General features: G+C 49.5%; 1 protein-coding gene across 2 annotated transcripts; it reads left to right on the top strand.

The window, feature by feature from the left end:
- Positions 1-1,848: 1,848 nt before the first annotated feature.
- Positions 1,849-121,058, top strand: PPP6R3 (protein phosphatase 6 regulatory subunit 3; the record flags this gene model as incomplete). 2 transcript variants are annotated; one of them, XM_084243324.1, is made up of 24 exons in its annotated part: positions 1,849-1,911; positions 55,980-56,212; positions 62,801-62,987; positions 65,983-66,120; positions 68,362-68,427; positions 70,368-70,480; positions 74,292-74,405; positions 80,957-81,086; positions 83,290-83,442; positions 85,563-85,712; positions 87,092-87,156; positions 89,272-89,387; positions 90,413-90,498; positions 96,964-97,050; positions 101,481-101,560; positions 103,092-103,146; positions 103,913-104,043; positions 108,769-108,890; positions 112,016-112,169; positions 113,473-113,579; positions 114,370-114,520; positions 118,252-118,269; positions 118,515-118,634; positions 121,007-121,058. In XM_084243324.1, exons 2-24 carry the CDS (start codon positions 55,986-55,988, stop codon positions 121,056-121,058), a joined length of 2,622 nt encoding a protein of 873 aa, XP_084099450.1. In that variant the 5' UTR covers positions 1,849-1,911; positions 55,980-55,985. The 2 variants fall into 2 exon arrangements, with proteins under 2 accessions (XP_084099450.1, XP_084099449.1); XM_084243323.1 differs by lacking the exon at positions 118,252-118,269 and having other exon boundaries at positions 101,463-101,560.
- Positions 121,059-123,314: the final 2,256 nt, after the last annotated feature.

The raw sequence follows: 123,314 nt of genomic DNA, 5'->3' as shown, positions 1-123,314 counted from the left end.
TATAGAAGAAAGAAGGAAGTTTAGAAAGACAATAAGGGATTAAAGTTTGTAGTTCTAGAAAGACGGGATAAGATTTTTAGCATTCTTGTAGTGGTTCTTGGTGGTCGTTGTCTTTAGATAAGCTTCTGCCTTTTCAGGGAACTTCCGCTGCACTTCCTCTGCTTCAGGCTGTCCCCCCCCCCCGCCCCCCCGCCCCCCCGTCCCCCCGTCCCCCCCCCCACCCCCCCGCGCGCTGGTTGCCCAGCCGGACCTAGGGACCGTGGCGAAAGCCATTCCTAAAGATCACTGCGGGGGGAGGTGCAGCAGGTAGGGTTTTGCTGTTCTCCCCCTGCGCGCTGGTTGCCCAGCCGGACCTAGGGCCGGTTAGCCCTAAAGGTCACTGCAGGGGGAGGTGCAGCAGGAGTGCAGCCTGGCGGTCATCTCTACCTGTCCCCAGCCCCGCTACGGCTCCTGCCTCCCTCGCACGCCCCTTGGCCAAGCTGTCATTTTATAGGTCCTGAGCACCAGCAGGCAGTCGGGAAGCCCCACTTGACCATATCCCGTCCTCCCTGACCAGCCAGCACCCGAGGAGCCAGGAAGCCATCTGTCCTAAACTCGGAGACCCCACTCGACTCCAGGCCTGGGGGGCGGGGGGCCTGAGGGCCGGGCCTGTTGGTTTCCCTCTGCCTGATGGTGCTGTCCTCAAGTCCCTACACGACCTGGGCACCTCTGGCGCCTCCTGTCCCCGCACGACTGGCTCCCACCACGACCCAGGCCCCTCGCAGAAGGCTCCAGCCCACCTGGGGTCTCCATCTCTGTCCCTGCCAGCTGACCCAGGAGCCCACGCTCCTGGGCCCGGGCTGAGGCGCCCCCTGCTCGGCAGGCCCCGGTGGTCCTCGGCGTGGCCACTCGGCTCGCTTTCCGGGGTCCTAGGCTGGCCCTGCGCCCGCGGCCCCCTTGTGGGTGGCCAGGACTCTGGACCGCCCCTTGCATGCATGCGGGAACCAGGCAGGGTGTCCGCAGGTGGGCACTCCTGCGTGGCCCGCACGGCCCCGAGAGGGGACGGTTGGGGGTCCGGGCCGGCATTTTGGAAAAAGGTCCTTTGTAAACGTTTCCGAAGAACAAAAGCACAACACTTCTCCCGAGGGAAGGAGGTGGCCAGTCCCCTCCCTTGGCCCCACACCTGAGAGCGCCACTTTAATACAGGTGAAGTGACCACGACGGGCCATTTCCCTTCACAAAAGTCAGCCCTGGAGAATGCGGGCATCGATCCCGCTACCTCTCACATGCTAAGCGAGCGCTCTACCATTTGAGCTAATTCCCCACCTCGAGCCGGCTTCCGCCGCCGCGGCGCATTGTGGCTCACGTCATCACCGGTTTCCTCCGGCTCGGCCCGCCCGCCGCCGCCGACCCCGCTCCCTCATTGGCTCCCTCGCGGCCCCCGCTCCCCGGGCGTGATTGGTTTGGCTCACTTTAGTTTTTAAAAGCATTGGCTATCGGATTGGTGGTCCGAAGCGTACGTCAAGAGGCGGCCCTGCTGTTGCTACGGCGTGGGGGGCCCCGGCCGGGTTTCTCCGGCCTTCTGATTTGTTTCTCCGGGCTCCAGGGTCCTAGAGGTTCCGGATCCGTCCAGTCCATGGGAAAAGAATGCCTCCCTCGCGCTTGACGGACGGGGCCTGCGAGCCAATCGGAGTGAGTGCAGCGGCGCCGCTGGGCGACCCAATAGGCCGCAGGGGGCGGGGGAGGGAGGCCAATGGGCGTGCGGCTGGGGGCGGAGACCGGGCCGCGATTGGCCGCCGGGCGGCTGGAGGGAGGGCGGGGGGCACTCAAGGCCTGCTTGATACGTCCGCCATTTTGGGCGCTTCGCGGATGGTGTCGGTGAGCGCGTTTCCCGCCTGAGCGCAACTAGCGGCGGGTCGCGGGCACCTCCAGGTAGTGGGGAGGGGGCGGCGGGCGGGCCGCGGCGCGGGGGCCGGGCGCGCGGCTGCGGGGCTCCTCGGCCGGGCCCCGGCGCCTCGGGAGGGAGCGTCCCGGCCCCCTCCCCTCCCCCCCGGAATTCGCCGCTCGGCGGCCCGGGAGGCGCGGCGCCCGCGCCCGGCCCGTCCCGCCGCTCCTGTCAGCCGCCGGGGCCGCGCGGGGCCGGGCGCCGGGGCGGGCGCGGGCCGGGCCGCGAACTTTGCGCGCCGCGGACCTGCGCGGCCTGGCGGCCGGGCGGGGCGCGCCCCGGCCCTCCGCGCTCCGACGCGCCCGGCCCGGAGACTTCCCGGCGCGGGCCCGGAGCGTGTCGGGTCGGAGCCGCCGCTCGCCGCGGCCGGGGTGGGCCGCCGTCCGGGGGGCCCGTCGCAGGACGCCGCGGCCGGCGGGAGCCTCTGGCGCTCGGACGCCGGCGGAGACGCGAGGCCCGGCGGGCGCGGGCGGGCGGGCGGGGGGGGCTGCCGCGGGCCGGGCACCTCCCTCCGCACGCGGCCGGGCGCGGAGCGGCGCCTCGCCCCCGCCGGCCCGCCCGGCCGCCCGGCCCGGGGCTTCGGGGGCGCCGGGCCGGGCCCGTCGTCCGCGCCCGCTGGCCCGGGGCCGCTCCCCGGGGAGGGGCGCCGGGGGGGCGTCTCCTCCGGGCGTGGAGGCTGCCCCTCGGGGAGGGGGCGCGGCCTGGAGGCGGCCCTCAAGGTCGCGTCGCGGGGAGGGGGCGCGTGGGGGCCCGTCCCAGCCCGCGGGTGTCTGTCTCCTAGGTGGTGGTTGCGCCCTCGTCCCTCCGGAGCTCGACGCGGATGCCCGGCGGGGCCTCGCCGCCCGCCCTGTGACCCGGGCGAGTCGCTCGCTCGGCGCCCCTGTAATGCGGGACTCGGCGTAGCGGCCACCTCCGGAGTTTGTCGGGAGCCAAGGAGTTAACCCAGGTAAAGCGCTGGACGTCTTGCCTGGCGCGAGGTTCGTCTTAGTCATCGGAGGCGCTTGTGCTTCCACTTACGTCGGGTTTTTAAAAGTTGGATCCTCGAGGGAGTCGGGGGAGCGCCCGGGCCCGCCCGCGGGTGTCGGGGAAGCTGCGTGTCTGAGAGTCAGCCCAGCCGGGAACAGGAATCGGAAGTTGTTTGAACTTTTCCTTGGTGGCTGAAGGTTCATTAAATTACATATGTTTGCTGGAGTAATTAGTGGTGGTGTCGCAGCGTGTTTTCAGAGGTGGTTAAATATAGCGAAGCCCATCGGGAGCAGAAGTCCGGTTCTGCTCCCCCGTGCTTCGGAATACTACAGCCCCCCCCCCCCGCCCCCGCCCCCCAAGTCCGTAACTCCGGGCTCCTCGGTGTGCTCCTGAGCGTTGTTGAGGGTTGGAAGGCTACTGTGCTTTGAGATACGCTTCAGTGAAGACCGTTTGGAGAATAGCTGCTGTCCTGGCTGCCTGCTGTGGAAGCTCTTGGCGTTTCTGGGCTCTCCAGTCGCTAACAGAACGCCGGGCCGGCACACACACGCACCCCCTTTTCATTCCTGCTCGGGTGCTTCTCCTGGGCTCTTGCCCTTCCTTGGTACTTACTTTTTGCTCGGGCCCCGGCTGGCTTTGTCGCCCGGGGGAAGTGTCTTGATAGGCTCAGAGGAGTGTGTTGCTGGCTAGCTCGCTCGGAACAGGAAGGAGATTGTTTTGGTTTAGAAAACTTGTATAGCGGGACAGAGCAGAAACTTGCTTCAGTGAACTACGTGAGGCTCTGAAAGCCATTTCATAACTGGGTAGAAAATGAGTAGTGGTAAAACAGTAATAAATACTCGTAAAAATAGTAGTGAAATGAGGACTTGACTGGACCAGGTTTGCTTACCTTCCTCAGCATCCATTTGGTGCAGAGATAACGCCCACTACGGATAGACCATCTCTGCCTTAAATATGAGCGCTTATCAGGATTGGCATTCAGTGTGTTTCTGTGATAAAGTTTTATCTTGCAGTTTCATGTTGGATATTTGAGAGGCAGCCTGAGTCTCCTCTGTTGGTCCAAAATTTTACAGTGTTTATTAAAATCCTTAAGATGAGTAAATGATGGTGATAATGAAGCTCTACTAACCACCTGCTCAGTAAAAACTCATTAAGTTTATTTCATAAAAAGCACAAGAGGCTGTGGTTTGGACCTTCTGTTAGTCAAGATCTGGACTGGCTCGTGTTGACGAGAATGACTGACAAAATGGACCTGGTCTCTTGGCTTGAAGCGGTTTTCTTATTTTTTCCACCCTTAAGAGAACCTTAAATGATTGATTTTTAGTTTACTCTAGGTCAGTGGTTTTCAGCGAGGTGAGGGGACTTTTTGTTCCCTGAGAAACATTGAACAGTGTCTGGAGGAGTTTTGTTTGCCCTAACCTCTCCGGGGGTGGGCCATGTGGCTTCTGCAGGGCAGAGCCCAGGAATGCTGTTAAACATCTCTATATGTATGGGACAGACCTGCGCTCCCCCTACCCCCAGCCAGACAAAACAGACAAGACAGTTACCCAGCCCAGCAGCGGCAGTGCCGAGGCTGAGAGGGCCTGCTCTGGCTGAAAGCCAGGCTGCCCTGTGTTGGCGTCACTGGGGACACTTTCTGAGACCATGGGATCTTTGACTTCACCTCTGGCGGTTAGTTTGTGGTGGGGTTGAGAAAATATCTTTAAAAAGCTCCCTAGACAGTACTGAAGTGCAGCTAGGTTTTGGATCCACTTGTTTTCAACCACAGATTTTAGGGACTGCTGATGGGCCAAGGAATCCTTCTGGTGACCTGTGGACTCTGCCTGGGACGTGACTCGGTCGTGGGGAGAGATGGTGTATGTGTGGAAGGCGGCCCTGTGAAAGACAGTAGCTGAGCTCTGGTTATAAAATAACCGTGGCACTTTCTTCTCTCTCTAGCTCATGAAAATGCCATATTGCGCTGAAACGCAGTGGCCCTCTCAGAGGGTAGAGGTGTTGGCTCCTGTACGGACCCATCTGCTGTGCGGTCATCTTTGAGTTTTCAGTCTTCTGCCCTCATCCCTCATCAGTCAATTGTCACTTCTGCTTTTAGGTGCCAGTTTTAGTTAACCCTGGATCAGTTTGCTTGTTCTGCCCCTTGAGGGCAAGAAAGAGGTGTGCTCGGTGCTGAGCTTTCCCGCGTGGTGGCTGGGCCTGCTCCCGGGGCCGCTCCTGGGCACTGCACTCTGACCCGCGCAGCCGCGCGTTTCCTCCTGCGGAGATGAGGTGCAGTAGCGAGGAGCTGGGGGCCTTTCTGGCTCATCATTAAAAACTTACATTATCTGGCGTAGTGAACGGAAGAGTGTTCTTATAAAAGCCGTACATTTTCAGCACCTGAATGCTAGTATCTGGACGTGGAGAAGATAGATGATCGCATAGGCGTGTCTACTGCTTGAACCTGCGATTCCACCACGTGACCACGTTAGGGATGACCAGCGGCCCTGCCCCATCATCTCAGCTTCACCTATTTGAGCAGCAAATGTATTAATTGAGCCCTTGCTCTGGCCGGGCTGTGTCAGGGAGTCGCGAAGGGCTGGCCGTCTAGAGGGAGAGGCAGCAGTGGCTGCGGTTTTGCCACAGAGGCCGGACGCCAAAGCCCGGTGTCGTGGCGCGGGAGTCAGTGAGCAGCTCCCAGGGAGAGACCCAAGAGGCTCCGGAGGAAAGAGCCAGTGTTCGCTGGTTGGGTGGTTGAGATTGCTAGAGGTCTCTCGGCAAACAATAAAATAGCTCTCACGCCTTAGTTTCTGTGTGTGTGACGTGGTTGCACGCACTCGCCTCCTTGCTTGCGAGTCTTTCATCCTGTGCTGGTGAAGCTGAACCCTGCACGCCTGAGGGGAGGGTCCATATTGTCTTCTCCTGAGTCCGTCAAGTGAGGGGCTCCCTGCTCCTCAGAGAGGCCGTAGCTGAGCTGAGCTCTTGAACCTCCTCGAGGTTGCTGGTGCTTGCAGCCAGGACCTGGATTCGGGTTGATTTGGAGATTTGTTCTTGGGGCCCTTTGACTTTGGCTTATTAGATTTAGTTGCAGCGGAAACCCCCTTTCTTGTCCTCTCCCCTTTATTTTTCTTTATTGGGACAGGGCAGGTAGTCGTGGGTCAGATGGGTACCCAGTTTGTTGCCCACTCGACTGATCGGAACTGACACCTGGATCCGGCTGGATGGGGAAGTAGCGAGTGAAGGGGAATCTTGGCGGTGCTCGAAAGACTTTTCACCTGTGACGCTTTCAGGTCACGGACTTGGCCAGAATCTGGTTTACTCTGGGTAAAGGCTGTTTACTGCCTGTCACAGCGGGTTAGTGTTGAGCGGGGTGATAGGTACTAGTGACAGCTGCGTGTTGAGTTTATACAGGTAGAGTTTGAGACGTTCTGAGCATCTTTTGCTGATAGAAGTAACCTCATTTTGTACTTCTTAGCGGCTCTGGAGAAAACTAGGGTGTTATTAGTGCCAGGGTTTCTTACAGTGGAATAGATATTGACTTAAAATGGTTTGTGTGCCTGAGAGAAACTGCCATGAAGTCTGTTGGCCCAAAGAGATTGTTTTTAGGAGCATGGGCGAGCAGAACTAAAAAGTTGCAGAAATAAGGGCATGACTGTTGGAGCCAGCTTGGAGAAAGCTGTGAGGGCTGCTCCTCGGAGCCCTGCGTCCCTGCACCTGAGCGCCGCCAGACGCTGGGGAGGAGAAAGGAGAGCTTGCCTGGGATGAGACCCCGATGGGGCCCAACGAGGCCACTATGTTATGCTGCCTTTTAAGGCCTGCTCCCCAGGGGCCTGGTCATTAGTAGACCTTGGCTGGACCATGGTGAAACCTGGACTTTCACTGCGCCGATGGGGGCAGTGGTAGGAGGAACCCTGGCGGGCACTGGCTTGATTGGCTGTTTGGAGCTTCCGTTGAGAGCATCATGGTTTTGGAGCTAGAACAGAATTTAGAAGTCACTGATTCTTACAGAAGAATTTGACCGTGCTGGAGAACGGGCTGCTAGGCTGCTGAGGAGCTCAGTCCCCGGCGGCTCCCCAGGGCTGTGGGGCCCGCCGAATCAGTTTCCAGCCTCTGCCTCACGAGGGATGTCGCAGCTGGCTCGCGAGGGGAGTTCCAAGTAAATGGCCGCACGCCGGCTCCTTTCGGTGCTGGTCCTTGCTCTTGTTTGGGCTCTGTGTGCTGAGGGACAGCGTCTCCGTTTCCACCTGTTTCTGTTGCTTCTGAGCCGAGGACAGGTCTCCTCTGCCTCTGTGGCCTGTGAGCAGCCCCTTTCGATGGAACACCGCAGTGTCAGGACCCCTCGCGCTGTGGACGCTGTCCTCACTTCCTGACCCCGCGGGTGGATTCCGCAGCTCGGCATTTGGCAGCCATCGGAAGCGTAGCATTTTAAGCTAAGGGAGTTTTGTCAGATCTGTCCTCAACTCCGAGGACATTGTGGTGTCCAGAAGGGCCCAGGGGCTGAAGTAACTGCCTTTGAGTTTGGCTCACTTGGCCATCCAGCTGTGTCTGGTTACTCCGCGGCGTCTCTGTCCTTTAATTTCCTTGTCTCAGAGATGAGTATTAAATATAAACTAATTAGCACAATGTCTAGTACGCAGTAGCAGTTTATTAATATCATCGTTGCTGTTAGCCATCTTCGTACTAACTGGCGAGTCAAGGGCGGAAACTATACCGTAGTAGAAGGTGCAGGGAATGCCTGAAGCGGGAAATGGACCGTGAGGGGGTCCCGGGGGCATGTGAGCCCCCCCTGCTCTGCGGAGGGCACTGTGATGTGCGCGGGGGTGGGGGTGCTGTAGACTTGGTGTTCCTGTGCCTTTTTAAAATCAACTTTGGATTGTTACGTTTTACTTCCGTACATGTGATAATATCTTATTTCTTCCGTGGGAGTAAAGATCACAGATTTGAAGTTTTGTACTTTGTTTTCTTAGTCTATAAAAATCTATAAAAATTTCTGACTCTCAGGACTTTATAGAGGTAACTTCTTTGAAGTCTTCCATATTATGTAGAACCATTTTTTCCCCCCCAGCTTCTATGGTCTTGAGAATCTGAATGTGCCTTGAAGGGTCAGTTTATCTTAACAGGTGACTTAATCTGTGATTTTGCACTTAAATTTTTTTAAAACAAATTCCATGTTATACCCACACAGCTCTTTTCTGGAAAGGGTCCGTTTGTGTTAGGCTTTGCAGGCATTAATGGTGTTTGGAAGACGCAGCCTGCCCTTGTGGTGCGAGCAAGCCGGGTGGCCGCCCTTTGCAGACAGGTGGAGGCCGCTTTGGCCTCGTGTGCTCTTATCGATTTTTATTTTAATTTCTAACGAGAGCATTTATCCAGAGATCACATTCAACACGCGTGATGCTAAGTGTTCAGTGTGCACCCCGGCACTTGTTTGCCTGCTGACGGGAGCCCCCGGAGCCCGGCCCCCTGCGCCGGCCCTTGTCTTTCCCGCTCGCGCCCTGCCATCCGCCTGCCGCGGTCGGGCGGGCCGGTCTTCCGACCGTGCCCACGGAGTCATTTGTTCTGCTCTTCCTTCCTTCCCCCCTACCTTATTCTTGAGATTCATTTATTCAAATAATGACAATTTTTGTGTCTTAGGCAGTTCTGGCATGTTCTGGTGCTGGGTATATTATTGGTGAACAAAACCCTCAAAAGTGCCCCTGCCCTCCGGGAGCTTATGCTCTAGTGTGGGCAGTTAACAGGCCAGTCAGGGGCACTGCGGCCATGCTGACTGAGCAGGGAGAAGGTGCAGCAGGGAGGTAGGTGGTGGCTGGGAGCTGTTTGCAGATTGAAATTGGGTAGTCAGGGTAGCCCTCCTTGAGGAGGGGCCCTTTGAGTGGAGGGGGCCAGCCAGCTGCCCACTGGGTAGGGTGAGGAGCCTGATGGACAGAGGTGTGAAGAGGGCTTGGCTTGCTCTTTGGGAGGAGGGACTGAGGAGGGGCTGTAGAAGCCACCTGGCTGGAGGGGAGAGCCCAGGGGTCCAGTGGGGAGGGGCAAAGGCCAGGAGCCAGCTACCCAGGCCAGGGTTAAGCTTTTGTCGTTTTCTGTGAGTGGGAGGGGGAGTCCTTGCAGTGCGTGTCACTGGGGTGTGACATGAGATGTAAGTTAGGTTTGTTTCGGTAGCGTCCCCTGATGCTGGTAAGCAGTTGTTGCACTGCAGAAAGATCCAGCAGAACGCTCATGGCCACCAGGATGGAGGGTGCCCAAGGGTGGGAGCGAGAGTGGTCAGATTCTGGATGCATCTGGAAGGTAGCGTGGACAGGGTTTGCTGACAGATTGGATGTGGGTGTGGGGACCCGGGGAGGAGGCTGCTGCTGGGCGCTGTCTTGTGGGGAGTGGATTGCCATTTAGGAAGAAAGGGGAGACCAGGAGTTGCGTTGGGGACATGCTTGTGAGGCTTTATAAGCCGACTGGAGGCGTGTAGGATTAAGGCATTTGGAGTGGAGGGGAGGGGTCTCCCTCCACTGCCCAGCTTCTGGGCAGAAGCTGTTCTATAAGAACGAGCCTGGAGTGTGGGAGTGGAAGTGGACCGAGTCCAGGAGGCAACGCCAGGGTGGCCTCCAAGGTTGAGGAAAGCCAGGAGAGTGCTCTGATGTGTCCGGTGCCTCGCGCTGCTGTGGTGAGGTCCAGTAAGATGAAGGCCTGGACTGTCCGGTGGCTTTGGCAGCATAGAACTCATGGGTGACCTTGACCATAGCCCTGCCCACGCAGTGGTGCAGGAAGAGCCTGTACAGGAGGGTTCGCAGCCCGGAGCGGAGAGGATGGCAAATAGAGAAAGCTCTCGTGGGCATGTGCCGGGACACTGGAGAGAGATTTGGGACCCCGGAAGGTTCTGTTGAAATGGGAGAGATGATAGCATTTTTGTGATACGGGTGGGGACAGTTGTCTTCAGAGTAACTTGAAACAGGAGAGGGACACTTGCTGGAGCCTTGTTCCTGGGGAGTAAGCCAGGCACCTTTGGGAGAGTCCTTGGGCGCTTGAGGGGAGGCATCATGTTTTCAGGGCTCATCCATGTGGTGGCCTCTGTCAGTGCGTTTGCTTTTTATTGCCAAGTGACATCCCACTGTGTGACTGACCCGTGTGACCCGTGCACCAGTCGGTGGGCATTTGGGCTGTAATGGACCCCTGTGGCTGTGAGCACCCGTGTACAGGTCTCTGGAGGGGTGTCTGGTCCTCTTTCTCTTGGTAAATATTTAGGATAATGGAGTAACTGTTTCCCATTTTGAAGGACAACCAGACCTTCCCGACTGCACCATGTTCCGTCTCCGTCAGCGCTAGGAGGGGCCCGGTGTCTCCAGTATTTAGTGCTTTGCGTGGAAAAAACATGACAGCATTGCAATGGGGGCAGCCGGTGTCTCCCTGCCGGCCCCTCTGGCCTTTCCCTGGTGACCAATGATGCGGAACGGCTTCTCAGGTGGTCGTTGGCTGTGTGTGTCTTTTTTTTTTTTTTTTTTCCTTAATTCATACAAGAGCCGGGGTGCAGGCCAGAGGCACTGGAGGGTGAGAGGATTCACCAGGAACAGAGCGGGGAGCAGACCAGGCAGACTGACGCAATCCACTGCTGAGGGGAGCAGCGGGCGTGACAGGAGAGGTCTGCTCGCCATGTGGGTTGCTCCGAGGCCGGCCGGGGTCGAACCTGCACTGCAGAGGCTGCGGTCAGCCTCACAGCACTGCGCTCAACCGCCTGCGCCACCAGGGAGGCTCTGTTTGTGTGTCTTCAGAGGAAAGTCTGTTTCAGTCTTTTGTCTACTTGTACTAGTTTATCTTGCACAACCTCAGTGTTCTTTCCTCCGCTTACTCAAGGGGTTCTGCATCTCTTCCGCCGTTTGGATTTCTGCCATTGTTGAATTGTTTGGTTTTTCTTACTTGTAGGACTTCTTATATATTCTAATGAATAAATCTTTTGTTATCTGTGTGACAGACGTCTTTTCTCAATTTGTGGTTTGTTTATTGCTGTTTGTGGAATTTAGGAAAAAAGTGTTTATTGAAAGCAAGGAGTGAAAAGGGCAGAAAAGGTGCTCGGTACCTTCCACGCTTCTCTGGTCTTCATCGTGCCCATGCGGAGAGAAGACCGAATCTTGCTTTATAGCTGATTGTCTTCAAACCTCCAGTGGTTGTGGTGTACTTTATACTTTTTGTTGCTATTGCCTTTCTTTTTTTAAGTTTCACTTTGCTGGTGAATGGAAATGCAGCTCTCGGGCAGGCGTTTCTCCAGCTAGCCTGCGGGGACGCGTGGCTTCTCCGTGCGCGTCACCTTGTCTTTGACTGTGACACTTCATTTCTTCCCAGTTCTTTCCCTGTGCAGCTCTCACCTCACCGTGCCGGCTGTAGCGTGGCCGTTCCAGGAAAGCGCCCGCTGGGGTGGCGGGCGCGCCGTGGGCTTGGTTTAGAGGAAATGCTTTCATCTGGAACCAGTCAGTGTGTGGGTGCTGTTTTTCCTCTGGGAGGTTGAGGAAGAGGCCTTCAGTCTTAAGGAGAATTTAAAAAAAATCACAAGTGGGTATTGAATTTAATTGAAAGCATTTCTCCACTTGATAGGACAATATTTTTCTTTAGTCCGGTATTATGAAAAATTGCTTTAAAAGGCAATTACTGAAATTAATACTACATTTCTGGGATAAATTCAACTTGATCATGACATGTTTTTTTTAAAGAGAATGCTGTGTTTTTTTGGTGTGTATGTTTGGAGTTCATGTATGCATGCTCGTCAGGAGGACTGGTCTATAATTTCCCCTTTGTGGCCAGTCCTGGTCAGGGTTATCAGCCTGGTGTGACTGTGGTCAAATGAGCTGTACTAAAACCTCATTTTTTGTTTTCTGAGAAAGCCAATATGTAAAATTGAAATTATTTCTTCAATGTTTGGTAAAATCATTAAGACCTCTTGTTTTCTCTGAGATTTTAAAATTACTGATTTGGTTGCTTCGGTATTTACAGGATCATTAGAATATTTTTGTTGAGTCTCACTTGGTAATTTACATTTTTCTAAAATTTGTTTAATATTGTCTGCTTTTTCAAATATTTTGGCAGAAAATTCTATTTTTCTTATATTTTGAATTTTTGCCTTATTTGTAATTATTTACACATAAGCAGGATGCTTAAATGACTGATGTTCAACTTTTTCATGTATTTATATGTACATTTATATCTAAAGTAGAAATTTCCCTTTTAGTAGCGTGTTAGCTGTGTCCCAGAAATTTTGCTATGTGGAATTTTTATCTTTCAGTTCTGAATATATTCAGATTTTTGTTATGATTTTTTCTTTGACTTAGAAGTTTAGGAAATGCATTAAAAATCTTGATAAGTGTACATTTATAACAATTGTTATTGATTACAAACATGCAGTCTAGTGTGATTTCCATTCTTTGAAATTTGTTGGGCTGCCCTAATGGTGTCTGCAGTGTGGCAGATTTCTGTATATTTCCCCATGTTTCTAAAAACATGAAGGTAAGGTTTTGGGTTTTTTTCATGTCTGTTAGGGGAAATGCATTAATTGAATTCACAAACTACCATCCTTACCTAGTTTGTGGTGTTAAAATCCCTTTATGATGGGAGAGTTGTCAAATTCCTGAGTTGTCTCAGTTTTTGCTCTGTTCTTTGAGTTTAGAATTTTTATATTCCCAGTCATTTGTGTACTTTGTCATTTTGTAGTGAATCTTTTTTTTTTTAAAGGATTTTTTTTTAATTAAGTATATTTTGTCAGATGTTGGTATAGCTGTGCCAAGTGGCTTTTGATATTTTTTTTGCCCTTTCATTGTCAAGTTTTTTTTTTACTTCAATGTTTGAGGGGTGTGTGTGTGTTTTTTTTTTTTAGTATTTATTTATTTATACAAGCACTGGGTACAGTCAGAAGCAAGGTGGGGGGGGGGCGGGTGAGAGAATTCGCCAGAGCGGGGAGCAGAGCAGGCAGAAGGACTGAAGTATACTGCTGAGGGGAGCAGTGGGCTGCAGAAGTCTGCGCGCCATGTGGGACCCTTGCCCGGCGGCCGGGGATCGAACCGGTGCTGCAGAGGCTGCGGGCAGCTTCGCAACCCAGCGCTCAACCGCTGCGCCACTGGGGAGGCCCTGAGGTGTGTTGTTTTGAAAGCAGCACAACACACAGTTGGGTTGCATTGTTGTGATTCACTGCTAAACTGATGACATTCATTCATTTACATTAATTGTGGTTGGTATAGTTGGTTTGTTTTACTATCTTATTTTGTGCTTCCTAACTTGCCTTTTTTTTTATTTTGAAGATTGATTTATTTATACAAGAACTGGGGTACAGGCCAGATGTGCGGGAGGGTGAGAGGATTCACCAGAGACAGAGCGGGGAACAGAATAGGCAGACTGACGAAACACACTGCTGAGGGGAGCGGCGGGCGAGACAGGAGAGGTCTGCCGCGCCATGTGGGACCCTTGCTGGCCAGCCGAGATAGAACCAGCGCTGCAGAGGCTGCGGACAGCTTCCCAGTACGGTGCTCAACTGCCTGCGCCACCAGGGGAGGCCTTCCTAACTTGACTTTTTCTGTTCTTTTTCGTTTCTTGCCTTACATATTGTGGATTTTTCTTTCCTTTATTACTACCCACCCTCTATACTCACCCGGTAATATAGAGGGTAGACACTGCTTGGTGATCTTAGATGTTTCATTAATTTAAAGCCTGAAGTTAATTACCCTTATAAGTATATTATAAGAACCTTGGAATGCTTTAGTCCTATATGCCTTCCTGACTGACGTGCTGCTGTTGTCTAATTTTCATTTTGCTGCTCTAAGTGACCCCGACAGATAAGGGGTCTGTCTGCTCTGTGGACTACTGCTCAGCTGTAACAAAGGTGAGCTTTTGTCGTTTGTGGTAACATGGATGGGGCCTTAGAGGCATTGTGCTAAGTCAGTCAGAGACAGATACGTAATTCCGTTCATAGGGAAGATAAACAAAACAAGTGTACGAGCGCAGCAAAAACTCCTAGACTGTGAGACCAGAGTAGTCGTTACCAAAAGGGAAGGGGGAGGCCAGCGGGAAACTGGGTAAAGGGGATCTGTCTTTGGTGGTTGGAAACTATAGCGTAGCGGGGGGCCTGATGTGTCTACAGATGTTGAATCATAACGCTCTATTCCCCAAGCCTGTATGCTTTAAGCCAGTCTTACTTCAGTACATTGTTTTTTTAATTCCACAAATTAGGCATAATTTTTTTATGCTCCTCAGTTTTGCTTCATGCCCAATTCTAAGTTGATGATCGTTTTCCTTTAGCATTTGACAGTGTTTCCCATCTTCTTTCCATCGTTGCTGTCGGGGTTAATGAGAAGTTCCGTGTCAGTTGTTCATTGTCCTGGACTTTGAGGCGCTCTTGCCCTCTAGTGCTTGTCATTTTGGCCATCCAGTAGGTGTGCCTAGGCTTATTTTTAGCTTCTCGCTGTTTTCTTTTGGATTTTTTTGGTTGTGTTGCTACCTCTGAATAGCCAGGTATATGTTTTGGATACGTGTCAGTCGGTGTTCAAGAAACTTTAAAATTACAAGCAGTAGAGGGAGTTCGTTTTGTTTAAGAGCTGGCAAATGTGAATGCGTGCCCTTTAACATGGGCTGCTCCTGTGTCTACCAGGAATTTCTTAGAGATATTCTACGCCTTTGTGCTAGGTAGCTCGTTTTTATATGCAGAAATGGGAGAGATTTCAAGGATAATTGCCTTTTGAAATGGGATCACTGATTGCCTGAAAGCATTGATGTGAACTTTAAACCTGACTCTCGCCAAGTACAGAACACCGAAAACAATCTGGAAAAGGGATGTGGGTCAAAATAGATCACGAGCCAAGTCTATTTTGAGGGAAAGGAAAAGAGTTCAGCATTTTTAATGCATAGCCTGTTCTGAGGGATGCGAGGGACACTTGGTACTTATTTCTTTCTTTCTTTTTTTTTTTTTAAAGATTTATTTATTTATTTATTTATACAAGCACTGGGTACAGTCAGAAGCACGGGAGGGTGAGAGAATTCACCAGAGCCAGAGTAGGGAGCAGAACGGGCAGAAGGACTGAAGTACACTGCTGAGGGGAGCAGAGGGCAGCAGGAGAGGTCTGCGCGCCATGTGGGACCCTCACCCGGCAGCCGGGGATCGAACTGGCGCTGCAGAGGCTGCGGGCAGCTTTGCAACCCAGCGCTCAACCGCTGCGCCACTGGGTAGGCCCTTATTTCTTTATATTAAACATTTTTTCTTTCTTTGACTGAAACTGTGAATGAGACAATGGGAAGAAAGGCATTAGGTAGGTGATGACGCGTGGGCTGGGCTAGAGTGGGCTCTCGCTGGGTGGCGCTGTCGTGAGCTCAGGCCGCGCACGGTGCTCCTGCTCTCTGCTGCGGCCCCGCTGGGAGGAGGGGGCTTTGGTGCCAGCACTGCCGAGCCCAGCGGCCAGGAGTGAGTAAGCACTCAGCCCTGGCCCAGTAGTTTTCACGGCCAAGGGGTTTGGAATGAATAGCCAGCAAAACTACTGTTTTCCTCAAACTGCAAAAAGTAAAGCTTGGTCATCTTTTCAGGGCAAACTAGGAGAGAGTGAGAAAGGCTTAGAGGCAGCGTGGGGCAGAGGGGGAGCTGGTTTACTCCAATTGTTGTGAGGATTAAAATAAACATTTCTGGCCACGTTAGTGTTTATTCCCCCCAAAATGTAAGAGTCCTTTCCTGCCATTTACCGTGTTTTCGAGCTTGTAGCTTTCCAGGTGGCGGCGTCAGTTCCTGTGGAGCTGCCCTGTGGTGGTGTGACCCTTCGGCCGCCTGCCCATGCCCTCTCACCGCCTTAGCCTTGGGCAGGCGCAGCTTGTGTCTCCTCTTCTTTTGATCGCTCAGCGCCTGTTATTACAGTTGTCCTGTGTCCTTGGTACATTAGAAAAGCTCTTTCCCTCCAGACGGCTGTGCGTGGGAAGCGGCGGCCTGGGGGCGTAGGCCATCTAGCCACTGGGCTGGAGGAAGGGTCGTCTTCACTGTCTCCCCTTGGGCAAGTTAGTTCACTTTTCTGAGCCCCAGATTCAGAGAGAGACAGAGAGAATAGAAAGTGAGACAGAGAGAACAGAAAGTTCCTTCCTTTTCTGTGTCACTGGCTAGTATGAATTTGTGAGGGGGTGTGTAAGTGTGCTGATGTGGAAATCACGACCTTTCATAGAACAGGTGGTGAAGGCCAAGTCCACTTTGCTAATGATTAACAGCTTATCTTGTGACCCCTCCTGTGGTTTTACTTTTGAAAACTTGACTAGCAACAGGATGTTGTGAATGTTTCTTTTCTTATTCTATTGCCATTTTTCCTATTGGAGACAAAATTTTAGTTTTAACAACGAATTTATTTGTGATTATCTTTGCATTGTAAAAAAGTAAGACTAAAATAGCTTCTGATTACCTCTCAGTCCTTTTGTACCTTCTGTTACAGTGGATTTGGATTCGACGTCCCGTGTGTGCGCACACGCGTGTATATGTGCTCTTGGGAACTGCACCCCGCTGGGAAGACGGCCTTTTAAAACACCACTGCTTTTCACCATGTTCCACGCAGCACACGGCACCCTACCGCATTCTTCTAGGTTTGATTATTACTAGTTTTTACATTCTTTTTAACTGCTGCGCGGCAAAGGTGTCCTTTAGCGCCACTGCCCTTATCAGTGGGCTTCAGATCTTTTAAATCACAAACAGTGCAGTTTGCTTTCAGTTCTATGTAATAAGCGCTTTGTTCTTTGAAGCTTGTGGAAGCACTGTCCGGCCCAGGTCAAACACTAAATCATACATTGGAGTCTTTCGACAAGTGTCAAATTATGGGAGGAAACTTTTCTCAAGAACTTTTTTAGTTATCTCCTTTTCAAATGTGGTATGACTTACGACACTGTTTTTTAGCTATATTATAAATGAACAATGACGTCGCAAATTTTTTATTGTAGAATATAGCAAAATTTACATTTTAACTATTTTGAAAAATTAATAAAGTGTATTTCAGATACTTTCAGGGTCACAGTTAAATTGAGCCAAAAGTTTGGAGAGTTCCCATACGCTCTTCCATTTGCCCTCAGCCCCTTCTCTCCCCTCCCCGCACCCCCCCATTTCAGTAGACTTCGGCACCAGAGTTGTACATTTCTTAACAACCTGTGAACCTGAGATTTGACACGTCATTATTTATTTATACAAGCACTGGGCACAGTCAGAAGCGTGGGAGGGTGAGAGAACTCACCAGAGCCAGAGCGGGGAACAGAACAGGCAGACTGATGAAACACACTGCTGAGGGGAGCAGCGGGTGCGGCAGGAGAGGTCTGTTCTGCCATGTGGGACCCTTGCCGGTGGCCAAACCGGCGCTGCAGAGCCTGAGGGCAGCCTTGCAGCCCAGCGCTCAACCGCTGCGCCACCAGGGGAGGCCCTTGACATGTCATTATTACCCACAGTCCATAGTTTACGTGAAGTTCTGGTCTTGTATATTCGGTGGGTTTTGACAAATGTATAATGATATGTAGCCACTAATGCAGTACCTTGCAGAAGCATTTTACTGCCCTAAAAATTCCTTTCTTCCTCCCATGTAACCTATGACAGCCACTAATTTTTTTGCTTTTTCCATAATTTTGTCTTTTCTAGAATGTCATGTAGTTGGAATCACAAATAGAGTTTTCCCACTGACTTCTTTCACCTAGTAACATGCATTTAAGGTTGCTCCACGTCTTGTCATGTTTTGAGAGCCCATTCTTTTTAGCACCAAATAATATACCATTATTTGGATGTGCCCCAGTTTATCCGTTACTTGCTGAAGGGCATCTTGGTTGCCTTCTCATTTTGGCAGTTACGAAAAACTGCTATAAACCTCCATGTGCAGGTTTTTGTGTAAACACACAGTTCATTTGAATAAATACCACTTTACTCATTGGATTGTGGGTAAGCGTATGCTTAGTTTTGTAAGAAACTTTCAAACTGTTTCAAAGTGGATTGCTGTCATTGTCATTGTCACTGCTGTCACTGTGACCAGCAGTGAAGGAGAGGACTTACAGGTCCAGAGCATCAGGGACGTTTGGTTGTCATCGGGATTGTGACTTTGCGTTGATGCGTGGTGCTAGGTTCCTGGTGCCACGATGCTGTGTCTGCCGTGCTCTTACTTGCCACCTGTACAAGTTCTTCGGTGAGATTCAGTCCTGTTAGTTTTTTTTTTTTTTTAAAGAAGGAAATATTTTATTAATTCAATAACCAATTTTTTTTAAGATTTATTTATTTTATACAAGCACTGGGTACAGTCAGAAGCGCGGGAGGGCGAGAGAACTCACCAGAGCCAGAGCGGGGAGCAGAGCAGGCAGAAAGACCGAGGTACACTGCTGAGGGGAGCAGCGGGCGGCAGGAGAGGTCTGCGCGCCATGTGGGACCCTCCTCCGGTGGCCGGGGAGCAGCCGGGGATCGAACCGGCGCTGCAGAGGCTGCGGGCAGCTTCGCAACCCAGCGCTCAACCGCTGCACCACCCGGGAGGCCCCCCTGTTAGTTTTTTTGACCCTTTAAAAATCATGTTCATTTACTTCTTACTTATTTAAGCGTAAGAAGTTTATTAGTTTATTTTGGATTACAGCTCTTTTTCAGATGTGGCTTTTGCAAGTAATTTTTTCCCTTAGAAACTTGTCGATTGCTTTCCCATTTTCTTGACATTGTCTTTATAGAGCAGTGTTTTTATTTATTTTTTAATTTTATTTTTTTTTTTAGCGAGAGGGGCATGTTTTTTATTTATTTGTTTATACATGCACTGGGTACAGTCAGAAGCGCGGGAGGGTGAGAGAATTCACCAGAGCCAGAGCGGGGAGCAGAGCAGGCAGAAGGACCGAAGGACACTGCTGAGGGGAGCAGCAGGCGGCAGGAGAGGTCTGCGCGCCATGTGGGACCCTCCTCCGGTGGCCGGGGAGCAGCCGGGGATCGAACCGGCGCTGCAGAGGCCGCGGGCAGCCTCGCAACCCAGCGCTCAATTGCTGCGCCACCGGGGAGGCCCTATAGAGCAGTGTTTTTAATGAAGTCCAGCTTACCAGTTATTTCTTCTATGAATAATGCCTTTGGTGTTGTAGCTAAAACGTCATTGTCATACTGAAGGTATCTTAGTTTCACAGGTTTCCTGTGAAAATGTGGTAGAGAGAGGACAAGTGAGCTCTCTGGGGCCTCTATTATGATGGCACCTCGCCCATTCTTGAGGGCTCCAGCCTCAGGACCCAGTTATCTCCCAAAGGCCCCAATTCCCTAACACCTGCAGTTAGGATTTCCACATAGGAATTTTAAGGGAACAAAACATTTAGTCCATTGCACATGGCCATCTGGGTCTTTTCCTGTGTCACCTTCTAGGAGGTTGTGTGTGTGTGTGTGTGTACACTATATATATATAATTGTATTTTATATTTAGATCTATGATTCAGTTTTGTCAAGAGTGTGTGGTTTGTGTCTAGATTATTTATTTTTGTATGTCATGTTCAGTTGTTCCAGCACCATTTGCTGAAAAAACTCTGCCCTGTTGTATTGTCTCTGCCCCTTGTCAGAGATCTGTTGACTCTCTATGTGGGCTTATTTCCGGGCTTTCTGTTCTCTTCCACTGTGTGCTTGTCGGTTCTTTCATCAGTACTACATGGTTTTGATAACTATCATTTTATACTAACTGTCAAAGTTGAGTAATGTCAGTTCTCCAATTCTTTTTTCTTTTTTCTTTTTTCCAGTGTTGAGTTGGCTGTTTTGGGTCTTTTGTCTTTCCGTATAAACTTTAGAATCAGTTTATCAATACCTACAAAATAACTCACTGGATTCTGATTGGAATTTGATTGAAATTGTACCTGATCTTAGTGGAAAAACAGTTTCTTACCATTAAGTATGATGTTAGTTGTAAATGGTTTTTTCCAATTTGTTTCTAAAGATTTCTTTCTTTATGCATACAAGAGCTGGGGTGCAGGCCAGTGGTGTGGGAGATAAGAGGAAGGATTCACCAGAAACAGTGGGGAGCAGAGCAAGTGGATCTACTGAAATACACTGCTGAGGGGAGCAGCAGGTGAGACAGGAGAAGTCTGCTGCACCATGTGAGTCATCTTCCTTGCTTGACATTGAAGTCGGATTAAACACGTGCTGCAGTGGCTGTGGATAGATGAGTGCTGAGAATTAACCCCTTTCTGCCACCAGGGAGGCCCAAGTGTAAATGTTCTTTATCACATCAATGAAGTTCTCCTCTGTACTAGTTTGTGGAGATTTTCTATCATGAATGAATATTGGATTTTGTCATGCATTTCCTGTATCTATGGATGCAATAATGTGATTTTTCTTTTGGCCCGATGATTTACATTAATTGATTTTTGATTGTTAAAACCAGCCCTGCATACCTGAGGTATATATCTCACTTGGTTTATAATTCTTTTTATACATTGTTGAATTCAATTTGCCATACATCATTGAGGATTCTTTGCATTTGTGTTTGCATCATTGATCTCTAGGTTTCTTGTGAGGTCTTTGTGTCTCCTTTTGGTATTAGTGTTGATTTTACAGAATGAATTAGGAGGTGTTCTTTCTGCTTCTGTCTTCTGGGATGAGTTTGGCATAATTTCATCCTTCAATATTTGGTACCATTCACCAGTACACCCATCTGAGCATGGTGCTATTTTGGAGTTCATTAATCGTTGATTCAATTCCCTTAGTAGATGTAGACCTGTTCAGATTGTCTGTCTGTTTTGTGTGAATTGTGTGACGGATTGTGTCTTTCAAGGAATTGTTCTTTTATCTGGGTTATCGAATTTATAACCATAGAATTGTTCATCATATTCCTTTTATCCTTTAGTGTCCTGGGCATCTGCAGTGGTGTCTCCTCTTTCTTAGCAATTGGGGTCTTTTTTCCTTAGCCTGGAGAAAGGCTTATAAATTGTATTAACCTTTTTAAGAACCAGCTTTGAATTTTCTCATTTTCAATTTCATTGATTTTTTTGCTCTGATTTTTATTATTTCCATTTTCTGCTTACTATGGAATTAGTTTGCCCTTCTTTAGTTTCCTCAGGTGCTGCATTCTGTCTACATTTTCCAGTAAATCTTTCATGTCAGTCATATTAAAAAAAATTCTCTGTAATTCCAACAGCCTTGTCATATATGAGTCTGATTCTAATGCTTTTGTTCGGTCTCTTCAAATTATTCCTTTAAGTATGTCCTGTAATTTTTTTTTAAAGATTTATTTATTTATGCATACAAGAGCTGGGGTACAGGCCAGAGGTGTGGGGTGGAGGGGGTGGTAAGAGGATTCGCCAGAGACAGCGGGGAGCAGAACAGGCAGATCTCCTGAAATACACTGCTGAGGGGAGCAGCGGGCGATGCAGGAGAGGTCTGCTGCACTATGTGGGTTGTTCCTTTGGCCGGCTGGGGAATTGAAGTAGTGGTGCAGTCCTAGCTTGATAGTGCTGTCTTTAACCCCTGCACCACCAGAGAGGCCCGATTTATTTTATTTATGCATATGAGAGCTGGGGTATAAGCCAGAGGTGGGTGGGTGAGAGGATTCACCAGAGACAGAGTAGGGAACAGAACAGGCAGACTGACTGAAATACACTGCTAAGGGGAGCACTGTGCAAGACAGGAGCAGTCTGCTGCGCCGTGTGGGTCAGCTCCCTGGCTGGGGATGGAACTTGTGCTGCAGTGGGTGCCAGTAGTTTCAGTGTTGAGGCTCAACCCCTTGTGCCACCGGGGAGGCCCTCTTTTTTTTTTTTAAGGTGCGCCAGATGCACTGGGTGAAAATTTTACCTTTAGAACTGTAGTGGAAGTGGGTGGGGGAAGTCTTTCAGGTCCTAGGGTTAGATCTATCTGTTGGTGAGCCTGTATCTTTGGTCTGTGAACTTCACTGGTGCTTTTCACATCCCCAGGAGAGACGGGATGGCTCCAGTGACCTGGAGTGGTTTGCTCCCTGTTCCACCTGTGGAAGGTTAGTGGAGCTGGAGTTTGGTATTTTCCTTCCTCTAGTTAGGCTAGGCTCTGATCACACAGTACCAGGGGAGACTTTGGTAAAATAATTTCTACTACTTTCTCAAACTAAAGGCAGAGATTTTTTTTTTTTTTTTCTGATAGATATTTCCTCTTAGAGATTTTGTAAAGGTTTAGAATTATAATTACTGCACCTCTGACACTTTGTCAGTTTTAGTTCAGGTTTTCCTACCCTGGTTCCCGCATAGGATTTTGCTGGTGGGTTTCTGCTGCAGTAGGCTGTGGTTTTGTTTCTCTCTCTGTCCCTCCAGTTTTGGGGACAGCAGTTTTCCCAATGACCATTCGTTGATGACTCTAAGTGGGGTGGTGACTTCTAAGCCCCTTTACATGTGGGGCCAGAGGCAGAAGTTCCATTTCAAGTGTGCAGCTGGGTGGTGTTAAGTAACATTCATGTGGCTCACAACTTCCACCATCGTGCATCTCCATACCCATTAAATCAATTCCTCACCATTCCCGCCTCCCCTGAGCCCTTGGCAACCACCATCTGCTTTCTGTTTCTGTGATTTTGACAGTTCTGAGTACTTCATATAAATGGAGTCATATGATATCTGTCCTTTTGTGGCTGACTCCCAGTGTAAAGTCTTCAAGTTTCATCGTTGTTGTAGCATGTGACAATTTCCTCTTTAAAATTAAATTATGTTCCGGGCCTCCCCGGTGGCGCAGCGGTTGAGCGCTGGGTTGCGAAGCTCCCCGCGGCCTCTGCGGCGCCGGTTCGATCCCCGGCTGCTCCCCGGCCACCGGAGGAGGGTCCCGCTTGGCGCGCAGACCTCCCCTGCCGCTCGCTGCTCCCCTCAGCAGTGTCCTTTGGTCCTTCTGCCTGCTCTGCTCCCCGCTCTGGCTCTGGTGAATTCTCTCCCCCTCCCGCGCTTCTGACTGTACCCAGTGCTTGTATGAATAAATAAATAAATCTTAAAAAAAATTAAAAATAAATTTTTTTCTGGACTACCTTCCTGTTCTGTGCTTAGGCTCCAGTCCCCCATCCCTTGGGCGATCTCACTTTGATAGCTGATTCCTCGTGTCTGTGCTGCTGGTGCTCGCGTCTGCCCGGGCAGGTCTTCTCTTGGTTCTAGCTGCTTGTCAACATTGGCATTCTTATTCCTTCTGCCCCGGACTCTCAGCTGTCACTGCGGGTGTTAGGGTTACCTGCTGGTGGGCCTGAGCCCCGTTACTACGAAACACTAGTTATTTCCAAACTTTCGGTTCTCTCTCATGCAGTGAGAACCATACAGTTCACATGTGAATTAAAGCAGAGCTCTGTGGTGTCTGTGTTGTAGCAGCGTGGGTCACCGCATCACTGTCACTGCTCTTGTGCTTTGTGGAAATACCCTCTCCCGTTACATGACGTTATTTCTAAATGCCATGAGATCACCTAATTAAAAGGTCCTGTCATTTTTATTAATCTTGTATATTGTCGCAGTCTTCTTTTCAAAGCTGTCGCCCATTGACCCTGCCAGCTGTGTCCCCACATTTCCTTGCCGAAAGGAATTAATTTATTTTTTATTTGCTGATTTACTGGATTTGCTGTTCCTTTGGGAACACCTTATAGGTTTTTCATTTTAAAAATCGGGCACATTACATGTGTTTCATGTATTGGTTTGCATTTTGGTTTCTTCAGTGAGCGCTCCGCTCAGAGCTTTTGGCCATTAGGTTGCTGCTGCTTTGGCTCTCCACTAGGCACTATCAAGTGTACGGCTTATCCTCTGGTGGTTTCAGTTTTTTTCTCTTCACACTTTGAAAGGAGCTCCTTCTGGGGGCCTTCCTGGTGGCGCAGGGGTTGAGTCTCAGTGACTGTCACCTCTGCAGCTTGAGTTCGATCCCCGGCCAGGGAGCTACCCACATGGCACAGCAGACCTCTGCTGTCTCCGCGCTGCTCCCCTCAGCAGTGGATTTCATTGGGTCTACCCGTTCTGCTCCCCGCTCTGTCTCTGGTGAATCCTCTCACCTCTGGCCTATACCCCAGTTCTTCTTCGTAAAAATGGAAGGAAAAAATGGACCTCCTGTATTGATTCCTGCTCTTCATGCCATTGCCCCTCTTTTGATTCATTTATCATCCCTGCACCCCTGTCACTGAGAAATATGCTTACAGGAGACCCCAAATTAACTTTTATAGCAGTTACTTGCTTTAATATAACAATGGTTAAGTTACTTAATTTCTTAGCTTTGGTGTCTAGGAGAAACGTGATTTACTCACCAGTTTTTCGAGTGCTATGAAGTTCCAGTCACCAAGACGTTTTAAGACCTGCCTGGCGCCCTCGGCCTCCGTCATCTGACCCAGCCATTACTTACAGTCTTTGCACCTCAGATTGTCTGCTTGTAAGAAGCATGTGACCTATTTATTTAAATGAAAATGTATATAAATGTGTTTGGTAAAGCAAAGTACAGATGCTGAAGTTCTTACACAACTTTTTCTTTGTAGATACATCATTTTCACAGCAGCTTTATCAGACATAATTGACATACCAAAAGCACTCTGTTTAGTGCCTGTGAGTATCGTCAGAGTTGTGCAGCTGCAGTCACTCTTTAGAATATTTTCCTTACTTCAAAAGGAGGTCCTCTTGAGTAGCCACTCCCCATTCCTCTCCTGCTGCTGGGTACCCTCCCCTCCCCCACAGTCTGCTTTCTCTTTCTAGTGGTTTGCCTGTCCAGGTCGCGTCTTACCAGTGCAGTCCTGTAATGTGTCACCTTCCGTGACTGGCTTCTGTCCCTTCGTCTGTCTGTGCTGGGGCATCCATTAGTTCTACGAAATTTTTTTTCTTTTTTTTTTTTGGCTCATATTCTGTCGTGTGGAGATTCTGCTTTTTACTTGTTCATTTATCAGTTGATAGATAATTGGATGTTTCTGCTTTTTGTTTTTTTAAATAATACTTCCGTAAACATTTGGGTACAGAGTTGTCTGTGGACATACGCTTTCATTTCTCTTGGTTATAAGGTAGCCCCGTGTCCAAGAAGCGCCTTTAAGGAAAACTGCCAGGATATCCTCTGGCACCGTACCATCTTACTTTCCTACCTGCAGTGTGTGAAAATTATTTCTCCACAGAAGAACCAACACTTGTTTTGGGGTGTCTTTCTGGAATGAGTGTGAAATAGTATCCCATTGTGATTTTGCATTTCCCAGATGACTCATGACATTGGGTATTTTTAAAAAATGTGCTTGTTGACCATTTGTCTACTTTGGAGATGTCTGTCTGAATTTATTGACCATTTTTAAGTTGGTTTTCTTGTGGGTTTTTTATTTATGATTGTTGACTTGTAAACGTCCTTATCTACCTGTCCACAAGTATTTATCAGGTACCTGATTGCAAATTTTTCTCTCGTTCTATAGCTTATATTTTTCACTTTTAATGGTGTCCTTGAAGCACAAAAATATTTAATTTGATGAAGCCCAGTTTTTTCCTTGTGTTTTGGTATCAGAACTAAGAAGATTTTGCTAGTCCAGGTTCACAAAGATTTACTACTGTGTTTTCTTTTGTATTTGAGCACATTTTGAAATTTTTTCAAAGTATTTTAAGGTTTATAGCAAAATGGAGGGAAGGCATGGAGAACTTCCACAGGCCCCGCCACACGTGCACAGCCTCTCCCACCCTCAGCTTGCCCACCAGAGCAGAGCTGTCCTCAGACAGTAACTGAGCCTCCTTGGACACCTCGGCGCTGCCCAGAGTCTGTCCTTTCCCTCACGGTTCACCTCTGGAGCGGCGCGCTCTGTCACTTTGGACAGTCATTGTGGGGTCACGCAGAGTATTTTCTATGATCCTAAAAGTTCTTGCTGTTCCACTTTTTAATCTTCTTGCCCCCCTCCCCCCGTCCCTGAAAACTATTGTCTCTGTAGGTTTCTTTTGGTTTACATCATTGAATTTTACCTTTTCTAGACTGTCGGGTAGTTAGAATCATATACTGGGTAGCCTTTTCAGATTGGCTTCTTTTACTCAGTAACAGGCATTTGAGGTTCTTCCTTGTTCCCGGAAGGCTCTGTCGTGCATTCCTTTAAGTGCTGAGCAGTCCTCGGTCTGGGCGCAGCACAGCTTATTCATCCACTCCTACCGAAGGCCTTCTCGTTTGCCTCCAAGTTTCGGTGAGTATAGATAAGTTCCTGTAAACATCTGTGGGCGGGCTTTATGTGGAATAGCTTTCACCTTCTTTGGATAAATTCCAACCTGATCGCTAGATTACATGGTAAGAGTATGTTTAATTTGCATGTCTGTGGTGGCAGGATGATGTGGCGTGTCTTTTCAGAGGATCACATCATTTTAATGACTATATTTCATTGGATGGATAAAAGAACGTGGTACAGATAAAGGCACTTGTGCTTCTCATTGTATATTTAGTCATCCAGTGTTTGTGGACCCACCTAGATTATTTGCCCTGTGGTGTTCTGCCCAGAGTCCTGTGCTCTCTGTATTTAGGTATTTCTCGTTGTTATAAACTCTTTGGACATTGTTATATCTACGACTGTTTACTCAGGATAATTACCTTAGGATAAACTCATACAACTGGAATAATTGGGCCAAAGGATGTGTAAATATTAATACCTTTGATACCTGTGGTGAGAAAAACTGTCTTAGCTTATACTTCTCCCATCAATTTCAGCCAGTTTTATTTATTTTTTACTAGGGGAGAGTTTAAATACACACATTCATGGGACAGAATGGTACAGGGAACCCCGTTTACTCATCTCCAACAACCCTGTACTCCAGTGGGTCCTGTCCCACTTACCCCACTTACTCCCCAGCTCCCCACCTCTCTGTTAAAAAATTTTAAACTATTGAATTGTAATAGACATACAGAAAAATGCACGTCATGAATGAATTTTCAGAAGCTGGAGCCAGCGTGGGTGATGGGTGCCCCAGATGCCCCCTTTTCTTCCCCCCTGCGTGGGGCAACCAGGACGCTGCCCTCTGACTGCTCTGACTGGTTTTACTCAGTTTTGGTCCTTAACTCAATAGAACCCTATAGTATGTTCTCTGATGTCTGAGTTCTTCCGCTTGGCAAGATGGTGTGCGGCGGCGTCCGCGTCAGGGTGTACGCTGTGCGGGTGTTGATCGTTGTGGGGCTGCATGCAGTGTCATTGTGTGAAGTCATTTATTCTGTTCGTGCTTGGACACTTGGATCGAGTCCCCGGTGGGGCTGTTACAGATTGTGCTGTGTGTCTTCCGGGGAACCATTTGTGTGCATTGCTGCCGGGAGTTGCGGGAAGTGAGGCCGCCTGGTTGCGGAGGCGTGCGCATGTTTGCTTTCAGCGCGCTCTGGCCGATGAGCTAGCGTGCCAGGGGACCCTCCCTCCATCAGTGGGTGGGGGCAGCCTTACCCCGCAGCCTCTTCCGCAGCTCATGTTTTGCTTTTTTTCCTTCATGTCCAGCATCTTTTTTTTTTTTTAAGAGATACCCCCTTTATTTATTTATTTATTTATTTAAATAGAGGCATGTTTTATTTATTTGTTTGTTTGTTTGTTTGCTTGTTTATACAAGCACTGGGTACAGTCAGAAGTGCGGGAGGGTGAGAGAATTCACCAGAGCGAGCGCGGGGAGCAGAGCAGGCAGACGGACCGAAGTACACTGCTGAGGGGAGCAGCGGGCGGCAGGAGAGGTCTGCGCGCCATGTGGGACCCTCCTCCGGTGGCCGGGGAGCAGCCGGGGATCGAACCAGGGCCGCAGAGGCCGTGGGCAGCTTCGCAACCCAGCACTCAACCGCTGCGCCCCCGGGGAGGCCCCATGTCCAGCATCTTTTCATAAGTTTTTGGTCATTGGGGTTAGCTTTTTATGAAGACTGAAGTTACGTCTTTTTGTTCTTTTTTCTGTTGCATTATCTGTTTTCCTATCGCAGTAGCTCGCTGTTGTTGCATAACAAATTATCCCTAAACTCAGTGACTTGTAGCGACCACAGACATCTATCACCTGGCAGTGTCTGTGGTGTTGGAGCTTAGGACCAGCTTGGCTGGGCTGTGCAGGCTCGGATGTGCTCAGCCTTGTGCCGGCTGGACTGGCCTTCTGGGGGCTCCTTCCCAAGCTGGCTCATTCATCCGCCCCGCAAGTTAGTCCAGGCCTGCAGCTACTCTCCAGGTGGGCCTTTGTCAGGAATGGCTAACTGTTCTGTCATAGTTTGTTTCTTGTGGAAACACGTCAGCATCTAGCTTTCAAAGATAACTTTGTTTTAGCCACAAGGCTGTCATCGGAAGTGTCTGATACGTGGTCAGAGTTGAAATACTCAGTTGTCTCTAATACAGTGTGTGTATGTTTTTCCAATTTTGGCAAATCAGGATCCAAATACGTCAGCAATTTAAAGATTGTGTAGGTCCTCCCTGGTGGCGCAGCGGTTGAGCGCTGGGTTGCGAAGCTGCCCGCGGCCTCTGCAGCGCTGGTTCGATCCCCGGCTGCTCACCGGCTACCGGTGGAGGGTCCCGCATGGCGCGCAGACCTCTCCTGCCGCCCGCTGCTCCCCTCAGCAGTGTCCTTCGGTCCTTCTGCCTGCTCTGCTCCCCGCTCTGGCTCTGGTGAATTCTCTCCCCCTCCCGCGCTTCTGACTGTACCCAGTGCTTGTATGAATAAATAAATAAATCATTAAAAAAAAAGATTGTGTAGATTTCCCCATTTGTCTCTCTCATCTCTCCCTTGCTGTCGATTTGTGAAGACCTGGGTGGTTTTGTGGTGTCTCCATAGTGTTCTGTGCCCCTCGGTCACTGTGTGCTGGTCCTGTTTCTCCTGGAGGGGTGAGCACGTTGCCCTCTCCCTGGGGTGGCCTCTCGGGCTGCGGTTTGTCTTTGGAGGTTGTGCTCTGTCATATGGGCCCAAACTGCTCCTTTTAAAAGGCTTCCAGCCTAAATCACATTGAAATTCATTCAGCTCACATTAGTTCAAATAGCATTCTGTTTGTTTTGGGATGTGCTTGCGCCTTCACCGTCTGCGTTGGGAGCCCGCTGGAGAGTGCATTCGCTGTGGAACGGCAGTGCTGACCGCCAGCCCGTTATCTGAAGGTGCCACTTCCTCTCTGGTGCTTTAAACTGTCTCGGGGCCCAGCATAGCCAGGTCCAGCTCTCGGTAATTCTGCTGTCCACTCGCTTGTCCTGCCCCCGTGGCTGATGAGTGAAGTTGCAATGACCAATTCCTCGGGATTGGCAACTCGCAGTCTTAACTTCTTTGGCTATCCTGAGATTCCAGTCTCCTCCCCAGTCTAGCAGAAATGTAGCAGTGAAAAATTAGAAACATTAACATATTTCTTAAAATTTATGTATGTCTGAGGCTTACATTTAGAAGTTGGTTTTCTGAACACCAGTTATATTTTAAACTCCTTCAAGTGAGAATTAAAATTTCAGTGTTTTGTTTTGAGTGGATGTATTAAACATGAAGTACATTGTTTGCCCACAATCCAGTCAGCAAAAACCTGGGTGCCCGCCCATGCCGAGTGTGGCACTTCTGTTGTTCGGTCACACGCGCTGGGAAAGAGGGAGCGGGTGCCCTGGAGCTGCGCGGGCCGGGCCTCGGCGGTGGCGCACGTCACGCCGTGTGAGAAAAATAAAGAGAAACAGGTAGAATTTAAATGTATTTTATTTGACTCAAGGGCCCCAAATATTATTTCAAAATGTAATCAGTATAAAAATTAATAAGCCATTCCTACCTCTGTTTTTCATTGTGTGTTTTTGAAATGAAGTGTGCGCTGTCTATTCGCAGCACATCTGCATTCCGACTAGCCGCAGCGGGGGCTCAGAAGCCTCATGGGGGCTCCCGGATCCCCCCGTAGGTCAGAAGTGTGCCACTGCTCACCTGGAGGAGCGGGGTGCTGACTCGGAACCCCAGCAGATGCTAGCGGGGCTGGAGGCTGAGCCAGCGCTTTCTGTCTTCAGGCGGAGGCACCAGGTGGAGGAGGAGAGAGACCGCGAAGGTAGAATTGAGAACGTGTCCATGCATTGAGATCGGGCGGGGCAAGAGGAGCCGGCCACCTTCCAGACTGTCACTGGCAATTCGAGTCACACCTTCCCGAAACACAGAGCACCGCAGTCGGGGAGAAGAGCTTTGGTCAGGGACGGCGTGTGCCGGACAGCAGCTCCCTTTCGGAGACAGTGACTTGGTCGTCGTGCTTGTGAGACCTCCACGGGGGAGATGTCTGCTCGCTTGCCTGCGTCTTGGAGGTGCAGATGGTTTCATACGTTTGGGGCTCAATTGTGTTGATAGAGCTATTTTAAAACCGCACCGAAATGGCTTCATTAAACAAAATTTGTGGTTGCTTTTGGGGTTGTTTTCGTCCCTCTGGGCTTTGTTTCATTTGCTGCGGTAGAGAGTGAAGACGGCACACGGGAATTGACATCCCAGCCCATGTTATCAGCTAGGGAGAGTCACCGCTAAGGTAGCCCCTGAAACTTGGGGAACCTCCCACGCAGCAGTTGTAAAGGAGAGGAGGCAGCCTCCCCCGGGCTTCCTGAGGAAACAGCCACGTTGATATCAGAGAAGCCAAGCTAAGAGAATGTTCTAAATAGAGGCCCGCTGGTCAGCTGTGTGCAGTGCTGCTGAGAGAGAGCAAGGGGAAGAGGACAGGAGAGTTGTGTTTGGATTGAGCCCCACCTGGAGGTCACTGGTGACTTGAAAGAGCAGCCTGAGCTGAAGGGCCCTCGGGTAGAGACGCTGGGGTGGAGGGAATTGAACGGAAAAGGAAATGGTCTCCGGCAAAGGGCTCATTTTCTTTCTTTCTTTTTTTATTAATTTTTTTTATTTGTTTACATCATTGTTCATTTTTAAACAATAGTTGCTTCCCCCACCCCCTCGGGTGTAGTCCCCAGAGAGTTTTCTTCACCAGGCCTCATTTTCCTCTAAATAATCCCCCCATGTATTTGAGAAGACCGCCCGGCAGAAGGTGGACAAAGGGTGTAACAGAGCCGGCAGGTGAGTGCTTCTCAAACGCACCGGCAGTGCTTGTCAGGGGAGGCCAGGGCGGAGGGAGCTGGCGCTGCTCCTGCCGGCGGGTGTGGGCCTGGGCTGGGCATGCTGCTCTCGCCCAAGATGCGCACTCTGGGCCCGGGCATCTGGATCACCGTCGATGCCTCTCGGGAGCGCGGGCTTATTTTTTATACCGGTAAACATTGAAAACTCAGTGGTCTTCCTTGGTGGCCTGGGTTAAATCACCTGCAGTTACAAAGAAAGTCTGTATCAGGTAATTACGCGTTCTCCAAGGAAGGAGAATGTACTTTTTTTTCTTTTAAAGATTTATTTATTTATACAAGCACTGGGTACAGTCAGAGGCGCCGGAGGGTGCGAGGATTCCCCAGAGCCAGAGCGGGGAGCAGAACAGGCAGACTGACAAAGTACACTGCTGAGGGGAGCAGCGGGCGGCAGGAGAGGTCTGCGCGCCATGCGGGACCCTCCTCCGGTGGCCGGGGAGCAGCCGGGGATCGAACTGGCGCCGCAGAGGCCGCGGGCAGCTTCACAACCCAGCGCTCAACCGGTGCGCCACTGGGGAGGCCCAGGAGAATGTACTTTTGTCCGATGTTTCTGCTGTGCTATAAATCAAGCTCTTGGAGAGTGGTTTTTCCCTCTTTTGTAACAACTGAGAGAAACATCAGTGGGGCTGGTAGAAGCCAAAGAATGTGTTTGGGAATGTGCCTTAGAAGAGCCGTGTATGTCAGGCTTGTTGTTGGACACATGTCACGTGAGGTACTAGTCTGTTTTCCCTTTGTCATGGGCCTGTCAGGGTTTTTATACATACACTGTTTTATACGTACACTAGACTGAACACCCCAGGACAGGTGGGTGTGGGGTATCTTACAAGCTCAATGGATGAATTCACCTCCAGATTACTTTGTTGCACTAAAAATAGCACCAAGAGCTATTACCAAGAGCACATCAGGTTGTCCTTGGTTTGGGTCAGAAGCAAGCAGGTGCGAGACCCTGTGTGTAGCAGCAGGAATTCTGTACGGCTATCTGGTGCAGGGAGATGACTTTCTTGGTTACCTTTTAGAGTTGCACCTTTGTGAGCAGTGTGTTTTGCCACCCCATTAACCCGGTTCTGCTGGCCTTTCTGCAGTTTTGCCTTATTTGGAGAAAACATTGTGCTCACATGTGGATTTAAAGTAGAAACAACAACAAAACCCTGGGGCACACCTAAATAGATGAGTCCGCCTCCTAGCAAGGAAGTAGTCGGCCCTTGAACAGCACAGGTTTGAGCTGTGTGGGTTCACTTAGATGAGGATTTTTTTTTTTTTCTTTTAAGATTTATTTATTTACACAAGCACTGGGTACAGTCAGAAGCGCGGGAGGGGGAGAGAATTCACCAGAGCCAGAGCCGGGAGCAGAACAGGCAGAAGGACCAAAGTACACTGCTGAGGGGAGCAGCGGGCGGCAGGAGAGGTCTGTGCGCCATGTGGGACCCTCCTCTGGTGGCCGGGGAGCAGCTGGGGATCAAACCGGTGCTGCAGAGGCCGCAGGCAGCTTCGCAACCCAGCGCTCAACCACTGCGCCACCGGGGAGGCCCTAGATGAGGATTTTTAGGTACTTTTGTAAGCAGATGTTTATAGTATTGATACATGTATAGTACAGCAATATAAATGTATTTTCTTTTCCGTGTGATTTTCTCCAGGACCTCTCCTTTTCTCCAGCTTACTGTATTTTTTTTTTTAAATGATTTTTCTTTTTAAGAAACATGCATTATTTATTTATTTGTTTGTTTGTTTATACATGCACTGGGTACATGCACTGGGTACAGTCAGAAGCTCGGGAGGGTGAGAGAATTCAACAGAGCCAGAGCGGGGAGCAGAGCAGGCAGAAGGACCGAAGTACACGGCTGAGGGGAGCAGCGGGTGGCAGGAGAGGTCTGCGTGCCATGTGGGACCCTCCTGTGGTGGCCGGGGAGCAGCTGCAGCTGGGGATCGAACCGGTGCTGCAGAGGCCGCAGGCAGCTTCGAAACCCAGCGCTCAACCGCTGCGCCACCGGGGAGGCCCTCCAGCTTACTGTATTGTAAGAAGACAGTATGTAATGCGGGCACAAGATATGTTACTTGGTTTCGTAAGTCATCAGTAAGACTTCCAGTCAGTAGCAAGGCTGTTAGCAGTTCAGGTTGGGGGGTTGTTTAAAGTTATACACAGATTTTTTTTTTTAAAAAGATTTATTTATCAATGCATGCAAGAGCTGGAGTACAGGCCAGAGATGGGGGGGTGGTGGTGAGAGGATTCACCACGGACAGAGCGGGGAGCAGAACAGGCAGACCAACCAAAATACACTGCTGAGGGGAGCAGCGGGTGAGACAGGAGAGGTCTGCTGCACCATGTGGTTTTTCACTGGCCGGCTGGGGATTGAACTTGTGCTGCAGAGGCTGCGGGTTGCTTCATAGTGTGGTGCTTAACCCCTTGCGCCACCAGGGAGGCCTACACACAGATTTTTGACTGTGCAAGCGATCGGCACTCTGGAACACCCTAATATTCAGAGTTTGCTATTGGTGTTGATGTCAGTATTGGTCTTGGTAGTGGTTCAGATTCTTGCAGAGTGGAGTCTTGCTCTGTGGCAGCTCCTGCAGTGGGCAGCCGGGTCTCAAGCATTTACGTATTCAAACCAAACTGGAAGGGGGAGTTTTCGAAATGTTATAATTGCCAACTAGGAATTAGTTTGGTGTTCAAGACTGGAAGCAAAAATTATTTACATTCAGAGGTTGTGGGTTAGGTTTTCTTCTTGGCTCTGTTTCATCCCTTCTTTAGGAGAGTACCTAGGAAACTACATGAGGGCTTTTGTCCTTTTTCGACTCTTGGGCATCTTGTTTGCCAGCTGAAAATCCTGCTTAGGGTTGCGCTCCCATGAACACAGTCATTCACCTGCGTGGTGCGCGGAATCTCCAGCTTTATTTCACTTATTAGTCACTTGGTTGTCGAGACCCTGCAAGAAGTTGTAGTTTTTGCAATTTGCGCACTTGAATTATGGAGATTTCAGTTTTACATGGGAGTTAAACTTGGTCGTGTGCTGTGGCTGGGCCAGCCCTGTCGTGGGTGGTCTCTGGCAGCCCTGCACCACCCCTCTGCTCGTGGTGGTGACAAGCAGGGCTGGTTCTCTGGTCTTTACGTTGGATGCCGATTTACTGATTTATGACTTGGCTTCATTTTCATAGCAGCTTAGATTGGGTTGGCTTCATGCATGACTACAGTGATCCGAGTGTCCATCAGGGTACATAGCCAGACGATGATGTAACCCGCTCAGGTGCCAAAGTTTTAACTTTAAAGTACTTTACATACGTGGTTGTGCTTTTCAAAGGTGGTAGTATGGATTTGCCTTGGGTGCCTCCTACCTTAAACAGTAGTTTTTTGCATTCTTGGTTTAGGGACTTTTGATTAATGGTACAGAAGCCTTGGTAGTCTTGCCATGGCTTGTATTAAAACCATTGGTGTTTCTGAAATTAGCTGAGAATTACCAATACATGGTTTTACTTTTGTTGGAAGGTGCCGCTGAAGACATTAAAATTAGGTTGTTAGGTTGTTTCTCCCAATTATAGGTCCTTGTGGATTCATTTTTGTATAAAAATTTTGTGCATTTTAAAAATTCACAGTATTTAAGACATTGAAGATAAAATGGTGAACAAGATTTCAGAGAGATGAATTACCTTCCCATCTTACTGTCTTCCATTTCTTTAGATTGGGTTTTTGTTTGTTTGTTTGTTTAAGATTTGTTTATTTAGGGCCTCCCTCGTGGTGCAGCGCTGGGGAGAGTTGAGCACAGCGCTTTGAAGCTGTCTGCAGCCTCTGCAGTGCGGGTTTGATTCCCGGCCGGCCAGGGAGATACCCATATGGCATAGCAGACCTCTCCTGTTGAGCCTGCTGTTCCCCTCAGCAATGTTTTTCGGTCATCTGCCTGTTCTGTTCCCCCTCTGTCTCTGGTGAATCCTCTCTCCCTCCCGCGCCTCTGGCCTGTACCACAGATCTCATAAAAATGAATAAATTTTTTTTTAAAAAGGAAAAAAAGATTTATTTATTTATACAAGAGCTGGGGTACAGGCCAGAGATGTGGAGGGTGAGAGGATTCACCAGAGACAGAGCGGGGAACAGAAAAGACAGATTGACTGAAATCTACTGCTGAGGGGAGCAGTGGGTGAGTCAGGAGAGGTCTTCTGCGCCATGTGGGTCTGCTCCCTGGCCGGGGATGGAACTCGTGCTGCAGATGCTGCATCTTAACTTCTTGCGCCACCAGGGAGACCCTAGATTGGGTGTTTTGGATCATATTTGCGGGGACACTGCAGTAGTGGGTCATTGAGATAGAGGGATGAAATTGATTGAACTGACCTACTTCAGGACTTCCTGATGTTAGCACGAAATAGAACTACTTGCTTTTGTGTGTCCAGCTTTGGCTCCTGTCACCAGTCTGCTATTGAGAGAGTGTCTTCAGTTGTCTGCGCTGACGTGTGCTAGAAGGAGAAATGCTTTCTTGCAGGTTGTGTAATAGCTATGACTTCCTCCTGTGAATTTGCATCTGTGAGGAATATCACAGAATGTCACATGTGGGCATGGGGAGCAGACTAGTACTGCTTTTTTCCCTAAGGTGAGTTTACCAAAAATAAAATTAGTGTTCATATAAGGCTGGTTTGAGTACCTTCTTTCTTCTCACTCTGCTTGATAACACAGGGCTGATACCTAGCAGGAAGGAGCACTGTGTGACGCTAGCACGAAGGGTTTGTAAGACTGGGGGGCTCCCTCCTGCTGGTCTCGAGTTCTGTGAGTAAGCAAGTGCATATTTAGATGCTGTTCAGTTGAAAATCTGTTCTTTTGCTGTTTTTAGCTAAACCAGTCCTCATTCCTTACTGATATTTTTATAGTGATGATGTTTTCTTTCTCTGGCACAGTCAGTCAGTAGTATTGAAGAGGAGACCATTTGTGATAGGGTTAGATTGTGTGGCTGTTGGAGAAAATGTGGTTTCTTCAAGGATTGACTGGCAAGAATGAATATAAAAGTAAGGGTGCATTATCTTCCCCCCATCTTTATTTCCTTTTTTGAGGGGACTCCCTCTGGATTCATTTCTTCTGTGAGAATGCTGTCGTCATCTACAGTAGACAAAACTGTTCCCCAGACTCGTGTGTGGAAACCTCCTCAGTGTTAAGAATGGGGAATTTGGGGTGGTGATTGGCTCATGGGGATGGAGCCCTAGTGAATGGGATCACTGCTCTTACAAAGGAGCCCCTAGAGAGTTCCCCTGCCCCCTCCTGCCATGTTGAGGATACAAAATAAAGATGGGCCTCCACAAATCAGGAAGTGACCTTCAGCAGACACTGGTCTGTAGGTGCCTTGGTCTTGGGTTTCCAGTCTCTGGAAATCTAAGAAGTTGCTTTGTTTATAAGCCACCCAGATATCTAGCAGCCCGACCACACGTTTGCATTTACCTGCGTGTGACTCCAGGTCATCCCCATTAAGCTCCATGGCCCTGCTTTTGCTCCAGCAGCCTTTCCTCGGCTGCGCTGTAGCCACGCCTCACTTCTCATTTTTGCCCGTTAGTTATGATGTAAAGCACATGATGTCCTAGAAAGTAAATACTTGGGGAGAGCCCCCCCCCCTTCAGAGTTTGTATTCTTTGGGAAGTTGTCATCATCCTCATGGATTCCACTTTGATCTGTATGTTTTAACTTTCAAAACAAGCAGCTCTTCCTGGCTTGGTTGAGCTTTTTGCAGTGTTCTCCTGTCATGGCGATCAGTTAAAAGTCTTTTCAGACCAGGATGATAAATTCTTTGTTTTCATTTCCTAAATAATACTTTTCTGACTTCTTTGCTATGAACATACTCTCAGTTTCCACCCCATTTTACGTCTCCATTTATTCTTTCACCAAGTCCTGGTTAATTCTTTCTGTAAGTTAATTTGCTAGTGTCTGTAGCCAGTCCATTGTCATGATATTTAACGGTTTGATCATTTTTACATTTGGTTCATAAATTGTTGAAGCAGGGAGAAAATTTAAAGTTAATTTACTCCATCGCCTTTGTTTTATAGATGAAGAGATATGCTGAATGACTCGTCTTAGGTCACACAGCTAGTGAGCCATGTTATTTCGCCCTTTTTCAACACTTAATATCCTTTCCCAGTATAGTATTCATTTAAAAATGTATTTAAAAATTTTTCTTGGTCAAAATTTTACATACCCACAGTTAAGAGGAGATGAGGGAGCTTAGTTCTAGTGGTTGGATAAGAAGAAACAGTGTTTCTTAGCCACTCTACCCTTTTTCCATTTTCCTAGCGGCAACTATAATACTTTGACCTCTTTGAATTAAAAAAAGTCTTTCTTGCTGTGTTCTGAAAGGTATATTTGAAAAGTTCAAATTTGTATGCTTGCTGCTGATTTTTTTTAAAGTTTTAAGCATATCCTTTTGACTTCCTGTTGTGAACAGATGTGGGAGATAAGGCTTCATTTTCTCTCCTCCCCTTACTGTGCTCTCTTCCCCACAATCTTTCCCTCCCAGCCTTCTAATACAGATACCTAGTTAAATCAGTATTGCGCTCTAGTTATTATGATCATGTGTGCAGTTGACAGCTGTCACATGGCAAGTTGCAAATACTTTACCTAAACAATTTTTCATTTTCTTTGAGGCTATTGTATCTTGCTCTCTTTTCACTGATTCATCCTCAGACTCCTAGCCAGTGACCTGTTAGGTATTCTACAAAAAAAAAAACAAAAACCATTATTTATTTATTAAGATTTATTTATTCATGGGCCTTGGTGCAGCGGTTGAGCGGTGCAGCGGTTGAGCGCTGGGTTGCAAAGCTGCCCGCAGCCTCTGCAGCGCTGGTTCGATCCCCGGCTGCTCCCCGGCCACCGCAGGAGGGTCCCACATGGCGCGCAGACCTCTCCTGCCGCCCGCTGCTCCCCTCAGCAGTGTACTTCGGTCCTTCTGCCTGCTCTGCTCCCCGCTCTGGCTCTGGTGAATTCTCTCACCCTCCCGCGCTTCTGACTGTACCCAGTGCTTCTATGTATAAATAAAATAAATAAATAAATAAAAATAAATCTTTTAAAAAAAAAAAGATTTATTTATTCATCCATACAAGCACTGGGCACAGCCAGAAGTGCGGGAGGGCAGGGGAATTCACCAGAGCGGGGAACAGAACAGGCAGACTTGACGAAATACACTGCTGAGGGGAGCAGCGGGCGCAGCAGGAGAGGTCTGTCGTGCCATGTGGGACCCTTGACACCAGCACTGCAGAGGCTGCGGGCAGCTTCACAGCCCAGCACTCAACTGCTGCGCCACCAGGGGAGGCCCCAAACATTTATTATTTATACAAGAACTGGGGTACAGGCCAGAGGCACAGGAGGGTGAGAGAGTTCACCAGAGACAGAGAGGGGAACAGAACAGGCAGACGGACCGAAGACACTGCTGAGGGGAACAGTGGGTGAGACAGGAGAGGTATCTCCCTGACCGGCTGGGAATCAAAACTGTGCTGCAGAGGCTGCGGACATCTTCACAGTGCTGCGCTCAACCTGCTGTGCCACTGGGGAGGCCCCACCTGTTAGGTATTCTGTCAGCTTTATCTTTCTGAAGAAACCTTTCCCCACTCCAGTGTGGATTGCTTCCCTTCCCTACTGGGAGCCCAGTCATCTGTGGGGCTTCTGGGGCCTCTTTCCCACATTGGTGCTCCTGTGCCTGTCTTTTCTGTTGTTATCTTCTCCTTTTGCTTCAGTGGAGCACAGTCGTCACGCGTTTTCTCTGAGGGAGATGTGTAGGTGAATCTTTTGAGATTTTCTGTGTACTTTGATAATTTGGCTGGGTATAAATTTCTGGGTTGGAAATCATTTTCCTTCTATATTAGTCTGATTGTTATTCCCTGTGCCCCTTTAAATGGTATCCTTTTTATTTAATGGATCCATTATCTCTGAGACATCAGTTATTTTTTATGTTCTTACATAGTCTTTCCCTCCCACCCCCAACTTTCTTCTCCTTAGTTTTGTTCTCTATGGAGGCTTTCCTGAGATGTCCAGTAATACTTGATTTTCATTTACATTTAAAAGTCAGGGATACAAATACATGGAGCGAAATCATGCAGTTGCCATTCTTTCCCAGTACTGTCTACTATCTATGGGTATGCTTAGCTCTCAGTTCTTTGTTTCTAAATAATATCCTCCACTAAAAGAACCAGAACTTGTGGAGATGGCTGATTTCAGAGCTGGTACAGAGAACGTCCAAGATGACTTTGGAACATGTTGTTACGCCAGGAAATAGGAAGTGCTTTAAAAATATGAAAAGCACACAGAAATCTGCTTGAAGGGGCTCCCACTGGCCAAATCTGGGACAACTTGATCATCAGAACGAAGAGTGACATTCATTTAAAAAAAAAAAAAAGGAATTCATGAGCCCATTCTGCTAATGAATTAAGGACAAATTGTGGGAAGCAGAGAACGTACCTAACTGAGGTTAAAATGTAAACTCATAGGGCTTCCCTGATGGTGCAGCGGGTTGAACACAGTGCTATGAAGCTGTGCAGCCTCTGCAAGCACGGGTTTGATTCCCGGCTGGCTAGGGATATACCCACATGGTGCAGCAGACCTCTCCTGTCTCATCCGCTGCTCCCCTTAGCAGTGTTTTCAGTCCGCCTGGCTGTTCTACTCCCTACTCTGTCTCTGGTGAGTTCTCTCACCCTCCCGTGCCTCTGGCCTGTACCCCAGTTCTTGTATAAATAAAAATAAATATTTTAAAAAAAATTAAAAAAATAAAGAAATGTAAACTAATAAATGCAGTAGGAACAATAAATTTTCAAGAAATCACCTTTTTTTTTTAAAAAAAATTGTAATTTCCAGAGTAACAATGGAGTCAAGCTAATATTTTAGGAATGTAATCTCAAATGCCTTCCCACAGACTATTACTAACTAATGAACAGAAAAATGGTTATTTTATAGTGGAAAAAAAGGCAAGTATTAAACAGGTGATCATATTTATCACCAGTAATGGGAAAAGGCAACATCTTATCTCTCAGTGTGAAACTGTAGGAAAAACAAAGCTTCACTGCCAGGAATAACAGCATTTGTCCCCGAAATGCATCCATACTCTGTGCAGTAAAGCCTCACTTAGCATTGTAGAGCCTTGGAAACTGTGATTTTAAGCAAAATGATGTCTAAGGAAACCAATTTTACCATATGCTAATAGATGTGAATAAAAGTTAAGCCTCTGTGATGTTTCTGGTCACAAAGACATCAAAGATATCAACAAAAAGACTAGGGGATGCTGAAGAAGTATTTCAGATGGAGGGAAATGAAACAGGTGTGAGCTAGGTGTGATCCGTGGTCCTGGACCAGGCGGGGGTGCTGGGCGTGTTAACAGGGTGGTCCCCAGGAAAGGGGGAGGTTCCAGGTTCCCTGCCCCGCCCAAATGGAGGGTGGAGCTGAGCAGGAAGAGAAAAAGCTGCAGAGGAGAATGAGGAAGGAGGGAAGCAGGATGGAGCCAGAAGGAGACCTGGAGGAGGCACATGGAGCCGAGAGACACGTGAAGAACCTGCGCTTGCCTTTTGGTCGTGGATGGGGTGACACAGATATGGGTGAGACCCGTGGGGAGGTGACAGTGGCAGCTTTTATCTTGATTTTGATTTTGCTCTTTTCCCTCCAGATTTGTCTGGTTGTTTCTGATCCTTTTCTGTGGGTCCCCACTGGAAGGTGCTTTAGACTTGTGGCAGGCTTTGGGACCTTGCTCTGGGCCAATCCCATTTGGATGGAGTTTTACCCACGAGGGGACGGGTCACCTTGGGTGCTTGATTTAGAAACTATATTCTTTGCCTTTCCTGTATTGTTTCCTCATTGTATTAAAGTTCCTTCCCATTAAAGTCTCATATGTTTTGTGTTGATGTGGCGGATGGCAGAACCCATTTAGAATAGGCAGGTTTGCAGGGTTTGGGCTGCCCCGCTCCCTGCCCTGTAACAGATTGAGTAGCCAGGGAGACACTGCAGGGCAGAGGCATGGTCGGAGCATGAGTGATCTCATCTGTATTTAGTGGCGATTACGTTAAATTCCTGACTGGGATATACGCACTGTGGTTGTCTAATACGCATGTTCTTAGGAAATGCACATTGAAATATTTAAAGGTTGTGAGGCCTGTAGGCACTCTCAGATGTCCGGCTGCATGTGGAGAGGGGATGTGAAAGTAAAAGCGACAGAGTGACACCAGCTGTGAGTCTAGACACAGGCCCTGTGGGGGTTTCCTGTACTTTCTTGCAACTAGTCTGCAGGCTACAATGACAAGTTTTCTAAAAAGATGGGATGAGTGGTTGGTTGAGACTCCGGTCGTGGGTGGGGCTTTTCGGTCCTGAGCTTTCCAGCAGGATGGCCAGTGGAGCTCCTTTTGTTGGAATGCCCCAGATGTTGGTGTTTTCAGATCCTTGTTCTCAAAGTCAGTCAGAACATTCCTCGGACTCTCAGAGTCCAGCCTGGCTGGACATTTCAGAGCGCACAGGAGACTCTGACGGGGGTGGGTGCAGCTCCTTCTGCAGTTCACACAGCGTCTGCTTTCAGTGTAGGGAAGTCCTCTCCAGCTGTGCTGGGGTCTACCAATTCAGAGGCCTTCCTTGTTGGCCCCTCCTGCCACCCGTCTGTTGGGGTGGGGCAAGCAGGAGAGGATAGGAAGGCTGAGGGATCTAAGGATTTGTCAGGTGACTTTCATCCAGCATCCTTTGTGCTCCCTCCCAGCACCCTCCAGTTTCTGGTCCTTATAGGTTGTCCTTTCAAAACAAAACCGACAAAACAGTCCTTTTACTGTGGTTCTAGAGACATGTCAGTGTGTGGTGACTATATGCTCTTCACCCAGCAGTCCCCGTGCAGAGTTTGTACACAGTTCCATCTGTCACGGTTCTGTTCCTGTCCCTTGATCTTGGGTTCACATGTTCTCAAAGTTGGGAGTAACCAGATTCCTTCCCATCAACAATATAGACTCATTCTTCCCCCCCTAATTAGACAAAATGAAAAAAACTATGAACAATTAAATACAGACCCTTTTCCAGAAAAGTGGATTATGTTTCAGGGTACTTACTACAGCTAAGCACCCCGGTTCATAATGCTGTGAGCACGTTTGATACCTGGCTTTGCTTTTGGCTTCTTTGGGCAGAAGAGTGAGGCATTGTGAGGCAGGCAGGTGGCAATGCTCCGTGGGTAACCTGTGGTTGACCAGCCTGCAAGTGGGTAAAGTGGGTGGGTGCTCGTGGCTGGTGTGAGAAGTGATTGTAGATTGACTCTGAATGTTCTGGAACCACTTGAATTTAAATGCCAAATTTTGTGGAGTTCATATCTTAATTGGATTCTTGCAGGGATCTGACCCTCTAATACAGAGAATGGCTGTGATGGGACTAGATTTACCTGTGGTGTTTAGTAATGGGCTTTCACACACTAACATGTTAATGAGCGCCGTGTCTAAGCAGTGGAGTGGTACGTGGTGCCATTAGGTCCTTTATGATTTTAAAATTTAGATAATCAGTTATGCCTTTTCAAGTGTATATTCAGAAAGCACTTAACTGGTAAAATGCTTTTAGAATTAAATTTTTTTGTCACCAAGGTTTGTACTGTTTTGATTCATTTTGTTTTATCACGTGGTTAGCATCATTTCTGTTAACTTGAGGACAAACATTGAATTGAGATCACAGTAGAGTGTAAGTTCTGAGGAAGAAAGGTATTAGAGGACAGAATTTGCTGACATGCCTTATAGACTGCAGTTTTAATTAGTACACTGTCTATAACTTGAATCTTTTTCTGTAGCATTTAGGTTATACTTGAAGTGCCTACGCCCTTTTATGTATAGCATTTGGTGAATTGACCATAGGGATTTTGGTTTTCCTAGTTAATATTACACATTTTGGCTACAGCCGGTATTTCAGTGACCTTACTATTCTTCTCACAGTTCTTAGTAAGAGTTACAATTGTTTAAAAGTATCATATCATGTGAGGCTACTTGGGGACATTTAGAGACAGGTGCTTCTACAGTTTTAGTATTTCGAAGTGTAGGGCCTTTGCACTCAACTCTTTGTTAAGATTATAATTGATGTTTTCATTAGCTAAAGATAAGACTATGTACTTTTTCTTATCACTCAGTGATAGTGCTATTATGGTGTCTCTGTTTCTGGATTATTGCTTAGTGTAGGATAAAAGCTGAAATGGAGGAATGACAGTGCCTTGTTTCCTGTTTTCAGGAAATCAGCCAGAACTTTTCAGTTCTCTGAAGCATGGTTTTGTGTAACTCAAGACTCCGAGTCATCATCCAAATGGCATCTGTCACCAGAGTGAGGGAGAGCACATGGTGACTGTATGTTCTTTTTTCTTTCTAGGAGAACTTCTGCTTCGTATCCACACCCCACTGTATTCCTGGGAACCTGCTGATGCAGTAAATTGGAAGACAACTGTTGCCAAGATAACCTGTAATGGGCAAGGAGCCACAGAGAAGAAAACATTTCTTTTAATTTTTAAACTTGGTTTGAAAGGTAAGACCGTTAAGATTCAAAGGAGTCTTGTTCTGTTAGTTACAGCAGCGAAAGCAGAGTTTGTCATGAGACCCTGGAGTCCAGGGGACCATGCGTAGGTCACCTCTCCGACCAGGTATAGTATGGTTTTGTGGCACTGGCGTCAGTTCAGGGAGTTGAATAGCAGCTTCTGTAGTTAGCTCTGGTGTACCTTGGAATCTGGCATCCACATGATCCTCTGCCTCCAGGGATCATGGAACTGGGTGCCCAGAAGCAGCTAGGCCTGCAAGCTGAGTAGCCTGCAGAGAGAGACTGTTAGACTCAGTCACTGCTGCCTGTAGGTTGTGTGGTGCTGCGCACGCACGCGTGTAGGAGAGCGAGATTGATTGATTGGTTTTGGTTTGGTTTGGTTTGATATCAGCCAGAAGACATTTGGCTCCTGGCTGACCACCTGACTCCTGCTGAGTTGTAATTACTATCTTTTTGGAACTTTTTAATCTCTTTTTATTAAAGAGATTGACTTTGCAGCTTTGACTTTTGGATCAGTTGACAGTTAATATCGTGGCCCAATGGGGGTCCTTTTGGGGGACCTGCAAACGTTTTAAATCCTTTCTCATTTGCCCCAGTGTATCTTGAGGAATAGGTGGACATGAACCACACAGTCACCTACTTTCCAGGCTTCGTTATCTTTGAGGTGCTCACGTGTTCCTCTGGACTAGGTTTCTTCTTACCCCAGGCAATCTTTTCTAGGCAGAATACCTCTGCGTGGACTCTCCCCCTGGCTGGCCAGCCCCTCAGGAATGACTCCTCAACCTTTGAGGCCTACCTCTGTAAAGCCCCACCTCTTGCGCTGAGATTCAGGTTCTTCCATCCATCTTTTGCTGTCACGGACTTTATCTCCATATTACTCTGCATGAGTCCTGCGGGGAGAGTTCCCTCTGACCTGTCGTTCACCCCTTGGCACCTCGTCTCCACTGGCTTCGTCCTTTCGTCTTGGTGTTTGGGTTCGCGTCTCCACGGTGTGGCATGCTCTGCCTCTGCCATCCAGCCTTTCCCTGTTGTTCTGCGGTGGTCAGGGCTTTGCAAGGCTTTACATTATTTTGGGGTAGTTTTTCCTCTTTAAGTAGATTTCGGTCAGTGTATGAGCAAGGTTTAAAGTTTCTATTTGACGTCTTCAGTAGTTTGCCTGTAAATAGGTATCATTGTTTGCCTTAAATTTAAGAGGCATTTCTCAGAATAACATTTTTAAGATGTTCCCCCTGTCTATCACACAGTCTTTTTTGGTTTATGATCCTTTGCTGATAGAAACTCTTTTTTGATTTGGCAGATTATAGGCCAATTCCTTCGCTTCAACTATATTCTTCCTTTTTCTTTCTCTGTTGCCCTCTGCGCATCAGCTGTCCTGTCCCCCACTAAAATGGCCAAATTCTTCTCTGACATTACCTGCCATCTCCAGGGCTCCGAGAACCAGTGCCAGGCTTCAAAGGTGGAGGCACTTTCAGCTAGGAGTCATCAAACTCCTGTTGGAAAGGACCACGTAGTGAGTAGTTAGGCTTTGCAGACCAAGAAGCAAAAAAGAGGATTTTATGAAGGCATTTTTGTAATAAGAGAAAACATATTCACCAACTTTTTCTTTTGCTAAAGTTCAAATCTAAAAATAATTGTATTCCGTTTTCGAATTATTTTTCTGAGGGGATAACATTTCACCTAAATGGAATTCCAGGCTAGAGGTTCATGCGTTCAAACCCATTGCAGGTGTTCTTCTGATCCATTAGTGCTGATGGGTGTGAGATGGTACTTACTTCGGCTTTGACAGTGCCTTTTGGCTTGGAGAGGTACTGCCGCGCTGTGGTATTTGCCCACAGCGTGATTTTAGCTGGGTGTCATCCCTCACAGACTTACATTAGAGTCTTGTCTTGATTTGTGCCTTTTAGCATGTCGTTCTATCACAGGTGACTCATTTTCCGTTGAAGGTTAGGTGTGTGATAGGGCAAGCCAAGAACTAATGATGGTTAAGTCCACAGAGGAAGTCAAGGTCACTGCTGACATACTAGGTTCAAGAACGCATGGAGTTTTTAAAATCTTTTGAAGTGAAATCTGCTGGTGAAAATGGACAGAGTAATCATAAGCTTTTCTTTTCTTTTTTTTTTTAAAGATTTATTATATATACATACAAGAACCGGGGCATAGGCCAGATGTGGGGGAGGGTGAGAGGACTCACCAGAAACAGGGCGGGCAGCAGAACAGCAGACTGACTGAAGAACACTGTGGAGGGGAGCAGTGGGCGAGGCAAGAGAGGTCTGCCGCACCATGTGGGTATCTCCCCGGCTGGCCAGGATCGAACCTGCACTGCAGAGGCTGTGGACAGCTACACAGCGCTGTGCTCAACTGCCTGTGCCACCAGGGAGGCTCAGCTTTAAACATTTCACATTTTCACAAGTTTTTGTAAATTTGCCCAATTAAATTTCCTTGCTCTTCAGATATTTTGCCACTGTCAGTTGTAACCCACGGGAGCAGATCTCGCTGCGTGACACAGTGACCTTGTCTCCTCAGCTTCTGAGATTCTGGTGCCCGTAGGTGATGCATGAAGGCTGATGACAGAGATGGATTCTTCATCGGCCCTCCAACTCCTCACACAGATAGCCGGGCTCTGTCCTTGTTTGTGAGCGCATCAGCAGCCACGTGGGCAGGCTCCCCGTGGCTAACAAATGAACTTTGCTTGAAATGTCTTTTTACTGGTTTTATAGAGAATGTCCCATTGGGAGACACTCATTTGAAATGTTCTCATTGCTCAGACTGTTGCTTTCTAAGCCAGGGACAGGCGATGCCTGCGTAGCCTGGTTGTGTTGGCATACTGTGTCCTTTCAGCACGGGCAGGTGAGAGGGCACGGGCACGGTGCCATCTCATTTCGCAGCAAGAGAAGCCGTGTCCCACTGCGCCTTAAAAGCACAACATTTCAAACTAGGGTTTTTTTTCTTCTTGTTTTGACATGTTGGGCACACACTGGTGATGATAAAATGAAATGTCACAGTACAGCATGTGGCTCTCAGAACTGTTGCGTTAGAACGTGTCGCTGCTGTGTGGGGTGCCAGGCGAGCTGCGGCAACACAAGTAAGTGCCACGCGTCCCACAGGGGCCTTGCAGCGGCTCGGCTGCCCAGAGCCAGCACGGAAGGAAGCCAGTGTGTCTACGCCTGCGCCTTCCCGGGCGGCCGTCTGAGCGCCGTGGCGTTTTCCCAGGTTCTGGAATGTTGGTCTTTTCATCGCCCCTCTACCCTCCCAAGAGTTAAAAGTGTCAAGACCATTCTTTGCTTGGGGCTGTGTGAAAATGGGCGGCAGGCGGGGTTTGGCTGTCTCGGTGCTGTGTCCCTGAGTGTCCCAGGTCTGCGCTGGGGTCACACACGGGTGGTGGAAGTGGGGTGGAAAAGGAAGCACCTCAGTGTTTGAAGAAGTGTGTCGTGGTTTTGTTGATGATGTTTTGGGTTTGTTTCTCTGCTTGTCTTTATCCAGGGAATAGCACGGGTGTGGTCTCGTGTAGTGTGCTCCCGCCGCGCCAGCCCGTCTCTCACGGTGTCCTGGGTTTGGCTGGAACTTGCATTTATAGTGCCCGTCTGCATGCCAGGGTTATGCTAAGTGATACTGTGTTTTCTTTCTTTTCAGAATTTTTAATTTTAGCATATATTGGCGCACAGTTGGGTGCAAAGTGTTACAGAGCTAACCCGTATCACAAGATTTATAATAAATCTCAGCCATTGACTCCATCTTTCCCGCCCTGCCCCTCCTCGCCCCTGAACCCCAGGGCTGCTCCCTTCATCTCTTCACTGTGCCCTTCCCTACATGATGTGCCCTCTGGTGGCCACTTCTAACTGACTGCTAACAGCTACAGCGAGAGTTTAGTTCCCACAGCCTCCCTTTGCCTGCCCTTCTCCCCGCAGAGTTAAAGCACAACTTTGGTTATAGATTCCCTAAATCTCTGTCACTTAATTTACAGAATTCTTCTCCCCATGATCACACGCATCTGTGAGTAACACATCTCCCAGGACTCAACTCCTGAGCCCTCCGCCTCGAGCCTCGCTCCACCCCTCTTCTGCCCTCCTCACCGCAGGTGCCCACTCTCCCTCCTAACCGCTGCGCCACCGGGGAGGTGGGGCATCATCTTTGCTTCTGGACATGCTCTTTCTCCCCCTCGGCTTCTAACCATGCTTCGATGAAACCCACTCTCCAGTAGCTTCCTGAGAAAGTGTAGATAAACCTACAGGCCTGAGAAATGTTTTGAACACGTTCCTTCCTAGAATTCCTGTTGAGGAAGCCGATGTCATTCTGATTCCAGTCCTTTTATGTGTGTGTGTGTTTTTTCTCACTTGAGCAGTTGAGCCACCCTCTGTAGCCAGATACCGTGGACGTCCAGGCCCTGCCACGGAAGGTCTGTGTGAGCGGTGGCTCACGGGTGGCGTGTGTGGGCCCTAGAGTCACCATCACACTTTGAGATGCTTGATTTTGGTGAGGGTGGGTGGTTGTGGCTTAGGTAATGTTCTAAAACTTCTGTTATGTAGATGTTGATCTTTCCAAAATTGACTTTCCATTTTTTGTCTTTTATAAATTTGTTGGCATTCTCCTTGCCTATGTTCTTTGTCTTTTATTGTTGTTTTACTAGGGTTTTCAGAGGAATGGAGAATTAGGTAGGATTTAACCACTAAGCATTTGGATGATCGTATAATTCTTTTTTTCTTATGGCGGTGCCATGTCAGTCCAAATGTAGTTGTTTCTGTGCGGGGACCCCCCCCCCCTTTTTAATCAGACAGACCTTTAGAGATTTATACAACCACGTGGTCATCTCTTAGAGTTTTTTCTTTCTTTTTTTAAGGTTGAAAGGATTTTTTCCTCCAAGATTTTATTTTTTGGGGTATAGGCCAGAATTGGGGAGTGAGAGGACTCAACCAGAGACAGAGTGGGGAGCAGAACAGGTGGAGCTACTGAAATCCACTGCTGAGGGGAGCAGCGGGGAGACAGGAGAGGTCTGCTGCACCGTGTTGGTCAGCTCTCTGACTGGGGGTCGAACTCAGGCCAGTGCCGTGGTAGCGCTGAGCCTTAACCACTAGCTCACCAGGGAGGCCCTAGCAGAGTCTTTCTCTACCATGGAAACACCTCTGGCCTCGCAGAAGAGCTCCCAGAGCACCTCCTGTCTCGGGCTGTGCACATGTTCATGGCCCTCAATATTTGACAAGTTTCTGCTGCTTTTGCACACACACAAGTTAAGTGTCTCACTAAGGAGCTCGCATTTATCCTTGGTGCCACAGGTGATAGTATAAAATAGCTTTAAGATAATCAGAGCCAGTTATTTTATTCTTCAAGTCACCACCCTGGTCTCTTTGGGTGCCGTGTGGTTGACAGTCTCTTCATCCTCCGCAGGACAGAATATGCTGTTTCCTGGCATGAGGTGACCTGGCCAGGGCAGACTGCGGTCGGGTTAGTGTTCCCACGGTCCTAGTCTTGAGTCTTCTAAGACTGCATTCTTAGATGGCTCGCTTGATAGTCATATCATAACGTAACTATTTTGAGCTTATAGCTAAAACCCCTCAACTGGTTTCTCTCTTTAAGTTTCCTTCCGCCTGGTGTGTGTACCTACTTGCCCCCGACCCAGAGTGTTTTTCAGTGTGTGTGTGTGTGTTTTTTTCAAATAGCAAAGACATTTAGATATTTAGCTCGTTAAGTAAACTTCATTTTGTTTCATCTTGCCAGACAGTGCTGGGAAGCTGATTCACAACTGTTTCTGTGCATTTTGACAAGCCTCTGGCCTCACGGTGACTCAGCTCTGATAGAAGCACTGACCACAAGAGCTCCTGTCACCACTGAGCTCTTCAGGCTGAGCTGCCCAGCCAGTTTGTCTGTCAGGTGATTCCTTGCCCTGTGCATGGACACAGTTCCATGGCTGGCGTGTCCCGGGAGCCCTCGGATTCAAGTTGGCAGTGGCTGTTGCCTGCTGCCAGCTTGGGCATGTAAGCTGGCTGGCCTGAGGCTGCATCTGTACTCTGGATGGCTGCTGTGTGACCACTTGCTCAGCAGGTGTTGTAACAGGGTGGTCCCCAGGAAAGGGGGAGGTTCCCTGCCCCACCCAAGGGAGGGTGGAGCTGAGCAGGAAGAGGAGAAGCTGCAGAAGAGACTGAGGAAGGAAGCAGGATGGAGCCAGAAGGAGACCTGGAGGAGGCTCATGGAGCCTAGAGACACGTGAAGAAACTGTGCTTGTCTTTTGGTCGTGGACTGGGTGACACAGATGTGGGTGAGACCCGTGGGGAGGTGACCATGGCAGCTTTTATCTTGATGTTGATTTTGCTCTTTTCCTTCCGGGCTTGTCCGGTTGTTTGTGACCCTTTTCTGTGGGTCCCCACTGGAAGATGCTTTAGACTTGTGGCAGGCTTTGGGGCCTTGCTCTGCGCCATTCCCATATGGATGGACTTTGACCCACGAGGGGACGGGTCACTTTGGGTGCTTCATTTAGAAACTAAACTCTTTGCCTTACCTGTATAGTTTCCTAGTTTTATTAAAGTCCCTTCCCCTTAAAGTCTCCTATGTTTTGTGTTGATGCGGCGGATGGCAGAACCCATTTAGAATAGGCAGGTTTGGGGGGCTTGGGCTACCCCTCTTCCTGTCCTATAACAGTGTGTCCACACAGGTCCGGTGGCAGTGAGCTGTGACGGGAAGGGGGTGGGCTTGGGGGCTGTCAGGCCCGGGCTCGGGTCTCTGTCTTGCGTGTAAGCGCTGGGCTCTACTAGGTCATTTGGCCTCGCAGACTCTGTTTTTCCATCTGCGAAAGGAAAACAAAATCTGGGAAGCTTGTTGTGAGGCAGGAATAATGTATCTGAAAGCATTAAGGCCAGAGCCTGGCATTGCGCGGGCACCTAATATAAATAGGTAGTTGCTGTTAATCGTGTGTCCACCTTGACTAGAAAGCTGCGTCATCGGGATGGGTGACTGCTGCACCTCCCCCTGCAGTGACCTTTAGGGCTAACCGGCCCTAGGTCCGGCTGGGCAACCAGCGCGCAGGGGAAGAACAGCAAAACTACCTGCTGCACCTCCCCCTGCAGTGATCTTTAGGAATGGCTTTCGCCACGGTCCCTAGGGGCTGGGCAACCAGCGCGCGGTGGGGGGGGGGGGGACGACAGCCTGAAGCAGAGGAAGTGCAGCGGAAGTTCCCTGAAAAGGCAGAAGCTTATCAAAAGATAACGACCACCGGGCCTCCCCGGTGGCGCAGCGGTTGAGCACTGGGTTGTGAAGCTGCCCGCAGCCTCTGCAGCGCTGGTTCGATCCCCAGCTTATCTAAAGACAACGACCACCAAGAACCACTACAAGAATGCTAAAAATCTTATCCTGTCTTTCTAGAACTACAAACTTTAATCCCTTATTGTCTTTCTAAACTTCCTTCTTTCTTCTATAATGGTCATTGTTTGTTATGTAGATCACCTCCCTGATGGTGATAGGCTGAGCCCATGAGCAAGCTGATTTCTTTGATATTCATTCTTGTGCTTTTGGAAAACATATATATACTGGTCACAAACTCAAAGAAAATTACACTCAGATTTTCACTCTTTTTTTTTTTTTTTTATAGAGGCATGCTTTATTTATTTTTGTTTTGCTGGTTTGTTTGTTTTGTTTATACATGCACTGGGTACAGTCAGAAGTGGGGGAGGGAGGGTGAGAGAATTCACCAGAGCCAGAGCGGGGAGCAGAGCAGGCTGAAGGACCGAAGTACACTGCTGAGGGGAGCAGCGGGCGGCAGGAGAGGTCTGCGCGCCATGTGGGACCCTCCTCCGGTGGCCGGGGAGCAGCCGGGGATCGAACCGGCGCCGCAGAGGCCGCGGGCAGCTTCGCAACCCAGCAATCAACCGCTGCGCCACCGGGGAGGCCCCAGATTTTCACTCTTGAAGTGTGTCTGTCATTTCTTTTGCCGACGCCCTGACCACCCTGCACGCTTCTCTCAACCCTGAGGTGGCCTCATCGTCTACTGCTGTGCTGGTCCGCGGCAGGTGACCACACGGGGAAGAGCTAGGAGAGAGAGAAGATGCTTTTCACAGGGAACTGTTAGGGGGAAAAGGATGTCCCAAAGCAAATTACATATAGGCTTTGTGGACTCCACCCCCACCCCAGGTCAAAGCCAAAGACACTGGGAACTCCACATCCCATCACCACCAAAGGGAAGGTGGCTGGGACCTGAGGGTGGGGTTAAGCAGCCAGGTGGATACAAAAGGCAGACACGTGGGCTTTGGGGGCTCTCCATTTTGGCTCTGCCAGCTCACAGCGGTCCGGCCAGCTCTGAGGGTGACTTTGGGTTTCCAGGTCGGCGGATCGGGTAGGACGGCATTAAAGACTTTATTTCCCTATTTTCCCCCTGAGTTGTACATTTTCCTTATTTCCTTTTCCCTTGTAAATAAACCTTTTATGAACCTTTTGTGTGTGCCTGTAGTGGAGTATTCGTAAGTCCCTTTAAAGCGCACGGGTGAGGACCCACAGCCAGGAACCCGTTTAATATCGGGGTTGCTCTATAACAGAACCACTAGGTTCTCGTCTTCTCCCCTGGACTCTCTTCTTTGGCAGGCTCCTGGCAGTCCACACCCTTTCTCTGCCCTTCCTCGAGCTTGAGGCTGTGTGGGGTGCAGCGTTCACAGGGGCGCTCCCGGAGGTCAGCTCGGGCGGGGCCTCTGGGCAGAGGCCTGCTCACATGACTCAATGGCATCAAATTAAAGTTTCCCGGGCAGGGGGTTTGAGAAGATTTTCATGACCGTTCGCCAGTTTTGGCCACTGTTACAGAATTGGTTATAACCACAAATGAGGTTGCAGAGCACCTCGTTTTTTAGTCAGAAGCTTGTTCTTTTTGGCCCGATTCGGAAAGGTGTTCTCTTCGGGCAGCTCGTCCGCAGCAGATACGAGGATAAGAAGTGGCCGCTGTCATTTGCTTCAACCCGAGTGACTTACGGAGCGCAGTGGACTTGCTGTCCTTAGTGAGAACTTGGTGAGCTGAATTTCCGGGTCCCCCCGCCCCCCGCGGTGGTGGTAGAGACGTTCCTTTCTGGCTGTGCTGTTTTCGTACCATTGCCGGCTTGCTGGGGCTGCGCTGCCTCCCTCCTTTTCAGAGCCGCAGGCGCCATGCTGTGCTGGACGGCGGGCACATCCGCCAGCCTCGCGGGGTTTCTCCGCCTCCAGTGACGGCGCGTCGTGCGGACATTCGACACAGATGTGTGGACTCTGGGTTCTGTCTGGTTTCAGAGTCAGAATCCTGATTCCGGGGCAGAAACCTCTCTATTGCTCATGAGAATTTTCTGACTTTTATCGGGGCCTCGCACTCCGCGTGCACGTGCAGACCCAGACTGCACCCAGCCGGCCCTCCTTGCCTTCAGAGCTTTGCGCTCTAACAAGACTCCTGCCGGGACTTGATCCCTCCTGTGTCAGCCTCATTACTTGTCTTTTTCCTTCCTAGCCCCTCAGCCCCACTCAAAATCGCTTGAACGGTAATTTTTTTTAATTGTGGAAATGATGCTCAGAAATGCATAAATTCATAATGAGAATTTGAAGAGGAACACAAAATAATGCTTTAATGTAGAACGGGTGACAGAAGGGAGGGTGGTGTGTCCTTGACTGACAGTTGGCTTTCTAAGAGGAGAGTGGGGTGGGCGACACGCCTGCCCCTTGTGCCCTGCCCTTTGCGCGCCCAGGGTGGGTTTGGAGCCAGCATGCGAGTAGGCCTTTGCGTTCTTAGGCCTGTTGTCTCCCGGGCAGCTCCGTATCCGGAAGGCACGCCGTGAGTGTGTATCACCTGACACCACCATGTAGGTAGGAATGAAGAAAACAAAAATTTGTCTTTGACGATTATGTTTGAGATTGGGGGTGGGGGGAGCTGCACTTTTGTGTGAAATGTCTTAGGGAGGACACCTTGGTTTGCAAAGCAGAGACCTTTGAAGGTCCCTGTCATCGTCCACAAGTTCTCCGGGCTCTGGACAAGTTGCTCTCCTGGAGACTCCTCCCTCTTCAGACCCTCACACCATGCCTGGCCCTCTGCCTTCCTGTCCCTTGGCTCTACCCAAACAGGCCGGGCCTCTTGCTTCTCCTGTGCCGCTTGGCTGAAAATGCCACTTCCTCTGAGTGCTTCCACTTCTGGTCACAATTGTTTCTTTTGTGATGTGGATAAGATCCTTTGTTTAATCTTGACTCTAGATGTTATAAGCGTGCTTTCTCAGAACCCGCCCGTCCTGTGCTTCTGCCCACCAGGCCCTTTGAGACCCCGGGAGCCCTCTCCTTATTCCCAGTGCCTGCGCGAGAGCGCCTCTCTGCATCAGCATCTTCTCTCTGCACACCTTTCCTGAGGCGGCTGGGTCTTCCCTGGTCAGTGCCTGCCGTGTCACTAATGGCTGGAGCGCAGGGCTTCTGCCGCTGCCTGCTAAGCCAAGCCACTCTTAGCGCGCGCCTCACATGGAAGGCGCCTCGGAGCCAAGCGCCCTTCCTGCGCCTCCTTCCTGAGGTCCAGGCTTGGCGTTTTGGCTTTTTGTTCTCTGTATTTTTTCTGTTCTCAGTTTTGTTGCTGTTTCAAGCAGATCAGCACCTTTTATCAGATTATTCTGGATTTCTTCGGTACAGTGCCTATTAATGCTTTCAGGTTGTGCATTGATTAATATAGCACATGGAAATGAATTTAGCTCTTTTATTTACTATTTGGAAAGAAAAATTGAAATATCGAAGATGTTACATGTTAAAACTGGCCAAGATTTAGGGGTACTTGATTGCTTTTGATGTGCCCTTTGGAAGGAGAAGTTGCGAAGCCAATCTGACCGGCAGCTCTTGCGTTGCCCCTTCGTCTGCAGAACGTGTTGTCACTCGTAGACACTTCACATTTGCTGTTGCTCGGCTAGCCTTTGGGTGGGGAGGCCGCTCTAGGAAACTAACATCTCTGCTCAGAACGGGCTTGCGCTGCTGCTCAGACTTTCTAGTCCTGGTGATCTTTCCCCTTAGCACTCAGTGAAAAGTGCCGCGGAGGCCAGCTGTTTCTCCGTGCTTCTGCCAACTCTTGGAAAATCAGAACCTTCACCTAGGTGATAACTGTGCTGTAAGGGAGGAAGAGTTTTTGTGAACTTAGAACACGGAGAGGTGACCTCTTGAGAGTGACTCTGCATTCTCCTATTTATAGATTCTCTCCTCTGCCCCTTTCTTGGTAGCGTGCCACCTCTGGGGTGCCCAGTAAGCAGCCAGTAGCCTGCCCCAAGCCCACAGCCCTCCATTTGGTCTTGTCCAGCTCTGCCAACAACGGTCCTTGCACGCCAGCTTGAAACCCTGGGAGGGCCCTGATACTCTAGGTTTCTGGGCTTCTGGAAAGGGGCTTGAGGCAGTAGCAAGCCCTTTCCCGGCCTGCTTGTTCAGTGCGCCCTGGCCCCAGGCTGCCAGGAGGCTCGGCCAGAAGTTTGGTGCAGATGTGTCTGCTGCTCCTGGGATAAACAAGATGTTTTGAATCTAAGGCCATGAAAATCTTAGTATTCTGCAGGATGAGAATCAGGCATCATTGTTTCCCAAGGTGTTTGAGTCACCTGTGCATTTTTCTTCCTCATCGTGTTTTTTTGAGTTCACTTATGAAATGCAAGAAATTCCTCGAGAGGTACAGCTGTTTTAAAATCTGCCTAGGGGTTGGGGCCTCCCCGGTGGCGCAGCAGTTGAGCGCTGGGTTGCGAAACTGCCCGCGGCCTCTGCGGCGCCGGTTCGATCCCCGGCTGCTCCCCGGCCACCGGAGGAGGATGGTCCCACATGGCGCGCAGACCTCTCCTGCCGCCTGCTGCTCCCCTCAGCAGTGTCCTTCGGTCCTTCTGCCTGCTCTGCTCCCCGCTCTGGCTCTGGTGAATTCTCTCACCCTCCCGCGCTTCTGACTGTACCCAGTGCTTGTATAAACAAAACAAACAAACAAAACAAGCAAACAAATAATAAAACATGCCTCTTAAAAAAAAAAAGATTGTTAAAAATCTGCCTAGGGGCCTCCCTGGTGGCGCAGGCGGTTGAGCGCAGTGCTGTGAAGCTGTCTGCAGCCTCTGCAGTGCCGGTTCGATCCCCGCCAGCCTCGGAGATGCCCACAGAGTGGGGCAGACCTCTCTTGTCTCGCCCAGTGGTCCCCTCAGCAGTGTGTTTCGGCCCATCCTCCTGTTCTGCTCCCCGCTCTGTCTCTGGTGAATCCTCTTACTCACCCTCCCCCCTCAACCCCGCACCTCTGGCCTGTACGCCAGCTCTTATATGCATGCATAAATAAATCTTTAAAAAAAAAAGAATTAAGTTCCAGCTTCATGGTTTATTAAGAACGGCACAAGTTTTGCCATTTTATGAATTTCTGCTGTGAAAGTGCTAGTTTGGGGTGGTGGTTTATTCAAATCTGTGGTATTCCGAAGACTACTAAGTACTTAGGTCTTAGTACTTGTCATTTGTTGCTGCAGTATGTGAGAATGTGTTCTTCACCCTCAAGAAGGGGTTTCCTTCCTTTTCCAGCATTAATTTCTTAACTAAGTTTGGATGGGTTAATTTTGCAGGTTAATAGTATCTCAAGTTACAGCTTTCAGCATTTTCAAGTCAAATTTTTTGGGTTCTCAATAAAAATATTTTCTGAGAAGGAGACGATCTTGCCAGTTTTACTTATTTAGGAAGTATCTTTCGGGTTCATTATGACACTTTACTTATGTGAGCGAAGTTGGCAATTCAGACTGTAAACCTAAACTGACATTTGGAAAATTAACATGTGACCTTGAAATTTTATTTGAAATACTCTCTGCATTTTGTTTAGACCAGCATGTTTTGGAAGTTTGATCTTCACTCATCATCCCACATAGACACACTTCTAGAGAGAGAAGATGTAACACTGAAGGAGTTAATGGATGAGGAAGATGTTTTACAGGAATGTAAAGCTCAGAACCGCAAACTTATAGAGTTTCTGTTAAAAGCAGAATGTCTGGAAGATTTAGTCTCGTTCATTATAGAAGAACCACCTCAAGACATGGATGAGAAGATCAGATACAAGTAAGAAAATTCAATCTTCTCTTTTGGGTGGGCCTAACTGCGCGCGTGCCGGGCGGTCTCCTGGGGCTTCTGCGGACCGGGCCATCGGCCGCACACGCAGGCCAGCGTGCTCATAGTCGCCTTCAGAGCCTGATCCTGTGAAGTCTCAGGTTTTAAAAACCGGTGTTGTTAATTTCAGTCAGAAGGTTTTGTGGAAGGGCAAACGAGTTCCTGAAAGCAGTGAGACCATCCAAGTGTTTTCTCTGCTTTGCAAATAGGAAGAGATGATGTGACTACTCCAGTCATGTCTCGTTTCTGAGCCAGAGTTGTATCATGGAGAGCATTGCTGAGATGAGAAGCTCTGACCTTTAGCTTAAAGAAAAAGAAGCTGTGGGTTTTGGTGAAGCCGGCACAGCCAACTTGACGACTTTACTTTATGCGGGCAACTTGGAGAGCCCAGTGGGTGTGTCCCTCATGCTGTTTTGCTGCTTCTGCTGTTAGAGCTGCTAGCGCTTGGTATGGAGCCCCCTGCAGGCCCTTTGTGAACACTCCGTATGTGGTTGAAGCATTTGGGGTTTCACCTAATTACTTTTCCTTCCCAACTCTTGAAATATTTGAACCTTCTTTCGCCAGCCCCGAAAATAGAGGAAATTCAGGAACAAAAAGCCATTTTTTAAAATTAAATAAACTTAATGGGAAGAATTATCCTTTAATAGATTCTCCTTTGCCCTTTCTGTCCCCTAGTCTGTCCTGCTTTTCAGACGCCTTTTTATTTCTTCATGGGAGAATGTTGGTGCTGGGGAAATAATGCTTATTAATGCTTTCAAGTTGATGTTGACTTGAAGCTTCAAGGAAGTCGTGCTCTTCGCCAGCCTGTTAGGTTGACAACTAGCGTTCGATGCCAGCCTCTGCTCATAGGTCAGTGCCTTAAGAAAAGAGGGAAGGAAGGTTGAAAGCAGAAATAGTGTGCTCCTCTCCCCTGGAAGAGACACGTTTCCCCCCTGGGATTCCTGTCGCTGTGGAGGCCCCATGGGCGCATGTCCTGGCTGGAGCGGTGTGGGGAGGGCCCCGGTCAGCCCTCCTGGGAGCATCCTTCCCTCCCTTGTCACCAGCACTGAGAACGCCTCCCATCCGCTGCTGTGCTCTCACTCCTCATGCACTGCATGAAGCCTGTGCCTCTAGGCAGGGAAGAGCAGGCTTGCCTTTTGGAAAGAGCTTGTTTTGCTAAAAAGTAGTTGTGGACCTGCCTTACCAGTGTTTTTTGTGTTTCCGTCGCCTGGACACAGAGCCGCGGTGACACTAGGGCAGGGCACCATGGTCCTTGCTACCCTGTGGCTGCCACAGAGCTGTGGGCACAGGGTGACCCCCAGCTGGAGTAGCGTAGGGTGGCTTTCCCATGGGATCTGAATGCTCTTCAGCCTTAGGGCTGGTTAGTCGTCCTTTGGGGAAATGCCGGCTAATGTCTTCCAGTTTCTGGATAGTGGAGTGATATTTTGTGGACTTTATAAGTGTATATTAGCTACTCAGGTGGATTGAAACCATCACTTTTAATTCAGTGATCCTATACAGGTGTTAAAGATTTGTCAGAGTTCTCCGGTTTTAAATGATTTGGCAGAAATTTGAGTTAAAAGAACTTTAAAAATAGGTCCTTAAGTAGCAGTACAATTGCAGAAGCTAAGATGCTATTGATTGGGTCAAGGACTCACAGAGGGACTGCAGAGAGGTCGGGGCAGGCGTCCAGGAGGGCCCCGGACCCTGGAAGCTGAGGGAGGACAGGCTTCAGGCAGGAGAGGTGCGCTGCTGGGGCCAGCCGGGCACACTGGTGTTTGCACCATGGAGCTGGTGGGCCTGTCCGTGCAGGCACTCTCGAAGGTGGAGAGGAAAGCCTTTTGAGGAAGAATCAGAGATTAAGTAGAGACAGTTCTTTCAAGTAGTTTCCTGGAAAGGGAGCAGTGGGAGAACATGGGAGTAGCTGTGGAGGCAGGAGAGATGGAGTGTTTGCTTTTTTTCCCTGGATGAAAGAAGTAAAGGTAGGTCTCCAAGCTGGCGGAAGAGAATGATTCAGTGCAGAGGGAAGGGGGAGCGTCAGCAGCCGTCGCCAGCTGTGCCTGAGTAGGTGGCAGGGGGGTGTGATTAGGAGGCCAGTGGGAACAAGGACAGCACCCATGTAGGGGAGGAAGCAGGGCCGAGGCCGGTGGTGAGTGCTGGGTTCTCTGCTGATTGCCCATGTGGTCTCGGGGCAAGGGCAGCGAGGTCAGTGTGTGCTGGGGCGAAGGAGAGGTCTTGCCAAGGGGCAGAGTGAGGGGGTGTCTTTGGGGGCTTTAGAAGCTAGTTAATGTTAGACAGGAGGGAGAACAGCCCCAGACTGACTGGGATGAGAATGTCAGGCTAGTGCCTGCTTCTCTGCCTAGGTCATGCTTCCAGGTCGCCTGTGGAAATTGGTGAGATGTTCACGAAACACTTAAAAGGTACCCTCGCCCTGTTCTGGACCGTCTTGGTCATTTGCTTTGCATCCGGGCTTGGGGTTTGCTGCCCTTTACCTGTCCTTTATTCTTCGCGGGCTCTCAAGGCAGTGGAGACCACACCCCTCAGTCCCCAGAGCAGCAACCCCCGGGGACCAGCGGCAGTCCTCCCCCTCGGTGCGTCACAGGGATTGCCCTTCCCCGCGGGGTCAGGACTCTGGTCTTAGTATTGTGAACTTGGAAACTGAGGTCCAGAGAGGTGACGTCGCTTGCCCAAGGCCATGCAGCTCACCAGTGGAAGAGGCAGGTTTTGAACCTCGATGGTGTGCCCACAGAAGCCGCCCCTGAACCGCTGCGCAACCGTGTTCCCGGGATAACAGTGACGTCACATCATGGCATCTTTGTGCCACCTGTTCCATAAAGTGCGGAGGACTGGCATTTGATTGGGCCCCCAGGAGACAGGGCCACGCCAGGGTGCCCTGCATGCCACATACCTGCCAGTTCCCCTGAAGCCTCTCTCAGTTTTCTTCCTCCCCAGAGTCCATTTTGGAGCTTTGCACACTTCGCAGTCTTTGACCTCACCCTCTTGGGGCTGTGGGCTTCTGGTCAGTTGCCAGCTGCCAGGTAGTCACTCACTGTGTTGGGTGCCTCCGGGGGGTGGGGGAGGCTGCCGCTGCTCTCGCCCACAATGCTCCCTGCTCTTGCCAGATGACCACTTCTGCTCCCTTGCCTCCTGTCCTGGTCAGTGTTGAGCTTGTCACTGTGGGCTGGTTGCTTCCGGACAGGGCTGCTGTGCTGGAGGAATAAAGAGCAGAGCCGTGAGCTGCGGGTGGGGAGTCTGCCTCGTGGGGAACAAACAAGAAGTAGTTAGTGGTGAAAGAAGTGAGCAGGCCTGAAAAAAAAAAGAGAAGGGAATGGAGGCATCACACTCCCAGACTTCAAACTATACTACAAAGCCATAATCATCAAAACTGCATGGTATTGGGACAAGAACAGACACACAGACCAATGGAATCGAATAGAAAATCCAGAAATAAACCCACAGATTTATGGTCAACTAATCTTTGACAAAGTGCCGCGGACCAGCACAGCGATGGACGATGAGGCCGTCTCAGGGTTGAGAGATTGCGCAGGGTGGTCAGGGATTCGATGAATAAATGACACACAGACACACTTCAAGAGAGTGAAAATCTGAGTGTGTCTTTATTAAGCTAGTGGTCAGTATATATATGTTTTTCTAAAAGCATAGGAACAGTGAACATCAAAGAGATCAGTTTGCTCATAGACTTAGCTTAATTGACAGGGCAGTGATTTATGTCCGAAGTTACATCTGGACCTAGCCTCATTCCTAATTGGACAGGCTATAAATTCTTTCTACTGTTTTATATAATTATTTTCTAGTTGCACTAACTATCATTTTTACTCATAATTAATTGTCATGGGTGAATTTATTTTATAATGCAGTTAATATCAAAGGTACTAAAGTTAAGCACATAATAGAAAGATTATTAAACTAACAATTCTATTATAACACAGTGTTTAGTAATGTTTCATTTGTATTAGCCTAATTATTAAATTAGGTATGTTTTTTAATTAGCAATCAATGACCAGAAAAAGGAAAGTTTTTAGAGAGACAGTTGTAGCAGAATAAAGTTTATGGGCCTTGAGAAAGCGAGATAAGGTTCCAAGTGGTCAGCATTTCTTTTAATCATCTTTGTGGCAGCTTCTGGTGGTCATTATTTCTTGACAGGCATTCGGCTTCTCTGCATCTTAGGGAGTTTGCTGTTCTCCCCCTGCGCGCATGGTTCCTTGCCCACGCCGGACCTCAGGGACCATGGCAACAGCCATTAGCCCTGAGGGTCACTGCAGGGGGAGGTGCAGCAACAAAGGAGCAAAGACTATGCATTGGAGCAAAGAAAGTTTGTTCAATAAATGGTGCTGGGAAAACTGGGTTGCTGCATGCAAAAGAATGAAGCTTGAGGGCCTCCCTGGTGGTGCAGCAGTTGAGCGCTGGGTTGAGAAGCTGCCTGCAGCCTCTGCAGCGCCAGTTCGATCCCCAGCTGCTCCCCGGCCACCGGAGGAGGGTCCCACATGGTGTGCAGACCTCTCCTGCCGCCCGCTGCTCCCCTCAGCAGTCCTTCTGCCTGCTCTGCTCCCCGCTCTGGCTCTGGTGAATTCTCTCACCCTCCCGCGCTTCTGACTGTACCCAGTGCTTGTATAAATAAATAAATAAATAAATAAATAAATCTTTAAAAAAAAAAACAAAAAGGAATGAAGCTTGACTACTACCTCACACCATGCACAAAAACCAACTCAAAATGGATTAAAGAACTAGACATAAGACCTGAAGCCATAAAATACATAGAAGGAAATATAGGCGAAACACTACATGACATGCACATCAAACACATCTTTACAGACACATCACCCAAAGCAGTGACAGTGAAGGCAAAGATAAACAGCTGGGACTCCATCAAATTAAAGAGCTTCTGCACAGCAAAAGAGACAATAACCAAAACAAAGAGAAACCCCACAGACTGGGAGAACATTTTTGCACCCAACACTAATGATAAAGGACGGATCACAAAAATCTGCAAAGAGCTGATGAGACTCAACAACAACAAAGAAAATAATCCAGTCAAAAAATGGGCAGAAGAGCTAAAAAGAAACTTCTCCAAAGAGGAAGTGCAAATGGCCAACAGGCATATGAAAAAATGTTCAACATCACTTGTCATCAGGGAAATGCAAATCAAAACTACCATGAGATGCCATCTTACACCAGTGAGAATGGCACATATTAAAAAAACTAGCAACAACAAATGTTGGCGAGGATGTGGAGAGAAAGGAACTCTCCTGCACTGCTGGTGGGAGTGCAAACTGGTCCCACCACTGTGGAGAGCTGTGTGGAGATTTCTGGACCTACTAAACATAGAGCTTCCATAGGATCCAGCAATTCCACTCCTAGGTATTTACCCAAAGGACACAGAAACATCAATTCCAAAGAGGACCTGCACCCCTATGTTTATAGCAGCACTGTTTACAATAGCTAAGCTTTGGAATCAACCCAAATGCCCAAAAATAGATGACTGGATCAAGAAGATGTGGTACATATACACCATGGAATATTACTCAGCATTCAAAAAAGATAAACACATGCCATTTGCAGCAACATGGATGGCGCTGGAAGGGATCATGCTCAGCGAAATAAGCCAAAAAGAAAAATACCGGATGGTCTCACTCATAGCAGGAATCTAGAAAACTTAAATAAGGGACCAGGAAAATGAATAACTATAAGAAAGTGAAAATCAACAAAAAACTATGAACCAGAGACACTTCTGTGAAGGGAGGGGGGAGGGGAGGGATTGGGGTCAAAATAAGGGGGTTGCAATTATATGGGGAATATAAAAATAAGATTTATTTAAAAAAAAAAAGGTGAGCAGGGGAGAGGGATCTGCTGCCTGTCTCAAAGAGACTGTTCTGGGACCCAGAGGCAAGCCTGCCCCAGGGATGCAGGTATTTTTAGGGCCATGGGATCTGTGGCAGAGGCTGCGCACCGCAGCAGCGAGCTCTGACCCAGGCTGATCCCCAGCAGGCCTTGGAAGCTTCCCACCTTGATGTCTTGTTCTGCTCTGCAGTGTGTTAGAATGTTTATTCTCCTAAGATGTAACCCAGACCAGACAGGTGATCAGGCCCCCAGACAGCCCCTGTGGTACATTAGCAACCCGGTGAAGGTGCTGGTGGCTGGTCCAGGAGCCTCCCGTGCCCGTGAGGCATTGCAGGCGCTGTGCGGGGCTTTCCTGGAAGGCAGCATGCCCACAGCTGTCCTGCGAGCTCTGCCACTTCCTCTGCCAGCGTCTGCTGCGGGTGCTGAGCCCAGCCTGTGCCCCGCAGCCTGAGCCTGCTTGTCCTCGCCAGGCACTGGTGTGTCTGGGGAGCATGCCTGCTTATGACGGCTCTGTTTGTCTAGACACGGTGAAAAATTCACTTTAGTTTAGAAGTTGACTAGAATTGATTGAAAAGGTTTTCTAATTGCAGATGATGATGATTTTTTCACAAAATTTTAGGAAGCCTTTCTGGTGTGTGTTTTACTTTGTGATTAAACTAAACTGGTAATGTGGATGATGATCTCAGCGTCCTGTCCTTCCAGGTATCCAAATATATCCTGTGAGCTGCTCACCTCCGACGTCTCCCAGATGAACGACAGGCTGGGGGAAGATGAGTCCTTGCTAATGAAATTGTACAGCTTCCTCCTGAATGACTCTCCCTTGAACCCACTGCTTGCCAGTTTCTTCAGCAAGGTGCTAAGTATTCTCATCAGCAGGAAGCCAGAACAGGTAACTGTCAGTCCCCTGAGGTGAGGAGTGGGGCAAGTCATCCCCAAGGCGAGGCCCCGTGTATTTCATTGCCTCCCCACTCTGGGTGTGCTTTCACACGGGGTCTGTGTGGGTGTGTTCTACCCCCGGATGGCCCACCTGCTCCCTGACACACACCTGACTGTTCGGACCCGACATGCTCTTTTTGGGGTGCAGGCAGCAGCAGGACATGGGTGAGGATGGTCTGCGGACGGGGTAGGAGGCGGTCCTCGTGGCCCTGCAGCACGCAGCAGGGCTTTCCTGCTCTCCTTCTCTTCTCTGGTGGTGATTGCATGTGGAATTTGAATCTAAAAGCTACCCACATGGCACGGCAGACCTCTCCTGACTCGCCCGCTGCTCCCCTTAGCATTGTACTTCGGTTGATCTGCCTGTTCTGTTCCCTGCTCTGTCTTTGGCGAATTCTCTCACCCCCCTGCATCTTGGCCTGTACCCCAGTTCTCGTATAAATAAATAAATCTTTAAAAAAAATTAAAGCTTCCCCATATTGGTGACATGGCCTCTGTTGTGGCTCTAGTGAAAACTGTGCTTAGCTTGGGCCTCCCCGGTGGCACAGTGGTTGAGCGCTGGGATGCGAAGCTGTCCGCAGCCTCTGCAGCGCCAGTTCGATCCCCGGCCGCCGGGCGAGGGTCCCACATGGCGCAAAGACCTCTCCTGCCGCCCGCTGCTCCCCTCAGCAGTGTACCTCGGTCCTTCTACTGTTCTGCTCCCCGCTCTGGCTCTGGTGAATTCTCTCACCCTCCCGCGCTTCTGACTGTACCCAGTGCTTGTGTAAATAAATAAATAAATCTTTAAAAACAAAAAAACCCGCTGTGCTTAGCCTGAGGCATGGGCGGGCTTGTGGCATTGTGCTGGGCTGCCCAGTAGTGCTGGGCAGAGACTGGCACCTGGCTAGTGCAGCAGGTGCAGGCCTCCCGTCCATGTTTCCTTTTCTTGCCTGACCACCCCACCCCCTGCTTTGTTTTGTTTTTAAACGTCTAGATGTACTCGGGCGTGTTTTCCAAGTCAGGGTAGGGGCAGCAGTCTGGGAGATGACTTCCGGGTGACTCAAGAACATGCTAAAATGTACGAATCAACACTCTCGATCTTCTTATCAGGAGATTGTGGTCCACTTAGGGAAATGGTCGCCCAGGGCAGTATAGGGCCCAGGTGCCTGATTGCAATGACAGACCTCCCACAGCGCAGCAAGGGTCCAGGGCAGGGGTGCAGGTGGTCCCACAGCCAGGCGTGGTACTCTGACCTGTCCTTGCTGTGAGTGGAAGCGCAGGGCAAGACCTGTGTTAGGCCCAGCCCGTCTGTTCTGTGCTTTATTTATTTATTTTTTTTTTAAGAGGCATATATTTTTTATTTGTTTGTTTGTTCATTTACACATGCACTGGGTACAGTCAGAAGCGCGGGAGGGTGAGAGAATTCACCAGAGTCAGAGCTGGGAGCAGAGCAGGCAGAAGGACCGAAGTCCACTGCTGAGGGGAGCAGCGGGCGGCAGGAGAGGTCTGCGCACCATGTGGGACCCTCCTCCGGTGGCCGGGGAGCAGCCGGGGATCGAACCGGCGCTGCAGAGGCTGCGGGCAGCTTCGCATCCCAGCGCTCAACCGCTGCGCCACCGGGGAGGCCCCTGTGCTTTATTTTTGAAAGGCCAGGGCATTCGTTCAGGTTCTCAGTTGACCAGGAGTACCTTTCTGAATGTATCAGAATCGAGGTTGTTCGTTGGTGAGAGCCCCCAATCACGATTGCTCCCATGCAGTCCTTCCACCTCCTGGCGAGAAAAGGAGTGTGCAGACCACCGGAGGAAACTGTGCTCCCTGGGGCCTGCCCTCCACGTCAGCTCCAGAGACCTGTCACCAGGGCCAAGGCAGGCCTTAAGCCTTCATCGCCTTCCTCCTTGCTGTGCTGGGGAGCCGAACTTTGCCGGCCCGGGTTTCGCTAGCCCACTGATGAAGAGCAAGAGTGCAGGCAGAACTTTCTGGGCTTCAAAGTGAGACGCTGTCTGTAAGGAGGATGCCCTGTTGCTCCGGTGCTTCTCTGTGGGACTCCTCGAATTATAACATGAGGATTCCTTGCTCTCAGCTTCGGGGGGAGGTGGAACCTGCCACTTCTGTCCTTTGAGAAGTAGGAGTGAAAATAAAGGTTTCCCATCTCAGATATGATAGGGAGGATGTGTACATAACTGCAGGTGATGAAAGATATTTATTTACTGTTTTATTTATATTTTTGGTAGCAGAGAAGGAAATCAGTTTCAAAAAAGTATGAGGGTAATTCAGTGCAAGAAGGTTCTCTGTGGCTGAGATGGAGGGGTTCTGTGGAAGGACCTGACAGTGGTGCCCACAGGCCTAAAGGAGCCGCGTTTCCCTCTTCCTGCATGAGCCCCAGGTGGCAGGGCCACACCCTCATTACTGTTTTCATGTCACCTGGTCTGGCAGCTTCCCACACACCCCTGGATGCCCCCCACCCCCTCCTCGAGTTAATCAGACAAATTGCTGAGATGGGACCCGGATGTGATGTTTCTGTAGCAGGTGGCTTAGCCCCTTTGACACAGGAATCTTTGGTTTTGAATTTTTTTCTTTCACTTGTTAAAGTACAGTTAAGATTTTGAGTATTCTGTATTTTAGTGCAAGGTTTAATGGACTTGCTTTATAGCCATAAATTCTTGGCATATTCTGCTATTTACAGGTGTTTTAAAATTTTAACACTCATTCTTTGAGAATAAATAATGAAAGTGGACAGAAATAACATGTGGAATGTGTGTTTTAGGGAGTGTATAACGGAGGAGGCAGTTTCTGAGGGGTTTTGCATGTGGTGACAACTAGCAGGCTTCCCAGTGCGATGTCCTGATACTAGTTCAGTATTTGCTGCACCTCTGCTTAAGCTGGCGGTGGGGTTCTAGAGTCAGGACTGTGAGCGTTCTGAAGGCTAAAGTTCCAGGTTACAAGTCTTTCGGTTTCGGTTTGTTCTCCTCCAGATTGTGGATTTCCTAAAGAAGAAACGTGATTTTGTAGACCTTATTATAAAGCACATAGGAACTTCGGCCATCATGGACTTGTTGCTCAGGCTCCTGACGTGCATCGAGCCGCCGCAGCCCCGGCAAGATGTGCTGAATGTGAGTAGACCTGTGCCCGGGGCATGGACCTTCGCCCCCTGGGCGCCAGTGCTGGGAGGGAAGGGGGCACGGACCACAGTGGTTCCAGCCTAGGGAGAGATTCTGCTTGTGCAGGATCAGGCTCCCGGGTCTGCACCTCTGTGGCGCATGGGGTGGTTCCTGCGCGGGGTTCTTCCCTATGGCTGTTTTTCAGTGGGAGCAGGAACCAGAATGGGTTTAGGATTTTCTAAACCTGGGCCTGGCAGAAGGAGCAGAAGAAAGGTGGGAGTGCTGTCTCAGCTGCAGGATCCCCTGGAAGGCAGAAAGGAGAGGGGTCGCTGTTTCCAGGGAATCAGATTTCAGAAGGCGCTTTCGCACCTGTTCTGCGAACAGGGACTAAGGAGAATGAAGTTTGCTTCCAAAAGGGCGTGAATGTTAAAATTCTGAGGCGTGGCTGTCTCAGGAGCGGTATGCCTCTGGAGGAGCCGTCTTAGGTGGACCTTGGTGGGGCAGGGAGGGAGCCGGTGGCCTAAAGGTAAGGCTTCTCGTCTTCGCCTCCGCTTGTCTTCTGTCTCTGCCCCTCTCCCCTTTGTTCCCTTCGCTGCCTTCCTCCAGAGCTATCCGCCCTGGCCAGTCCATCTTTGTAGTCAATCTTGGTGTCGTAGAATTTACTCATTTGTCTGGAAATGAATTCTGCCTGGTGAAGGACCAGAAGGCGAATATGTTGGGGGCATCCCAGAAAAGAGCTTGTTCCTGGGAGTTGGGCACAGGTGTGGCCCTGTCTGCGAGCAGGAGGGCCGGGGCTGGCTGGGGCCAGGCCAGATGTGCAATCACCAGGCAGACAGCCCTGCTCCCTGTGAGGGCCAGCTGGGGCACCTGATCACTGTCCTGAGACCGCGTGGGAAGGGGCCCTAAGTTGGGACACTGGTTCCTTTTAGGTGTGTTTTGGTGGATGCGAATCTTTTCACAGAAGAGGTTGAGGACTCCAAGGAAGACTTGAGATGAGGCGGGGAGGAGCGGTCACCTTCACGGGGGGAAGTATGTCGCCCAGTTTCTTAGATTTCCTTCAGTCACTACCAGGCTGAATATTAGGCTCTTATCCAGAAGAGCTGGATTTCTGGAGGGGTATGGTGGTAGATGGTTAATAAAGGCACAGACCCCAGGGGAAGGCAGAAACTCCTAAATGTCTTACTTTGATTTTAGGGCCCACCATGGGACATTAGTCCAAAAGTGAATTTGGAAAGTAGGTGCTTATGAGTAGCTATGGAGGAAGTAGGGGTTCAGGACTGGGTAAGTTCACGGTCATCTATTTTCCTGCTTCCCTGAGGCGCTGAGGATCCTGTACCTCTGCCCCCCTAAGGTTTCCCACTGCTGTTTGAGGGCATCGCTGCTCCAAGTGTGGTGCCAGACATCACGGGGGCTTGTCAGAACCCCATCCCTGCCCCTCTGAGTCAGAATCTCTTGAACGCACACCGCACAGGGGCCGGTCTGTCCTCGCTTCAATGGCTCTTGTCTTTGACATGCTGTCTTCTGAAGGAGTCAGGAGAGGGCGTTAGGGTTTCTCTCTGTGTGGTTAACAAATTGTGTTGGTTTTCCAGGCCCTCAACCCCCTGGCCCCACCCCTCTAGCCTTTGGGATTTTTTTTGTGGGGGGGAGGTGAATGCCCTGTTTATGATGGTGTCTGTCCCACGGGGCTGTGCTGTGTTCACCGGCCCTCACCCCGCAGCAGTGTCCTCACAGCCGTGCCGCCTGTGTGGATGAAGAGGAGCCTGTCCTTGTCATGGTGACAGCGTCTTGGTGAAGTGTGACACGGCAGGAAACCAGCCGGGTGGCTTCCGTTTTAGAAGCTGCAAGTTAATCGTTTTTTTTTTTTTTTTTTTTTTTTAACCCATGCTATAAAACACTGCTTTTCTTTCTCAATCTTTCTGAAGCTCTCTTACAGGAAATGTGCAAATTCCACCCTTTTAAACTCCCTTAATAGCCAGTATAGACTCTCTTAGTCCTCAGTGTCTGAGAATTCCCCACGACTGAGAAACTGATAGACAGGAGTTTTACCTGTGGTTGGTACTGCTGGGCACTGTCGGACTAGCGTATTTGCTACCATTTTCTTTGGGGAACTTTTAATCTTGTAAGTGTTCAAAGACCGGAGAACCCATAGTCTTCCACGTGAACGTGCTGCCTCTTTCCGAGCATGTTAATCTTCACTGGGGCTTGAACAGGAGCCACTCCTTGTGTTGATCTTTTCTACAATGTGTTTTGCAGTGGCTAAATGAAGAGAAAATTATCCAGAGGCTTGTGGAGATAGTTCATCCATCGCAAGAAGAAGATGTAAGTTCTCTTGTGTGGCTGTAAACTTGGTTTAAAGAAAACAACTGTTTGTTTGGGCGAGGCAGAGTTCCACCAGCCGGGAAAGCAGAGGCCGGAAGAGCAGCAATAATCTGGTATTCTTAAGGTCGACAGTTTTCTAAACTCCAGAGGCTTTAGCAAAGACTACGTTTTGCTGACCCCCAGAAAATGGAACAGCAGACCCTGGTGCTAGCCCTGGGGTTTCCTACTGAATCTGTTTGCCTTTGTTAAAAACCTCCTCCAGCCATACTTCCTTTTTCTTTTATACCCTTCTCTACCCCAACGATGTGCCCACGTGCGCACTTGTTCCCGCCTGGCAGCACGCACAGCCTTGGGCCAGGTTGGCCCCTCGCGGCAGTCGTGGGCTCTTGCGGCAGTCCATCTGGCCTAGGCTCGAGTGCGCTGGCACATTGGCCCCAATGGCTGCAGGATTGAAGCTGCTTTGTAGCTTGCAGATTAAACTCTGCTGAGGGGATGCCTCTTGGGGGTGGCCAGGATTGGGTGGGGGGCTCTGTAGAGGTGCTGTCTCTCTGCTCTTCCAGTTGTTGCCTCAGAAGCAGGCCGAGCCACGTGGAATTGCCAGTGTCCACCCACTCCAACTCAGAGACGTCTGCACCATGTTTAGGAATGAGTTGGTTTCAGGGAATTACAGAGTGTGTCGTGTGACCTGGAGGCACCTCCTGTGTGCCTCTGGGTTGCAGCTTAGGCTGCAGAGTCAGGGGATGGAGCAGCAGCCAGAGGCTGTTCTCTCTTATCAGGACATATTTTCTAAGGAGGTATACCTAACTGCTACTTTGGTCCAGTCAAAAACTTTTAGAACCTGGAGTTTATTTAAAACAGACTTCTTGCTAAGTACTGAAGGGCCTGTTGATTGCCCATCTTTCCCCTTGGGGCAGGGTCTTCATGCCCTCTGCACTGGTTGTCACCGCTGACAGGATACAATCCAGGGTGCATGTGTGAGGCCCCTACTTAGAAGGAGCCTTCCGCTGGGTTGGGGGAGAAGCCCCCCTGTGTCCCCAGCACATTTCCAGTGCCATGGACACAGGGCCTGCGGGGCCTTGGAGGGCAAGGTCTACAGCCTGGCCTGCCCTGTGCACGAGGGGCACACACCTGAGGTTGCTCGGCTCTGGGCTCAGGTTCTTGAGCAGAACGGACTGTGCTTCAGCACAGTCTACCTGCAAGTCCCAAGAAGGTGGCAGAGGAGGCGCCTTTGTCAGCAGCTGCAGCAATTGTTTTGCTAAAGACAAAGCATTTGGGGCAGGAGCAGCTGCCCTTTTGACAGGTGAGGAAGTCAGTTTTGTCTGTGGATCGTCCCTCTGGTGCTCTATTCTGTATTAGGTGATACATGACATGCTAAAGAGATGCTGACCAAAAATAAGGAAGTGTGAGGCCCCGCCCACTATGTGGGCTGCCACGCCCTCTGGTGCTGTTGTCGGAACATGGCATTCCTCCTGCGCGGGCATGCTCGCTCACTCAGCCTGTGCACACCGCCCAGTTCCTGAGCCCTGGGCAGGCGAGCTGAGCCTGCGGCCACAGAGCTTTCCTGCGAGGGCAACCCTGCTGGCGATGTGGCTCTAGCCCCGGGCTGTGTTCTTCCCCAGCCGGGAACCAAGTGTCCGTCTCTTTGCTGACCGCAGTGTGTGTTTGTGGGGTATATTCACGTTCAGTCACAGAAAGGTTTCATGGCCGGAGCTTGGGTCACGTCTCCCTGCACAGCCCCGTGCACCCCTGCACAGGCCAGTCGAGCCTGGCGGAATCAAATACTCAGCTTTCCATGTCGTTTCTTTCGTGTTGGACTTTTTACTCACTGCAGTTTGTGGCCAGTGTTAATTTGTGTTCTTAAGCAATTTCCTCTCTGAGTTTTTATTATAAATTTGATTTCTGATATGTGCGACAGTTAAAATTGTACTTTTTTCCTTCAGCGGCATTCAAATGCCTCACAGTCACTTTGTGAAATTGTTCGCCTGAGCAGAGACCAGATGTTGCAAATTCAGAACAGTACAGAACCAGACCCCCTGCTTGCCACTCTAGAAAAGTATGTTGAAAACTTTCTTCTTCTTTTTCCATGTTGGTGCACTTTGATGTGTTTCCACTATAAGTGGAGGGTAAGTGTTCCTTATGCGGGTGTCACGTCCTGGATGACACCCGTGGGTGGGGGCGAGGGGTGGCAACCCCAGCAGCACTGGTGCCCAGCGGAGACCTGCAGGTAAGGTGCACACAGGGCGTGTGGCCAGGCAGAATGCCCTAGAGCTCGCCAGGGGGGTGGTCACATCATCACTGCAATTGCCACCCCCTGGGGTTTTGGGGGGTCTGGGCTTGTTGACTCACTTTAGTTTGGGTTTTTATTTTCATCAGAGCTGTTAAAGAGTTTTCTCCCTTTGTAGCCGACTAGGGGAACCTGACCAGAACCGATGTGAGGGGTCCCACAGCTTCCATATTTCCTCTCTTTGTGCTGCCTCTGCCCTTATTTCTAGACAGCTCTACGATCAGCCAGCTCATGTTTAGGTGGAGGACAGCCTGGGGATGGTGTGCTCTTCCGGAATTTGCGATGGCCCGCCTGTGTGTGCTAGTCTTTGTAGACTCGTGCGCTTTAGAGAGAGCACCTGTCATCCAGCTGGGACACACAGTGGGCCTCTGTCCACAGAGCCCAAAGTTACTTTAATGAAGAAAAAACGGGCCTCCCCGGTGGCGCAGTGGTTGAGCGCTGGGTTGCAAAGCTGCCCGCAGCCTCTGCAGCACCGGTTCGCTCCCCGGCTGCTCCCCGGCCACCGGAGAAGGGTCCCACATGGCGCGCAGACCTCTCCTGCCGCCCGCTGCTCCCCTCAGCAGTGGACTTCGGTCCTTCTGCCGCTCTGGCTCTGGTGAATTCTCTCGCCCTCCCGCGCTTCTGACTGTACCCAGTGCTTGTATAAATAAATAAGTAAATCTTTAAAAACAACAACAACAACAAAAAAAAAAAACAGGTGTTTCCCCACTTTGGATAGTACTTGTAATGAGCAAACAGTGTGACTGGCCATCATGCTCCGTGTGCTGCTGCCGCCGTTCTCTGAAATAGGAGAATTGAAGAGATACCAGCTTCTGAGTAAAGTAATGTAATCTTGCCTGCCCCATCTCGGTAACCTGTGGCACCCTGGCCCTTTCCCACGGCTCTGACTGCAGGACATGTCCTGCTAGGCCCAGCAGTCACTGGGCTGGGATTCGGCCAGTACCGCTACCCTGGGTGTGCCTGAGTGCTTGTTGGCTTGGGGCAGTGCTGGCCAGGGAGACACAGTAATGCCACACGGACTCTGACGTCCCGTGGTCGTGTTCCAGTTAAAAAAAAAAAAAAACAACAAAAAACAAAAAACAACTAGGTAAAATTCATTTTAATATTACTTTTATCTATTTAACAATATTTTAACATACAGTTATTTTTAAAAGTTATTGAGGGAATATTCTGCATTCTTTGTACAAAGTTGTGGGAATCCAGCCTGTTTTTTCCACTCTGGGCAGGTAACTTCAGGCTAGTTACGTGTGGGGTGCTCCGTGGCCACGTGTGGGAAGAGCTCTGTCACCACTCTGGCTCACCCCGAGTGTCTCCCCAAGTCTCAGTAGCCGCCACCGAGCTTCAGTCTTCCCTCTTGAGTCAGATGAGTGTGATCTGGTGCAGACAGGTGTTCGCTCCGAATGTACAGTGCATCATTACCTGGAGTGCATTTCTCACGTCATGTGGGCCATGGTAAATGGGGGCTCCATGATGTCACCGCATGTAGCACAGGGAGACTTGCTCTCTAATAGCGCCTCCCCCTCTTCAAAAGGACAGGGCCCAGCCCTTGTAAATCAGACTCATGCCCACATGGTGGTGGCTTGCGTGTGAGAAAACACTCAGGGCCTGAGGCTGCTCTGAGCCTGCCTGGTGGATTTTATCAGTCCTGTAGCCTCTGCGCATACTTGGTGGCACTGTATAACACTGAATATGTGTGCACTTGATGGGTTACTTAATAATGTAGTGACGCCATAACATCTGACCAGGCCACTGTCACTGTGTAGTACACAGATAGATGACCCGGGTCTCTGGAGCATGATGCCCGGCGGCCCGCGGGCTGGATGCCACGTGCATAGAAATGCCATTTGTGCAAGCATAAGTACAGGTCAGCACTTCCGGAAGAGTCTGCGATGAGCTGCGGTTAGATTGGAGATAGGTAGAGGTAGCACAGGCTCTGAGAGGGTGCATGGGCCTCCTGGGTAGTGAGCAGCAGCTTGCAATGCAGCTTGGACTTAGATTGAAGGTATTTTAGTGACTCTGGAAAAATGTGAAGGTCAAAAATTCTGTTAGGAACAGTCATGTTAAGAGGCTTGGCCTGGGCAGCTCTCATTCATACTAATGAGCTTTGAGTAAGCTGGAGTTTGATTCCAGTCAAGCCAGCTTGTTTTATATCAAAGTGAATCTTTCCTCTGGCTGCCCATACAAAAGGCAAAACCAAACAAAAGTGAGCCATTGTCTCGAAGGCAGGGGAAAAGGTCTGGGTGCCTTCTTGTATAAAACAGCTCAAGTCCTGAGTATTGCTCATAAGAGGAGTCCTTTTTTTTTTTTCTTTCAGTGTTTTAAAATATTTTCCTCTTGTGCATAAACACCTTATTACTCAAAGAATGTGAAGACATTCCTGTTCTCTTGTTGGAAAAGCTCAGTCCTTCAGATTATGATTTCTGTATTTGGCATATTTGTGTCTTTTCATAAGACTCAGGTTATGGACCAGCTGCCACGATGAGTCTTGACCGTACTCTTGCTGGCTGTCGTTCTGTCTGCCAGCAGAAGCCTGCGTGGGCGCAGCGGACTTTTGATTTGTTGCGGCCACGAACTAGCAAGAGCTGCTTGGTTTGCCCCTCTCTTAGGGCATCAGTAGTGGTGAGAGGATGTGCTAACGGATAGGCGGGAACACTGGTGGATGGCGGTGGCACGCTGTTCATTCTGCACAGCCTGCTTTGTGTAGAGTGACTGACTGACCGGGGTGAGTCCCCATAAGTAATTTGAATGCTTGGCTGGGAGTACATTCTGCAGAGGCATCCTCTGAAGCTGGGTCAGAGACCGTCTTGCCCACTTCCACTCCACAGTCTCACACCTGCTGCCCTGGCCTGATACAGTGAGCACAGCTGTGCCCAGGCTGGCCGGTGTCTGCCAGGGGTCCTGCAAGGAGACTGTATTTCTTAATCCACATGGGTTCTGAAAATTATTCAGTCTAAGAAGTTGGGTTTTCCTTAAGAACAGGTACGCGTACACGTACCTGACAGGCTGCCCAGTCTTCCTGTCACTGTGACTTGCTGGACTGTGTGGGCCTCAGTGGGTCAAGATACCTTGTGGTGATACCTCATTGTTTGGATTTATCTCATTTTAGTTGTAGAGCAGAATGCAGCAGTTGTGCGTGTACCTGTTTAGAGCTATGTTAATTATGCATTACTGCCTTTGTGGGAAAATAGTTATGGGTCCTAATTAGCCTTTTTGAAAAATTCTCCTCCCTTTGTGGGGGTAAAGGGTTCTGAGTCTCTACCATGACCCCACACCTGCCACTCCTGCCACCGTGAGGTGACGTCCTGTCTTGCAGCACTGGTTGACTTGGTAAGATTGGCGGAGGCGAACAGGGCCCACGGCGGTTTTGCTGAGGGGAGGGCGTTTGACCATATATTTGGGGAGTTATGTTTATAATCGGGATCACTTGCTGACTTTAATAAATGTGAGTTAAAAAACCAAATATGCCCCCAGTAAGGTGAATGCTTGTATAATGCTTGTCTTGTATCATGATCTCTTTGTTGACGTTGTCACTGGTAAATGACTTTATAATCAGTAATTGACTGTTGCTTTGTTTCCCTAGGCAAGAAATTATAGAGCAGCTTCTGTCAAATATTTTCCATAAGGAAAAAAACGAATCGGCCATAGTCAGTGCAATCCAGATACTGCTGACTTTGCTTGAGACGCGGCGACCAACGTAAGCTTCCCTTTATAACTTACAGAACAAACCGTTTTCTTCTACTTTTAGGCTTTTTTAAAAGCCGAGTGAAGTTGTTGGTTGATAAGCTACAACATCATGGCCTTGTATTTCACGTGCTGAATCTCTTTCTGCTATGTAAGCTACCGTAGTTTTATGTGATTGAGCACACAGGGATGCCTCGAAGAATATCTTTGATGAACACTGCTTTCTGGCAGTATTTGGATTCTCGTCATATGGATCTTTGTAGTGGTTACAAAAATGCTATTGTAGTAAGTGCTAAAATAAACCAGAAATGTGTAACAGGTCAAACACAAAAGAAGCTTATTTCACTTAAGACGAATATAGGGATCCCTGCGTGGCCGGCCACTCTCCTCCAGTGACAGTTTAGGGGCTCTTTCTGGCTTATGATTTCTTTCTGCAGATATTAAATTTAGGCTTCAGATGGTTTGGGGGGTGGTCTCACATGTGAGGGACTGTAGTTGGTGAGGCTGTTGCAAAATGAAAGGGCGGGTGACTTGCAGCCTTTAAGGAGAGTCTGTGCTAAGATTCAGAATCAGAAGTGTAGCCTGCTTTTCCCATGTGTCCGCCCCTCGACCAGGCATTTAGTGTCTGTTGTTCTTTACAGTTTCTGTCCCCGGCTAACTTACTAATTGTTAGTTTTCTAGCTGTTTCCTGGAGCATGATAATTTGAAGGGGGACATACGTGTCAGCATTCCAGGCCTGGGTGGTGGGCTGGAGGCTGGAGTTTCTCTGCCCCTCCTCTGTATTGGCTCTGCCCGTGTGCCCGAGGGCAGGCTGCTGTCAGCTGGGAGGCTTCCGCATCCAGACCTCTGCAGTGACTCTGGAAGATGTGGGTTGGGTGTCTGGAAACAGCGAACACCCTCTGCCTCCCTATTCTTGGTGTCTGTGCCTGGGGTGCCTACTCCTTGGGGAGTACCAGCAGGATTGCGGAGTGGTGCACAGCTCCCTTCTGGAATGGCAGCTGTTTGGGCTGTGTCTGTGTCTTCCCTGGTAAATCGTATTTTCAGCAACTGAAAGCTGAAGCGGCACAGGGCTGGCCCGTCCTCCCCTCGCCGCCCTCATCCTTCCCGCGGTGGGAAAGCCCCAGAAGCGGCACTGAGCGGGAACGTGGACAGCTCTCCCTCGAGACCCGTGCTCAGACAAACGAGATACAGCAGTAGGAGAAACAGTAGGTTTCCTCACTGGAAGGAGCTTGTCCTGAGACCTGGAAGGTTTATTAAATCCTAAGCGAGGTGAGATTTTTAAAAAAGGTCTCAAGTTTTGCCCTTGTCCTGTTAAGGTTAGAGGGCAAATCTTTAAAGTATCTAGATAAGAAAATCTTGGTGAACTAACTACAAAGCAGAGCGGATTGTCAGACATCCCGTTGGCAAAGCAGGCGAGCGCTGCAGAGCAGAAGCCCTGAACCGTCCCGCAGCGATGTGCGAGAGCGGGAGAGGCATTTCAAGCCTGAGAGACCTCAGTGTCCGTCTGTGTTCAGGGACAGCTTATTTATCTTGATAAAATTATAGCCCAAATACGTTTTAAAAATAAATGTTAGGTAGTGGCAGTTCATGGAGCTCCCAAAGCCCCTTAGGGGGCAAGGAGAGCAGAGACCTCGAGAGCCACAGGCACCAGGATAGTCCGTTGGCATACACCTGCAGGCCCTTCCTGAGAAGTGCTGGCCGTGGGCGAGGCCCCAGTGAACTTCTTTTGCAGAACAGGCCTGAGGAGAGGGAGGAGCAGACTTGGCGGAGATCATGATTCTCCCCAGGGGCCTTCTCCATTCTTGGCCCTCTTGAACAGCGCTCGCCAAACCTTAAAATCTTAAAAACTTTGGTGATGGCCATTTGCTGTGGAAGGAAGGGACTGGGAAAAATAAATCCTCCTCTGTGGGAGAGGCAGGGACACACTCTGGGCCCAGACTGGGGGAGATCTCCTGCTGGTGAAGGAATGTGGGGTCCCTGAGGAGCTTTTACCTCTGAGTCCCAGGGACATTTAGCTGCCACGACTGAGGCTGACCCAGAGCAGTAGAGTGCATCTCCCGCCTGTCCTCACCACCCGGCCTCGAGGCCTCCATGCCAGAGGAAGGTCTGCAGGGGGGAGGAGGCTGTCGGGGCACAGGAACAAGCTTAAAGGGAAGAACTGTAGCTAAAGGTGGGGAAAACTTGGCCAAACAGCCTTAAGTATAAAAATACAAAGTAGCTTGAGATAAACTTGAAGTCTTCAGTGCATGGAGGGCAGTCACAGCACCCACAAAACTCAAACTAACTCAGCTGTTGGCTGGATGGCTTTAAACCCCACACGAAGATATAGGACAAAAAGGGAGTGGTCCTTTGCAGACATCACTACTCTTCACAACAGTTTCTACTACCCCGTACAGGATGTTCCGTGTTCAGCCAAAAATTACAAGAGGAAAAAAGAACAACCTATGCACAATCTCAAAGAAGAAAAGCAGTCGCTCAGACTGTATTTAAAATGTCGGAGCTATGTGACAGGGAATTTAAAATAACTGATTAATATATAAGATTTGTAAGAAGAGCAGCCAGTGTGTGAACAGATGGAGAATGTTAACAGTGAGGTGGAAGGCTGTAGGGAATGCCAGAGATGAGAGCACAGAGCAGAGAAGAATGCTTCGGACTCGAGGTGAACTTCGACATAGTCAAAGAGAGACTCAGTGGAGGGCTTGGGGGTTACCCATGCCGGAAGAGGAGGAGTTAGACCAAAAAGATAGCTGGTTTGTGAGCTGCAAGGGCCCAGAAGAAATGACACGCCCTATATTCAGATCATAATGAATTTCTAAGCTAGAAATATGGGAAAAGGTTTCTGGAATACCCCCAAATATTCTAAAATGTATTAATATACTTCTAATTAATAACAAGTGTTAAATATGAAATAAGAAACATGGGAGAGTGCTTTGAAACAAATTGGTGATAGAAACAGAATGTGTCAGCATTTGTAGAGTGCAGTGAGAGTAGTAGAGGCACGTTAGTAGGAAGGGGGAAGCCTGCTAGTGGGGTCAGTGTCCACCTTTCCATGCAGCTAGGAATGGCAGAGCAAATGGAAGCCCGAGCAACAGAGGAAGTATTCGTATTAGAGTGGACACAGGAAGAGAACAAGACAGGAAACTGAGGAAACTACTGCTTCATTAGAGAGATCATAAGATTACTAACTCTTCAGCCAGATTGACTAAGAAAAGACAAATTATAATCAGAATGAATTTGGCTACATAAGTACAGTCCCTACAGAGGTTAAGAGAATAAGAAAAGACAGCAAACAACAAGACAAATTCAGCAGTCTAGATGAGACAGACACCTTCCTTCAAGGGATAAAACCTGCCAGTGCTCATTCCACTCAGAAGGAAACAACACAGACAGGTGAACATTCATATTTAAACCTTCTGCTAAAACTCCTAGCCGGGATTGGCTTCTTTGGTAAATTCCACCAAAGATGTAAAAACTCTGTCAGAATATAGCAGAAAAAATGGTTCTTTGAGGCCAGCAGTACTTTGAATGAGACAAAAGTATTCCAGGAGAGAAAACTGCTTACTGAGATTTCCACAGAGGCTTAAATGCAAAATTCCTCAAGAAGATGTTAGCACCTTAAATCCGACAGTGTGTTAAAAGGGTAATGTGTCATGATCAGCTACAGTTTATTTTGGGGTTGCGGCTTATTCATCCTTCAAAAATCAATCATTGACAGTGGCCAAAATCCAGAGCTCTAACAAGGCTCGGTGCTGAGTCCCAAAGTTGACCCCCACTCAGGTCAGCTGTTTTTTGACAGGTGTGGGGGCAATTTAGTTGAAAAAAGACAGCCTTCTCTGCAGGCGGTCCCGGAACTCTGGACATCCATGTTAAAATGGTGGACCTTGCAGATTATGTAAAACAGTCACTCTTACATGGATCATAGAAATAAATGTAAATCCCCAAATTAAAGAATTTCTAGGGAAAAAGATCTTTAACCACGGTTAGATAGACATTTCTTAGATGCATCACCAAAGCCCAGTCCACAAAAGAAAAACTGTCAGCTGAGACTATGTTAAGATTTTAAATTCTGCTCTCTGAAAGACTAGTAAGAAAACGAAAGGCAGATCACAGACCACCAGAAAATATTTGTAAATAACATATCAGAGAAAGGACTTATATGCAGATATATATTAAAAACACTGAAAATTTTGAGCAAGAAAACAGACAATTCCATTTATAAGGTCAGAAGATTTATTTAGAGAATAAAGCATGTGCATATGTGTTTATACACACATGTACACATAGAGCAACATGCAATGCATAGAGATAGCAAATAAATACCTGAAAACATGCATTGCCCGTTGTCATTCGTGAAATTCAAGTTAAGCCACATTGAGATAACCTACACATATTTTGAAAAACTTGAATTTTTTTCCTGTGCTGCTTTTAGAAAACACCACAAGTTTTTGACTTAGAACAGTAGAGATTTACTTTGTCATAGGCTGCATGCCAGAAGTGCAAGGTCAGGGTATCAGCAGTGTCCTTGCCCCAAAGGTGCCTCTTCCAGCTTCTGGGGCTGTTGGCATTCCTGACCTGTGGCCAGCTCCTCTGCTCCCCCTGTACAGATCCACGGGGCGTGTCGAGCCCCTGGCTCACCTGCTCAAGACCTGAAAGTCTTACACCTTCAGATAATGTCACATTCACAGACCTTTTGGGGACACCCATTCCACCCACGATGTAGCTAAACCAAACAACCAGAGTGGAGCACCCAATGTTGGTGACAGCAGGGCGCCCCAGGTCTCTGCTAGCTGCTCCATGGGGACGCCAGCTGCCGCTGCTTTCCAAAGTGCTCAGCGGTTTCTACACAGTTAAACACACGTTTATTATTCCCAGCAGTCTCTTACATATCATTCACCCATACAGAAACTCGTATGCCAACGTGCATGTCACCTCTATTCATAGTCACCCCAAACTATAAACAACCATTCGCCTGATGAATGGAGATGATGTGCATCTGCGCAGTACATTGTGGTTCAGCCTCCCAAGGAGTTTCTGATACCAGAAATGTCTATACCTCCTGTGCCCGTCCAGATCTCAGTTCTAAATTTAACACAGCTCTGCTTGGCATATCAGCATGGGTTTTGTTTGGGCTTTGGCTGAATAGAAATAGAACAGCTAAACACTTTTTAGTAGCATTTTTATAATAAAGATGGCTGCGTGAGAGCTTGTCGGCCCTGCGAGGATGTGGTCTCCAGCTCCCAGGCCCAGACCAGGGCTGGTCCATAAGTGGTGCTTGCTACATATTTACTAGATGAACAAATAAACAGCATTGGTATGAGCGATTAGGAAATTTTAGTCTATGGTTTTTCACATAACTGGGTAAAGGGAGATTGTTCTGTGAATGTAGCTGACTCACCACTTGAGAAAAAAATCGTGTCTGTACCTGTTATTTTACACAGAAATGAATTCCTGATGAGTTGAATTGAAAATACTAGTGAAAAGAACTACTTTTTTTAGCAGAAATACTAGCCTCACAGAATTAAGGGATTGTAAAGAATTTTTAAGACAGAAACTGTGAGAAAGCTTTATGTGGCTAAATAGATTATTAAAATCCATCCACATTCAAAAGCACTATAGTCAAAGCAAAAATCCGTTGTTCAGGAATCGAGTTTCTGAACACATTCACACTCAGCACTGGAAATCTTCACGTGGGGACTATTTTCAAGTGCAGACAGACTGGTCGTCTCTAGGTGCTGGCTTATCTGCCTGGCTGTGTCTGTGTGAGCCTCACACAGTCCTAGGGGGCCACGTGAGGTGGTGGGCGGTCCATTCTCCATACTAGAGCCAATAGCCGGAAAGTTGAGCAGCGTCTTTCTGGCATGCAGTGCTGCCCTTGATGCTCTCCTGTGTGTCTTTCCATTTGAACTTCATGCCACATTCTTTGGCCTCCCTCTGCTGGCCTCCTCCCCTCCTGAGCGCCATCCTGCCCCCACTTTGAGAACCTGTTTCCTTTTAGTTACTAGCATGGCTGGGGGCAGGAGTCTCATAAGTGCGGGTGCTAGTAAGTACAGACTGAACTCTGGGAGGAACTTGAGGCCCTTTAATAGGAGACTGATTAGCTGAGGAAAGCTACAGGGAACAAATGCAGGCCATGGTTTTTAAATTTATATGTAGCAGTTCAGCTCTTTCATTTTTTTTAATTGAGGTACAGTCAACACATTTCAGGCATACAGCATGATTCAGGGTTCGTATGGGTTGTGCCCTGACACCCCAACCCTCAGGCCGCGTGCCCTGTACTCAGGGTCAGTGTGGTGCTGTTCCAGTCTCCTGGCCAGTTCGTGATGAATAAGGGGAAGACTTAGAAGGGCGAGGAGAACAGGACGAACCATGTGGATTTTCACCTGTCCCTGGAGGCCTTTGGCCTTTGGGCCCTTGGATCCCCGGTGAGGTTTTGCTCTGCCCCTTCCCCTTTCCTTCAGAAGAGTTGCTAGAACCAGTATGTATTTATACACCTCTCGTCGGTACAGAACACCTAGAATTTTACTTTGAAATGTGTTAAGTAAAACTAACTTCCTTTATTTTAAGATTTGAAGGCCACATAGAGATCTGCCCGCCAGGCATGAGTCACTCGGCTTGCTCGGTCAACAGGAGTGTCCTGGAAGCCATCCGGGGACGACTCAGGTCTTTCCACGAGCTCCTCCTCGAGCCTCCCAAGGTAGGGCAGCGACCTGGTGCATGGCTGGCTGCTGCAGTCATTTGATTTTTAAACAATTGTTAGAACCTCAGAGTAACAGCGGCCATGACCAGCATGTGCCAGGCCTGGTACACGCCCGCTGCTGGTGGTTCTCACTGCCTCTTGAGATAGCTTTCAGATGGCCCCTGTTTGAGGTAATATCTCATCTTACTGCTTCTGAGGTTTTTAACTGGCTTTTGTTTGTAGATCATTTAAGATTAAAGTAAAATACTTAGTTGCTTAGAGAACATGCAGCTTTTCTTTCTCGGGCACCTGCATGCTGGTCAGACAGGCGTTCCTCCTGTCCTGTGAAACCAGAAGCAGCCAAGCTCTCTGTGCAGGGACAGGCCTGCCTTCCCCGCGCCCACAGCCCTTTACCGTCCGCACCTTCTGTTGCGCCTCTGCCCTGTTTGTCTGAGAAGCTTCACTTCCTTTTCAGTGCACGGTCGTTTCTATAAAGCATTTTGTCTCCTCCAATCATCTTTCAGGCGCTTCTCTGTGCAGTTGTTTCTTTTCTCAGGGCTGGGCGGTGTGCGGCCCGACAGACTGAGGCCTCCGTTGAGAAATAGTTGGTCGAACGTGACTTGGAGCTTCTCTCTGGAGGGAGCACCCTAATCTAAAAGTGACTGTCTCCTCAGTAGGCCTCTGGGAGCACAAACAGGACAGTGAAGACCTACAAAAGAGGGGTGTTTTCCGTTATACCCCACCCCTTGGTTTCGTGTGACAGATTTAGACTTGAGTGAGAGACTTTACCTGTTGAGACCTATAAGGTGGGAGACTCAGGTCTGTGAGAACTCTGTGCCCAGCGCCAGTTCTGCACGCCCCTCCCTCCACCCTGGGGCTTGCCGCTGCAGCGCACAGCTCTGTGGCACCTCGGTCCCTGGGCCTCAGTGCTCTGTTTCTCCCTCCTAAGTTAGATGTTTTCTGTTCTTTCTCCTTTTAGCGATTTAACAGTAATTTCATATCCGTTTCCCAGGGAGCCTAGTGCAGCTTCCACATTGCCTTTTCAGCGGACCGATGCCATGAGGGAGCAGAGGGAGCAGGCGGCAGTGCCACTGCAGCGGTGGTCTCGTCTGCACACGACCTGGGTGCTGTGCGTCCCAGACCCGGCGCCCACTGGCAGGGAAATGACCTCTGTTGGTGTTTCAGTTACGGCCACTGACATCCTTGACAGCAGGCCTAGGGAGAAGGCTAGGAGAGCGGGAAGGGAGGATAGGGAGTAGGATTCCCTCAGGAGGGAACGTCGCCAGTGGAGTGGGAGGAAGAAGGATGTGAGTGAGCCGTGGGGCTACAGTGGAAAGCCCCCCACTCTCTTAGATGCCCCGCCGCCCCCGTCATCTTTCTGGGCGGACGAAAAGGAAGCCTCTAACATGGCTCCCACTCAAGAATCCTCTCTGGCCTGGATTCAGAAGTGAGGCAGTGCCTGCTTCGGATCTCCTCTCGCTGCTAGAGTGGGGGGGCGGCAGCACCTGGTGTCGCTGTGGATGTGGCCTGTGAGTGGGCCTGTGACGCTTTGCAAGTGTCTGTCAGTGAGAACTGGCTCACGTGGAATGAACTGTGAGGCCTCAGTTACGTTAAGGCTGGGGACCAGGAAGGAGAGGGCTGGCTCGGATGGGAATGTTGGCAAAGAGTAGCTCGCTGTTAGATTATCATTCCTCACCCTTTCCTGTCAAACTTCTGCGGTTCTGACATGGCCTGTGTTTTTTTGTGATTACAACTATTAAAACTCCCTTTTATGGACAAGAATGGGTTCGTTTTCAGTTTGTGATCCATAGCAACTTCTGAGTTTGTGTTTTTGTGGAAGATTTGGCAAAGTCTCGACTCTTTTCCCCAAACCACTTGTACTTTTCTCTTAATTTCTTAGATTTCTGGTCAGGTTTGGAATATTGTACTTTTTTTATGGACCAAGTAGCTTTATGCTTATTCCTGTGACAGTTTGGGATATTGGAAAGAGGGATACTTGGCGTCTTCTGAAGCGTACAGTCCAGGGAATGGCTTGTTTATTTCCCTCTTGCTCCTCTTGTCCTGTCTCAAGGAGATCAGGTGCAGTCTCAGGTTTTCCTCTAGATGTAGAATTCAGGCCAGAGCTTGCACAGGATTGGTTGACCTGGGAGTGTCTCTCAATACATGCTCACGCCCTGTTGTTGGCTTACCTGGGTTTAATTGGGCAGTTTTTCCTCCTCAGAAAAGTGTGATGAAGACAACGTGGGGCGTGCTGGACCCTCCCGTGGGGAACACCCGCTTGAATGTGATCCGCCTGATATCCAGCCTCCTGCAGACCAACACCAGCAGCATCAACGGGGACCTCGTGGAGCTGAACAGCATCGGGGTCATCTTGGTAAGACTCCCTGAGGGCTCTGCAGCTAGCCCCTGACTCTAGGGACCAGTCACTTGAGTCAGAACCTCACGGGTTTATAGAAGGCATCAGTGACTCTTGGTCTGAGCTTAAATGGTCTCTTAGATGGTTTTACCTTGAGTGTATCATCGCGTTTGAATGCCTTTGGCTTTTCGGTAGTAGTTTATTGTTGGGTGTGTAGAGAACTTCATCAGAGGATTTCAAAGAGACAGAAAGCTCATCCTGTCACACGTTGTCGAGTACGCTGGGGGTTGGGTGGGGTGGGGGGGGTATGTGTGTGTAACCAGTGACTGCTACTTGCAGCATTGTTTTCTCTTCATAAATAGCCAAGGGGTCAGGCTCTACTTTCCACCGCGATACGTGGCTGTGAGGTGACTGAGACTCTGAAACACCCGCTGGCCTGCTGGCCGGGGAAGGGGGCTTGCCCAGGCTTCCCTGGATGTTCCTAACCCTGACCCCAAGTCCCAAGTGTTGTGTGTAGGCTCCATAGGCGCCTCCCGTCCTGTGTGCGCTCTGGCCTCCCACCCACGGCACAGAAGGCCCAAGAGCAAACACAGCAGGTCCCAAGGGACACCTGGCGCCTCATGCATTTGGGGTGCTTCAAGGCCATTTGGAAGGAGTGTCTGGATGTTTGCTCACGACCTGGAAGCCCTTGTGACCCGCATTTGATGTTTCTCATGTAAGCCTATGTGAGACTCCATGAGAGTGAGTGTCTTTTGTTCAGATCACGCCGAGAGCACATCTGCTTTCAAACCCATGCTTGTTCATCACTGAGGGGGTTTGGTTGTATTTCAGCTTTGGGTTAAATGCCCTGTTGGTATAGGGCAGAGAGCATTTTGAAGGAAGATGGAACCTTAAAGGAACACGGTTTCTTTGTAGCATAATCGTTGTCCTCTGGGGACATAACTTTTGCCTTCCCCTCTGGCTTCTGGCCAAAGCCAGAATGTGACTTTCTACGCTTGCCTCTGGGAGATCCTCCCCGAAGTTAGCACTTATTAGTCTTTACTCTCAGTATTGGAAGTATACAGCCTAACAACACCCACAGCCCTGGCCAGCTGCCATTAGTTTTTTCTGTCGTTCATCTTTAGCGCTGTTTTTGAGTGATAACAGGTCTCCTAAGTGGATCATTAACTGTTACTTTTTCATTTTGAGATTAGCTAACCAGCCTCAGTAGTCCTGAATACATACTTGAGCTGTGCACTTTCTGCTTCTAGGAATTGTCTTTCCTTTTTTTGTGGTACTATTACCTCTGCCAGAAATTGGATTCCCGGGCCTCCCTGGTGGCGCAGGCAGTTGAGCGCAGCGCTGTGAAGCTGTCCACAGCCTCTGAAGTGCCGGTTCAATTCCCGCCGGCCGCAAAGCAACCCACATGGCAAGCAGACCTCTGCTGTCTCACTCACTGCTCCCCTCAGCAGTGTATTTCAGTCAGTCCGCCTGTTCTGTTCCCACTCTGTCTCTGGTGAATCTTCTCACACCTCTGGTACACCTCTGGCCCATACCCCAGTTCTTTTATGCATAAATCAATAAATCTTAAAAAAAAAAAAAAGAAATTGGATTCCTAGGAGACCCACAAGTTACCGCCTGTCATACTCTTAACTTGGCTCCGTTTGCTGGTAGCTGTATGAGTTTGAAGTGCCTGCGTGGTGGTGGTTCGTCAGGGTGTGAGTGCCTGACCTAGAGGCCATCGTCTGTCCCCAGAGTGCCTGCGCCGTGCCCTGTGCAAGACCTTCGTAAATAGTTTTGAGTCAAAATGAAATTCTCATAAATTCCTTTGAAAAGTATTTGGAGTTTACTGCATTAGTTGCAGTAGAAGATACTCCCTTTCTCTCTGAGAAATGGATTGTAGTCTTTATGCATGTGGTGTTGGTCTCTGTTGGATGCCAAGCAAATTTCAGCTAGTTCAGTGAGCAAATACGGTGCTATTTAGATTGTGAAGGGTGTTTCCGGTCCCCAGTAGAGTAAACTTGTGCTTCTTTTACTGAGACTTTTGGACATGAGCACATCATTTCTCTTTTACTTAAATCACTGTTCTAGGAGTGTATTAAAATAGTGGCTTTAACTCTGAGGTAGCTGAACAAAACCTTCATTTCTCATTTTTATAGGACATGTTCTTCAAATACACATGGAATAACTTTTTACATACACAAGTGGAAATTTGTGTTGCACTGATTCTTGCGAGTCCTTTTGAAAACACAGAGAACGGCACCATTACCGATCAAGAGTCCACTGGGGACAATTTGTTACTGAAACACGTAAGATTACTTGGTGATATTTTTTGCGATTCCGTCCTTCCCCCCGCCCACCCCCCCACCCCCCGCAGCTGGCCTGTACCCCAGTTCTTGTATGCATGAATAAATAAATCTTTCAAAAATTTTTTTCATATCTAAATATTTAATTGCTATGTTTTTACTGCACCAGTGTTTCTGTAAATCAAATCCTGGACAAATGTTCATTAGATGAACTTTTCAGGATAAAATCAGTTGAATTGGAGATTTAAATATCTTGGCAATCAGAAGAACCATAAAATTTTAAATACTGCAGAAAACAGTTGTCGTTATTTGGCATACCAGAGTTTAATCTCTGGTGGCCAGGGTCGTGAGAAGTGAGTTTTATGGGCTATTGAGAGCCTCTGGGGGCCTGCTTTCTTTAGTCAAATATGAGGTGATTTTGGTGATTTGTCTTACTTCTTGCTCTAAAGTTCTGTGGTATAGCAAATTTTCTAGCTCAGCCTGGGTTCCTCCCAAACCTGGAAGACTGGCAAGACTAGCCCAGAGTCACCACATAGCTGGGAAGAGAAGTGACCTTTGAATAAATGGGTGTCGCACAGTCCGTAACGCAGCCTGCAGCGCCATCATAGACTCGAAGACTGTTGCCAGGCCGCACCTTTTCGTAGTATTCACACAGTTTAACTAGTACCTTTTGAAGGAAATGCTGCTCACATTTAAAAAGTACAGGTCTAGCTTGCTTAGATTTTTTCCCAGGGCATAGTTGTCTTCATTGCCTCTAAATTGCAGTTAGGTTCTGTTCATTCTGAGCCCAGCTTTCATGGCTGATTAAACCTGGCTTTGCGTTGGGTCCGCTGCTCGCTGGCCAGTACCTGCCATGCCCAGGTAGAGGCGCAGCGGACGCGGGGAGTCTGGCTTGTCTCTAGTTCCTGAGGGCCTTGAGTAAACTTATTATTACATTGCATTCCATGTCGGCAGCCATTCGTGGTTCTATTTAGCTTGCTGGGGTACACGCACCGCTCTTCTGTTTAACCAGAGTTCTGTTTCCCTTTAAAACTTTGACACTGGGCCTCCCCTGGTGGCGCAGCGGTTGAGCGCTGGGCTACGAAGCTGCCTGCAGCCTCTGCAGCACCGGTTCGATCCCTGGCCACCGGCGAGGGTCCCACATGGTGTGACAGACCTCTCCTGCCCTCCCGCTGCTCCCCTCAGCAGTGTACTTCAGTCCTTCTGCCTGTTCTGTTCCCCGCTCTGGCTCTGGTGAATTCTCTCACCCTCCCGCGCTTCTGACTGTACCCAGTGCTTGTATAAATAAATAAGTAAATAAATCTTTAAAATGAATAAATAAAAATAAAACTTTGACACTTTGATTTTTATAAATGCTAACTGGCATATTCCTTTTTATTCAGCTTTTTCAAAAATGTCAATTAATTGAGCGAATACTTGAAGCCTGGGAGATGAATGAAAAGAAACAGTAAGTAAATGGTCTTTGGATGGGAATTCAGTTTGATTTAAAATTTGAAGAAAATATTCTCCGTTTCCCTTGGAGGAACAACGGTGAAAATAATGACACGGTGCGGGTCATGTGACAGCTAGGACCACCCAGGTTATTTAATTATGACGGTATTTCTCTCATCCTTTCTTTGCTTGATTCCCATGTCTTTCTACTTTCTTGGGGGAACCAGGGCCTTTATTCCACCTCTACTGCCCTGGAAACGCCCTGGTCCTTTTGGACAGCAGTTTTCCTGAGATAGCATGGAGCTGAAGAAAGGCTTGTGAAGCCAAGTCGTTGGCGATGATTTTATTTGGTGTGTTTGTCCTGGGAGACCCTACTCAGAACGGGACTCTGCATGTTTGTGTCAGAGGGGAGCCGCTGCCACAGGGGTCAGGGGAGAAGCGAGGGGGTCTCTTCAGAGCCCTGGTGACTGAGGTCCTGGGCTGTACCCATGTGTCTTCCATAGTGCCGTCCTCGCTCATGCCCTGGACTTGATGCCCCGGCTTCTGAAGCAGGGGTCATAGGGCATGTTTGGGAAACACTCCCAGGCCTGCTCCGGGCACTTGTTTTTAAGCGAGTTTCTTGAAGCATAAGCCTCCCAAGGTGACATTCCCCCTGCTTGGGTGGGCTGGTGTCTAGGTGCTCTGACAGATGTGTGCCTCGTGCGGCCCCCGCGACCAGGACGGGACCCCCCCTCCCCCAAGATGCTGTCTGTGCCCTGGGCCGTCCGTCCTTCCCCAGGGTTGCTTTGTCAGACTCCTGGCCCTCGGGGAGCTGGGGGCTCATGGGAGGGAGTGCTTTGTTTTATGAGGCTTGGTCTTAAACTATTATTTATGCCCCCAGTGAGGACTTGGGGTTGGCCCAGTGGCAGGTGTGGTGGGGAGCTTCTCCTCACCAGTCTTGCTCATGTTCTTCCAAATGGAGCCCGGGGGGTACTCTTTGGGGCCATCTGGTCAGCATCTGGTTGTGTCTGACTCCGTCTCGCCTCTCTGTGCCTGCCCCGCCACTCTCTCTCCGTGCTGCCTCATCTGGCCGGAGCAGAGGTATTGGTGCTCTCTACCCCCCAGGGGCTCCACCCTCCAGGCCTGGCTAATGACACCCACCTTGTCCCAAGGGGTCCTGGACAGGTTTTCCTATTGTGTCCTCCCTTGTACCAGAAGCCCCGAGAACCTCGGAAGGCCTGGGTTGGAAACCTGTAGCTGGGCTTTTGTTTTCATGTGGCCTTGAGGGGACATGGTAGGTCTAAGAGGATGTGTAGGAGAAACACTTTGCTCTCTGGACCTTGAAACCAGAAGAGAGATCCTCCCTGTGCCTCTGACGCTGCGCTTCCTCATCGCTGGCCTGTTTGTTCTCCAGCAGGCCTGCAGTAGAGTATGGTTTTTCTGGTGGCTGCAGAAAGTTAATCCTTTTAAGCAAACAAAAAAAAAAAAACTCAGTTTACTCCACCTGTCTGCCATCTAAAATCTTCTGTTTCAAAAAAAAAAAAAAAAAAAAACCCTATTGTTTCATAGACTTCAAGGCCGTGACCCTCTGTCAGTAGCCTGGTGGCAGTCACAGCGGCTTGGTGTGTCGCCACGGCGCAGCCCGCAGTTGGGAAGATGACCCTGCCGTGCCTCGCCCAGGGTCACTGGGCAAGTGCAGCTGGCGACATCTTGCCTTGGCCTGCTCCTGTCGGCAGATGTTCCGGCTGGAGAGAGGCCGTTGTGGATGCCGCCACTGCTGCTGGGTGGGATGAGAAAAATGATCTTTCAGCAAAATGAACCCCAGTGCTCTCCTCTCAGTTCCCTGCGACCTGTTGAAAGTCTGACAAATCATTTCACAAAACATTATAAGGGGAAGTAAGTATTAGGCACCAATGAATGGCGCCTGTTTGTCTTTTAAAGAGAGTAGACATCACAGCAGACGAGCTGTCAGTCGGAGCAGACCTTGTCTCCTGGGGGGAGGCCACCATGGCTCTCGGCCCGGCGCTGTCCTGCCTCTTCCTTTTCTGGCCAGTCTCTTGTGTGCTCCGTCTTCAGAACAAGCCTGTAAACCCACGCTGTTCCCTCTCTCTGTGCTATCAGGAGTCTGAGTGTGTGTCCTTCCCCCCGACAGGGCCGAGGGGGGCCGACGGCACGGCTACATGGGACACCTGACACGGATCGCCAACTGCATCGTGCACAGCGCCGACAAGGGCCCCAGCAGCACACTGGTACAGCGGCTCATCCGAGGTGAGTGGCCAGGCCTCGCGAGGGCCGGCAAGTGGGTATGTGTAGCGTTTTCATAGCTGCTCTGGGGTTTCTTTATATTTTATGAATTGATGTGGAGACTTGAATGAGGTTCATGAGGATGTACTTGAAGAGGGAACTTCTCCTTCCTGCAGGCCTCTTAGTAGGTTTTGGTCGAGTTCGCTGTGCTTGAGTTACCCACTTGGATTCCGCAGGGCACGGCTCGCTGGTGTGGGCATGCTCGGCCGTGCGGGGTCGCTGGAGCTGTGGCCACTCCCGCCCTTTCCTTCCTTCTGTAGGCCCCGTGTGCCTGGGGACTAAGTTCCGTGGCTGTGAGGCTGAAGCGCCGCGGACACGCTCTCCGTGCCTCTCACTAGGCTGGCGGCTGTGCACTCCTGAAGGTCTCTGCAGCAGCATTAACATTTAATCCATCCAGGCTACCTCGGAAGAAACTATGGTTGAGTTTGTGGACGTCACTTGCCAGATGAGCTGGGCGTGCCTGAGGGGTGCACGCTCAAGTGTGGACTTAAAGCAAAACTGTCACTTGACCACTTCTCTCTTAGAAGGACTCCAGAATTCCAGCCAGTTTGAGTTTTCTGAAAATTATTTGTATGTTCTTTAAAATTTCTGTAACAGGGACGAATTGTCTACTGCTTTATGTCCTTGTGTTGGCCTTGTGATATCGCGCGCTTAGCGTCATGGAGAACCGGGTGGCCTTCATGGAATATTCGCTGGCCAGGTGCCAGTCGGTGACTCAGAAGAGCGTGTGGGAGCTGATGTGGGCAGCATTTCCTGCCACCTTACGTAGCCGGGGGTGGAGGTGGGAATGGGTTCCTGCAAGTTGTTAGGGGTCCTGCAGACTTGTGGGGTGGGCTTAATTACTCCATTCCTCTCAGAGCCAGGTGCTTGGCTCTAGACCCGTTGGCCTCACTGGTCGAGTGGGTGTGGCTACCCGGTCCCTTCTCGCTTCCTGAGCCTGGAGTTCACTGCAGCGGGAGTGACAGTGCGTCGTCCTTTTCTCTCTGCAGATCTCCCCGACGAGGTCAGGGAGCGATGGGAGACATTCTGCACCAGCTCCTTGGGAGAGACTAACAAGAGGAACACGGTGGATCTAGTAGGTTTTATGAGGTTACATTTTTGTGATTTCAGGGCTCTCTGCCTTTGTCCATTTACTCAGAAAGGTGGGAAAACTTGTCCCTGTGATGTGGGCCAAGCTTAGGTTCATGCTTTACCAGAAAGAGAGGTCACTGTGCACAGTAGCCTTGCACATTTTTCTGGTCACCTCCACGTCCTGCCTGGGATGACCGAAGATGCAGAAGCCACTGACAGTTCTTGACCCCGCAGGCAGAGAGTGCCCTGTTCCCTGCGCATCGCTCGGACCCGCCTCTAGCCTGCCTGGTGCACCCTTGGGTTTGTTAACTTTGCCTCAGGTGATCCCAGGGGATTAGGAAGCCTGAATACTCCTTCGGGTATTTTCTGATGTTACTGAGTTGAGTTTTCCCTTGTTCTGTGTCATTCTCAGCGGGAAGTTTTTGTGGATGACTTTGAAACCCCAGCTTAAAACTCTTTAATGGAGTGGTACTTTAGCCAGGGAATAATGGCATTGATAATTTTTTTTTTTTTTAATTATATTGGACTTTGGAAAGTATTCTTTTTTTTTTTTTTTTTTAAACTTATTACTTTAAGGTAAGTATTGCTTTTACTTTTGAAGACCGGAAGCATTTCCTTTGAGGCCCATGCCGGCGGGTAATCAATCATTCCTGTGGCCTGGACATAGGCGGGCGTCTGCACTTTGTGGAGGTGGATGTGCCAGACATTTGATTCTGTATTTGCAACTCAGAGCTGGGAGTCTCTGATGTACAGTCACACCTAGTCACTAGGAATGGAGTAGCTCCAGCCTCGGCTCACAGCAGGATGTGGACCCGAGGAAGGCAGACCATCTCTGGCAGCTCTGGAGCATCACTGGTCCCTGTGTCCCTCCCCCTGGGTAGATTGTCTAACACATTGGGTTATCTTTTTCCAGTTTCTGGACAGGTTGGTGGAGTAATGGGTTTTTGGGTATAATGTTGGAATTGGCGGGTACCGCGATTTGATAGAACGATAGAAGTAGTAGGTACCATGATTTGAAAGAATTATAAAGAGATAATTATAAAAAAATTAAACTAGTTCTGTCTGATCGCCCTTAGTGTCTGAGAATATCATAGCCCAGTGGAGAAACTGACATTCATTCTGGCAGCCCCGAGCCAGCAAGGAAGGATTAAGTCACCTTTAATGTGTGGCCGTTGTTTGTTTGTTTTTCACTAGTCATGTCAGGTGGAGTTCCAGATACCAGGGTTGTGTTATAAAGTGAGGTTGTGCTGTCATGCTGTAAGCCATGTCTTTCTAGAGGCTCCAGTATTGAGTCCTTATTAAGAAAGTGGGGAACATGATCACTAAAGAGATTGTCTTATTGATAAAGGGGTACTTGGGAATATTCTGATTTTGTTTGAGAAACTTGGTTTAAAATTTTCTTTTGATTGACTTCAAAGGTAGAACTGAAAAAGGTCTAGTTAAATTTTCATTATCAGGAATTTAAAAAAAAAAGTTATACCTACAGTAATTCAAGCCAGTTTCTTTTGTGAGCAGTTTGGTAGAAAGGTCCTCATTGCTTGGAACGAGGTAGGTGCCTGGCGTGGTGCCATCAGGGTCTGGTCTGCACCTGCAGGTGTGACGTGCACCTGCACAGAGCAGCTCGGGCCTGTGTGCAACGTGCAGCCCTTTCAGCTCAGGTGCGTCAGCCAGTCACGCACGCCTGTGCGCAAGACAGGCGAGCAGGGGCCCTTAGCCTTAGCGCTCTCCACACCGTGCTGGGCCACACGGGTCATCTGCAGCTGACGGAGTCAGCCTATGGAGCAGATGTCTAGATGCCAGAGCCAGTCACTGCCTTTGTCCTGCCCATCTTGGGGGAGCCCCACACTGTGGTTTTGTTGAGACTGTCAGGTTAACTTTTTAAGACCCTTCAGTTCCTTGGTCCCAAATATCCAACATTAACAGCCATTTAGTCTTTTTTTTTTTTTAATAACAATTTTTTTTTTTAATTTTATAGAGGCATGTTTGTTTGTTTGTTTTTTGTTTATACAAGCACTGGGTACAGTCAGAAGCGCGGGAGGGTGAGAGAATTCACCAGAGCCAGAGCGGGGAGCAGAGCAGGCAGAAGGACCGAGGTACACTGCTGAGGGGAGCAGCGGGCGACAGGAGAGGTCTGCGCGCCATGCGGGACCCTCCTCCGGTGGCCGGGGAGCAGCCGGGGATCGAACCGGTGCTGCAGAGGCCGCGGGCCGCTTCGCAACCCAGCGCTCAACCGCTGCGCCACCAGGGAGGCCCAACAGCCATTTAGTCTTAAGTTCTGTCAAGAGTCTTGCTTGGTGGTATCAAGGGTGCACGTGTTATGGTGTTTAAGGGACACTACGCCACCAGCGACACTTTAGCTGTGGCCTGTGGGCGCTTTGTTTTTCTGCCCAGAATGTGTCAGACAGCCCAGTAGGCCTGTATGCCATGTTCCAGGGAAAACATGGTGAGTGCAGTGGGGTCTCATCTTTCCAAACTGTCACAAGAGGATTGTGAACCAGTGGGATGTTGGGGAAAGCACGTTTCTGCTGACTGTGACACGTTCATTTCGAGACGGGGCAAAGTCACAGGCTGCGGCACCTGCCTCAGATTGACAGGTTGGGCCCTGCTATGGGGTGGCTGGGCTGCCGTCCTGGGGGTCACTCCAGGTGTGTTCCAGGACTCCAGTCAGTCAGCCGGGGGTTGAGCGGCACATGCTTGAGGGAACCCCGTTACCTGGCCTAGCCTGTTCTTCTTTTTCTGGCCGCTCACGTGTACACCAAAACCGTGCCTGTGCCCTGGCTGTGGGCTGGAGGACTGTGGTCTGGACACTGCTGTGCCAGCCCCCGTGCCTCACCCTAGGCGTTAACTGTCCTACCTCTGAGCAGGCTGAAGTTCTTTGCTCGTTTGACCCCGTCATACCCAGGGTACATTTATGTGCTTTTATGGTGGGAGTTTCGGTGAATAAAAAAATAAAATCACATTTACTCACACCCGAAGACCTCTGTGTTTTGCCTAGGCACTCTCCATCCCGAGATACATAGAAATTGGTAAAGATTTAGATGGAGTGAACTTAGATAGTGTAGAAAATGTTTTTGTAGTGACTGCAGAAAATTGAGTTTCTTTTGTCTTTCTTCTTCTCCAAGGGTGAGACTGTGTTTTGAAAAGTGCCAGCGCCTCAGTGCCAGTTTGTGAAGTTGTGTAAAGACCGTGACATAGGCAGGCACGAGAGACTGGCCTGAAGACTCGGCAGGTTGGGTCGGGCCCTCGGAGAGTCTATTTTCTAGCCTTCCGGGGCCATGTAGGGGCTGGGGGTCCCGAGTAAGTCTGTGGGCCCCACATTCCGCTCAGAGGCTCACAGTCGAGCCATGCTTGTCGTTTGCTCTAACAGCCTGGTCAGCCCAGATGGAGAAACACTTCCCTGTGACAACAATTAATACAGCTGAATTAAAAGAAGATTTTTAATATAGGAAGATAGTGTCATCTCTAAAGTACTTTTTATTACAACGTCAAGAGTATTTAGAGTGGTCTGGTGGCGCAAGCGTAGTCTTGTTTGTGTACATGTTCCTTTTGTTTAAAGTTAGGGGTCGATAGTCTCATGTTCATTAATTTACTTGAATGGCTGCTTTGTGCCAGACACTGAGGCTATTGCTCTAAACAAGGTTGTCAGGAGTTCCTGCCTCCATGTGAAATGGGTCCGCTCCAGGGGAGGTAGCTCGGGAGTGTCTTGGGTTGGTCTGAAATCAGCTGGTCCCGCAAGCCTCCTGGAGAAGGTGGTGTTTGCACAGAGGCTGGGGATGGGGGGGTGGGGGAAGATCAGAGTGCAGTGGCCAGAGCCTGGGGTCTCCTGGTGTGGGCATGGCTGGCATGCCACCGGTATGGCTGTAGCAGGGCGCGCGGGGCTGGAGGTCTGCAAGGGCCTGCAGCCGGGTCTCCTGCAGCTCCGCACCAGCCGCGAGGTGTACTCTCACTGAGCCGAGAGGCCATTGGTGTGGAGCTAGAAAGTCACAATTTGATAGTTGTTTTTAAAAGGCCCTCTGGCTGCTGGGTTAAGGACAGACTGTAATGGGGCAAGAGCAGAGAGAGAAGCTGCTTGGCTGCATGAGTCAGTGCAGGCCCAGGGGTGCATTGGCGGCTTGCCCAGACTTGCTGAGAGGTGATGGGGTCTAGGCCATCCTTTGACAGCACAGTGGACACGGGGACAGGAGAAACGAGGACTGAGATTTTCAGGTGTGAGGAGTGGAGGTGGTTTGTGTGGAGGTGGTGGGCCTCAGAGGTGTGTGCGGAGCGGAGGTCAGGTGCCCTGTGTGGGTATACCTGCGCAGTGAGCCAGCAGGACCTGGTCAGCACGTTCCCCTGGTGGGGAACAAGACTGTGCCTGTAGCTCATCTTACTCACACTGGTTTCCAATGGCCTGCGCGGCGCGTGGAGCCGGAATCGCCACATCCTTCGCTAGTGTGGTTTGAAGGTGTGCGTGCATTGCTTTACTCACCGCTTTCTGAAGCGGTCGTTTCTTTTTTAAGAAAAATTTTAATCCCTCCCAGAACCGCTGTAAGGGTAGGCGTTGAGGCTGTCCAGGCTCAGCGGCCCGTCATAGCCAGTCCTCCTCCTCTTTAACCAGCAAGCTGCTGCACCAGGGAGGACAGGAGACTGCTGTCTAACTCAGGCCACAGCCCCTAGTAGCCACCTCGTTTTACTCCCTCTTTTTTAGTTCACCAAACTTCCTGTTTGAATTGTCTTCTATTTCTGTGCCCCACCATGGGGTGCGCCTCCCCCCACCCCCCGCCAATACACACTGCTTTTATGTGATGTTTGCAACTAGCCTGCCAGCTGAGCATCCCGAAATGCCTCTGAGTCCACGGTGGTAGCACTGCTTGACCTGCCCCTGAGGGCAGTCACCCCGTAAGATGCCAGCTCCCGTGACCAAGCAGTTTATTTCGCTGCCTGCCTTCTGCTGGGCTGTCCTGGAACATTCCTGTCCTCATATCTCGCCACTAACTCACAGACTGAGACTGACTCAGCCGCTTCCCTCCACCCATCGCACAGTCTGCCTTTGATTTTATCACCTGAGTTAGACTTGGAGTGGGGGGCGGCTCAGAGAGGTGGAGAGACTTCACTGGAAACACAGGTCATTCCTTGGGCTTAGTGTCTCCCTTGCCAAGGTGTTCAGACAAGGGGGGAGAAGGGACTGATTTTATTCAGGTGGTGTTTTATCATGGTTTATTCAGAATGTCTTTTTTTTTTTTTTTAAGATTCATTTATGCATACAAGAACTGGGGTACAGGCCAGAGGTGTGAGGGTGAGAGGATTCACCAGAGACAGAGTGGGGGAACAGAACAGGCAGACTGATTGAAAAATACACTGCTGAGGGGAGCAGCGGGGAGACAGGAGAGGTCTGCGGCACCATGTGGGTAGCTCCCCGGCCGGGGATCGAAGTTGTGCTGCAGAGGCTGTGGAAAGCCCCATAGGTTGCATTTTAATCCTTGTGCCACCAGGGAGGCCCCTATTCAGAATGTCTTAAGCCCCACTGACACAGGCCTGCTTCGTTTCTACTTAAGGCTTCTTGAACCCGTGTTGGAACATCACAGAGCTGGCGGGCCAGTTTCTGTCCTCCGGGCTGTTAAGACAGGGAGGGCTTCAGGGGCCATGGCAGCTGCTCGGGTCTCCCCTGGTGACAGTGTTCTCTCCTTCGACGCTTCTGTGAGAAAGGCAGGCTAAGCCAGAGGACACAGTCAGTGTCTGTTATCCTCAGAAGCGTAGTGCTTGCGACCAGGCTGTACAGAGTGATGCTATTCTTTGTATCAGTCATCTGGATATCTCATTTCTAACGAGTCGTGCATTTCCGCCTAGTATTGTGTGACATTTTGTGAATTAGTACAAATAGGCGAGCAGTTGATGTTTGTGTTTTTGCTCAGTTATGGTAAGTTTTAATTGTAAATTCCAAGGGTAGGGACGCACATTTTAAGGGTCGGAATTCTGGCTGTTTTATTTAATAAGCAGGGAATTGAATGATTGACTTGAGTCGTATTTAGTGGACAGTGCTTTCCTTGGTGCAGCCAGGAAATGCAAGAATCTAAAGTGAAGTGGTTATATTTAAACTTGACCTTTCTAGTGGCTCCTGCGTAATCCCTGGGAATTACAGTTTTACTCTTCGGGCCTGGAACATAAAAGTGATTTTTCTGTTTCATCTGAGCAATTACTTTGACCTCCCCTTGTAAACATTTCATTGGAGATAATTATGAAAATCACTTAAGTGGGGCGGCCGCTCCTGCCTGGTGACGTAACCAGGGCCGTGCCCGCAAGCGGTGCCAGGGCAGGCTGAGTGCGGTGTGTGCCCTGGAGCTGCCGGGTGGAATATGGCTTACGGTGTACTTCTGGTTTCGCTGCTACACATTGAGTGAAAAACTAAATGTGATTTTTCCATAAAATATGCTGATACAAATGTCCAAGATTTTTTCATGTTAAATAGTTTTTTACATTTTTATGCATATAGGTTACAACCTGCCATATTCATTCATCCAGTGATGATGAAATTGACTTTAAAGACACGGGGTTCTCACAGGATTCTTCTTTGCAGCAAGTGAGTCACGCCTAAAGCTTTGCTCTTTATTTTTATTTTAAATGCTTAGTCCAGTTGCCGTTTATGAATTAGCTTCAAAATCAGATCATGTGTTAGAATGTGATTTGGGGGGCTCACTGGTTAGGTAAAGCAGTACAAATAGGGAGTGTCGGGTATTTGAAAGGAAGGTTCATCCCAATTATATTTCCAATAAATGTTTCATTCTTGATTATAATCATGACTCAGGTAAACTTCCAGGAGGTTTGAATGAAGTGAATCACTTACAGCATCTCGGACGTGCCCCCATGCAGAGCTTGACCTCAGCCGAGTTGTCACTTAAAGATCCCCCTAGCAGAGGAATAGTAGGAATAAGGGGGGAGGAATAGTAGGAATAAGATTTTTTTTTTTTAGTGTTAGTAAAAGTAAACTTTCACAGATATTCCTGTACCACATGGTTTATGTGTTTTCAATGTCTTAAAGTTCTGTTATTGTGACACTTGGATTAAGTTTTAGTTACAGTAATTCATTGTCACCCCTGCCCTCCTACCCCCAAGTTCATCTCCATGATCAGTTGTTTGTAATCTTTGTGGGGTCGAAAGCAGAATATAAAATATATGCACTAGTTTATCATCCACTGGTGGTTCTTGGAGAAGTGACAGATGACTTCACTGTCTCCTCTGGTGTCAAGTTTGGGAGCTAAAAACAGAAGCTGTTGGAGGTTATCACTAACTAGTTCTTGGCATGTCCGTTGCTTCGATGCAAATTCAGATCGTCTCCTTCCCACCCAGCCCTGACTGTGGCTTACCTTCTTTTTTTCTCACTCTTTAAGACTCCTCTTTTGGGGGGACCAGGATGGAGCCTCCAGTGATTATGGCGGCCCTGTCTTTGGCCTCCAAGTAGATGACTGTCATTTCAGGTACAGGCCGAACTAAGTTTTGATACAAAGTTTGCGTTTTTGCTACTAAGGCAGTTAACACTCAGGTAGCCCCGAAGTAGCATTCCAGCCCTTGGCTGGCTTCTCTGTTGCCTCTTGTGGTCCTTGGGAAGCCAAGCCCCTGGGTGAGGGTGGCAGTCACCAGCCTGCAGGAGGAGCAGTTGTGCAGCAGGCCTTCCTGTAGCCCAGAGCAGCTCCTCACTGCCGCCCTCTTGCCTTGGCTTGCTGTTGGCCAGCACTGACCACCCAGAGCGCACAAGGTAAACCTTTTTTGACCTCAGAATGCTCAGTTATTCCCTGGAAGCACTCTTAACAACAGCCCTTCCTCCACGTAGCCTCGTAGAGTACCTTACCTGGTGTGAACCCAGTGTTGCACGTTGATTCTCATCCATAATGATGTGTGCTGGTGTAAGATGTAGAGTATCGAGGTGATTTTGTTCCTGTTGAAATAACTTTAAGAAAAAGAGTGCCAGTAACATCTATTTGTAAATAAGCTAATTAACTTGGGACTTTGGGCTCCTGATTTCATTGAGAAGTGGTTAAATGTGGGTCTCTGAAAAGCGGGGCCCCTTACTCTCATGAAAGCCGGCGCTAGGGCCACAGCCGCGCTGGGGAGAATTTCTGATTTATTGTGGTTTGACTGACTGCTGATATATGCACATCCCAGTCACAAACACCTTCCAGATAACTTTCTCCGGGCTCCTGTTGTCTAGATTTGATCCGCTTATGTAAGCCATCCTCTAAAAGTAGGAAGAATGATTACCATTTTCTGATTGGCAAGCATCCAGTAAACTTTCAAACTATAAACCAATTGTGAATTATTTTGAAAATAAGAAAAATGCTCTAAAGCTTTTATTTATTTTTTTTTTTCATTTGAGGGTACAAGGTTAACTTGAGAATTTCATTCTAGTCTCCATTCTAAGTAGATTCTTAGTTTGTATGTATCAGCTTCAAGTTCTCATTCATACCTGAAGTCAGCTCTTATGTTACGTCCCACGTTCAGAGAGCTCAGGGCGGTTGTTTACCAAGGTGACCAGCCATATCTCCCGGGGGCCGTGAGCAGCTCGGGGAGAGCCTCGCTGCCCATTTTGTTGTGCCTCCCGCCCAGCCTTCCTCCTCCTTCCTCCTCCCGGTTCTGCCTGACAGCAATGCAGAGGGTGAGGGGGCCTCCCCGGGCCTAGTCTGGGGAGTTGGGGCTCCGGGGCATTGATCTGACCCCTCGCACACCGCTGCCACAAGCTTGTTCCCGGCCCCGCTGCAGAGTTCTGCTTGGTAAACGGCAGACTCAGTCCTCGTGGCGGCTCAGCAACCCCTGGCTTTGGCCAGGATGGCAGTTCTGGGAAGTAGATTGTTTCGTTTTATTTTAAATGAGAAAAGTTTTTAATGATTATGTATATAGTACTTTTCAGAACTGAATTTCTTAAAAGTCCAAAAGCACTTTTTATATAGCTTCAGCTAGAACACAGCAACAGTCTTCACTCACGCGGGCTCAGTAAGCTTTGATAGCTTTCTTAGTAAAAGTCAGGTTTGAAACCTCACATTCTATGCTAGTTATTTTCCTAGAAGTTATAATAGACTTAAAAGCGATGAGGACAATGTATGGACTTTCTTTGTCCTCTGCATTACTGCTGGGAGGTTACCTGTGTCTGTCAGGTCCTAGGTATTTCCGTAGGTGGGTGAGAGGTATTTCTGTACAAACAGATGACGAGACAGGCGGTGTCATGTGTGTGCACCCGTTTGTGGGCACCCACGTGCGCATGTGTGCATTTACACTGTATTTGCAGTCTCCTAAAGTATAGGGACACTTTGGGAAACTCTTTCCTTTTATGTCCCAAAGAGTCATAATACAATCTTTAGAGGTACCAAAAAAGAAAAAAAGCAACAAAGAATCAAAATAATCAGAATGGACTTTTCCCCTCATGTGGCCAAATTTCTCATCTAAATGAACATGAGCCTGGCTCTGCAGCTGGACGGGAAGAGACTCCCTGCCGCCCCACCCTGCCCTGGCTTCACACACCCCTTTACCCGGCGTAGAGCTGTTAGCTTCCTCGTCTTGCCTGAGCAGTGTGGAGGCCTCATTTCCTATTTCCTGTTCATTTGGCCAAAACTCAGCGCGGCCTCCCAGAACTTGGCTCTGCCCAGCTGCCCCACTGCACCGTCAGCGCTGTGCTGCGCACCCTGCTTCACCAGTGTGCCCCTCCGGGCTGCCCGCAGCAGCTTGAGGAGTGCAGCCCTCCAGGGAACGAAGGGGATAACATGAGAGGAAGAGAGTGGTGGTGGCCTCTGGAGTGAGAGAAGACAGGTTTTCAGGCTCAAAGGAAGCTAGGTGACTTTTTTTAGACCTGAGGAAAAGATGCCTTCCAAAGCCAAATATAAGTTTTACTTTTTTAATGATCTGCCATTTGGATTATCCATGCCATCATTCCCTGCCACCAGAAGGAGTGACCAGAATAATGTTCAGGGCATTTCTGCAGCGTGGTGCCTCTGGGCTCTGCCCAGATGCGGACCAGGAAGAAGCCGCTGCCTCCCAGTAGGGGACTCCGGGGTGCCCGCTTTGGGCCACACCCACGCAAAGAGTTGTGTTGCCCAGTGTCAGCTCTCTGCCCAGGCAGTGCCCACGCACTGCCTCCTGTGTGTGGAGTGAGGAGGTGGCACTCACTCATCCTTGTAGGTTCTTCGCTCCTGACTGACAGTGTGAGAAAACTCTTGCGATTTCACTTGCTCCTGTGGGCCTGTTTATTGTTTGCAATTAGCATATCAGTTTTTCTGTGGAGTCCATTATAACATTCCTTCATTCTCACCTAAGACCACCCCAGTGAGCCTGGTGCTCCTAGAAATGGTGTAGGACACAGACCTGGCCCTCCACGGACCTTACAGTGTCGTAGGCTTTTCAGAGTGATTTCGGATCAGTGTTAAAACTTTCTGTCCTCTCTCTAAGGTAGGTAGGAAAGAAGTCGCTTTTATTTTCTCCCCAGCCTCTAGAGCTTAAGTCTTTTTAAAAAGAAGAGCATCCGTAGGTTGTGTGTTAGGCCCATGGTCGAGACTAGCCCTGTCCTCGGGCGCTGCTGGGCTGTGGTGGAGTGGGGGCGGGCAGGTGCCGAGGGAGGCGGGTGGCCACCACCGGGTGGGCCTCAGGAGAAGGTTGGTTGTGTGCAGAAGTGACTGGTACACCAGATAATTTCAGACTCAGTGTCACTTGATCACCTCTGAACTAGACTAAACCCAAGCCCACCTCTAAAGATGATTCCCAGCAGAGTGCGCATTTGGCGCCTGTGCAGTGGGCACGTGCATCAGAATGAGCTGTGGCCCCAATTTCAAACTTGCCCCTTTTTGGTAAAATGTGTCTGAAATTATTTGATTAATTTTTTAGAAATACACACCAACTTTTAAAGCCCTATGGTTGTATAATTAAGGTGGTTTCTGAAACACAAATGGGCAAATAGTATATAGAATGTCACTAGAATCATTATATCACTGTCACTGGTCCTGGGGTTGCCAGGCCTTTTCTGATTATCAGATGCAACAAATGACGTCCAATTTTATTGACCAGTTTGGCTTCAACGATGAGAAGTTTGCAGATCAAGATGACATTGGCAAGTGAGTATATTTTCCTCTTCCCTAACTGTCTCCTACACTCCTGCTCTTGGCATGGCCCGGTGAATCTCCTGGGTTCTTAGAGCACTTTCCTGTTCCTGAGCGGAGGGACCAGCTCTCCAGGGTCTTCTTTAGCTGCAGCCCATCCCTCCCAGAGCCCTGCGGCGCAGGTGGGAATTAGAGCGCCGTTCCCAGGAAGAGGCTGTGCCTCGGGCTTGACCGCTTTCACAGAGGTGCGCTTTCATGAGATTAAACTTCACCAGGCACTCACCTGTCCTACTTGAGTGAGGCAGCTTCTCTGAAGCAGCTAATCCCTGCGTTGCTTACCTGGCTTGAGCCAGGACATGCACTCACAGCACGTAGTGGGGTGCGCTGTGGCAGGAACAGCTCCACCCTGTGCAAATTCCCTTCTCTGGGTGACTCACCGCAAAGCAGAGCCAGGCAAGCCGATCTGTCATGCCACGCAGGGTCAGAGAGCACAGAAATGGGACTCTTGGTGCCTCACAGAATTGATCACTAGATGCATAGGTGACCCACAGAGACCAAAGTAAATCTTGCCCCGACCTTGGGAGATGCGAAGTCTTTTAAACAGTGTTTGAGGGGGATGACGGTTCATGGAGAACACTTTTAAATATTGGTCAGCTGCTCTCCTGGGGAAACCCGGGGTCGGGGGTGGGGGGTGTCCTTACAGCAGTGGATTCTCCGTAGTTGTTGAACTCCAGCCAGTGGAGGTTGTTGCTTGGCCCAGACCCAGTGCTGGCCTCTGAGAAACTCCAGCATGCTGTGCCATCCAGAGTGCCATGTGGACTCAGTGGCACAGAGGCACCACTGCCTCGAGCAGGAGTGGAGGTGCTACCTGCCGGAGGTTGGCACCTTGGGATCCATAGAACCAGGACTCTGCCCCAGGTGTTGAGTCTGCACCCCAGAGCATGCAGCCCGGCACCTGCAGGTTCTAGTGTCTGGACTCCGAGTGCTGCTAGTTAGGAGTCCATGACCTCTAACATTTGCCTCGGGTACTGGGCTAACGATCTTTTGAATCATAAGATCATCCTGTTATCGAAAACTTTTGCTTAACGGAGTGAATTGATTTCCTTTCTTCTTGGGCTCTGTCATTGCAGCGGGAGATTCGGGGGGGGGGGTGTATTTTGTATAGGAAGTTGGCCGTCCCTAGCTGGTTGTCTGACAGCTTGTGTGCACTTTTTCGTGTTTTGACTTGTGTCTTTGCAAATAACCTTCTTCTTGTTATGTAAGCCCAGGGAGCCATGGTTGTTACCGTGGCTATAAACTATCCTCTGTAGGAAGGCTTGGGGTACCTTGAGTACATCTCCAAGGGCTTCCCTCCGGGCTTTCCCACCCTATGTAGATAGAGTCCTTAATGTCGACAGAGGAGGGGTCACTTAGCGTGAGCAGGGTTTTGTTTTGCGTTTTGTTTTTACTTCGGGAGATGTTAATGGTAACGATTTTAAATTTGGAAAATTGCCTGAATTCTGTTTGTGAGCCCATGTAGTAACTAATTCCCTACATTTCATTGCAGTGTTTCTTTTGATCGGGTAGCCGACATCAACTTTACCCTCAATACGAATGACAGTGTGAGTACTTATGTTTCCTGTTCTGCACACTGTGGGAGGTGGGGGTGGGGTTGTCGGAGCCTGCAGGGGGCGCTCACCCACTGGGCCCTCCGTGCTCACGGGACCTGCCTTGCTCTGTGGCCATGTGAGCTTGCAACCCTGGTTCCAGGTGGGACAGCTTAGGAAAACCAGGGCCCCTGGTGATGCAGAACAGACTTGGAGGCCCCACAACGGTGTGTGACTCTGCCTGCTGCCTTGTACGCCTGCCTGTGTCACCAGAGAGGCACCTGGACTAGACCAGCCTCTCACCACCAAGGCAGCTGCAGCAATGTGGGGCTGGTGCCATTTGAACAGGCACAGCATGGGGGCCCCTGCCTGGTTTGCTGTGGATACTGAGATGGTAGGGACCACCAGAGACTACCAGCATGGCTGCCTGGGCTGGCCATAGCAGGGGAAATACAGTTTGCCCTTCCTGCTAGAGTGGATCTGGGGCGGGGGTGCAGGGAGGCTCCTAGTGCTGAAGTGCTGCAATGGCCGGGTGGATGTGAGCCCACGAGGGGGCAGTCTCAGTGCCTCTCGCACACACTGGCTTTGAGTCCAGTCTTTTGCAGGGAACTTTTTGTTGTTCCTTACACAGAAGCTAACAGTAGCTGCTGCCACACTCTTGTTGGACGTCTGGATAGGCAGCCTGCTTTCAAGAAAACGAAAAAATTCAGTTTTCATTGGTAACTTCTAGAGAAAATAACTAGATTTTTCAATGTGTTGTATTCTTTTTTTCTCTCTGTAGGGCAATATTGCCTTGTTTGAGGCATGCTGTAAGGAACGGATACAGCAGTTTGATGATGGCGGTTCTGACGAGGAAGACATCTGGGAGGAGAAGCACATCGCGTTCACGCCAGAGTCCCAGAGACGGTCCAGGTGAGAGGGTTGGTTGCAGTCACATCACTGCCCGCTGCCCAGGGCCAGCGGTGGTCTGGAAGATCTCGCCAGGGTCACCAGATAGCGCTGTGGCACGATCAGAAAGGCCCTTGCCAGCTGGTGGGTGTGGCCGTAAAAGCCTGGACAGCAGGGGTCCCCCCCACCTTAGCAAGAGCAGAGGCCCGAGCTTTGTGTTGTCTCTGAGAAGAGGCTGAAAGATTGCAGAGGAGCTCGAAGTTGTTTATGGACGCCCTTGGGGAGACAGTCATATCAGTTGATACCTACAGGGATCACCCTAGAGTTTTTGTTTCTGTTTTTGTTTTTTAAAAATCACTCATAAGAAGCTAAATAAATTTGCTCCTGTAGACAGGGAGTTTTTGTTCCCTGAGTGTTCATTATCAGAATCTTTATTAGTGGAAGAGGGATATTTGAAAGGCAGCTGAACTTCACATTTTTATTCCATTTACTTTTAGTAAGTGGCATTTCTCTCATGGCATGCAATTCAAAGAGAACAGAAAAGTCTCCAGACTTTTGGATGGAGGGTAAAATCCCCTCCATCCTTGCCTCATGGGGGCCCTCCCGGTGCTCTTGCTGGAGGGGACGGCTAACACCTGTGCCCGGCTCGTGCCATGCTTCTGCCGCGCCTCAGGTTGCAGGAGCCCCGACGCTGGCCTCACCAGCAGAGGTGTCTTCGGCTCACCGTCTGGAGCTGTTGGGGCCGTTGAACCCGACCCTGTCTCTGGTCCCCCCGCTGACATCTTCTGCATGTTGGGTTTTCACCTTAGCGCAGGGCCAGCAGCATGAGACGCGTGTCTGTCTGTGTGATGGTTTTCTTGTGTGGTTACTCTTATTTTTTTTTTCAAGACAAAGCCCTGGTCAGGTGTGTCTGCATTTATCAGGAGGTTCTCGTCCTTGTGTGGTGTGGATTTGCTAAATGCCCGCTCGTTTGGGCTCGGGCAGGCTCTTCACGCTAGGTTGCAGCAGCACAGTGCCTCTCTCCTCCCCGCCCCTGTCTGCAGAGGCACCGCCAGCTGTGTGTGCCAGCGAGGACACCATACTGGAGGAGCTCACAGGGTAGAATGCAGGATTGCGGGCTGGGGAAGGTGGTTTTCTGTTATTTAGCAGCTCTGTGGAGGTGTAACTGGCGTGTGGGGCACTGCACGTCGTCGTGCTCTCCAGCTCGTGAGTCAGCGTGCGCATGCATCCAGGGCTGCCCGCCGGCGGGGTCGTGTATGCTCCGGCCATTCGCAGATTTCCCCGTGTTCTTCCCCCATCTTTTTGTTCCTTTAGGGTGACTTGCCTTTCTAGAGTTTTATATAAACTATGTATTATATACCTTCGTTTCCTTTATTCCATCCCCCTCGGCATCATTATTTGAGTCATCTACGTTACATAATGTGCCAATGGGTCACTCCTTTTTTTGGGCCACACAGTGTGTAACCATGGTGTACTGTCAGCTCTTCCTTCATTTCCCTGTTGATGGTCATGGGCTGTTTTCATCTGTGGGCTGTGTCATTAGGTGAAGATAGATTGTGTCTACTTTAAAATGTGTACTGGAAACCCTAAAGCAGCCACTAAGTAAGAAAACAAAGAATTATAGTAAATAAACCAACAAAGGAAGTTAAATCATAAAAAAGTTCTAAATGAAGGCAAAGAAAATCAATAGATGATGGTATTAAACTTCCGCAGCTATATCAGTAGTGTAGGTATGTTAACTAGTGATCCATAAAGCCCAGTGAAAACACCGAGATTGTTAGATCAAATAAAAAATAAGGTCTGGCTATATCCTGCCTATGTGAAATAATTTTAAATATGAAGACACAAACAGGTTAAAAGGAAAAGGATAGTAAAAGATACCCCTTGTCAGCACTGGCAAAAAGAAAAGGTAAGAGTCTGGAGCAATATTTAAGTAGATTTCACAGGGAAGGGCTCAAGGAGCTCTTTATATGATGCTAATAGGGTCACTTTGTTAAGAGAACATAGCAGTAAATATACCCTCCATACCTGGTATCAGAGGCTCCAAAAACGAGAGCTACAACTGCTAAGAGAAGACCGCTCCACAACCACAGCCAGGTATGTCAGCGCAGTGGGCAGAAGTCAGTAGGGACACCGAACCCTTAAACTACACTCACCCAGCCTGGCTTATGAAAGATTCATAAAGCACCCCACTAAACGAAGGCAGAACATGGGCTTTTCAAGTACAATGTGAAATATTTCTCGAGAGAGACCATATCTAGAATGCATAGCAAGTCTCAGTAGATTCTAAAAGTTTAATTTATATATAGACTGTTCTCTGAGCCAATGGAAATAAATTAGAGGTGTGGAATTATGTTAGAGGTCAGTAGCAGAACGATCTCTGGAAAATTCCCAAGTATTTGGAAACTTAATAACCATTGGGTTAAAGGCGAAATCAAAGGGTAAATTACACGGTGTTTTGAATGGAGAGATTTAGGAGGGTGCAACTAATACAGCACACAATCATTTTTAGCACAAACTGCCTATTTGAAAGGAAAATTCAAATCAGTTTCCATCTTAAGAAATTAGAAAACCAGAGCACATTAAACCCAGATGTAAACAGAAATAAAGAAATAATAAAGAGCAGACATCGATGAAATGCAAAACAGAAAAGCAACAGGAAAAAGGTGGTGGTTTGAGAGTAAAGAAATAGTCATACCATCTAGACAGAATAGTGAAGGGAAAAGGAAGGTACACATTACTAATGTTAGGAGCAAGAGCAGTCACATCATTGGGGATTCTGCAGATTCTGACAGGATCAGAAGAGGGGATATTACGGACAATTCTGTGCCAGTAATTCTTACACATCGGTGACCTTTGGAAGGCACAGACTACCAGAGTACATGCAAAAAAGGGAACCTAACTAGTCCTGCATCTGTCGAAGAAGTTGAATTTTTAGTTTAAAATATCCCACAAACACACGGGCTTAATGTCTCAGACCCAGATGCCTTTTCTGATGAGGTCTACTAAACATTTCTGAAAGAACTTAAATCAGTTCTATACAGATGCTTCCAGAAAATTGGGAAGGAGGTATTAATGCCTATCTCTCTCGATGAGACTCCATCATTGTGACCAGATACCAAAACACCTGAACATAGGTGCACCTCCTGAACATAGGTGCAAAGTCTCCTTTAGAATTTTTAGCAAACAAATCAATAAGCATGTGGCTGAATCCTAGGAATTCTTAGCAAATTGGGTAGAGAAGGAAATTTCTTCAACTTGATTAGCAGTCAGACTTCTATGATTAACCTGTGCTTGGCATCACACTTATTGGTAAATAAGACTGAATGGTTTCCACTAAGATCGAGCTGTCTGCTCTCACTTCTTTTCAATATCATGCTGGAGGTTCTAGCGAGTGCAACAAGTGAAGAAAAAGAAATAAAGTACATCTGAATTAGGAAGCAAAACTGCATTGTTCACGGATTATCGTAACTTGACAATGTGGAGCAGGTTTTGGAATCCACAACAATACTACTAGACAGTTAAGTGGCTTTCACAAGATTGCATGTTTCACGGTCAATAGATTCTTTTATTTCCACATGCTATAGCAAGCAGTTGGAGTTGAAATTACTAAACAGTACTATTCATAATAGCATCAACATGGAAAATATGTGGGGGTAAACCTGACAAAAGATGTGCAGCACCTTTACCCTAAAAACCACAAACCAGCTGAGACAAGTCAGAGCCTTGATCCACGGTTAGCTGAGACTCGGGATGGTCGCTCCAGGCCCCAGTTGCTGTGCGGATGCCCGGCCGTCCTAGAGAAAATCCTGGAAGGTTTCATGTGCTTATTTGACAAGTTGATTCTTGCATTCATATGGAAATGCAAGGGATCCAGAATAGCCCAAGCAGTTTTCATAAAGAGCAAAATTGAGGACTAATACTGATTTCAAGATAACGTAATTAAGATGATGACGATAATTAAGATAAGGGATACATGGGGGGTAGAATAAGAGTCATTGTAGAGACAGCTGAGTTTTGATAGAGATGCACAGGCAATTGAGAGAAGATTGCCTTTGGAACAAATAGTCTAAGTGATAGCTGGAGTGTTTGGCCATCCATATAAAAAATGAACTCCATCCTTTCCGCTTACCACACACGCGTTAATGCCAAATGAATCTTAGATCTGAATGTAAAACATAAAAGCTTATACTAGAAAATCTTTGTGACCTTGCATTAGGTAAAAATTTCTGTGTTGAGCTTCATCAAAGTTAAGACATTTTGCTCTACAAAGACAGTGTTAAGTGCAAGGAGAGACCACACACTAGGAGAAGACGCTTTCAGAGCACACAGGCGTGCGAGTGGGGTAGCTGAAGACTCCCATAGCTAAGACAATAGGCCAGTTCTTAGAATGTGCCAAAGACATGGAGACAGTTCAGATAAGAAGGTGTGTGGGTGGCAAATAAACAGGTAAGAAGTGCAACATCCTGGTCAGTAGGAAAATGCCAGTTCCCGCCAGCATGAGACACCCCAGCACACCCCTGCAAGGTCACCTTGTAGATGTGGGCTCCACCTGGAGCTCAGCCAGGGGCAGGCTGAGGGGTCTGGCGGCACGCTGATAGCCCAGTCTCCCGGATGTAGCCACATGGCTGCTGGGCAGATGTGGCCCCATGGAAGTGCAAGGTGATTTTTTTATTGTTGGATGACCTTTAGAGTTGCCTGATTTGAGCTGCAGCACTAAATAGTTGGGTTCTTTTTCTCTTCTCTCAGCTCGGGGAGCACAGACAGCGAGGAAAGTACAGACTCTGAAGAAGAGGATGGAGCCAAACAAGACTTGTTTGAATCCAGTAGTGCCAATACAGAAGACAAAATGGAAGTCGACCTGAATGAGCGTAAGTTGCCATATTCTTCCACAATAGTTGCTGTGTTTGGAATTGGGTATTTCGAAAATAGGCAAAGCAGCCTGTACCGTCTGAGATGGCTTCTGAAGGGAGAGTCATGCTGTCGGGCCATACCTCTGATGACAGTGCCCCTCTGCTGTGAGAGTCAAGCCAGGGACACCGCACACTGCTGCCCATGGCCTGGCCCCATCACCTGGTAGCAGAGACTGGAGGGGGGGAGTCACAGACGGTGGGGAGAGGAGGAAATGCTGTGGTGTGGGGAGTTATACGTGGACCACGACAGGGGAAACACCGCAGTATTAAGCCATTTTATGTATTTATTTTTTTAAGATTTATTTTATTTATACAAGAGCCGGGGTACAGTCCAGATGCACGGGAGGGTGAGAGGATTCACCCGAAACAGAGTGGGGAACAGAACAGGCAGACTGACAAAATACACTGCTGAGGGGAGCAGCGGGCGAGACAGGAGAGGTCTGCTGTGCCATGTGGGTTGCTCCAAGGCCGGCGGGGATTGAACTGGCACTGCAGAGGCTACAGACAGCTTCACAGCACTGCGCTCAACCGCCTGCGCCTCCAGGGAGGCCCAGATTAAGCCATTTTATTTTATTTTATTTTATTTTTAAAGATTTATTTTTTATTTATTTATACACGCACTGGGTACAGTCAGAAGCGCGGGAGGGTGAGAGAATTCACCAGAGCCAGAGCGGGGAGCAGAGCAGGCAGAAGGACTGAAGTACACTGCTGTGGGGAGCAGCGGGCGGCAGGAGAGGTCTGCACACCATGTGGGACCCTCCTCCGGGGGCCGGGGAGCAGCCGGGGATCAAACCGGCACTGCAGAGGCTGCTGCAGCTTCGCAACCCAGCGCTCAACCACTGCGCCACTGGGGAGGCCCCAGATTAAGCCATTTTAAATGGGTCCTTCAGTGTTTGTTTATGACCCTAGAATTTACCCAGCTTTTTATGTCCTGTTCCTTACTAAGACGGCTGGAGTTAGCTGGCTTTAAAACATACAGTTAGTGTGTACACATTCAGATAAAGCTTCAGCTCACAGAGCCATATGGGCCGATACCGGGGCTTGCCTTGGGCTGGGAGAGCCTCCTGTTCCTGGGAAGGCCTTTGAAGACTCGCGGCTAGGGCTGAACCCAGCTCCGGGGCTCGGCTTCATCTCCCCTCGGACTGGCCATGCCCTCAGCAGTGAGCCTACAAGCTCCACCCTTGACTGGTCGGGCCACTGCCAGCTGAAAGAGGAGGTCCGCCCTTTCCCCGGACTCCTTCAGCTCACCCTGTTCAGAAGGAGAAATTGGCTTTTCTCTGTAAATCAGTTCACTTCAACATGCCTTTCTCAAGCTCCTGCCGGGTGCCAGAGGCAGGAGCACCTTTAGCCTCCAGGAGCTCTGAGTCTGCTGAGGATGTTAATGCTTTGCGCTTGGGACACAGGGCCAGAGGTGTTAGGAGTGGGAGGAGGAGAGTCGGCTCCTTCTGCCACCTGCAGGCACCTCCTGGAAGAGGTGACACCTGGGGACAAGCAGGGATCAGTCAGTTTCAAGGAGAGAGCGGGTGGCGTGGAGACCATGGAGGGCGGCCTGGAGATGAGACCAGAGGCAAGACTGTGACTCCTGAGAGTTTTAGGACAACTAACGTGTGGGTTTGTTTTGAGACACTCGCTCATGGCGTGGGCGCTGGGTGAGGAAGCGCGCTCTAGAGAGCCACAAAGATACTGCGCACCTCAGACACCATGAGTGTTGCTCGGGCCGGCTGGGCAGCAGGGAGGAAAGAAGGAGACGGGGCGAGGCCGTGAGCGGGGAGCCCTGGGGACTGCAGGTATGGGTGTGCTCAAGTCCCCAGCTCAGCATAGGAGGGCACACCCAGGGATGGCCACAGGCCTCGTCACCTGGCAGAGCCAGCACCTGCCCCCTGGACCTCGGCCCGGCTCCGGACACCACCGTGTTGTTTCTTGCCTTTGTGTTGGGTTGTCCCTGGGCCGCCCTGTGAGTGGGTCACATAGCGTATGTCTCCCTGCACCAGCCCGTGTCACTCAGCCTCGTGTCATCGGGAGCCCCCCGCCCCCGCCCGCCTCTCTGGGTCTGATGTTGCCGTGATGGCTCATGGAGCCCGGAGAGGTGTTTTGCTTGCATCACCGGCTGATTACAAAGGGTATTTTAAAAGATACCAATGAACAACCAGACAGAAGAATAGAACAAGATCCAGATGGACCCCAGGCACAAGGGCTCCTGTCCCCGTGGGGCCTGGCTCCCTTTCTTCACCAGCCTAGAAGCTCTACGCTCCCGCAGTGTGGGGTCCTTGCGGAGATGACATTAAGTCAGAGTGGGTGATTACATAGCCGGCCGTTGGAAATCAGCTCGGCCTCTGCTGCTCTCCATGCCCTGGAACTGGTGGCTGGGGGTCTGTTGGAGTGGGTGAGGCTGAAAGTTCTGATTCTCTGGCCCCCAGGGTAGTCCCCTGGAGGCCTGCCCGAGTCCTGAGGCTGTGTAGGAGCCCCCTGGCCTCTGGTCATCGCCTGGGAATCCCAGAAGATACTTCGCTTCAGAGATTCGGAGGCTGAGAAGGAGGTGGGCGGGCTGCAGGGCCGCTGTGAACGTATGAAGTGGGGCCGGATCCGGACTGGGAGGCATTAGGTAGTTTCCAGTCACTGCAGTTGAAGAACCAACCTACTCTTTTTTCCTTAGATCTTGGCATAGTTTCAGGTTTACAAAATAGTGGCAAGAATTGTACAGGAAGTGACCTTATCCCCTTCATCAACTCTCCCCACAATGTTAACGCGACCCTGGTATACTTGTGCCGAGTAAGAAGTGAACATCGTTTTCTTTCACATGTGAAAGAAATTTCTTTCAATGTCCGTCCCTGTGCGTGATTTCTATTGGAAGATAAACTGTTAGAAACGGAGCAGCTGAGGCATAAAGGAAGCACAGGTTGTGCTAGATGTCTCAGGCCGAGGCCCAGGGTGGCACCTTTTGCACTGTGCTTGTAGTGGATCCGATTACCTTTCCCTACATCTGCTAGGTTTTTTGTCATTGCTGATCTGTTTTTGAAAAATGTCTTGTGTTACATTAAACCACTAAAGTATTCTCCAAATGAAATTTCTCCCCTCTTTTTCAGCACCCAACTGGTCGGCCAACTTTGATGTCCCCATGGAGACAACCCACGGTGCCCCCTTGGACTCTGTAGGGTCTGATGTCTGGAGTACAGAGGAACCAATGCCAACTAAGGAGACGGGCTGGGCTTCCTTTTCTGAGTTCCCATCCTCCCTCAGGTGAGCACACGTACACCAGCGTCCCACCTCCCCGGGGCCCCTCACTTTGTCAAGTGGGACTCACGCCTGAATCACGTAACCATTGACGTCTCCGTGGAAGATGCTGACATGGTGTTTTCGCAAGAAAAGCCATCAGTGTGCTTCTTCCTTTAGTCCAGGACGAATTAGGGAAGAGAATAGATCTTGAACTGGAAAGAGGTGGCCCCGGATGTTAGCAGGATGCCACCAAGATGGCCTCTCCCAGGGCGTCTTATGGCTCCACCAAGCTGCCAGGTGGAACTGAGGGGACAGGAGCACAGCGGTGCCAGGGAGGCACCTGCAGGTGCCTGCGTGTGTCTCCGGAATGGAGTAGAGACCTTGAACTTGCAGCTCGCTGGTCACTAGTCTGAAGCAGCATATTGAGGGTGTGATTGTCGGTATTGTCATTTGTGTCATTCATGAGGAATATGACCCGTCATTTCATTGTTCTCCGCCGTGACATCAGCATTTGTGGATTCGTTAGACCTGCTTTGATTGGCTAAGCAGTTTTATTTTGTCTACTGAAAAGTCAAGTCTCCCACACCCCACTGCATTCCCTATTCTAACAAGTGATGTTTGTAAATACCCCCTGGTAATGGGAAAGATAAGAAGACAAGCTTCCAGAAGCCTGCAGTTAGCAGTGTAGGCAAGCCAAAGAGCAGGCTGGGACCAGGTCACTTTCTCGCCTCTTTTCAGCAACAGTAGCCAGAAGCTACTCTGAGGGGTGCAGTGAGATTTGGGGGAGCATCTGCAAGGTGTTCCCATGCTGGTCACTGACTTTCTGCACAAAGCTGCCCTTTCTCTAGCTCTTGCTCGTCTCTGCTCTGGTAACTGGAGGGGAGGGTAGGCGCTCCCGGCTGCGTGTGTTGCTGAAGCAGCATCTTTCCTCTGCCCCTCGGCAGGGTGATATTTTCACATGAAATATCAGGAGCAGGGGTGGGCATAAGTAAGAGTTTTGTGAGCATGGCCCTGCAGAGGGTTGGCACAGTTATTACCACCACCCCGTCCTGGCCCTGGGAACCTGCAGTGGGGGTACAGCAAGAGGCTGGGGTGGGACAAGAAGTTGGGCATGTTCTGAAGCGGCCAGAAAGCCTCTGAGGAGTCCCTGCTGGTGGAGCGAAGGCTCTCCTACTGGGCCAAGCAGCCCTGCCCGCCGTCGTGCTGCCTCTGCTCTGACGACTGCTGCTGTCTTCCTGGTGGGGCCAGAGCTTACTTCAAAGTTTTCTGGTGAATGATGGCAGGTGAAGTCCTGTTGCTAATATCTGAATGTTCTCTTTCCTACAAGCACGAAAGACTCTTTGAGAAGTAATTCCCCAGTGGAAATGGAAACCAGCACTGAGCCCGTGGGCCCCCTGGCACCGAGTGTCACTGCGCTCGCGGTGCAGCCGGAAGGTGGGTGCAGGCCCGTTGTGGCGGTGTCCCAGCTTTTATTTTACCTCTAGTTTTCTGGATCTGAAAAGTTGTCTTTGCTGCATTGCAACTTCACAAAATTGGTCTTGACTGGTCAGGAGTTCAAAGGAACTGGGAAAATGAGGACAAAGTTATCTTTTTGTTCCAGAACCATACCATGTACAGTCTAAGAGTAAGGGCTTAAATGAACAGCTGTGCAGTCCCATCAGTGCCCCGAAAAAGAAACTGAGGCCCAGAAGGGAAGAATGTTGTAGCTCGCAGTCCTCAGAGTGAGGGAAGCAGAAGCCTTGTGTGTTTGGGCATGTTTCGGGCTGCGGCTATGTGTTTTGTCCTCGCTCCAGAACAGATGACGTGTTTGGGGGTGCTCAGGGGTTGTCTTACTATTCAAGATGTGCTGCTGGCATTGGCCCTGAGCCATCCCGACCAGAGGGACCTTGGGAGACGTGGGGAGAAGGGAGGAGGCTGGCGAAGGGGTGTGACAAAGGGGTGTGACAGGTGGCCGGGATTGGGTGTGCCAGGAGCAAGCCCTTTGACAGGGCATAAGAACCTTGGGGCTGGGAGGACACCAGAGCCAGTGACTGAGCGCCCTCACTCCTCCCTCAGCAGTTCTGTAGGGGGCTGATTACCCCATAGGGTGAATAAGGAAAGTGACTTCCCAAGCAGGAGCTGGGACACCAGGCGGGTGGGTCTGCACATGAATTGCAAAAGCAGATGTGCACTTGGGTGCAGCTTAGTTCTGGCGCACATGCCCATCAGCTGCGTGTTCTTCCAGCCCCGGGCAGCGTGGCCATGGAAGCCAGCTCCGACGGAGAGGAGGATGCCGAGGGTGCAGACAAGGTAACTGAGACAGTGATGAATGGCGGCATGAAGGAAACGCTCAGCCTCACTGTAGATGCCAAGACCGAAACCGCGGTCTTCAAAAGGTAACCAGGGCTTGCGCGCACGGCCGCCCCGGTCGTTGGGAGGCTGGTGGGGGAGCCTGGAGCATTAACATCTCTAATTCGATTAGAACTAGCTTGGTACCTGACATCTCTGTGAGACCTGGCGACTCTTACTGACGACAACAAGAGCTTGGGCCCCTCAGTGCCTGCCACACGCACTTTCTCTTTCTGTAGTACGCAGAAGCCTGGCTTACGTTTGGCTGGAAGAGCTGCAGAAAGCTAGCTTGCAGGCTGTAGCCAGACCAGCTCGTGAGGCCACTGCAAAGCAGAGGTCATGGGAGAAAAATTAATCATAGGCTGATCTCATGTGCTGAGCGCTCAGACGCAGAAGTGCTAGGCTAGTCAGCCACGCCCAGCACCGTGGTTTCAACTCACAACCAGGATGTAGCACACTAGTGTGAGGATATTCCAACATTGTCAGCATCATGGAAGGTAATTCACAGACAGATAAAAGGATAAAAACCATTTGGACCTTCAGTAGATGGAGGAAAAACATTTGATCAAAATGAAGGCCTTTCATGACATCTTAGGCTCCCAGGAATAGAAAAGAGATACTTGAAACAGTTTAAAAAGGTCTACTGAACATCTACAGCCGACTTGTTCTGAACATTGAGGCCCAAGAAATATTCCCCTCAGAGGCACAAGCCAGTGGGCCAGTAGTCACTGCTTCTCTGTGGTGCTTTGCTGGCGTTTTCATAAATACAACAAAATAAATGGTATAAAGATTTGAAAGAAAAAAAGTAAGTGGTTATTGCTTAACTGTAAATTATGGTTTTGTATGTAAAAAAAAAAAATTCAGCTGCATCTGTAAAGTTTAAGAATTACTAGAAAAGCTCAGCGAGTTTGCTGGACATGCAACCTGTAAACCAGGGAGCAGTGCCTTAGATGTTCTTTTTAAGGAAAAATGTTATATTTGGCCTGTGAGGTAAGTAAGATTGAAAGATACGGTGAAGACCTAAATACAGAGGGAGTGGTGCCGCGTTTGTTAATGGGAAGATGTTTTTGGCCTTTTCTAACAATCTGTGAAATGAATGCTTCTCTCCTCGAACTCCCAGTGGAGTTCTCCATGGACGTTGAGAAGCCAGTTGTGAGATTCTTGAAGACCAAAGAGCCGAGATCATTTCAGAGAGAAAAGTGAGGGGCTTCACCACACTGGAAGTCAAGACTTCCTAGAGCTGCTATTTGGAGCTGGCAGGGCCGCCAGAGCTAGACACAGGCGTGGCACACATCGCAGCGACCGTGCCGTGTATGGCGGGCTGTTCGAAGAAAAGTGAAATCTTTCAACGTTGTAAGAAGGGCAAGACTGCAACTTTCAGGTGCAGCATCTTTATAATTTAGGGGTAAAGAACTTTTTTAACCCTAAAACAGCCAAACCATAAAGGAAAAGTTTGACAAATGTGACTGTTTCTTTTGTAGTATTCTAGAAGATAGGATAATGTGGGAAGGTAAGCCATAACCAGCAAAGAAAGATTCAGTAGCTAGGGTATAGGAAGACCCTAATGTCAGTAAGAAAGAGACACTCTAATAATAATTTTTTTAGTGGAATAAAGGAAACAAGCCATTATCTGGAGGAAAACAGCTGCGAAGCGCCTGCAGGGACGTGCCCCTGGCTGCGTCATGCACACTGGTCTCTGATGCCTGCCTTAAGTCATTACAGAAAATACAAAAAGTAAAAACTGCCATAAAATACTTTATGAGACAGTGAGGTCTCAATTCAAAAACCAGATAAGGATAAATACAGAAAGTGATGAGCTCATGTCATTTTTTTGCAAATGAAATGCAAAACCCCCTGTAAAACATTTGCCTGACTAACCCAGTAGCTGCTTAAAGTCAACTCGTAGTGACCAGTTAACACGTCAGGAAAAGGTGCCGGGGTAACTCACTTAGATTAATAGGCTGGAGCAAAATCATTCAGTATTTTGCTAAAGCTTTTGATAAAGTTCCATCCCTATATGTGATTCAAATGCTGAGCAGAGCAAGAACACAGGTGGAGCTTCTCAACTTGGTGCAAGCTGAGTACCAAAACGTGACTGCAGAGATCTCGCTTCTGCGGGGAATTTCAGATGCACCCACTCCCTTTAGGAGAAGGGACAGAGAAGGCTGTGATGTCACTGCAGCCGAACAGGTGGTCCTGGCGGTGTCACGAGGGGAGCCGTGTGGCTGTTGCACTGGCAGTGATGACCGTCATCTGCAGCCACGTCAATCACAGACGTGAGGGCTAGAGATGGAGTTTAAAGATCTGGAATCTGAGTCTATAATGAAAGGCCAAGTACCAATCACAAAATAGATCAAGCCATAGACTCTTCTGGAACCATCTTAACCTGCGATCTCTATAGAGTTTGGAAGTGCAAATAGGAGCAGCCACGGCGATCTGCGCAGTGGAGGTCAATCCCGCTCCTGTGGGCAGCAATGAGACTCCGCTGCCCCCCTTCACCTTCAGAGCTGACCCGTCAGACTTCGTTAAAGCCGCCCGAGAAATACACTCTAAAATTTATGTGGAAAAATAAAGCTTCACAAGTTGCTTAGAAAGCCAGAAGGAAGGTTAAATCAGAGTACTTGGTCCTGCTGCAAAGTCACCAGAAGGAAATAATGAACATGGCGTGATGCCAGCACCCAGAGGAGAGACTGCTCCTGCGGGATGGAGAACACGTGACTGGGCAGGCCTGGGGGCAGCTCCCTCCGGGGAGGCTGAGGGTGGCGGCGCTCGGTGTGCGCTGGGGGACTCGCCCTGTGAGGGGAGGACGGCAGTTAACAGCCTGCTTGCTGGGTGAGGACGGTGGTGAGGGGGATTGCGGGATGTGGCTAGACTCTTTCTGACCTGTGCGCAGGAAGGGACAGCTTTTTAAAAACAAAACAAACCTTCAAGAACAAATCATGATACATAATAGAATAGAGCTGGATAGTTTCTGCTTGAAAATACCGTGGACTAAATTAAGACACTGATAGCAAGTCGGGGTGGGTGGGGGAGGGAATAATATCTAAATCAGCAAGAGATTACTGATACTTAGCATTCAGGGATTCCTGTAGCCCAGGAAGGAGGAGACACAAAACCTGAATCAGAGAACGGGCTCAAAACTCATTCATTATCCACCACCTCTTATTAGACCCCCTGGAATTAGAGGTGTGGCTAGTGCTGAGTATTGGGGTGGAGATAAGGACAGTGGGCCTGCAGGAGCCGCGCTGAGGCAGTGTCTGTAGGGTAGCAGGGGCTGTGTGCAGGGGGCTGGTACAGAGGCAGGAAGTGCAGACAGGATGGTCTGGGGGACTGCGGCCCAGCTCTCTGAGCGCCTTTGCCATCTGTGTCCATCGAGTGGTCAGCACGAGAGAGGCAGCCTCTTGTTCGTGTGCCCAAGTCCTCTGCCCGCAGGATCCATCTCGGTTTTCTTCCTTGTGGTGTCTGTAGTTCTCACGTGTTGCTGGAGGACAGCCTGGGAAATTCAGGCTCAGTCCAGGCTGTGGGGCCCCTCCCACGTGACCCTGCCCCCGGCTGCTGGGTCTTCCCGCTGGCTGTTTAAATGGTGGGCTCTGCCCTGCGAGCAAAGTGCTGTAACTAAAGACTCATTCCTTCAAACAGGTCCATGTGACACCTTCACCGAGTCTGCAGTTTTGCTTATGTGCAGTCGTGGACATATTATTCCCCAAAATTCCTCATTTATAGGAGTATTCTGAAACTCTTGTACATTTCTTTTTCTGTTTTGCACACTTGGCTTCAGAGTGTTGAAATCCTACCGGTATGTACAGACGGGGGCCGCTCTTCACCAGACACAGCCGCATCACACCGTCCCTCCTCGTCCCCACCGTGTGTGCCCTCCCCGTGTGCCCGTCTGTGGCCCCTGTGCTCCTCCCCGAGCATGCGCACCCAGGGCCTCCACTCCATGGCGCTCATGACGTCCGAGTCATCTGCACGTACCCTCACCCTCCGCCCGGCCCTGGTGCTGGGGTGTCTCACGCCGCCTGTCCCCCCTCTTTACTGCAGTGAGGAAGGAAAACTGTCTACCTCTCAAGATGCTGCTTGTAAAGATGTGGAGGAGAGCCCCGAGACGGCGGAGGCAAAGTCTGCAGCCCCCCGGCCCCCCAGCAGTAGTCCAGAGCAGAGGTAACGCCCCACTTCCTGGGCCCCCCAGTGCCTGTTGTCTCCTGGGAGCAGGGAGAGAGGTCGGCCTGGGGGAGGGGGCTGCTTCAGCCCTGCAGCTTCGCGTTGCAGCCCTGGGGGTCAGGATGCCTGAGAACTTAGAAATAAATTTCTCTCCTTCCCGGAAGCCGTGAACAGACGGCTCTTGGGGGTTCTGTGATCTCCCTGTTCCTCTAAGGAGTTCCTGGGAATGAACGGGCTTTCTCACCGCCGAGCCTCCTGCCCCAACCCTTTTTTGATAAGGCCTAAGGCTGATGGCGAGCCCTACAGCACTGGGCGCGTTGGCCCCAGGGAGCCACCAGCCGCAGGCTCAGCAGCTCTGGGTGCCCGTTTTCCAGGGTCGCGCCTGGGAGAGTCTCGGGGAGCTTCCCTCGAGACCCTTCCAGGCGGGTAGCTAAATATGCTCACTGCTCAGTCGGTTCCCTGATTTCTCAGTGTTTGTATGTGGACTGAAAATTCCGCGGCCACGGCCAGGTGGTTTGGATGTGGTGTTTTCTTTCTCGTCACCTTTTGCTTGGACTGAGCCAGTGGTCTGAAGGGCTAGACCCGGTCCCGATGTCCAGGCCGGTGCGGGGCCACACACAGGCCCCTCAGGTAGAGCTCAGGCGACCCCCAGCCCACTGCGGAGCTCACGAAAGGAGACAGGGGTTTGCCTTGGGAAACAAGGAATTTTACTCAGCACATCCACGGTTAATTTTCTTGATGAAATACATTGAAGCATGTATGTTCCTTCCAAAAGGAATAAGGTTAAGGCCCTGTGCTTCCCCTCTGCGCCTCAGGGAGGCCTCACCCATGCGGCCAGCAGGGGCCGCTCTCCACCCACTGGTCGGGCCTGTTCCCAGAGCACCAGACCTCACTGCTTTTCCTCCTGGAAGGTGTGGCCAAAATGAGGGGCCTGCTTTTGTGAGGCAACCCAGTCTCGGTAGATGGGGCGCAGCCTCTGAGAAGGGGACCTGTGAGCCTCCGGCTGTGCTGGCTGCCTCGGGTAAGTTTTCAGATGCGTTACGCCTTGATGGAAAAACACCTGGCAGAGCTGGCCTGGGCTGGGCGCCGCCTTCCCCACAGTGTTGCCGCCGCAGCCAGGGCCGCGGGCCTCCTGACGCCTGCTGCGCACCCTCACGCCGCCTCAGAGCATGAGCGTGTGCGCTGCGTTTCTCGACTGTGTGCTGTCTGCGGAGCACACAGAGACCTGCTGAGCCCTGCCGGGGGTCGGCCCCTTTCCTAGGGAGAGAAAACCGAGGTGGGAGAGGTTAAGAAATTGACTTAAGGTCTCAGTGTGTGAGCGGTGAAGGAAGACTACGTCCCCGGTTGTCTGGTTCCAGAGTTCTCAGTTCCTGTGTCTCTGACATGCTGAGACACCATCATGTCCGTCGGCTGTGAGGAGAGTGTGGCGCGTGGCCCAAGCATGTCGGGTCTCTGGGTGGCTGGCCCGTGTCCTGAGCGAGTGTCCCGTTCACAGATGGTGAGCACGGTCCAGGCGAGCGGGGAGCCTCCGTCCCTCCTCCAGGCCTGCCTGATGCCTTGTGCTTGCGCTTGGCACGTGGAGCCGCGGAGACCCTCCTGTGTGGAGGTGGTGATTTTGGCAGGAAGGTGGTCGGCCGAGTCTGGCGCCACTCGGTGTCGTCCCCACCTCTTCCCCGCTCCCTGCTTTAGCCCCAGCCTCTGCTCACCACGCAAGTATGCTTTTGGGGTTCGGTCTTTTTGGCTTTCTTTTTTGTGTTACCCAATTGGGTTCTTTTACTGATCCACTTGGACAGAGTGAACTGCACATTCTTGTCACAGCTTCTTCCTTCCTTCTCTCTTGAGAGTGTTGCCGCGGGGAGCTTGACTTGGGAACAGTCCCTCTAGGGTCAGCCCCTGACCTGGGAGGCGGTGGGAGCACTTCGGCTCCGAGGCCGGCGTGTTGCCAGCTGTCCGTCCTCCCCACAACTTCGTCTTTTGTTTTCTTTCCTAGTGGCAGACTCCATTTTTCAAGTGAATTTTTTTGTGGCTCTCAATATGTGGGATAGACAAGATGCTTTTCTGAAGGAGAGGTGCGCGTGGGTCTAGACCACGCCTGCGCCTGCTGTGCTCCTTGGGCGCCCGGTTGGTCGTTCTTAGCTCCCGCTCTTCTGCATGCAGCCTCGCCCAGCGCAGCCTTGTTCACCGGAGCTTCCGCTGTGGGTCAGATTCTCTGGTGCTTTTCGTCCGCCCACTGTGAAGCGTCCCTTAAGCACTCAGTACCAGCCCTCCGGCAAAAATTAAAAAAGACCCTCCCTGCCCTGCGGGACTAGCCCACGTCCAGCCCCCCTCCTGTTCTGCCCTCGCGTCTCAGAGTTCCACCTGTTGCTCCCTAGGACTGACCAGCCAAGCCTGCCAGGCGACACGGCGGTTAACGGCCCTGTATGATGAGTGACGTGTGCGCTGCTGACCGAGGACTGCAGACGCCGCCATGCGGGGCTCTGGGGCTTCTCCCGAGCCGCCACGCCGCCACCGCTGCACCCACTCTGCAGGGGATCAGGACCAGCAACCTTTATATTCTAGAGTCTAAGACATTGTACAGAGAGATTCAGAAGTGTAAAAATATTGCACATTGACAAATACCAAGAATTTTTGCGTATGTTTATATTGTATTGTTCTAAATAATGGGCAGCCTGTGAAATAAGATCTTGCCGCCCATGTAATGATTCATAGTGGTAATACTATAGTTAAAATGGCTGTAAGAATAGTTTTATAAAAGTGAATACACAGATCTATTGTATTTGAAACATAACTATTTGACAATTATTAGTGTGACCAAAGTATTAGGCAGTTTTCATACATTTTTCATCTTGTACAAAAATTCGGAATTCGTTTTTCTTCCAGGTTGGCAAGGAGTTGTGGGGCTCACGTGCCCCAAGAGTTCTTTGGTTGGTCTGACATACAAAAGTGATTTTGAATCGGAAGTATTCGGTGTTCTTTTTATAACCAGCTTTTGATTGGTACCTGTTTTCTGTATTGTTTAAAACGGATCAAAAACGTAAGTCTATTGGTAGAGATTAAGTATTTATTGCTACAACTTAGTTGATAAATTGATGTTATTGTAAAGCCATATGTTCTGTTAAAGTCTTGTTTGCTTGAAATGATTCTTCTACAGGTGAAACACTAGGATATTGGCGTGTACACGGCTTGTGGTTTGGGGTTTTTTTTTTTGTTTGTTTGTTTTTTCGTTTTTGTTTTTCGTTTTGTTTCGGTAGTCATCTGCCTTTTTAACCCATTCACCAAAATTCCCCTCGTTAACAAGCATCACCAATGAACATTTCAGAGCAATCGGCGTATCTCACACACCAGAGTCACACCAAGCGGGTCTGTTGAAAAATGCTCGTGCTGCTGACGGGGCCTGAGCGCGTCACCTGCCGGTGGGGCTGCTGCCAGGCGCCTCCGCGTGTGGCTGTTCCGCTGTACCTTGTGAGGTTTCTCTCGTAAATTCTAAACCAGTGTATTTTTTTTAGAACTGGTTTGTGTATATATATAGTGATTATGGATACTAATTCAATGTAATTTATAATTTTCTATGTCAATATAAAAATACATCACAGCCTTCTCAAACAGCTGAAGCAATATATCGTATATTGCCATATCGTCTGGTGAAAGGGTTAAATTACTTCACCTCTTGCACTTTTAGATGCAAATCAGTTTTTCATTTCTGTAATAGAAAATTATTCACGTATTTTTACATCATTTGTTTTTCCTGACCAGTATTTAAAACCAAAAGGATTATTCTGAAAAATGGCCAACGAATTTTTTTAGAAATAGCATCCCAAGCAGCGTGCCTAAACATTACATTGCATATGGAAATAAAAAAATCAAATGTCTAATGCCTTATTTCTCATTTACTTTTCCATCGTGAGCGGTGTAGACACTTGGCGAGGTTGGCCGAGGCAGGCTAGCTCTGAGGACGTGGCGTTGTGGGACGTGCGCCCAGAGGGCGGGGGCCCTGCCTCCAGCCTCCTCAGGAAGCCCTGCTGTCGTGAGCGCTTCCCGGGAGAGGTCCGCGCTCCCCACTCTGAACCTCTCGCTGCGAGCTGACGGGCTCCTCCCGGGTCTCCAGGACGCCTGGCTCACTGCCCCGCCCTTAGGACGCTGACGGACCACGCTGCTGCCCCGCCGGGCGCGGGCCTGTGCTGCCTCCCTCGGTGGATTTGGTCAACTTCCCTGTCCCACCCGAGGTCACGGCACCGACAGCGAGCCACCCGCTGCCGATGGAAGCGCTTTCAGGGCTTTTCTTTGGGGTAGTTTCCGTTTTGCTTGTGTCGCACAGCAGGGCGAGGACCTGAGGACGGGACGGACTTGAGTCTGCTAGCGGTTTCCGCTGGCCAGGAGCAGCCCCTGCTGCGTTTCTGCTGTAACCTCTGTGTTGGCCATACTGGATCGTGAGACTAACAGATGTCTATAATACAATACCTGTGTTAAAAATAACAACAGCGAAAATAAAGCCTGATTCTTTGTTTCTAGAAATCTCTGTGCCATGCCTTGTCTTTCCTAACCGGACGGCGCGCAGCCAGAGGAGGAAGCACCACCGATTTCCAGTGGGCTTCTGGGGTGCACGCGAGGACTGTGTGGGCACTTGGGGTGGGCAGCCGCCGGTCAGGGATTCTGCCGCCTGTGCCACCTGAGCACCCAGAG

This window comes from Talpa europaea (genome assembly GCF_964194135.1).
Source record: "Talpa europaea genome assembly, chromosome: 1".
Taxonomy (NCBI): Eukaryota; Metazoa; Chordata; class Mammalia; order Eulipotyphla; family Talpidae; genus Talpa; species Talpa europaea.
The sequence above is the reverse complement of the archived record's forward strand: the minus strand, read 5'-3'. Positions and strand labels throughout refer to the sequence as shown.